The sequence below is a fragment of the Numenius arquata genome, chromosome 27 (genome assembly GCF_964106895.1).
Source record: "Numenius arquata chromosome 27, bNumArq3.hap1.1, whole genome shotgun sequence".
NCBI classification, from domain to species: domain Eukaryota; kingdom Metazoa; phylum Chordata; class Aves; order Charadriiformes; family Scolopacidae; genus Numenius; species Numenius arquata.
The window spans coordinates 2,289,092-2,416,088 of record NC_133602.1 but is presented as its reverse complement, the minus strand read 5'-3'; the positions used below and the strand labels follow the sequence as shown (position 1 = coordinate 2,416,088).

Here is a 126,997-nt window from a genome sequence, read left to right as displayed (position 1 = left end):
TGCCAGGCTGCGGTGGAGTCTGGGGGGAGCTCTCTGCCTCGGGGTCCTGCTATCACAGGGGTCACGGTGCCACGGGGGTCCTGGTGCCATGGGGCTGCAGCAGGTGATGGGGAGGAGGTGCAGGGGGTCGAGCTCTGTCCCCAGCTGCTGCCCAGCAGCGGTGCTGGCGCAGCCAAGGGCCCTCGGGCACGTCCGTGCTCCCCCTGCACCAGGCAGGGGGGGATCCCCCAGCCCCCGGGGCTGCCCCAAGGGGGGATGGCGGTGGCCGTGGGAAGGGACCGGCCCCGTCAGCCGTGGGAGGGCAGGCCAGGTCTGCTCCCACGCCGCCCCCCTCCCCTCGCCCTGCGCCGCCGGACGCGGAGGAAACCAGATGCATCCGCCGACCGAGCCCGGCGCTTCCCGAGCACCGGGGGGCGGGGGGGGCCGCCCCGCCGGCAGAGGGCGCTCCGCCGCCTCCCGCCGTGCATGCGCTCTGCGGCGCGGTCTCGCACTACAGCTCCCAGCGGCCCCCGCGCTGCGACGCGCTGGCGTGACGTCATTGGCGACGGAGGGAGCGCGGGCGCTGGGCCCGGGACGGATCCAGGTGGGGGCGGGAGCCGGGGGCCGGTGCCCGCTTGGCGAAGGCCCGGAGGGGTTCGGGGCCGGGACCTGCCCGGGAGGCCGCGGGGCGAGGGGGGGAGGGGGGGGGCGGGGAGCGCGGTCCGGTCCGGCTCTGACGGCTCCTCTCCCCGCAGGCCGCCATGACCAAGCTGGGGCAGTGGCTGTGCGGGCTCGCCCTGCTGGGCTCGGCTTGGGCCACGCTGGCGCTGGCGCCGCCGGGGCTGCGGCTGCCCGCCCCGTACCGGCAGGCCCTGCTGCCCCTGCCCGTCTACCTGCTGGTGGCCTTCGGCTGCTACTCCCTGGCCACCGTGGGCTACCGCCTGGCCACCTTCAACGACTGCGAGGAGGCGGCTGCCGAGCTGCAGGAGCACATCAGCGCAGCGCGGGAGGACCTGCGCCGACGGGGGCTGCGCTTCTGACCCCAATAAATTCCAGGGACGGTGGCTGCCTGTGGTGTACGGGGCTGCCAGGGGCAGGGTGGGCAAAGAGACTGGCCTGCTGGGGCTCCCCTGGGCTTTCCTGCCCTGGTTGGGGGCCAAAGGCAGCTGAGGACACTGGGATGCTGCTGGAAGCCATGCTGGTGGGTGTTTGAGGAAGCCACAATTTATTATTTAGACAATTACTCTGTCACCTGATGAGCCCTCCACACCTGGGAAGGGAAAAAACAAGGAAATCTGAGGGTTCAAATATAAACAGATTTCCTAGAATAAGACAAAATAATTATCATTAATAACACTAAAGAACCAGTATTGATCCCGATACCAATATAAAATACACCAGGACTGTCCCCAGCCCATTCCCCCGGCAGAAGCCGTGCACTCCCCCCAGGGACAGCCGATGTGGGACCCTGCAAGCGCTGCGGCTTCGGGAGGGAGGGAAGGGCTCAGGGCTCCAGCACCGGGGCAAGGAGTTCTCAGAGAGAGAGCGCTCCTCAGCAAACTTTCTAATTTCTATTGATTGTGCCATTCATGATATGAAATAACCCCCTTGGCAGCTTGGGTCAAGTGCCTGGGTCTCGCTCCTCCTCATCCCCACACCTGGGGAGCTCAAAAATACAGAGCCCTTGAAACCCACACCCCAGAGCTGGCTGTAAAGTAAATATTTTCACAAATTCAGACACTAGAGCCTTATAAAAGTGCAGTTTTCCCAAGTGTTAGAAGAGACCTTACTAAAAAGTAAAATGAAAGAGGAATGAATCCTGTGTCACTCAAACCAGGACAGTGGGAAATGGCTCATCTCTCCCTGGGGTGCGGGCCGTGCCTGGGGGGCTCTGTGCAGAACAGGGGTCTCCACGCAGCCCCAGGAGGCTGCAAGGAGCCCGCCCTGTCCCAGCCTGGCCTCTCCCTCTCCCAGCAGCTCAGAGCTGGGCTGGGGAGAGGCAGGGATTGCAGCGTGGCGAGGGCAGGATGGGGCCTGGCCCCGCAGCCCCGCGGCGCTGGGGAGCACGGCGAGCAGGGCGCCTTCCCGGCTGCCCTTCAGATGTGGTTCTCACCCTCGGGTGGGAGAGCCAGAACCCATCCCGGCCCACTGGCTGGGTTCCCGGGGATGGAGGAGAGCGGCTGCCTGGGTGGAGCAGGTGGCGCAGCCTTTAAAATGCAGAAAGCCCAAAGCCTGTGGTCTCCCCTGGGCTGCTGGGGCGGCTCGGCCCACGCCAGGGGCCTGCTCCCCGCTCCTCTGCCCCCCAACTCTGTGGGCAGCGGCAGGGAGACGCAGCGGAGCACCACACCGGTCTCCTCCAGGAAGGGCGATGGGTGCTCTGCGGCTGAGGCATCCCTGCTGCGGGCTGGGAGGGGGGTCTGGCCGGGCTCTGTCCTGCGGTTCCTCCTCCGTCCAGGGGTGCCCCCCTATCCGGGGGTGCCCCTCCGTCCCAGTGGGGCCTGAGAGCCGGCACTGCCGGCCTGGCTGGAAGAGCTGTGCGGCTGGTGGTGACGCATGCCGGGACCTGCCTTCCTGGCAGCCTCCCCGGCTTCTTCGCATACCAGCCAAAGGACTTTCTTGTTTTTAATTATCAGCTGTGCATCCTTCTGCAAAAAAAAGGAGCAGTTGGTATCATGAGGGAGGACTCGGGCTAATTAGCAGGAGCGACTAATTAGCTGTTTCCTGAGCAACAATGGCAGCTCCGAGCAGGGTGCGCAGCTCCCGCGGTGTCGGCTGTGCGCGGCTGGTTGAGGGGTGGCACCATCCCAGATTGGGTGAAACAGCACCTTTCTGGGGCCCAGACTGCAGCTTTGGTGCAGGGCAGGGACAGCAGTCCTCCATGGGCTACTCAACGGCCCTCTGTGGGCTACTCATGGCCTTCTGTGAGCTGCTTATGGCCATCCAGGGGCTATTCATGGCCCTCTGTGGGCTATTCATGATCAATCAGAGGCTACTCACAGCCTTCTGCAGGCTACTCACAGCCATCCAGGGGCTACTCATAGCCCTCCGTAGGCTACTCATGGCCATCCAGGGGCTACTCACAGTGTTCCAGCAGCTGGGCAGGCAGCAGACGGCAGCAGCGTCTCCCTGCAGGGACACGTGCCCGCTGCGGGCGCTTGCGTCCCTGGGAGCCGCCGCGCTTGCCTCTGGCCTCGCGCATGGGGCTGCGTCGTGGCCACTCCCGCCAGCCGCTGGTGGCACATGCCAGCTGGGGCGACCAGTTGGTAGCCCAGTTTCTGCCTAGTGCGTCAGCGGGGAAAGCTGCCCTTTCCCAAGTCCTGGGCCCAGGCTGGGAGCTGCACCCGGCGCTGGGGGGGGGGGGGAGAACGGTGGGCTCCTCCCTGCTGCGGGACTGAGTGTGGCCCCGGGGCCAGCCCCTGCGGCACAGACACCTGCAAGCGCGGCTGGTGCTGGCGCGGGGAGCCCCGGCTCGGTGGCAGCAAGACGGAGCATGCCGGGCAAGCCCAGCAGCCGCAGCTCGTCTTCCCCCGCAGCCACCGCCAGCGTCTCGGCCCCGTCCCTGCTCTTGCCTCCCCAGGGATTTATTTTTTTTTTCCCAGGCCACGTCGCAAGGTGTAAACGAGCGTCTGAGCTGTAGCACAGGGCTCTGCCAAAGCCCTCGTCACCGCTTCCTTAATCCGGCCTGCGTCATCCGGGATGGAGAACGCGCCCGCACTGGCAGAGCTGCGGGGACGGGGCTCCTCACCCCGGGAGAGGGTTGAAGTGTGTGGGGGGGTGTCTCCTTTCACAAGATTCCTGGCGGCTGCTGTGTAATTTGGTCACCCAAACACACGCCTGTCCCTCTGGATGCGCTTGCCCGATAGCTTCATTCCGGATCATTGTTAATTTGTTAATCGAGTTTGGGTCGATGCCAATGGCCGCCTGATTTGTGTGCACTCAATCGGTGTGGTTTAAGCGAGGATTTTAATTGATTATAAGTTTGCCGATGTCACGGCCATAGTGAGCCCTATGTCAAAGCTGCAGAACAGACTTCTCTTTCCCCATCACGACCGGTGTCCCTGTGCTTCTGCTCAGGGGGTCAGAGCAGTGTCCCCTGGCAGTGCTGCCATCCTGGGTGTCCCCTCCTGTCCCCAACCCAGCCCCATGCCTGCTCCCTTCCTGAGGCCAAGGCTGATCCCCGCTGCTGGAAGGTGGGTGCTACTGGAGGAGGGTTTGCCGGAGCCCAGGGGGTGCCAGGCTGAGCCCCCACCATCCTGAGGACAAAGCGCCTGTGGGGACAAAAGCCATCCTGGCCTCTGCACCAGGAGGGAGGGGACAACAACCAGACACTGGGAAGAGTCTCTGATTTATTAAAAGGCACTTAAATTTGTACAAAAGAGACGCAGGGCTGCCTGGCAGCCCCAGCCCAGCACTGGGGCAGAACCGTGGGCATGGAAGACCATCCAGGAGTCCCCGGGGACAGGCGGGGTCCCCAGGGACTGGGGTGGGGGGCTCCCACCACTCCAAGGCATCACCGAGACCAACCCAACCACCACCAAAGGACCGAGGGCTGGAGGGACCTGGCCCTAGTGAACCACAGTGGCAGAGGCAGGAGGTGCCCTCCTGTGGCCCTGGTCCTGCCGGGAGCTGGTGGCCATAGGCCAAGGGGGACCAAGGAGGGAGTTGGGGGGGGGGAATCCTTCATTGATCCACGAGCGCGTGGGCTTCTTCCTCGGGGGGCGGCGGGACCCCCCTCAGGTGTGCAGGGGTCTGTAGGGCTTGTCCTGGCCCGGCGGGTACCGCCAGAAGAGCCAGAACCGCACGACGCTGGTGACAATCCCCGGCACGTTTGGGACCTGTGGGAGGACATGGCAGGGGGGAGGGAGCAGATTTACCCGGCTCATGGCACTGCTGCACTCCCCCACCGCCGCTCCACCAGCACGGCGTTGCTGGGGGAGATTTATTGGCCTTATACCATCTAATTAATTAAAATCAATACTCATCTCGCCGAGCCTAGTCACGGGCTCTGCTGTGTGACACAGACGATGCCGGACAGGGGCGGGCCCCATGCCAACCACTCAGCTGAACACCACGGGGGGGGACGGGATGGGATGGGTGGGGATTGGGACGGGATAGGATGGGATAGAACGGGATGGGAATTGGGATGGGGATTGGGATGGGATGGGGATGGGACGGTACAGGAGGAGACAGGGTGGAATGGGATGAGATGGCATGGGACGGGATGGGGATGGGATGGGGATTGGGATGGGACGGGATGGGATGGGATGCGATAGAACAGGATGGGGATTGGGATGGGGTGGGATGGGATGGGGATGGGATGGGGATTGGGATAGGATGGGATGGGGATTGGGATAGGATGGGATGGGATTGGATGGTACAGGATGAGATAGGGTGGGTTGGGGTGGAACGGGATGAGATGGCATGGGACGGGATGGGGATTGGGATGGGATAGGGATTGGGATGGGATGGGATAGAACGGGATGTGGATTGGGATGGGATGGGATGGGGATGGGGATTGGGATGGGATGGGGAGGGGATTGGGATGGGGATGGGATGGGATGCAATGGGATGGGATGGTACAGGAGGACATAGGGTGGGTTGGGATGGAACAGGATGAGATGGCATGGGACGGGATGGGGATTGGGATGGGACGGGATGGGATAGAACGGGATGTGGATTGGGATGGGATTGGGATTGGAACTGGGATGGGATGGGTTGGGATGGAACGGGATGAGATGCCATGAGACGGGATGGGGATTGGGACGGGACGGGATGGGATGGGATAGGATGGGATGAGATGGGACGGTACAGGATGAGATAGGGTGGGTTGGGATGGAACGGGATGAGATGGCATGGAACGGGATGGGGATTGGGATGGGATGGGATCGGACAGGATGGGTTGGGGATGGGAGAGCATCCCTTGGTGCCCACTGCCCCAGCTCACCATGATGTAGGGGTCGTGGAGCTGCAGGCCGTAAAGTGTCCAGCTGGTGGAGGCCAGAAAGGTGGTGACAGTCAGGGGGAAGGACAGGCAGCGCGTTGACTTGCTCCGGACAATCTTGGCCTGTAGAAGTAAATGTCAGGCTGGTCCCAGGCTGGGCAGCCCCAGTGCCACCACAGTTCCCCCCAGCCCCACGCACCAGGTCAGCCAGCGGCGAGAGGTACATGCTGATGGTGAAGACGCTGCAGAAGAGCCCCAGGTGCGCCAGGCGCGTCTGCCCATCCGCAATTAGGAGGGTGAAGTAGCCGTAGCCGGTGGCCAGCACAGCCAGGAGCAGCAAGCTTCGCAGCAGCATGGGGCGCTGGATCGGAGAGGAGGGGACAGTCAAGGCGAGCATCCCCCCTGAGCCCCCCCCTTGACACAGCCAGGCCGCCCTCCCACCTTCGTGGGGCTGTAGTAGAGATACGTCAGGATGTAGAGGGTCTGCAGGGCCGCCCCGATGGCGTTGACGGCGATCAGCGTCCAGTCCTGCTTCAGGCAGCCGTAGCCCAGCCAGCTAAGGTTGCTGCAGGGCAAAGGGCTCTAGCTGCCATGGCCTGGGGGCTTCTGCCCGCCCCCAGCACCATGTAACCCCCCCAGTGCATGGGACCCCTCCTCCCCTCCCCAGTACTTGACGTTGGTGGTGAGGAAGGGCAGGAACTGGATGTTCTCCACACTCTTGGTTGCCATCATCTGGCGCAGGTCAGACCTAGGGAGAGTGGGGGGGGAGCAGCCTCCTGGGTGCCCAGCACCACTTGGGGGGGGGGGGGGCGTGCTATGCTGGGGTGGGTACAATCTTTGCAGCCAGCAGGCACCACCCCCCCACAAACGTGCACCCTGAAATACTCCCAGTCCCCCACTACTGCCTCTCACCTTCAGTGCCCTCCCACCCCCAGACCCCCCCCATTCCCTGGCATCCTTTGTCTTGTCACCTCCCCAATGCCAGCCCCACGCTGCACCCCTCAATTCCTCTCCCAGTGTACCCCCTGAACCAGACCCAGTGTGCTCCCCATTGGACCCTCAACACCCCCCCCTTTGCCCCCAATAGACCCCATTGCACCCCCAACTGCTCCTGTGCCCTCCCCATTGCAGCCCCAGACTCCCCCCCCCCCCGGACCTCATTGTACCCTCAGACCCCCTCCCGATTGCACCCCCTGAGCTGCTCCTATGCTCTCCCCATTGCAGCCCCAGACCCCCGCAAACCCCCTTGCTCCCCCAAACCCCTCCACGGACCCCATTGCATGCCCTGATCCTCCCCATTGCACCCCCAGACTCTCCCCATTTCACCCCCTGAACCGCTCCTGTGCTCTCCCCAATGCAGCCCCAGACCCCCCCCCATGGCCCCTATTGCACCCCCCCGAACTCCTCTGGTGCCCTCCCCATTGCACCCCCAGATCCCCCATAAGCCCCCACGGCTCCCGTTGCACCCCCCCGACGAAGTGCTCTGGCGCCCTCCCCGTTGCACCCCCAATTCCGCCCCCCCCCCCCGGCCCCACTGCGGCCCGGGCCCGGCCCCGCCGCCCCCCCGGCCCCGCGCCCCCGCCGCCTCCCGGCGCTCACAGGCCGGTCCCGAACATGGCGAGGGTGCAGGCCAGGCAGGCGGCGGGCAGCAGCGGCGGCGGGGCCATGCCGGGCCGCGGCACCGGGCACCGGCGGGGAGCGGGGGCGGCGCTGCCCGCGGCGGGGCGGGGCGGGACGCACTACCGGGGAGGGACCGGCCGCCACACCGGGCGGGGGAAGGCCGGGCACCGGGCGGGCAGCCCGCGGGGCGCCGAGCAGCCCCGATACCGCGGCGATGGGCAGGGGCCGCCCCCATGGGGCAGCACGCCACGGCGGGGTGGACACCCCACGGGGCCCCCGGTGCAGAGAGCCCACCCCCCTGGGACGCGGCCTCCGCATGGGTCCCCTGCCCCCTAGATCCTACCTCCCTGGGGTCCCACATCCCTGTGACCCACCTCCCCCGGGACCCCACATCCCCGCATTCCTCCGCCCCCCAGATCCCACATGCCTGGGGTCCCACATCCCTGTGACCCCGGTCTCTGCATCCCCAGGACCTCACACCCCGGGGGGGGGGGGGGGGAGGGCAGGGGGGAGATCCCGCATTCCTATGCCCCCAAAGGCCCACGATCCCACTTTCCTTAGCCTCCCCCATTCCCAGGGCCACAACTCCCCAGGGTCCCCACGGGGGTCCTGGGCTCCAGCCAGGCTGGCTCCCCTGCCTAGCCTGGGGGCTCAGTGTCCCACCCCCCCCACACCCTCCAAGCCCCGGGGTCTGGAAGCTCATCCCGGTGCAGGGGGGAGGGGGGAATCCGCCCCCCCCCCCCCCCGGGCCCTGGGAGGGCTTTGTGTCACCAGATAAAAACAACTGATAGCGCCAGCCCCGCTGTGGCACTTTTCCACTTCAAAGCCCTGTGCAAACACTGGCCAATTAATTAATTAACCAGCATAAATGCCCCACATGGGCCATTCCTGCAGATCCCTCCAAGGCCAGGAGAGCCCAGCCCCACGATTGGGGGTGTGCGCGTGTGTGTGACAGGCCCCCCCCTTGTCATCCCCTCCAGCCCCAGGTGCTCAGTTTGGTCTTGGTTATTTATTCAAGACAATTGTATAAAAACTCCCGTGGTAGAAAGCTGTACAAATGGGGGGGGGGGGGAAGGGAGGCGCAAAGTGCCCCACACAGGGGGGGTGACCCTCTGGCACCCCAGAGGGAATGAGGGGGGTCCATCTCTCTCTGTCCCCCTGTGCAGTGGGATGAGGGATGGGGAAGGTCGGGGGGGGTTCCATGGCCCCGCTCCATAGCTGCCAGGCAAAATCGAGCACATCCAGATTCCCAGAACCGGTGAGGGACAACAGCCCCAGGGCACTTGGTGGCACCTGGCTGGCCACAGGGCCAGCACCGCGTCCCCGCCTGCGGGACACATCACAGTCTGAGCCCACAGCAGAGAGTGACACCCAAGGGCCCTCCATGGGCTCAGCTCCTGGGGCAGGGGTGCCAGCCCCCCACACCCCTCCAGTCCGGGCACGCAGCCCCTTGGTGGCACTCAGTCTCCGGCAAGGGCCGGGGGAGCCAGGGTGGCCCCAGGGCTTGGGCTACTCAGCTCAGCTTTGGGCCCTCCGGCCCCGTAATACTGACAAATCCTTTCCTCTGGCCACCCCATGGTATGCCCGAGGACATGGGGGTCCCCAGCACCCCGGCTCCGTCCCCAGTGGCCGCAGCCTTGGTCCGTCCGGGCCCCGGGGGGCTCGGCTCACAGCCCCTGCGGCACCAGGAGGGGCAGGAGGAGGCTGATGAAGGTGAAGGGGCTGCTGCCCCGCATCGCCGAGTTTTGCCCCACGCTCCTCAGCACGTGAGCGGCCGCATCATCTGTGGGGAGAGAAGGAGCTGTCAGTGTCCCCGTGCCCCACGCCAGCACAGCCTCAGCCCATGAGAGGGCTGCCACCCAGTTCTCCCCCCACCAGGAGGGTGGCTGGCCTCAGCCCCACCGCAGCCCCCAACCTACCTGCCTGGATCCTCCCCCTCGGGGTAGCGACTGGGGCAGGCGGTGCCTGAGCTGCAAAGCAAACATGGGGGTCAGGCCAATGAAGGGCAGCCCCCTGATCCCCCCGCAGCCAGGTTTCCCCAGGACTGTCCCTCCCCCCCGCCCCCCGCAGCCACTGGCACCTCTGTGGCCAAGCTGGAGGCACCCACACCCCGGGGGCTGGCAGGGGGCCACGGGCCGGTCGTGACTCAGCTCCGGAAAGGCCAAGTTGGGCACCGATGCCGTGAGCGGGAAATGGGGGTGGGAGGAAGGGGGGGGAGGGCACAGGTGCCATGGGGGGGGACACTGGGCAATACTCACTGCCTTTGCCTGCCACTATCACCTTCAGCCTCAGACACGCTTCGCCATGGTGGTGAATGGGCTTGGCTGCGAGAGAAGATGGAGGTTAGGAGTTGGGGGGGGAGCCCGGTGGGGATCCCAGCCCCATGGCAGGACCTCCAACCCTACGGCAGGACCCCTGCCCCATGGCAGGACCCCCAGGTACTCACAGATGTAGTAGTAGCTGTGCCCCTCCTTGAACTCCTTGCCCAGCGTGAAGGGGGTGAAGCGCTGGAACTTCTCCGAGAACTTCTCGGGGCCGTGCAGGGCACTGGGTTTGTTGCATTCCCAGCGGATCTGCTCCTTGGAACGGGGCTTGCAGGCCCCGAACTCCTCAGGCTCCACCAGGTAGAGCGTGTAGCGCTCCATGGTGCTGGGGTCCACGCTCCCCTCCTCGTAGTGGGGGCAGATAATATCCAGGTAATCATTGAGATGCACTGTCACGGTGTAGTCGCTCCCCAGGAACCTGTGGTGGGAGGGTGGCCGGGGTCAGCTCCAGTGGGGAGAGGCCTGGGGGATGCTCCCCCTGCACCCCCAAATCCCTCCCACATTGTCAAGGCCAAGGGAGAGCAGCCCCCTGCCCCCAGCAGCTCCTCGGAGTCTGAGAGGGGCAAGCTTTGGTCCGCCCGGCAGTGCCCAGGATGGCTTTGAGAGGAAAGGCCCCCCCCACAGCGAGTGCACCCCCTTTCCCAGTGCCCCCCGTGGCCCCAGCAGCCGGGGAGCAGGGAGAGGACCCGCCAGGACGCATGCCCTACCCGTCCCAATGTTGCCGGTGCCAGGCAGCGTCGCAGCTCTCGCCCGTGGGGCAGCCAGCCTGGCTCCAGCGCCTGCTGCTCCCCACACCTCAACCGTGGGGGGGACAACACAGACCGGCAGCCAGCTGGGGGCCTCCTCGAGGTCCCCTCACTTCCCCCCATGGGTGCCTGCCCTGGTTCTCAAACTCCACAGGACCCGTCCCTCCTGGGGGGAACTCTCTCCTACAGCCTGGTGGGGGCTGGTGTCTAGTGGGGGGGCATCGCTACAACCAGTGGAAGCATCAGCTGGGGTATGGGGCACCCCTACAAGCCTAGTGAGAAGGGTGCCTGGGGGGCACCCCTAAAACCTAGAGAACTGGTGCCTGTGTGGGGACACGCACCCTTACAGCCTGGGGGTCACGGCCCAGGGCAGAGGGGTACCCCTACAGCCTGGGGGGGGCTGGTACCTAGTGGGGAGGCACCCCTACAACTTGGGGGGGCATCACCTGGGGCACAATGCACCCCTACAGCCTGAGGGGGCAGTAACCCTAAAACCTAGGGAGCTGGTGCCAAGGTCGGGGGGGCACCCTTACAACCTAAAGGTCATGGCCCTGAGCAGGGACCACCCCTACAGTCTGGGGGGGGGGCTGGTACCTGGCACAGGGGGCACCCTGGGTGCTCCTACAGTCTAGTGGGCCTGGTGCCCGAGGGGCACCCCTACAACCAGGGGGGGTCACGGCCCTGTAGCCTCGAGGGGGACTGATATCTGGGATGGGGTCACCCCACAGAGCCGGCCTGTCCCGAGGGCCAGTGCCTGGGCATGAGGTGGTGGGGGAGGGGGCTGGGGGGACGGTCCAGGTCAGCCCCCCCCGCACATCCTGCCCGGGCGGCGGGAGCCGTGGCCAGCCCCGTGTTTGTCAACACGATTCCCTGTGCCCCGGCGCCGGGGCTGGCGCCGCGCCACCCCCGCGGGGAAGGAAGAGGCCCCGCTCCCGCTCGGCCCTGGGAACGGAAAGGCCCCCCCGGTGCCACCCCCGGCCCGCACCTGGACCGGCCGCACTGCTCTCCCGGCTGCGCCCCGGGACCGCCCCGCCGGGACTCAACACCGGCCCCGTCGCCCCCCCCCATTACCGGCCCCACCGCGGTTACATGCACCGGGCTCGACCCCCCGCCCCCCCGACACACACGGCCAGCCCCACGGCGACTCCATCCCCGCCGCCCGCCCCGGACAAAGGCCGCCGAGGAGCGCCCAGCCCCGGCGGGGAGCGGCGCCGTCCGCGCCCTCGGGGCCGCCAGCTCCCGGTACCGGGGCGGGGGGGGGAATTCCGGGGGGGGGAGGGGGCGGCACTCACTTAGGGTTTGAGCTGTTCCAGAAGACGGTGTGCCGGTCGGGGGGGGGCGGCGCCGCCCAGCACAGCCCCAGCCCCAGCAGGGCCAGGGGCACCCACCGCCGCCGCTCCATGCGCTCCGCGGCCGCGCTCCGCCGGGCGGGCACCGCGCCCGGCCCCCGCCTTAAGTACGGCCCCGCCACCGCCCGCCCCCCCGCCCCGCCCCGCGCACCGGGGCCGAGACACAACAACAACACCGGCAGCGCGGGGGGGCGGCCCCACGGACGGTCAGCACCGGGCAGGGACCCACACGCACCGGCGGGGGTGCGGGGAGGAGGGGAGGGGAGGGGAGGGGGGGTCGCCCCGGCTGAGGTACCGGGGTGATGGGCGACGATGGGGTGAGGCCCGGGTTGTTACCCCCACGAAGGCCGTGTGAACCCCCCGGTACTCGGGGTAAAGGGTCCCAGCCATGACCACCCCCTCCTCGGTGGGGGGGTACGGTGGGGTCCTGCTGAGCGGGGGGACCCTGCAGGCCTGTCCCCCTCCCAGCCATTGCCATGGGAACCCCCTTACCTGAGGTGCTGGGGTTCACCAGGAGCCCCGGGGCTAGCGGGAGCTACAGAGGCTGCCGAGAAGGTGCTGGGGTCCGGGAGGGGCTGGGGGTGGCGGGACCAGCCCCACCTTCCATCCTCCTCCTCCTTTCCCCCCTGCTCTTATCAGCTGCCTCTGCTCTCCCAGGGCTTTGCTCCAGCACCGGCCGACCCCTGAAAGCATCCCTTACCCCGCTCTCCCCAGTCAATATTGTGAAATTCCCCCCCCCCGTGACCCCGGCGTGTTGCCTGCTGCCTGGCGGGGAGCGCGGCGGGCTCACTATCTGCTCCCATCTGCCCCCAACACCGATCCATCCTTGTTAAGCTCTGGCGGAGAGATGCTTCGCCGCCCGTGTTGTGAAGTGATAACTCAGCCGCATTTGCAAAACAACTTTCCTCTTGTTTATTGCATAATGATCCATTGATTGTGGGTAATGTTGCATGCCCGCCGCTGCAGCCATGCGAGGAGCGCTCCCCTGGCACACTGGAGGGGCTCGGGCAGGCGCCGGCACCGCGGCTGTAACCGGAGAGCGGCTGTTGGCTCTGGCAGCCGAGGGCTCCCACGGGGCTGAAGCTGTGGGGCTGGTTGCCCCACGTTCCCACTCGTGTCCCACATGTCCTCCCCCCATCCTGGCCTCTTTCCTGAAACAGAAGGGGGACCTGCTTCTTCCCTTTCATCCTCCCTTGTTGCGGCCAGGCCTGACATCATCCCCTGCACCGTGATGACTCTGCGAGGCCTCCTGCTCCCAGGTAGCCGGCATTGCCATGGCTTGTACCGGGCAGCACCTCCCAGGAATGCCCCCTGGGGCCACAGCCCTCCAGGATCAGAGAGCCGGCGTGTGGCACGTGAGAGCCATGGGGATGGCTGGTGAGAGCCGTTCAGCACTGCAGCTGCTGCCCTCCCCAGGGTCCTGGCATTGCCCCGGCACTGCCCCGTGGCAGAGACAGGCCATGGTAGGGGCAGTGCCTCTGCCAGGTTCCTAGGGAAACTGAGGCAGGGAGCAGCAATGGGGGGGCCATGCAGCCCCTGGCAAAGCCCGGCGCCCGAGGCCGCCCCCCCCCCCAGCAAGGCTAGTGCAAGCTCTGGTGGTCTATGAGCCTCCTGGAGCACCATGCTGGATCCATCCCGTGGGACTGGGATGTGGTACCCAGCACCACTAGATGAGGGGCTCCCGCATCCCCTTCGCTGTGGTCCCCTGCCCTGGGCAGGGCCACCAGGGACACGGCAAGGTCACAGGGTCCTGTCTGGGTCCCAGTGTCACTGTCCTGCCTGGCCTGTGGCAAAAGGGCAGTGCCGCCATCGTTGGCTGGACCAGGGGAGGAAGGACAAGGACGTGTCCCCTTGCTGGGGATAGCCTGAGGGACAAGCCGGGGCTGGAGGGTGCCCTGTTACCTCCCTTTGCTGGATCACCTGGGGCTCGACCTTGGGGGACAAACCGCAGGAGGGACTGGGTGACCATCAGGGTGGGCAGTGCTAGCGGTGCCAGCGGCGGTGTGCACGTGTGTGTGGTCACGGCCACGCCGCCTGGTGCGTGCCGTGCTGGGGGCCGTCTCCAGGTCACTGTGGGACGGGGTCGGTGCCCGCGCAGGCTGCAGTTTGCGGGACAAAGGTGAAGCCGTTTCACGCCGTAAACACCAGCGGCAGAGTGGCACGGGGCAGGTGGGGCCGGCCAGAGGCCACCGAGCTTGTGACAAACTATTTATGGTTTCACGGCTCGGGACACCCAGGTGCGCCCTGGCCCTTGCCCCAGCTGACGTCACCGGCCATGAGGCTGGGGGAGGAAGAGGAGCCGTCCAGTCGGTGGCTGGGAGCAAAGGCCAAGGTGACGTGCGGTGCTGGCTGCGTGCAGCCCGGCAGGTAGGCACGGCCCGACGCCAGGCTGCGCGTGGCAGGGGCAGAGCCACGTCCCCGAGGCTGGCCAGCCACGCCAGGCCCTTACACGTTTGGCCGGAGAGCGGGATGCACCCAGCCCTGCCTGGGGAGGACGGATGCTGCCACGGGGTGATGCAAAGCCTCGTGCCACATGGCCGGTCCAGGAGCACACCCCTGGCCCAGAGCCGGACCTGCTGCTGGGACTGTGGAAGCTCCTCCAGCACCCGGGGGGGCACCCAAGCCCCAGCACTGGGGTCCCATCAATGGCTCCCCCTTGCCTTGGGGCAGCAGGGCTTGGGGATCCCCAGTACCAGCACCCCAGGAGTCTCCTGGCTGGTCCAGGCTGCCCCCAGCAAGCCACGCTGGGCCCTGCCAGAGGGCTCAGAGTGGAGCAGGGCTGGTGGCCGGTCCCCACTGGTGCCACACACACCGGGGAGCAGTGCCAAGGTGGAGGCAAGCAGCAGGAGGGATTTTTCAAGCGTAGCTCGCCATGCTGTGCCATGCCGTGCCGTGCCAGGGTGGCTGACTCAGTCCCCTGTTACCTCCCCCAAGATGCACAGGGCTGCACCATCCCACCCTGCCACGTGCCACCAGCACAGCCACGCTGTGCTGGACCAGACTATGGCCAGTCCCTGTCAGCCAGTGTCCATGGGGGGACACAGCCCCTGGCAGCGCTGGGTGGCACTGCCCCGGCCGGACCTTGGCCACCCCACGCAGCTCCAGCCCGGGGCCGGGAGCCAGGTGGCACCCCGAGTTGGGGGTTCCAGGGCAGAGGCCCCAACCCCACAATGGGAGCACAGGGGGGACGCAGGGAGCCTGGTGCCTGCCGGGAGCGCTCGGCAGACCTGTCTGACGGGTTCGTCAGCTCTTCCCCCACCCGGACAAGCCCAGGCCCGCGGGACGCCGAGCCACCGCCCAGCAGCGCCTGCCAGGGTGGGGGAGAGCGGCTGCCCCACCACCACGGCTGTGGGGACCCCCTGACCGAGGCCGCATCTGCAACACATCTGTCCCCACTGGGAGAGGGGCCACAGCCCCCCTGGCCCCACACTGCCCCGTGGGCAAAGTGGATGCCCCCCTCCTGGAGGCACTGGCCCCCCAGCCCAGTGGGGTGCAGGGTCAGGACCCACACAGCTGCTCCCCTGCACCCTCCAGGGCTATGGGGTGCCAGCCATAGGGCTGGGTGCACCCCCTCCTCCATAGCCCCAGCAACACCCCCCAACTGTGACCCCAGTGTGTCTCTGGGCATAACCCCCTCCCCACACATCCCCTTGCCTTGCTGGAGGCAGTGGGGGGGAGCCGAAGACGTCCCCCTCATCCCGCGGGAGCTGCTGCACAGACAGGCATGCGCCAGATCCCCCCGACGCCGGCAGGAGCTGACATGCCCGGCAGAGCCAGACGAGCCAGTGAGAGCGACACGGGGATTCCCACGGGGCCCCCGGGCACATTGGGGTGCCTGCCTGTGGCTGCTTCCCCCCCTGCAGCCGGTAAGGATGGCAAGGAGGGCTCTCCCGCACCCGCTCCTCCCAGCCACAGCACCCCCAGGGACCCCGGGGACGCGTGCCGTGCCGTGCCATGCCAAGGGCACTGCCCACTGCCCTTACCTGGGGGTGCTGCTGCGGGCAGCACCGGGGGTTCCCGCCAGATGCTCCATGACGGTGCCTGGGGGGGGGGCTCAATGGGGAGCAGGATGGTGGGGAATGCCTGGCATCACCCTGGGGTGCCCTCGCTGTCAGCAGCACCGAGCCTGTGACCGGGGCCGTTGTGTCTGGGGCTGGTGGGGTGGGTGGCACGGTGAAGGTTGGCACCCAGTGCTTGCTGCCCTCGCCTGCTCCCATGGCTGACCAGGAGCGCTGCACGCCGCCGTGACAGGGGTCGGGTTTTTTTATCCTTTTATTTATTTTTTTTTTTTTAATAGACTAAGAGCAGAATATGAAAATCACCAGCCAAAGCACTTGAAAAAAAGGTTGAGTTTGTTTTTTGTTCTGTTTTGTTTTTCCCCAAAAAGTGTCTGTGCGTTTGCATAGGTCGGGTCTTCACGGAAGACGAGGAAAATCCAACACCTTCGACTATGTACAAGCCAGCCCGGGGCCAGCGTCGCTGCCTATGGTACAGTATAGATATATCTGTATAGTCGCTCTCTGTACAGTATGTATAGATCTCTATATAGGTATGTACAGCCTGCCCGACCCTGGGCGTCCCTGCCCTCACCAGGCTCCCCCGGCTGGTTCTGCCCCCCCAGCCACAGGGCACAGGGTGGGCTGCAGGCAGGGGTCCGTGCCGTGGGACAGTGTCGGCAGAAGGTGCGGTGCACGCGGCAGCACCGAGCCGCATCCTCGCAGACGTGGCCGCAGCCATGGGCGTGGTGGCAGGTGGACGAGTCCCAGCCGGGCTCGGTGCGTGCCGTGGACCCCTGCCCCATGGGGCGGCTCTCCGGGCAGGGAGGGGGTGGTCCCGCAGTGGTTCCCCGGTGGCTCTCATGAGGGGCAGCAGGTCGGGGGTCCCACTTGGCGGAGCCGCGCTGGCCAGGCCCCCGCTGGCACCGGGAGCTAGGAGGCCAGCAGCGTCATGAGGAAGAGCGCGGCGGCCACGGCCAGGGGCAAGTGTTCCCGCTTGGGGCTGGTGCCGCTGATGCTCTTCTCCAGCTTGGGCATCTCTGGGTTGAAGTTGTCTGTGGGCGAGAAGCAGAGGGTGAGGGTGGCACCAGGGGTGGCCCCAAACCCCCACTCCGCGGCTGGGGCTGCCCCGGGGGCGGCGGCAATGCGGGGGCGAGGGGACGGGACGTGGGGCTGTGGGGCAGGGGGCTCTGCCCGACTCACCCAGGTCCTCGATCTTCACCTCGGGCCGCAGGGTGAACTGCGGCAGGGTGGGCACCAGCTTCTCCCCGGAGTGCGACGCTGCAAGAGGGAGAGAGGGGACGGGGGGGTGTCACACTCCCTGGCCACCTTGTGCCGCAGCTCCTTCCCCCCCTCCCTTACCCCCAGGAGGGATGGGGGACCCCATGCCGCCCCCCGCAGCCCCTGGGGCGGGCACAGGAGTACTTACTGGAGGCGCAGCAGACGAACACCTTCATCTTCAGGCAGGCCCGGTGGTGGTTGTGCGTTGGCGTGGCTGCAAGGCAAGAGCAGGTCGGGGTGACCCCAGCCCCGGGCACCCGCAGGCTCCGTAGGCCTGGGCATGGGGGAGTCTGGCCCTGCCTGGGGGTGCACTTTGGGCTGGGGGGATGCAGCAGCAGCCCTGTCCTGCACCCTGAGGCTGCACCTGCATCAGCACCCCTCAGCACCCCAATCCTGCATCAGCAGCCCCTGCATCCCTGTTCTGCATCAGCACCCCCCCAGCACCCCAATCCTGCATCAGTACCCCCCCAGCACCCCAGTCCTACATCGGCACCTCCACCCACTTCCCCATCCTGCTCCCCTGCACCTCCATCTTTCCCCACACCCCCATCTCACTCCTGCATCACCTCCCCCCCCCCACCCCGAACCCTCCCCACACCCCCATTCCACCCCACATCCCCATCCCTGAGCTCAGGGTGCCCGCTCCTGGGGTGGGGGCTGCAGCAAGGGGACCAGCTGGGGGGTTGGGCGGGGAGTGGTCCTGGCCAGGGTGAGGGTGCAGAGGGGCCCGACCAGGTGGTGCAGCGTGGGGGGACCAGCTGGGGTGGGATGCGGGGGATCCCGTTGGGGATGGGGGGGCTGGAGATGGGGAGGGGTCCTGCCTGGTGCCCTACGTACAGATGTAGTAGTACTCCTGCCCTGCACGGAACTCGTAGCCCAGTGAGAAGGCGCTGTAGCGCTGGAACTTCTCCGAGAACTTGATGGGGCTGTGGGGCGCGTGGGGCCGGTTGCACTCCCAGCGCTTGAAGCCCTGGCTGGTGTTGCAGGTGCGGTAGCCCTCCGCGTTCACCATGTAGAGCACATACTGCTCCAGCCGGTGCTCGGGCACCGAGGCGTTGTAGTGCGGGCAGTAGATGTCCAGGTAGTCGTTGACGTTCACCTGCACCGTGTAGCCCTCCCGCCGCAGGCTGCAAGGGAAGGGGGGGATGGGGGGCATCAGGGACACCCTTTCCAAACGCGGACCCCTCCTCAAAAGGGATCCGGAGGCTGGAGAACAAGCAAGTCCCAGAGCACAGATCACGGGGGGCAGAGGTGTCCCCCTGCTCAACCTCTACCTGGAGCCCCCCAACACACTGGGACCCTGGCACAACCTCAGCCCCACGGACCCGCAGGGCAACAGCATCACCTCATGGGGTGCAGGCTTGCCTGGCACGGGAGGGACGCTGCTGGGGACGGATGCCAGGGTGCCAAGCCACACACACGGGTGGGATGCCAGTGAGGGCACGGGCGCATGAGACGGCGCTGCTGGGTCTTGCCGAGAACACGCTGGTGGCCTCAAGGAGGGGACAGACACAGCAGGACAAACAGACCGACCTGGCCACAGGGCTGATGGGCACCAGGGACCCTGCGGGACGCAGCTCCTGGTCCTCACCACGCTGCCCTGGGTGCGGTGGGGGGGGGGGGACCCCGGCAACCAACCCACCGCACTGCCCACCACGGCTCCAGCCCCGCCACGCGCTGCAGCTCACAGAGAGGATTTCTCACCCTGCTCTGCCTAATCCCGTTAGTTCGTTAATGCCGTAAAGGGTGGCCCTGGGGGAGCCTCATTTACATTGATTAGGAGCGGCAATCCCCTCAGATCCACTCAGGAGAGGCTCCGCTGGCTCCTAATCCGCGCCCGATGGAAATCCCGGCCGCAGTAATCCTCACCGCCGCGCTGACCCACTGCTCCTGCCAATTAATTACGAGCCGGCACTGCGAGACGCTGGCTCTGCACCGAGATGCCGTGGCAGCGCCAGACCCCGACTGGACCTGGCTCCTACACTCGGCTCAGCAGCCGTAGTGCCCCCCTGCACCGCATCGGTGTGCCCCCCGCCCCCCAGCTTTGCAGTGCTGGGGGTCCCTCACCCGCCTCCCCCAGGACGTGGACCACCCTGGCATGCGTGACCGGGCTCCACCACGGGGAACCGCTCCGGCTCAGGGTCCCCTTCAGGGCAAACCGGGTTCATGAGTCCCTGACACTGCACTCGGGGTCCCCTTGCCCCACAGGGGGGGTCCTGCCACCCCCCCCCCCCGAGTGCTGCCGGCAGTGGAGCCGGTTCCCTGGGTCTCGCCGGCAGGGCCGGGCAGGCAGCGGGCAGGGCCGCGCGTGCAGACGCCCCACCCTGCCTCATCGCCCCCGGCCACGTTTGGGGAGCCCCAGCACCCAGCCAGCGCCCGCGGCACCCCGGCACGCAGCGCCTGGAACCGGTGCCGGAGAGAACGACCAACGGGGGGGACCTGGCATCCGCCAGCAAAGAGGGGCCCAGGCAGCCATGCCACCCCACTCGGGGCTGCCACCAGCGGCGGGGGACGTGGGGGGCCGACAGCAGGCCTCGTCACCCGTGGGGCAGGGAGCGCAGACCCACGCGGCACCTCCCTCGCCGCGCAGCCGCTATTCGCCAGCCCAGCCCGGCATTCGCCGGCCGCCGGGCAACTCCTCCGCCAGCAAGGTGCTGAGGCAGCCACCCTTGCTCTGCAGGGCGCCGGGACCTTTCATCTTCTCCCTTTGATGTGGTGGGAAGGGCGGGGGGGGGGGCGGGGGGAGAGAAAAAGTCTTGTTATTAAAGAAATGGCCCCAAGGAGAAAATTGCAATTAACTCCGTGCAGGACGCGAGGCTGGGACGCTACCGTGCCCCGAGCTGGCTGCCCCACACCGGGGCAGGCACCGGCAGCCGGTGCTCCCCGTGGCTGGGTTCTGGCTGTGCCAGGGGAGCGAGGGACCGAAGGAAACACCTTCCTCGGGATTGGCCCCGGTCTCTGTGGGAATGACACCAGGCTCCATCTCCTGCTGCACCAGGGGAAACCCTGCCGTGGGGTGCTGGGGAGCTGTAACCCCCCCCTTCCCCTGCGGCACCCAGTGCTGAGGCACACACACACCCTGGGACCCCACGCTGGGGCTCATTAAGAAGCACGGCTCCTGGTAAACAGCCTCGCTAACGAGTGCTGCCCCATGAGGCACCGAGGTCTCCCCTGGACCGGGGCACATCAGCACCACAATGAGGGGGTACAGGGGACCCCAGATGGTGTGGGCCCTGCTCCCCATGGTGGTGAGCCCCACAGACATCGCTGGCCATCATGTGCTGGGAGCTTGGGGGCATCAGAGCATCATCACAAGCTGGGAGGGGTTGGGGCACAGCCCCAAACGGTGGCCCCGTGGCTCTGCCCATGGCCCAGAGCACGTCCAGGGGACTCCGGCAGCAGCCTAGGCCACAATGCTGTGTCCCCACCGCGCTCGGCTCCCGTGCTGTGACCGCAGAGCAACACCCCAAATGGATACTCCCAAATCCCGACAGCCCCAATGCCATCGCCGGAGCATCCCAAGCTCTGCCTGTGGCACCATCCGGCAGCACAGGGTGGGCAGGGCCACATGCCCAGCCCCAGGCCAGCAGCAGGCAGGGAGCCCATGGGCCCTGATTTCGGGCAGGAGGATGGGAACAGACACTCAGAGTGTGAATGAAAAAATGAAGCTTTGAGCTTCATTTCTCTCCACCCCTCACCCCAGAGCAGGCACGGGCTGCCCAGTCCCTGCCAGCCCCCGTGGCTGTCGGGAAGCCGCAGCGACAGGTGACCTGGGTCGGGACGGACCCCCTCGGGCTGTGGCGGCCGCGGTGCAGCCGACGGGGTGTGATGGGCTCCAGCAGTGCCCGAAGGGTTAAGCACAGGAGCAGAACAGGCAGCATCTCTTCTGCACGACTGCATTTTTAGAGCAGGGCTTTGCAAGGCAGTGGTACCTTCCAGCAGCCTGTCGGCGCTGGGCAGATGGATGTCCCCTGGCAGAACTGTCCCGAGCACGGGCTGGGCTCGCCGCCCACCAGCCCCACACCGGCGGGACCCCGGCTACCTGGCAAACCGCAGCCACTGGTGAGCTGGGCGGCCGCTTCGCTCCCATCTGCTGTGATAAATCTAGGCTGAGCGCTGCACGCTCGCTCATGCACTGCTAGGGAGCGCCTGGTGCACTGCAGCACGCCCCGGCCCCAGCAGCAGCGGCTCCAGGGGGGACCAGACCCCCAGCTGGACTCCTGTGCTGTGGAGGCTTGTCCCCAAGGTGTGGGAAAGGCCTGGAGGGTGGTGGGGCCAGAGCTGGGCTCAGCATCCCATGTTGGTGGTGACAGCGGTGAGGACTGGGGTGACATAGGGCATGCCCTGATGCGGGTGACAGCGTGGTGGCCCCAGCACTGGGGGCCAGGGCAGATGTCCCCCCAGCCCAGCTGGGCTCTTTGTTTGGCTCCGGCAGCTTCACCCTTTTGGCACATCCAGGGCCCATTGATCAGCCAAGGAACAAAAAAAGTGCCATTGATTTATGTGGTCCCCTTTCTGTCTTCCCAAGAGACGAAGGCACATCGATTGCCGCGGCCAGTTTGCCCCGATGGACAGAGGGGACGGAGGGACAGACCCACCGCCCGCACCCCACCGTGCCAGCCCTCCCCACGCAGCCAGCACTGCGCAGTCACGGCGCCCAGACGGCCGCGCGCGGGCTCAGCAGACAGCGCCTGCGACACAGCCCACGCGCACGGGTGGCACGGTGCCACAGCATGGTCCCGTCCCCCCCCCCCCCAGCCTCCCCCCAACATGCCTGGCGCAGCCACAAGCTGCGGGCGCAAAAGGCATCACCGGCACATGGCGTCCCTGGGGCCACCTCCCCGCCATGGGGAATCGGGGCTCCTGGGGAGATGGGGGCTGTTCCCCAGGGATGTGGCGGCAGGCAAAGGGACCACAATGCCACGGGGCAGTGCCCACCCCAGGGTGACAGTCACAGCCCTCCCCGAGTACCCCGGGACCCCCCGCCCTGCCCTACAGGTGCCCCCACGCCCCCCGTCCCTATCGACAGCCATGCAATCCCTTTAATCCCCGCTAAAGCCTGTACCTTCCCGCTTTGCTAACAAGATCAATGAGGTTTCTAATTGGGTTTTAATTAAACCATCAATCTGCAACCAGTGACTCAATTACCAGCCTGGGCAGGAGTGGGTGGCCCCGGCCCTGTTGCACCCCGGGACAGCCCCCGCACCCTGAGGCTGTGGCCCCTTCTCCCACGGGAACCCCGTGGGCCCTGGCCGCGCTGCTGGGGCTTGGTGCCGCCCGCTGTGGTGACTCACGGGGCACAGCACCCTCTGCCTACGGGCAGCACCTCCCACCAGCGCCACAGCCAGCACCCACGGGTGGCCGGGGGCTCTGTGACAGGGACCAGCCTGGGGGGCACAGCTGTGGGGCAGCAGAGCCCCCCAATGCACCTGGGGACCCCGCAGCCAGTTGGTAATTAGCCACCGAGAGGTTTAATCACCACCTTCCCCACCTCCAGCCCTGTGGTGGGGTGGTAACTGCCCCATGCCCCACGGTGCCTCCTGCTGGATGCCCCTGGAGCCCACCGGGGTCCCTCCTGCTGCAGGTGACACTGTCCCCAGCCCCGCCGGATGCAATGGAGGGATCAGGCCGGGCACAGCAGCTGCAGAAGACCCAGGAGTCTGGGCCCCCCCAGCCCCCACAGTGGGCGCAGAGTGGGGACATGGCTCCTCTCCCACACGAGATGCTCCCCCGGGAGAGGCTGCTCTGCGCAAGGGCTCTCGAGAGCCCGCTCCAGCTCTCGCCGCCTGCAACACAAAGTCAGCCAGATAAAAGCCGCCGTGAAGAGGAGAGCGTGGCGGCAGCGCCAGCGGTGGGGGGGGGGGGGGGGGGGCCGCACGCGATGCTCCCCGCACGCAGGTGGGCTCCAACCCACCTGCCTCAGCTGGGCACCAGCACCCCGTGTACCTCCACCTCACAGCCACCCTGCTCTGGCCCCTCCACAGCACCAGAGGCCTCGGGGACCAGCATCCTCGGTCCCCGCAGTGGAGCCAGGGATGCAGTGTGGCTCACCCCAACCCGCTCTGGGGGGGTCCTGGGGGCTGCAGCCACATCAGGCCATGCCTGTGCCCAGACATGGGGACAAAAAGCTGTCCCCACCTCAGCATCCGGGACACCCAGCAGGGAGGTGGCACCCCATGCGCACTGGCACAGCAGGGCCTGGCTCAGTTGGGGACACCCCTAGGAGCCCCCGGCCCCACACCACAGGGCACCCCAGGGACACAGCCCCCCCGAATGCCAGTGCTGGGTGGGACATGGCTGCTCCGCACCTCTGCCTGGTGCCACCATGCCTGTTCCCAGCAGGACTTGGGAGCCGAGGGCAGGGACCAGACAAGGATCGTCCTGTGCCCCCGGGGCTCATCGGCTGCCACCAGTGGAGGGGCAGACAGACAGCAATGGGACAGACGGACAGCGTAGGGGGACCAACAGTCTGGCCCAGCCAGAGCAGGCACCTGTGCCGCTCCGAGCCTCACATCCCACCTTCATGCCTCCCCCAGGCTTTGCCATTAGCACCCCAAAGCCACTGCAGGAGGGGTGCCTTGCCCACCCATGGCCATTCCAGGCCCCCGGCACCACCAGCCATGCTGGCCAGGGGACCAGAGAAGCCTGGCCATATGCCCAAGGGGGACAAGCCGCTGCCGGCCCCTGTCTCCCCAAGGCAACCCGGGACCGCGGGTGGGCTCTGTGGGGCAGCCCCTTGCCCCATCCTCCTGCCAAAGGGAGCCGCAGGGGTGCCCAGGGAGGTGCAGCAGGAGATGCAATAAATTCCTGGGGTGCCTGGCGCAGCCCCCGAGGAGCAGCCCACAGCCGACGTGCCCCCCCTCCCCGGAGAGCCCCGCGGGGCCGCGCAGGGCTTGTTTATTGCTCTGATTGCAGCGGGGTTGCTGGGATTTGCAGGCTGCGGCCCAGGGAGCCTAATTCCCCCCATAATTTATCTAATCCAGACACTTTGCCGCGCGGCTATAATTGCGGCCGAGCTGCCGCACTGCCTAACAATAAATATCAGCGCTCCGGAGTCCCTGGGACATGTCTCTGCCGCAGCCGCCCCCACCGCACCGCCCGTGCCCTGAGCCGGACACTCGCAGCCGTGCCAGAGACGCGTGCACAGCGGGTGCAGGCATCTGGCTGTGACACCCCCAGCTCGGCATGGCGAGGGCACCGCTGGCACCCCCTCTGCCCCGTCCCTTGGGAGGCATCGGGGCAGTGCCGGGTCACGGCACACGGCTGCAGGCGATGGGGCGGGGAGACATAGCCCCTTGGTCATGGCGGGGCGAGGGTGGGAGTGCAGGCGTCGCCCACCCACTGAGGTCCTGGCAATGTCACGGCATGGGGTCGAGGTCTGCAGGTGAGCGGGGTCCAGTCAGAGGAGCGGGCACAGGGGGGGATGCCCGAGCACGGTGGGGCAAGCCGAGCGCTTCGCCATTGTGCTGCGCCTCGGCACGTCGCACACATGCACAATTTATGGGGCCCGGGCTTCCGCCTGGCGACACAATCTCAATGGGAGGGGAAGGAGCTGCCGGGGGGGACGCTCCCTCCCCGGACAAAGGGGCGCAGGGCGGAGGGAGTCCAGGGGACTCCCCGACACCAGCGGGGACCAAAGGATGCTCTGGCTGGGCGCACGTCCCCGCCACACCCCTGCGCGCTCACACTGGCGAGGGAAGATGGGCGATGGCAGTGGGCTGAGCTACACGATCCCCGTGGGGGGGTCCACGGACCCACCACCGACTCCTAGCCCCCCGGCCCTGGGTGGGGGACGACCCCAGCCCAGCCGTGCCCATCACCGCCCCAAAGCCTGCGGTGCCCGCGCCCCTCTGTGCCAGCCCCAGGTGTAGGGGCCACACACCCCCCAGCCTCCCAGGTGGCTGAGGTGAGGGCGTGAGGGCGCAGCCCCCCCCCCACAGGGCGTGAAGGAGGTGCCGCGGATCCGTAGCCACCGACCGCCCGGGCTCCCGGCGGTTCCGCTACCGGCGACCGTGGGCGCGACGGCAATTTCCACACCTCGCCCCCGCACACCCCCGCGGGAGCCCCTGGCCCCGCCGCCCTCGGCTGCTGCCCCAGGGATGGCACCGCCGCCCGCCCAATGGCGGGGGAGGGGGGGTGGTGGGCACCCGGCGGGCCCCCCCCTCCGCCGCGCCGCCGGTGCCGCTCCCGCACCCAGACAGGCGGGGGGCGCGTCTGGCGGCGGGGGCGGTGCAATGGGACCCCCTGCCCGGCGCACCGTGGTGGTGGGGGGAGGCCGTCCGTACCCTCCCCGCGGCACCTCGGTGCCCGCTGCGGGGCGGGTCAGCGCCGTCGGGGAAGGGAGGGGGGCTCAGCCCCCCGGTGCCACCGACCCACCCGCTCCCGCACCGAGCCCCGCTCCAGCGCCGAGCTCGACCCCGCCGGTGCCCCGCCCGGCAGCGCAGCCCCGGGGCACCGAGCCGCCGCCGCCGGTCGGGTCGGGCCGGCCGGGTGGCTGCCCCCCCCGTCCCCGCCTCCGCGGGCAGGGCGAGGTGCGCGGGGCCGGGAGGGGCAGCGCACCGGCACCGGGGGGGTCCCGCAGCTCCGCCCGCACAGGGGCGTCGCGCGGACACCGGCACCGGGGGGGTCCCGCAGCCCCGGCGCGCGCGCCCCCAGCCTGGTGTCGCCCCCCCTCATTCTCCCCCCCCCCCCCCCCCCCCCCCCGCCTTCCGCCGCCGCGTCGCGCATCCTTCATCGCTATCCCCGCCGCGCCCCCGCCGCGTCCTTCCCGCCGGCGCCCCCCGCCCCGCCCGGCCCCGAGGACACCCCCGCCGCCTCCCGGTGCCGGTACCGGCGGCCTCCCCCGCGCGGCCCGCCGCCCGCCCCGCACTCACTGCAGGTTGGAGCTGTTCCAGTGCACGGCGTGCCGGTTGCTCACGGTCCCCGGTGTCCCCCGGCCCGGCAGCAGCAGCAGCAGCGGGAGCAGGGGCAGGAGCGCGGGCAGCCGAGCAGCCATCCTGCCGCCGCCGCGGAGCCCGCCGCGATCCCGATGAATGGAGGAGAACCGAGCCGGAGCCGCCAGCGCCCCGCGCCCCCGGCACCCAGCTCCGCCCCGCGCGCGCCCGCCGCCGCCGCCGCCGCGCCCCCGCGCGCGTGCCCGCCGCCGCCCCGGGCCCGCCTGCACCGGCATCGGCACCGGCACCGGGCGGTGGAGACCGCGGCCGCGCCTGGGCACCGGGGCCAGGTCCCACCGGGATCAGGTGCCAGCGGGGTCTCACCCTGCCCGCCGCGGGTGGGGGCACCGGGGACAAGTCCCACTGACATTGGGGTCTCACTGGGCCCCCTGTGGGTGGGGGGACCAAGGCCGGGTTCCACCGGGATCAGGTGCCACCAGGGTCTCACCCTGCCTGCTGCGGGTGAGGGTACCGGGGCCAGGTCCCAGTGACACCGGGGTCTCACTGGGACCCCCGTGGGTCAGGGCACCAGGGCTGGGTCCCACTGGGATCAGGTGCCACCGGGGTCTCACCGGGCCTCCCACAGGTGGGGGCACCGGGGCCGGGTCCCACTGACATCAGGGTCTCCTGGGTGGCAGTGCCCGGGACACCAGGCCCCCTGTGGGTCCATGCAGCCAGCACAGCCATGGGTGGGGGCTGATGGCCCTAGAAGGTCCTTGCGGTGATGCTGCCAGCGCCCAGGGGTCACAGGTGTTGACGGAGGGGTTTGGCCACCCCGGGAACACGGCAGCAGGTGGGTGGGCGGGCACCCAGCCACTTGCCACCAGCACGGGCAGAGGGGGCCAGTGTGCCAGGGCAGCCCGGGTGCCAGGGGAGCACAGCCACAGTGCCAGGCTTTCCTGCCTGCCCTGTCCTGCCCCAGGAGGTGGCATGTGGCTGAACACCCACCCGCAAGGCTGGACCCCTTGCTTTTCCCACACCCCCGGCCTCGTTTGCCCCTGAGGGTCTGTGGGGCAGAGGTACCCAGGGGCTGGTGGGTGCTCGCCGGGTGCCAGTCCTTGCCAGCCATGCGGGAAGGGAGTGAGCTGGGTGCCGGCTCCGTCCTCAGCAAGATCCCTTAGCAACTGCCATGCGGCACCGCCCAGCGGCCCCGTGTGCCAGGTGATCCACGCCCCAGCACACATGTGCACACACGAGCACGCTTGCACCAGCACAGGCACACGCACCTCAGCGCCAGCTCCCACGTGGGAGCGCGCCCGCACCGCCGGCACCCACCCGACAGCCCCTGCTCCGGCAACGCTGGCTTCACACATGACCCGGAGGTTTGGCAGCCCAAGGAGCTTGCAAACGAAACCGGGTGGCTATCGAAACCGCAGCTGGGCTTGCTGAGCCGGCCCTGGCTGCTCCCGCCAGGAGCCGTCTCGCTGGAGCGGCGAGCGTGGCTGGGGTGCTATGAAGCTGAATGCTGCATCCGTGCACCCCCGTGTCCCCATCGCCCGGGCTCGGTGGCTCGCAGGCCCGGGCAGGTGACACAGGGTAGCCTGGAGATTGGGGCTGCCCAGTGCCAAGGTTAAGGGGGTTTCCCAGCTCCAGAAAGCTTCTGGGGGAGCTCAGGGTGGGAGTGGGGCCTCTCCCCCCTCGGGGCCCCTTTTTGGGCTCCCCGACACCTCTTTGTACATGTGGGTGCTGCCCCAGGCCATGGAGGGGACAAGGACAGTGGTGGCCAGGGTCTTGATGGGGGGGGGGGACACGGACGGACAGTGCCAGCAGTGCTTGCGGCAGGGCTGTGCTGAACCCCCCAGATCCCATCCATGCCAGCAGCACTCGGGGGCTGAGCCCCTGCCGGAGACCTGCCGGGAAGGGGGAAGGGGCCAGCGGAAGGGCCCAGAGGACCAAAAAAGCCTCTATTAATTATTCATCCGGAGAAGTGAAGTGAAGAAAACACAACACGTGGAAAAGGGCTCTGGCTGGCTGCGGGGGGGGATGGCAGAAGCAGGGGGTCGCTGGGGGGCAGGAGGGGCTGCAGGGCCCGGGGCACCCATGTGCCGGGGTGCAGTGGTGATGGCGGCGGCGGCAGCGGCGGCTCCCTCCCGGTGCACCCTGCGGCTGGGGCATCCCGGGGGGCTGCGCACCTCTGGAAGGGCCCCGGCAGCGCCGCGCTGGCACCATGGAAACGCCTTGGCTCGGCAAACCCATGGCAACACACACCTCCACATGGAAACCCCCCCGCTCATGGCAACGCGCACGCCGCTGCCACCAGCACCCACACACCGCCATGCTCGTGGGGGGGATCCCCGTGTCCGGGCACCCCGATGTGCGGGGCTGTGGCAGGATGCCCTGAGTGGTGCTGTGGGGATGGAGGGACCTGGGTGGCCAAAAGCATCACGGTGTGCACCCGTGTGCGGGTGCCAGCACCCAGCAGGCACCACCCCCAGGGCTTGGGGAGAGCCCGGCTGCAGCAGCCGGCACACAGCGGGGGCTTGGCTGGCTTTTGCTGACCACAGCAGGAGATGGCGTCTGCGGTGGGGACGCCTGGGGGACACTGCCAGCCGGGTGGCTTCGCTCTCAGGAGGACAGGAGAGGCCTTGAGCTCTCCAGAAGAGCTTGGCCACAAAGCAGCCCCGGTTCCCCCCCATTTCAGTGCCCCCACGTCTCCTCACCCCTATGCCCGTCACGCTGATGACCAGCAGGTTTCTGCTTCAAAACAGGGGGGACCAGAGCACAGCCCCCCACCTGCTGCCTGGAGTGGGCAACCTCAGGCACTGGCCACAGTGGCCACCGTGCCCGGAGGGGGGTGGGCCCGGGGGTCCCGCCGGCTGTGTGTGCCCAGGAGGGCAGGGGACCGCTTCACCCACCCTGGTTAATATTTAACCACGGCTTCCTGTGACAGCATGTCGCAACCGCAGAGCAGAGCCGGCATTCAATAAATCATCGTGCCGGGCTGGGAGCTGGGGAGGGGTGCGGGGGGGCAGCGGCGGAGCAGCGCCCAGCCGAGCGAGAGGGGGAGCCGATAAATAATTCATTAAATAAATAAACATGGCGAGAGAGCGGGGAGGAGGCAGGAGTGTAACCAAGAAAGGGCTCGGTGAACGTGGGCATGAAATATTCACCAGCCACACCTACACGGCCCCAAACACGCTGAGCTCAGGGCTCCCGACCCGCCGGGAGCAGCCAGGTGCCGGCACGTGTCCAGCTGGACACAGCAAGAACACGCTAATGGCACGCAGAGCGGGTGGCCAAGGCCACAGGGACACAGCACCCGGGTTGGGGAGCAGGTAGCCAGTAGTGCTGGTGTGGCTGAGTGGCCTCCAGCTCCTGCCAGCTCCTCCTGGCAGCGCTCAGCCACACAAACGGGGCAGCCCCACGCAGCACTGTGCCGGTGCTCAGGCGTGTGGTCCTGCCGGGGACCTGGCCCGGCCAGCGCCTGGGGCATGCTCGCTGCCCCCCGCACACCCCCGGGGTCCCGGCTGCCCCGCACCTCGCTGCCCCTTCCCTTCTTTCTTATCCTCGTGTCAGTCTTTAAATTTGAATGAAGGCCTCACGGATGGTCACGCCGCATCAGCGTCTTGGCAAGTGCCAGGCAAGCGCCACCCCGGCGAGGGCTTGGGGTGCTGACACCCCCACACACCTGGAGAGGGGTAACCCCTGGCCCTGGGAGTGTCCCGTCAGACCTCCCGGGGGTCCTTTGGTGCTGGGCTCAGAGCGACAGCAGCATGATCCAGGGCGAAGAGGTGGCACAAGGGAGGTGAAGATGGGTGGCAGTGCCACAGGCCACCGGACCACCTCACTGGTGAGCCATGGGATGGGACGGAGCGGCCTCATGCTACCGGGTGGGCTGGAGGTGAGCCCCGCCATGCAGATGGACATGGGGCTGATTCGCTAATTAGCACCTCAGCGGCTTGAGTTAATTGACACAGAGCTTAATGGCGCAGGATCGCAGAAGAGGGTTAATTGCCGAGGCAGAGCCGGCCGCCAGCAGCCCGGCCACGGCCACGAGCAGGCGGCTGTGCTGGGTGGCGGCGGCGGCGGCGCAGAGCCGAGCTGTCAGAGGAAATCAGCTTCCTCGCTGAGCCACCGGATGAAGCCATGCATGACTCCCGGCTCCGCCGCCTGCCTGCCCCAGGCTCGCTCGTGGCACTGGGGCTGCTCCCGCTGCCCGGCGGGCAGGAAGCCACAGGGTCCCTGCCCTGGGCACCAGGCGCCTGTTTGCCGGAAGCCTGGCTCCAGCGGGCTCTGCTGTGCCAAATCCCTCTGGCCCTGGGCACGCGGGCACCCAGAGGTGCTGGGTGGGGGGTGCAGGTAGCCACTTCCTCATGGTTCCCATGGCCTGGCAGCCACAGTCATCCCCCCCGTGCCACCCTGGCACACGGCTGTGCCACTGGCAGGTGATGCCAGGTAGAAACAGGTCACCATGCTGCGAGGCACCAGCCAGCACCCACCACACGCCACTCTCACCTCGGACCATCCGGCGGCACCACAGGTGCCAGACAGGGGTGCCAGGGTCCCGGCTGCCCTCTCTGCCACATCCCATGGCCCACTGCCAGCGGAGGGGGCTACCTGGCAGGAAGCGCCTGAGTCAGCAGCCGGCACTGGGTGACTCAGCCGGCTCCTCTCTCCTCTCCTCTCCTCTCCTCTCCTCTCCTCTCCTCTCCTCTCCTCTCCTCTCCTCTCCTCTCCTCTCCTCTCCTCTCCTCTCCTCTCCTCTCCTCTCCTCTCCTCTCCTCTCCTCTCCTCTCCTCTCCTCTCCTCTCCTCTCTCCTCTCCCATGGCAAACCTCCCTCCCAGCCTCAAGATCACTCCAATATCATCCGCCAGCAGCAGCCCCAGCCCCGCTGGCCCCAACCCAGCCCCTCCTGCTCTGGCATGGCCATGGCAAGGATGCGCCGGTGGCATGATGACCATGCCAGGAGGGAGCCGTCCGGCAATGGCAGGGCTGGCACCCGGCCCCACTGCAGCGTGGCAGACGTGGCTCCCCGGGGAAGGGACAAGGACATGGAGCTGCAGCCACCAGTCCTGGCGCTCAGCTCCCTGCTGGCATCATCCCTGCCCACACTGGAGCCCAACATGCCTCTTGCCCTGGCCGTGCCACCCTGGTGTCCCCTGCACAGTGGCTGTGGGGGCTGCAGCAGGCACAGTCTGGGGTGGGGGTACAGCCCTCTTCCCCCCACCCCCAGCACCCGTTGTACCCAGGCAGGCAGCGGTGGGCAGAGCGGCGATGGCGAGCTGAGCGTGGGGTTGATGGCACGTGCGGCTGGGCCATGAGGAGCTGTGAACACCCTGTGCTGAGCCTCGGTGTTCCGGCAGGCAGCCACAGGAGCACCTGGCAGGCACGGGACCACCACACACCCCCCAAGGGACCTGCATCCCCACACCCTGGCAGGGCCTCGCAGCATCCCCGGGGCTCAGCCCCATCACCCCCCCTGTGGCATCTCGCCCTCCCCAAGTGCTGCTAGAGCCAGGGCTGCGCTGGCTCTGCCATTGGTGCTCGTGCCCGGGGTACCACGGGCGACCCGATGGTGAGTGTCTGGGGGGGTGCGCAGAAGCGCGCATGCCGGGGCTGGTGGTGCCTGCAGAGGCTCCTCGGTGCATCACTGTACCAGCAGCTCTATGCATGGAGCCGTGGCCACAGGGGAATTTGGGCACGGCTCCTCAGGGGTGCCAGGGCAATGGAGCACCCATGGGACTGGGCGGGGACCTGGCCCGCTGTGGCAGGTTGGACCCAGTGCCTGTGATGGTGCCAGAGCCCCCGCCAGCCCCGGTGGCAGATCTCTGAGCCACCCGTTACTGGTGCCTAAATGACATTAATCCAATCGAGGGGTGACAGGCAGCATCAATATCCCGCTCCCACCATACATAGATCACGCCGCAATTAGCATCTGCAGCCGCTGGGACAGGGAGTGCTGGCAGAGGCTGGGGGTGACAGGGACAGGTCCACGCTGTGACCTGCCCAGAGCTATCCCCATGCGCCGGCCCTGACCCCACAGGTGACAGCACAAGGGGAACTGCAGCCCCTTGGTGCCAAACAAGGGATGGGGATGGGCACAGGGGTTCTGGGTGACATGGGAGCCATCCTGGGGACCCCCAGCCGGCACCAAGTTCAGCAGCACAGGGCTGCTCCGGCTCTGCCGTGGGGATGTGCCACCGGCTCCAACATTGCCACCTTCCCCCCCAGGGACAGCCCGTCCCTGTCCCTTCTTGGGCTGGGGCCTTGGCAGTGTGTGACTCCCCCAGCCTGGGCTTGGGGACAGGGGCCGGCCACAAGTGGTGACCCTGGTGTCAGGCAGAAGCGCAGGGAAGTGAATGAGCTAATAAATTGGGGGGGTGAGTCAGGATAAAGCACACGGGCGCGGGAGATTTTAGGGCCTGAAATATTCATCAGGTTTGATGCGGCGCTCGCCGTCACGCTGGCTGTGAGCGATGGCGCGGGGTCGGTTTAATAATGCATCGCTGGTAAAAAGGCTCGCGAGAGGGGCCGGGGGTGCGGGGGGCCATGGCTCAGCACTCAGAGCAGGCGGTGACGGTGGCACCACTTGGGGACAGCCTGGTGCAGCCAGTGGGGCATGGAGAGGTGATGTGGGGAGTGGGGTACCACGTGGCACAGGCACCCTCCACCCGAGGGGGTGGCAGAGGACCCAAGGTGGGTGCACCCAACCTGCAGCCTGGCAGCAGGTGCCCGGTGGCCCCGTCTGGGCCACGTAGGGGCATCCCATGCCCAGGTGTGAATGTGGCCCCATGCCCTGACGCAGGGTGTTGCCGTCGCAGCCGCCTCATGCTCCCTCGTTAAATAATTCAGCGCATCGATCCGCCTGCTGCTGTGCCGGCTTCTGGCCATGGACCGGACACGCCATGCTCCTGCCAGCCACCGGCACTTCCCTGTCCCTGTCCCTGTCCCCGGGCTGGGACCCGCAGGGACCCCAGGAGGTTGCCCACAGTGGAGCCAGGCACACCATCCTCATGCCCAGTGAGCCAGATGCTGGCCAGGCACTGGCGTTGGCTAACAAGGTCTTTGCCAGGGAAGCTCGTTAGCAGCCTGACGATCAAAGGAGCACAGGACGGATCAATAGACGTGTGGAGCAGGTACAGAGCCATCACAGGGCTCCTGCGCCAGGACCCCTGGCATGAGGAGGGACCCCTGGGAATCCACCTGCCAGCTCCCCCTGCCCTGCAGCCCCCTGGGGACTCACCTCCATCCCGTGCCCGGGCATTGCACCTCAGTGCTGGGGTCCCTCCGTCCCCCCCAGCATCCTCCCAGCTGGACACGAGCCTGGAGGGGATGGATGGGAAGCAAGGGCTGTGTGCCCGCAGTGCTTCTGTGGTGAACCCCAGCGTCCAGCCGGCCCCGCTGCTGACCCCCACAGCACCCGCTCTGGGCACCCTTGGGAGATGCTGCCCTGGCCCTCAGCCTCACCGTCTGGCTGTTCCAGGGACACAGCATTATGGGGGTGACACTGCATCGTTGGCACCAATCCATCCCTCTCCCAGTCCTCCTCCTTATGGATGTGATCGCAACGCCCCGCTCTCCTCCTGCCAGTCCCACCGGTGCCAGTCCCAGTGTCCTGGGATGGACCCAGCCCCATTTAAAAACAATGAGGGGTGAGAGGACGGGAGGGGTAAAACCCAGGTGGGAGCCCTGCCCGCACCCTGCCCGCACCCTGCCCACATGCCCTGGGGTTGAACCCACAGGCTGGGGCTCCCCATAGGCCACCATCCCCATCCCCAGGGATCCACACACCGGGTGCCCTCAGTGTGCAGTGGGTGCAGGCAGCACCGACAGCCAGCAGCTGAATCCTGCTGCAAGGGCAGCTCCTGCCCATCCCGGCTCCGGCACAGCAGGATTATTGTCCATCAGGATTACAGCAGGCTGGGGGGGGGGACAGCCTTGCCAAGCTGCTGCCAGCACCCCGGCACGCACAAGGGCACGGGCAGACAGACACAAGCAGGGATGGACAGACACCCCGGCGCAGAGCAGGGATGTGTGTAGGTAGATTCTGCCTGCGCCCAGAGCCCCCGGGTGTGCAAACCCACCATGCCCAGGCTGCCACATGTCCCCCCCACTGCACCGGCTGCCGCGCTGGCCCTGGGCCAACGGTATTAGTGGCTGTGCCCTCTGCTCCCAGCCAGCAGCGGGACTCGGGCAGCGGAGACACAGCCGCCCCCCAGCACGCAGTGGGTGGGATACGATGGCCCCCGCACGTGTGTGCCGCGCCGGTGCGAGCCCGCACACCCGGTGCACATGCCCTCATTGCTATGGCTGGCATGGTCTAGGAGCGTGCGGCTCTGGCTAATTAGCTGGCGCGGGCCGGCTCCCTCCAAAGCCCCTGCTGAGTGTTTTGCTAAATTATAACCTTGACGATGCACATCATCAGGCGGCTGCTCGGGGAACAGCCAGCTCCGGCCCCGCACGCCCGGCACTGAGCACCGGTGCAGAGCTGCCCGGTTTGGGGGGGCATTGCACTGGGGTGGCATCGCACCAGGGTGGCATCCTGCCACATGCCCGCGACTGCCGGGTGATGTGGGAGCAGGACCGAGGCAGGCGATGGGCTCTGTGGCGTGGCCGCAGGGTACCGGGGAGCCTGCAGTCAGTGCCTGGTGTTCGGAGCATCGTGCCCAGTGCCCAGCTCACCCAGTACTCCTCGGGGCTCAGCACACATGTCCCCTCGGTATGGCAAGCTGGTGGCCCCGTTTCCATGGTGACACGGAGCCATTTCCCATCTCCAGGATGCTCTCAGCAGCTCCTGAGTCGGGGTTGCAGCCGCTGCCCTGCGCCCATGGGACGTGGGTAGGGATGGGTCCCACTGCCCCGGGGGGAGCCACGCTCCTCCCTTCCAGCCCTCTGGGTGGGGTCAACAGGGCCTGTGTCCCACCCTGTGCGTCCAGGGGCTGCCTCCAGGATGGCCACAGTGCCTGACCTCATCCTCCCCCCAGGGCGGTGAGGAGTGTCAGGGTGTGCTGGGTCCCCTGTCCTGGTATGGCTGGTTGGGGGCGCCCCGGCAGCACGGCTGGTGGGGAGACCTAGTGCCAGGAGCTTCCTCGCATGCTGCCAGGAGCACCATGGTGCCAGGGGCCTGTGCCCAGGCTCATCCCAGTGCCACGGCGTGTCCCAGTGAGCCAGGGCACAGGGCTGGCCATGGCCACACGGTGCCACCACCTCACTTCCTGCCACTACGACTCCCAGGCTGTTGGCCCAGCCTGATGCCTCTTCATCCCCTCTTCATCTCAGGGCTGCCTATTACCGTTTCGCATCATTTTCTGTTCCCGGCAATAAAATTTTCTTCCCAATTTCTGAAGGTTTAACTCCCACCCGCCCACAGCGCCCGGAGCTGCCCCATGGGGCACCAGGGCATCCCCACACCCTTCCCCAGTTGGACCCAGGTGTCCGGGCACCTGAGCATCGTGGCTGGTGTGGGTGGCAGTGGGGACCTGGGCGGAGGGGGTGTGGGGGGGTGGGCTGGCATCGGGGGGAGCCCCGAGGCAGGGAGATTGTGAGACAGAAGGGACAGGCTAATGGAGCCTATTCCTTTAATAGATTCAATTTCTGCCGCGGCTGGCTGCGGGGCGCGGAGCCATCAATTCGATTCAGGGGACGGGGAATCTGATTTGGAGCGGCCGTGCCATCAATTAGCTTTTATTGATGGCATTGCTCATTGGAAGTCGATGGGATTTGAAGCCGGCAGCAGCTCCCGCATACCAAGCATCCCCCGCTCAAGGACAGGGCCCCGCTGGCTCCAGGACCTGGCACCCACCCTTGGGGCTTTGCAGGGTCCCCTCGGTCTCACCTGGGAGAGCCCCAGGGCCTGGGCGGGGGGACAGGACTGGAGAGGTGAGACGGGCACCCCCCCAGAATCCCTGCATGAGGGTCCCATGGGTCACTGTCACCCCAACACCCCAGCACAGGGCTCCCACAGGGCACAGCCTGCCTGCATCCATCTTTATGGGGGTCTGGCAGGGCACATTGCCCCCCCCCAGCACACCTGCATGAGGGTCCCATGGGTCACCATTAGCCCTGACATCCCTGCATGGGGGTCTTCTGGGGGATGCCCCAGCCAGGATCCCCCCCATGGGGGTCCCTCTGGACACGGTCGCTCCCAGCATCTCCACATGGAGGGGTCCCATAGTACGCAGACACACACCCCCCCCCCGCACCAGGCAGATTCTGGGCACCATTGTGGGCCCTGTGGTGGGGCCAGGCCCCGCAGCCCCCCATGGGGATGGGGTGCTCCTGCCCAGGCAAGGATGGGGTGCGGTGGGGGAAGGGCAGGCAGCGGCGCAGGGGGGGAGGGGCACGGCACGGTCGATGCTTTCGCTCAGCCTCTTGCCGAGCAGTTTCTCAGGAGAAGCCATAAAACCTGTCTGACGTGCCCAGCACCACTGCGGCGGGGGCTGGCAATGCCTGCGCAGGGAGGGGGCTGCGGGGGCCCGGCTGCTGGCAGCCCCACAGGGAGCTCGGCTCCAGCTGGGCCGCCCGAGGAGGGCAGCAGGGGGCTGTACCGGGGGGGCAGGGGGGTACAGGGTCCACCGGCCGCTGCGGGAGCCTCCAGCCTTGCTCCCGGGGCACAGCCCCTGCCAGCTCCATCCCGCGGCTGCACCGGAGCCGTGACCCTGGGAGGGATCCAACTGTGCCATGAAATCAGGCCCCGCAGCCACTTGGGTGCCCCGCTGGTAAAAGGTGACACTGTCACCCCTGGTGAAGGGGGAACTGTGTCCCCCCCAACAGACACCCCACAGCCCCCCCTCTTCACTGTGCATCCTAATGAGGGGACAGACAGATGGACGGAGGACCGCCAGCCCGCTGGCAGCCCAAGCCCGGCCAAGGGCAGCAAGGGGGACCAGCGCACCCAGCTGGGGGCTCTGTGTGAGTGACCTCCCCCCACATCCCCACCACCCCTCATTCCTGTCCCTTCCCAGGCGCCTGCGGCCGGCTCCAGGTCCCACTGCCAGGCGCTAATTGCAGGCAGCTCATCTGTAATTAAAGCTCTCCCTGTGACATGAGCTGACGTCTCAATATCAAATCGCTGCAATTAAACCCCCGGCCAGAAAGGTCATGGCCAAAGGTGTGGGCACCCCCAGGGAGCAGCCACCCCGACACCCCCATGGGGATGGGGACTGCGGGCAGGTGGGCAGGGGCAGGAGGGGATGGCGGGCAGCGAGAGGCCAGGGGTGGGGGCTGCAGAGCCCAAGGGTGATCTTGCAAACACTGTATTGCTCGGCTCAGTCACTACCAGGGGTTAAAACCAAACCGTAGGGGCTGGTCAGGCAGGAGGAGGAGGAGGAGGGCGTCTTCCCAGAAGACAGATCGGTGTGTCCTCGAAGGAGGACAAGGCAGCAGAGGGGCCTCCATCCGGCACCCGCTCCAGGGCCTGGGGGTCCCCGGCCTCCCCCAGGACAGGGGGAGTCCATGGGGGAAGGCACGAGATGAGGCGACGTCCCTGGGGCAGAGCAGGGGTTGGGTGAGATGTGGGGAGCCCAGCGCCGGGACAGAGTGGCCAGCAGGGCCAGTGTACGGCGGGGCCGGTGTTCGGGAATGCCGGTGGGAATCCAGGTCCCTGGGAGGGAGAGAGAGAGCATAGTCAGGGGATGCTGCAGCATGGCGAGGGGTTCAGCCCCTGGGGGCACCCCCCACCCATCAGCCCCCCGCCCCCTCCTCACCTTCCAGCCTGGAGCTCCTGGCCCTGGCTCGGCTCGGTGGGGGTCCAGCAGGTGAGTCGTGGCCCAGGGCTGCCCCATGGGCTCGGTGGGGTGGGGACGGCAGCAGAGGAGGAGTCTGGAAGGGGGCAGTGGGGCAGAGGAGCCCGTCTCCCCACCACGGGCAGCACCAGGGGTCAGATACGGAGCAGGGCGAGGAATGCAAGCGCCAGGCACGGGGTGTGGGGCTGCAGCGGGGCCGCGACACCCTGGGCGGGCACCGCGTCTGCCAGGGCAGGAGCAGAGGTGAGGGCGAGCCCACCCTCGACCCCCCGCTACCTCCCTGCCCACCCCATACTCACCCTCCGGCCCCCCGCGCCCACGGGGCTGCGAATTGGGAACCTCCGTCACTGGCTCCGGTGCTGAAACAAACCCCGATAGTATCAGTGACCGGCTCCCCTGGGACACACGGTGTCGCCCCCCGAGGCCTCAGCACCCCCAGTGGGGACTGGGCTGTTCCAGGGACAAGGGATGGGGAGCCCCAGACTTTTGGGGTGCAGCCACCCCCCCGGCCGGACTCACTGGTGTCTCTGCAGCAGACGTAGACCCGCAGCTTCAGGCAGCGCCCGGGGCTCTCGGGGCTGGGGATGGCTGGGCAGACGGGACACATCAGCGGGTCCCCCCCGGCACGGGCCCCCCAGCCCGGGAGGGGACCCCCCGAGGGCCGGGCCAGGCCAGAGCCGGGCTTGGGGCGCCCCCTCCCGGCGGGCGGCGGGGCCGGCACCCCCCCCCAGGCCCTCGCCCCGGGGCATCCAGACCTCCCGGGCACCCCGATCCTTCCCCGTGTACCCCAAACCCTGCTGCATCCATATCCCTGGGTGCGTCTGTATTCCCCCCCGTGTACCCCAAGCCCAGTTGCATCCCGACTCCCCCAGGGCATCCCGACCCCCCTGTTCACCCCAACCTCGGCTGCATCCAGAGCCCCAGTGCAGCCAGACCCTCCCTTACACCCTCTCCCCTCCCCAGTTGCATCCAGATCCTCGGTGCACCCCGACCACCTCGTGCACACCAATCCTCCCCCCCGTGTACCCCAATCCCTGTTGCATCCAGATGCCTGGGTGCAGCTGGACCCCCCACACCCGTGAACCCCAACCCCAGTTTCATCCACATCCCCCTGTTCACCCCAACCTCAGCTGCATCCAGAGCCCTGGTGCAGCTGGACCCTCCCCAACACCTCCCCTCCCCCAGGTTGCATCCAGATCCTTGCTGCACCCCAACCACCTCATGCACCCCAATCCCTGTGGCATCCAGACCCAGATCCCTGGGTGCAGCCAGATCCCCCCCCATGAACCCCAACCCCAGTTTCATCCAGACCCCTCTGTTCACCCCAGCCTCAGCTGCATCCAGAGCCCCGGTGCAGCCAGACCCGCCCTGACACCCCCACCAAATTGCCTCCAGATCCTTGGCGCACCCCAACCCACTCACATGCCCCCAAACCTGGTTCCACCCGGACCCCTGGGTGCAGCTGGACCCCGGTGGAACCCCACCCCGGCTGCGCCCACCCCCATGTGACTCACAGATGTAGTAGTAGGTCTCCCCCGGCTGGAACTCGAAGCCAAGCGAGAAGGGGGTGAAGCGTTGGATCTTCTCGGAGAAGCGGACAGGGCCGAAGGGCGACTGGGGCCGGTTGCACTCCCAGCGCTTGATGGCGCCGGGGGTCTCGTAGCAGCCGCGGTAGCCCTCCCAGTCCACTATGAAGAGCGCGAAGGTCTCTGCCCGGCTGGCGGGCACGGCCCCCTCGTAGTGCGGGCAGTAGATGTCCAGGTAGTCATCGATGGCCACCTGGATGGTGTAGTCGTCCCGCAGGAACCTGCCGGGCAGGGCGAGCCGGGGAGCGGGCGCTGGGGGAGTCATGCTGTCCCCAGGAGGGACGTCCTGCTGCCCCCCGCCCCAGCGGAGCGGGTGGCCAGGCTTTTTCTTAAACATGTCCTGGGCATCCGGTCACTCCACACAACCAGGCATCAGCTCGGATTAGCCACAGGCCACTGGAGCTGAATGGGCTCGGCCGCCGCGGCCGGGAGGAGCCCAGCCAGGCCGGCTGGGGCACAAAGCCCTCCACCCCAGGCACCCGCCTCAGCGCCCCGGGCACTGATCAGTGCCGACACCTTGGCTGCCCCACGTGATGCCTCCTGTGCCGGGACGGTGCTCGCAGGGGGTCGGTGGCCGGGGGCCACGGGAGGGAGTGCCCAGCCCAGGCAGGCCAGCACCAGCACGGCTGCTAGGATGGCGTGAGCTCACGCCTGTGCAAACACCAGGCCAGGGTGGAACAGACACACGTGCACACGCATGTGCGTGCGCACACACACGTGTATGCACACGCTCGGTCCTGCCCGCCCGGGACAGGTGATGGCGCAGGAGCCCCCCTCCCCGTTCCCAGCCCCACCAGGGCGGCACCCTCTGCCCCGCGCCCGCGTCTCCCAACCGGCCAGATCCTGCCGTGGCCCGGGCACGCACCAGCGCGGCAGGGCCCTGGCTTTGCTGGCAGTGCCGAGGCAGGGATGGGGCTGCTACGTTGCCGGCGGGTTGGCAGGGTCACCCGATCGTGCGTGGGCACAGCCGGGGTTTACACCCGGCACAGGTTCCTGGCAGCTGTGGCAGAGGCCGGTGCATTAATCACTGGGCCGGCAGCGCTGTGGTGCCGGAGAGGCTCGGGCCCCAGCGGCCGCCCCCCAGGCCAGGGGTTCTTGGAGGCCAGGAATGGGTGCGGGCTCCCCACTGACTCAGAGCACCCGCTGGGCAACGCTGGCCAGGACTAGCCCGGGCACAGTCGAGGGCTGCCGGGGACCAGGGCCCTGCCCTGACCCTGTGGAGGGGCACAGCCCACCCCCTTCCTGGGGCAACCATGGGTGGTGGGTTCCCACGTCTCCCACCTGCAGGTACCCGCTCCCGGGGTAGCAAGGCAGCATTGTGCCCCCAGCCCTCTCCAGCATATGCCCACGGGCCCCAGCCCAGCTGAGTGGGCCAAGGGCATGAGATTCCCATGGGGAAGGCAGCCCCCAGGCCTGGCACAACACCCCGACTCTGCCCCCCTGCTCCCTCAGCTGGGAAATGCCTAAAATGGAGGAGACGGGGAGGAGGGATGGGGCTGGCCCCGGCCCGCTGATAATGGCAAAGCCTGCAGGGAGCCCCCATGGCTGTGCCGGGAGACATCTGCCACGGGGACCTGCAGCCCTAGCAGTGCCACCCGGCTTGATGCCACCCAGGGTGACCCCAGGTTTGGTGCCCACTGGCCACCAGTGCCCCAGGGCTGTCCAGCAGCCCTGTGCCTGGGCTCGGTGCCACCTAAGGATGCCCAAAGCTCCCGGTACCCCCAGGGGTACCTGGGCTCGGTGCAGGCTGGTGCCACCGGGGCTGCCCACCAGCCTGGTACCACCCAAGGCTCAGTGTCCCGTAGGGACACTCACCGGCTCAGTACCGCCTGGGGCTTGGTGCCACTGGGGATTCCTGGTGGCTCAACACTGTCCAGTGGCTCGGTACTGCCCGGGGGTCAGCACCACCGGGGGTCCTCACTGACTCACTAACACCCAGGACTCGGTACCACCTGGAATTTCTCACCGGCTCGGTACCACCTGGGGGTGTCCAGTGGCTTGGCAACACTCGGTAGCTCGGTACTGCCCCGGGGTCAGCACCACCAGGGGTACTCACTGGCTTGGTAACGGCCGGGGATGCCTGGTGGCTCAGTAATGCCCAGGGCTCTGTAACACCGGGAGATCCTCACCAGGTCGGTGCCATCAGGTGCCCGGTACCACCGGGAGGTACTCACTGGCTTGGTACCACCCGTAGCTCAGCCCGACTAGAGTTCCTCCCCGGCTCGGTACCACCTTGGGATGCCCGGTGCCTCGGTACCACCCGGAGTTTCTCACAGCTCGGTACCACGGGGGAGTGCCCAGTAGCTCGGTACCACCCTGGGCTCGGTACCACCAGGGCTACTCACCGCCTCGGTAGCACCGGGGCTGCCCGGCAGCTCGGCGTCCACCCGCCCCACCCCTCCCGGGACCCACCGCCCGCCGTCCCGACCCTCCCGGCGGCGCGGGCGCGGGGCTCGGCGGGGCCCGGGGCGCACAAAGGCGGCGGGGGGAGCGGCGGGGGGCGGCGGCGCTACCTGGGGTTGCTGCCGTTCCAGTGGACGTCGTGGCGGTCGCTGCGGCGGAGGCCGCGCACCGGCAGCGGCAGCGCCCAGAGCAGGAGCCCGAGCAGCGGCGCGGGGCGCATGGCTCCGCCGGCGGCGGCGGCGGCGGCGGGGCCGGGCCGGGGCGGGGGCCGGCGGCGGCGGCGGGGGCGGCCCGGCACGGCACGGCGGGGCTCGGCACGGCCCGGCCCCCGCCCCGCCAACTTCGGGCCAATCCGCGCCGCGCCGCCGCCCGGCAACTTCCCCGAGTGCCATTAACCCTTGGGGGGCGGCACCGGCACCGGTAACCAGCACCCACCAGCACCGAGACCGATCCCTTCGACACCGGTCGGCACCGGGACCGGCACCTACCCGCCCCCCTCGCACCAGGACCAGCACCGTCCTGGTCCCTCGGGCATCGACTGTGACGAGCGCGGTACCCACCGGCACCGGGACCGGCACCTCCGGCATCCGTCGGCACCGGGACAGGGACCCACCTGCCCCCTCTCGCACCGGTACTGGCGCCATCCCAGTCCTTTGGGCATCGACCGGGACCGGCACAGCACCCATCAGCACCGAGACCGGCCCGGCACCCACCAGCACGGGGACCGGCTCCGGGACCGGCACTCCCGCACCGATTCGGCACCTCCAACATCGGTCGGCACCGGCCCCCACTCGCCCCTCCTCACACCGGGACCGGCGTCGCCCCAGTACATCGGGCATCGGGACCGGCGCTGCCTGGACACCCGGGACCGGCAGCACCGGCTTCTCCCCGCGCCCACCTCCCCCGCCCCCGGCCGGGTACCGGCACCCACCGGATGCCGGTACCGGCCCCCCGGGACGGGACACGGGGAGTGAGGGGTAACGGGGGGGGGGGGGGGGGGGGGGGGGGGGCACACACACGTGCCCGCGCACACGGGCGGCCCCTGCACGCGCCCACGTGGCTCCGAGGGAGACCCCCGCCCCCCTCCCCGGGAGGCTGCGCGCACACTCCCCGCAGGAGGGCGCTGTCGGCTGGAAGCAACTTCCTGCGCGGGGGGCGGAGCTTCCGGCGGGCGCCGCGCGGGCTGCCGGGAGTTGTAGTTCTGCCGTGCGGCCGGAGCCCGTCCCCCCCCCAGCGCCTCCCACCCGGTCCCCGGTCGGGCGGAGGCAGCGCGGAGACAGCTCACAGCCCCTTTATTGGCGTCGGCGGGGGCACAGGTGGGCGGCGGGGCCCCGGGGCCAGGCCTTCCCCCCGGCTCCAGCGCTGCAGTGGTCCCGGCCCGGGGCTCAGGCCTCCCGCTGGGCACCGGCGGGCGGCGGCAGGGGGGCCGGCCTGGGGGGAAAGAGGCGGGCGGTGACGGGGGCACAGCGGGGGGCCCCCCTGCTCCGGGTCCCCACAGCCCCTAGCCCTCCCTATCCCCCTCCTCTGACCCCCCTCCCTCCCCCAGCACTGTGCAGCCCCTCCCATTCTGCACCCCAACTCAGCCCCCCCCAACCCAGCACCCCCCATGCTGGCCCTTTGCACCCCATTTCTCCCCCCCCACCTCACCTGGAGGGAATCACCGTGACGTAGGGGGTCTCGCTGTGGGGGAGCGAAGGCCCCGGGGGGTCCAAGGGCAGTGGCCGCTGTGGCGGGGGGGGCTTGGCCGGAGCTGGGGGCTGCAGGGGAACAGGGGTGTCAATGGGCCAACCTCGCCCTGATGGGCTCGGGGGGGGGTGTTTCCCAAACCACCGCCCCTGCCCCAGGGGGGGCCCGGGGGGACGCTCGGCCCAGGCACACGCCGTCCTGCCCCACACGCCGGTGCTGCCGCCGTTACCTGCGTGCCGGGCGCCACGGGGTCCGCAGGCAGTGGGCGTGTGGGGGGGGGCGGCCTGTCCGAGGGGGGGGCCTGGGCAGAGAGAGCAGGAGGCTGTTTTCAGCGGGGGCAGAGCTCTCCCGTGGTGGGGTGCCAGCTCTTCGGGGCGGTGGGCACTGGGAGCCGTGCCACAGAGAGGCCACAGGTCATGGAGAGCTGGTGCGCAGCCAGGCATGCAGTGGTGGCCGGCGGCCAGGGGGGTGCTGCCTGGGCCCCCCACCCCGGCCCGGTTACCTTGGGCAGAGGGTCCGGCGGGAGAGGCCGGGAGGGTGGATCGGGCCGGGCCGAGCCGAGGGCAGCCGGCTGCGGAGAGAGGGAAAGGGGGCAGGCGCGCCATGCAGCCCCGCAGCCGGGCAAGCCGTGCAGCATGCGGAGACCCCCCTCCCGCCGCCAAGCTGAGACCCCCCCCACAGTGGGCAGCTCCAGGGCTCAGCCCCAGCTTGGATGGCCAGTGCGGCCCCCGGATGGGCACCGATCCCAGAGAAGCGTGGCCAGTGCTGAGGGTGGCACAGGCCCCCCAGAGAAGTGTGGTCCAAGGCCATGCCAGGCTGCTCCTGTCCCAGGTGCCACAATGAGGCATGCAGCCCTGGCATGGAGGGATGCTTGGATGCCTCCTCGGCAACAACCAGCCCGAACCCTGGTACCCACGGCAACCACAGCCTGTTACCACGGTGACAGCATCCCCCTCACCAGCATCCCTCTCCATCCCCATCTTTCCCCACCCCAGGATCTCACCTTGCTGCTGTGCATGACTTGCAGCTCCGTGGCCTGACGCCACTGTGGGGGCCGGGGGCGCTCAGGGGGGGCCTGGCTGCCCAACCGGGGCTCTGGCTGCGAGATCCTGCAGGGGAGAGGCAGGATCAGGCCCCGCTCATCTGGGCGGCTGGGGGGGGACCCTGCATGACGACCGAGCAACACCGACACCAGCAGAAGCCCAAGAGAAACGAACCCCTTGGCACCGGAAGATGCGACACCCTGCACCCCGGGGCTGCCCCACACCCCCCGGGCACTGCCAGGGGAAGATGGCAGCACCGGAGGCCTTGCGAAGCAGGATGGCTCAGGGACAGCCCCACGCCCAGGCGCCGGCAGTGACGTTACCCGCTCCAGCCGTCTGGGGCTTCTGGACCCAGGAATCGGACCCGGGTCTCAGCGCTGTGGGGAGAAGAGTGGGGGGGCTCAGCCCTGGGCTGGGGAGGGCGTGGGGGGAGGAACCGCGGTGACACGGGGTGACGATGCGTGACAGGGTCTGCTACCTGCGCGGGGGGGGATACAGACAGGCGCGCGCACACACACACGCACGGACTGTCACTTGCCTGGGGACACACGCATGCACACCGCTGGCTCAGCCACCATGGGACACACGTGTGCATGCAAACGCACATGCCCGTGCCCCGCATACCCACCGCACACATGTGCGTGCCCCCATGCAGGCAGGCAGTGCTGGTGCCTGCTGCAGCACACGCATGCACACCCAGAGGCAGCGCGTGCCACCCGTCCCCACTGTCCCCGTTACCTGTACTGGCAGGAGGTCCCTTTGCCGAGCTGGCAGAGGCGCTTGTGTAGTCCAGTGCGGCGGGCACAGCAGAGCCCCAGCGCCAGGGCCAGCCCCAGCAGCGCGCTCAGCAGCAGGGCAGTGGGCAGGGCGTTCCCCCCTGTGGAGAGCGGCACGTCAGCCCCCGTGGCACCCCACGCCAGCTCTGGCCACACAAAGCCCCATTCTCCATGCCCGCAGCAGTGGTGGCCGCCTGCCTCTGCCCTCACCTCGCTCCAGGCTGGCAGGGCCGCTGTCCTGGCTGCCCCCCTGCCCGGGGGTCTCGCACGTCGGGGGGGCCCAGCCCCGCTCGCAGTGGCAGTGCCCGTGGTTGTTGCACACCTGGGGTGGGTGACAGCGAGCCTCAGCCCCACTGGCAGGTCCCCACGTCCATCACCCGCCTCCTGGCCCCACACTCACCCCGTGCCCATGGCACTTGCTCTGGCACTGCTGGTCACCCAGCGCTGAGACGTCCTGGCACCGGTGCTGGAGGCAAACCTGCAAAGGGACGTGGTGTCAGCACCTGGTGAGCCCCCTCAGCTCCTTTCCCACCCACCTGGTGCTCACCTTTCCAGGGCCGCAGGCGGTGCCGGGCAGCACCATGGCCGCATTGCTCACGTCCTCGTCCCCAGGCAGGAGGGTCCCCTGACAGGACCCTTCTGGTGTGTCCCCTCGGGTGCTGCCGTGCTGGCACTGCAGCATTCCGCAGCTGGCGTCCCTGTGGAGACAGAGGGGTCAGGGGCCAGGAGGGGGCAGCGAGAGGATGGTGATGGGGGGTGGCACTCACCCCTGGGCACAAGCGATGTAGGAGCCGTTGGGGAGCTGCCCGCAGTGCCCGCGTTCATCCCCTTTTGCGTTCAGGGAGGCCATGCAGGAGCTGGAGATGGGGCCGGCGCCTGCAGCGGGGAGGAAATGAGCCTCAGCACCCTGCACCCAGCCCCCAGCCCCCGCCCTGGCCCCGCCGTACCCGTCCCCAGCAGCTGCTGGCACTGTCCCTCGTAGGTGGCACAGGCGCCACCGAAGCAGACGGCGTGTCCACCAGCACAGGGCTGCCCGTCCTGCAGGAAGGCGTCAGGTGGGCAGTGCGGTGAGACCCCATCGCAGAACTCGGGCAGGTCGCACTCGCCCAGTGGCTCCCGGCATAGGTATCCGGCGCGGCGCAGCTGCGGGGTGGCACAGTCAGATGAGTGGGCACCCCCAGGAAACCCACCCTGGGGGGCGGCTGCAGTGCTATCGCTGCCGGCTGCCCGTCCCCACGCACCTGGCAGTCCTGGCAGCAGGTGTCCCCTGAGGCACACTCAGCCCCTGGCATCAGCTGGCAGCTGCTGCTGTTGCAGCAGGGATCGGTGCACTCCTGCCAGCAGAGGGGCTGCAGTGAGCGGGTGGCACCGGCACCCCCCCGCCAGCCCCACGGCAGGGCCAGGACACGGCGCCCCTGGGCAGAGCCACGGCATGGGCCGCCCCAGGCTCAGGAGAAGGGAATGACAGCAGCGGGGACCCCAGCCCACCCGGAGCCCCCTGTACCACGCTGAGGCCGCAGTCACAGCCCTCGTCTGCCTCCACAAAGCCGTTGCCACAGCGGGGGCTGCCAGCCAGGCGCCGGGGCTCGGGGACGTTGGAGAGGCACCAGCCCTGGCCCTGCCGCAGGCTGCGCTCCAGGTCCTGCCGGCTGCAGTTACTGAAGCTCAAGCCTGGCGTCAGCCTGCGGAGCCAGAGAGGGGCCGGTGAGGTGGGGAGGGGGCTCAGTCCTGGCGCCCCTCGGCCCTGCCTGCTGCCCTCACCCTGTGGGCGATGCCATGATGCAGCCACGGTCCTGCCGGAGGTCGCTGCAGTCGCAGAAGCGGCCGGCACTGTCATGGCGCATGCCCAGGTTGTGCCCCAGCTGATGGGCCACCGTGGAGGCGACAACAAGGACGCTGATGGAGTGGTCCTGCAGGAGAGGGGGGGTCAGGGCAGGCAGGGGGCAGCAGGACGGGGCGGGACAGGTGGTACTGACCATGCTGACCCCCCCAGAGCGCACGGGGGAACACATGGAGGCTTGAGCCGACATCCCCACTGAGACGTCGTCAAAACGGGCACCCCTAGGGAGAGAGAGCAGGGGTCAGGGAGGGCTGACCACGTGCCCTGTCCCCCATCCCCGTCCCCCAACTCACGTGAGGAGCTGAGCGTTGTCGTGGGGCAGCCGTGGCAGCAGCTCCTCCCGGCGCCAGCGCAGAAACCGCTCCAGCGCAGCCCGGGCGCTGCCACCCACTGTAAACCTGTCGCCCTCGCTCCAGACCTCCACTGCCAGCAAGGCCACCCGCAATCCCAGCGGCTGGAAAAACTTGGGGGGGGGAGGGGGATGGGACAGGGGGGGTCAGAGACCCCCGGCCCCACAGTGGCGAGGGCACAGCCGAGCCGAGCATCGGACGGCATCCAGCAGGTCGCAGCATCAACTCACCGCATCCACCTGGTTGGCGATTTCCAGGGTCCGGGTGCGGACGCGTTGCAGGTTGCGGTAATTCTGGAACTGGGGGCACACAGAGGGCTCTCAGGGTGGGTGGCAGGGGAGCAGGGCAGCCCCTGCGCTGGGGATGTCTGCCCAGCACTCACCGCAGCGTGGTCCACCACCATCACCAGCTCCACGAACCGCTGCTGCTCCACCACTGCCCGCTTGCCCTGGGGAGCAGAGGGGGTCAGGGGAAAGGTGAGGGGACCCCCTCCGGTGGGGCAGAACTCACGGGGGACTTACCCTCTGTGGCCAGGGGGGCTCCGTCTCCTCCATCTCCTCCCAGGGGGGGTCTGGGAGGCCCTGTCCGCAGGCCCGCGGTGCCAGCCGGACCTCCCGTGACTGGTAAGCGATGTGCTGCCCCGGGGGGCCACCAGCGTCTGGCTCCAGCCCATAGCTCCTGTTCTCCGACAGCCGGAGGTGGCCGCTGGGGACAGGGAGAGGAGGCGTCAGCAGCACAGAGGGAGCTGGGCTCAAGGACCACTGGGGCTGGGGGGGCTCACCTGAGTCCAGCACAGGCACAGAGGCTGGCCCGGGAACCAGGGAAGCCCTGCACCGTCCCCCGGTAGCAGCAGTGCTCCTGCAACAGAGAGGGGGATTCAGGAGCTACCCCATAACTGGGGTCTCCCTGGGGCATGCGGACAGCTCGGCGACAGCGCTGGGGACACAGTGTGCCTGGGCCCTACCTGCTCGCTGGCCTCCTGCGTCACCCGCGTGCCATTCGGCAGGTAGTAGAGCAGCGCCCCGGCGCCCAGCACCAGCTCCCTGCCAGAGACACACGTCACCCGCACTGCTGGGACCCCCCGGCTCACCCCACTCTGATGAAAACGGGGACCCTGATACCTCCCACCCTGCTGCAGGTCCACCCTAGATGGAGACAGGTTCCCCCGGGACCCCCACGACATGTGTACCACAGATGGAGAGAGGCTCCCCCTGACCCCCACGCCTTGTGCACCATGGATGGAGACGGAGCCCATGGAATCCCCACCCTGCATGCACCGTTTGTGGATACAGGACCCCCAGGACCCTCATCCCACTCCCACCCCTCTGCCCCAGTCAGTCGCCGACTCACCAGTTTTGCTCCAGCTCCAGCACCAGTCGCGTCCCCTCCAGCTCCAGCAGGACCCGCAGCCGGGCAGGGAACCCCTCCTGCCACAGGCAGCGGTCAGAGGAGGGACCCTCTGCCCCAGGGGACCCGACCTTGCGCCTGGCAAGGGTCCCTTCCCATCCCCACTGCCCTCCGAACCGCCGTGACCCGCCTGGTCCCGGCGCGTGCCCGGAGGGAGGGGGCGGAAGGGATCCCCTGCCCGTCCTGGCCCCCACCCTCACACCCTGCAGGAAGCGTCCCTCCCTCCCAGGCTCATTGTGCTGGGACTGGCGGGGGTCGGACGGGGCTGGCCCCCCACCCCCACCACCCCCCGTGCTTCCTGCCCGGTGCAGCGCGGCGGAAACGCTGGAGAGACTCCCAACGGCCGCGGGGCGGGCTGGGCCCTTCCGCCCCGGCCGGGAGGGGTGCCAGGCGCAGGGTGGGTGCCCTAACACAGCAAGGTCCCTCCCAGCATCAGGAGAGCAGGGGAAGGGGGATTTGCTGGGGGACCCCTCCCCACTGCCCCTGGGACACCCAGGGTGTTCAGACCCCCAGGGACTTGGGGCAGGGGACCTGGATGCTGGGTTTCCCGCACCGAGAAGGGGACAGGAGGAGGTAGCAGGGTACAAGCAGCCCCCACCCCAGCATCACAAGCCCCTATGTGGCGTGGGCAATCCAGGGATGCAGGTGGGGGTTCACCTGGGTCGCCTCCACCAGGCTGAGCATCCGGTGGTCCCTCAGGACCCGTGGGGTCACGTGCCAGAAGTGTCCCAATTCCGCATGGCGCTGCTGCGAGCTGTCACCTGCATGGGGCCCAGAGCCGCTCCGTCACAGCTTCATCACCCATCATAGCCCGGTCCCCACAGTCCCCCGTCACAGCCCGGTTCCCCATCACAGTGTGGCTCCCCAGGGCCAGGGCAGGGGTTCAGGTTGGGGATCAGGAATGGGGACTCCCACACTCACCCCCGCAGCTCCCGGGGTGCCCCCCCGGGCAAAGCCGGGAGCATCGTCTGCCCGCACCGCCAGGGCACCGGCTGTCAGCAGAGCCCGGGGGACACTTGGAGGTGACCCCGCGGCGGGCGGTGGCGGGGGGAGCGGGAGCGCACGCCCCCGCCTCGGGATGGGCTTCCCGGGGTCCCCTGCCAGGCCTTGCGTCAGCCCCAGCCCAGCCGCCCAGTACAACCAGCTCGGGGACCGCGGCAGGGCTGGGAGGCCCGGCCCGGCTGAGTCAGTGTCCCTCACCCCCCGCAGCCCCCCCCTTCGTCCCGGCTCTCCAGGGGACCCCCGCCCTCCGGGGGCCTGGAGGATGCTGGAGCGGGGGGGGGGGGGATCCCCGCAGTCCCGGCTCCCCACGGCCCCACCACAGACCTGGGGAGCACCGAGCATCCCGCGGGGCTGCGACCCCCGGTCCCGTCCCGGTCCTGACGCCCCGCACAACCCCCCTCGCTGATCCCCGAGGGTCCCCCCACGATGTCCCGGAGGACGATATCCCGGAGGGGGCAAGGAGCGGAACCCCCGCGGGCTGCGTGCCACGGACCGACGACCCCTTCCCCACCCCGTCCCCGCTCACCTGCGCCGCTCCCGTTGGCCCCGGTGGCGAGAAGCGGCCCCGCAGCGAGGAGGAGGAGGAGGAGGAGCAGCCCCATCGCCCTCCCGCAGCCCGAGCGGGTCGCGGCGGCCCCGGGCCGGTGGCTCCCGAGCTGACCCGCCGCGGCCACCCCCGCCGCGCATGGCACCGCCGCCGCCACCGGGACCGGCCCGGCCGGGGAGGAGGAACTTCCTCTGCCCGCCCCCCCCCCCCCCGGCCCCGCCCGCCGCTCCGCCGGCGACGCCCATCCCGGCCGGCGCGGGGGGGGGGACACGGGCGGCCGCGCCGTGGAGACGGCTCCGGGGCTCCGCGCAGCGGCGGCTCCGTGTGCGCCGGGAGGCGGTGACACCGCCCGGTGTGCTGCGACGGGGGCTCCTGTCACTGCTGCTGCGGAGCAGGACCCCCGCCTTCACCATCCCGTGCTCCGGAGACTCCCGCCTTCATCGCCCCATACACTGGGGACCCTCGGTTTCATTGCCCCATACACTGGGGACCCTCGGTTTCATCGCCCCATACACTGGGGATCTCCTCCTTCTCCATCCTCTGCTCCAGGGACCTCCACCTTCATCACCCTCTACACCAGAGACTCCCGCCTTCACCATCTTCTCATGCACTGGAGACCCCCATCGTCACCGTCCAGTGCTTCGGAGGCCCCTGCCTTCATTATCTTATACAGTGGAGACCCCCACCCTCATTACCCCATGCTCTGGAGACCCCCACCTCTACCACCCCTTACAATAGAAACCCCCTGCCTTCATCCCCCCATACAGTGGAGACCTCCTCCTTTTCCATCCTGTGCTCCAGAGACCCCCGTCTTCATCACCCTCTACACCAGAGACCCCCGCCTTCATCACTCCATACACTCCACCCCCTGCCTTCATCACCCCATATTCTGGAGACCCCCACCTTCCCCCACCCGTACATCAGAGACCACCGCGTTCCCCATCCCACACGCAGAAGACCCCCCCCACCTCCATCACCCCCACACCCCCTTTCCCCGCTCTGTACACCAGAACCCCGCTGCGGATGTACCCCACAGACCCCACTTCACACCACACGGGGGGGTCACAGCCTGTATTGCTGGGCGCCCTCAGGCCGCGTACCCGGTGTCCTCGTCACTGCTCTCCTCGGAGAGGCCGAGGTCTCCGGGGGTGCAGACGAGGCACACTCTGCCTGCCTCCCTCCAGCAGGGCCGGCAGTACGGGGCGCTGCAGGTGGGTGTGGGGCAGACCCAGTCCTGGGGGGTCCTGGGGGTCCCGCACACCGTGCAGCTCCGGCGCAACCAGCGGCACAGTCGCGGCCAGCGCCGGCAGCACCACTCCAGCAGTGACGGACCCTGCAGTGGCAATGGGGACATGTGGGGCTGAGTGGGCGCCCCACGAGGGGACAGACCTGGGACGGGGGGACAGTGAAACCCCCCCCTGCCCCAGCAGCCCCACGTCCCCCTCCCCGCTCACCAGTCCCGGGTGCTGCCGTGCCCGCTGGGCGATGAGCTTCCGCTGCCGCTGGACGAAGCTCTGCCGCTGCCGCAGCAGCTTGTTGTAGAAGTAGAGAACGCGTCTCTTCTCTCGCTGCACCAGCAAACACCGTGAGGGGTGGCCAGGGGCCACCACCCCACCCCCAAAAAATGTGCCTGGGCTGTGCTGGGCCCTCGGCCGGTGCCAGGGCTGCCGCTCACCTTAGGGAAGTAGAAGGCGGCGATGGCACGGCGCAGGCGGTAGGCGTAGGCCTGGGTCAGGCAGAGCAGCACCAGCACAACCAGGGGCAGGCAGCTGTCCGTGTACTCCTGCCACTGCATGCTGCGGGGCTGCGGCAGGCAGGCTGGGGACAAAGTGGCAGCGCTGAGTCCCCTTGGACAGGCAGGGAGGGGTGGCCGGGCCATGGAGCTTGGGGGGGAGGGTCTCGTGCCCTGAGGAGGCTCACCGACGTTGGACGTGTCCAGCTCGATGCGGGAAGAGGTGTTGAGGGCCCCGACGGAGCTGCGCAGGAGCCGAGCCATCAGGGACCTGCCCATCACGTGCACGGATAAGTGGTGGCTGCCTGCGGGAGGGGAGAACGTGGGGGGGGCTGTGGGGCTGGGGACATGGGTGGAGGTGGGGGGGACGACCCTCGCCATGGGGCTGGGGGCTGCCCCCTGGTGCCATAGGGCTGGGGGCTCACTGTGGAAGGAGTACTGCACGAAGGAGTGCTCCTGGATGACGCTGAGCATGGTGACGAGCACACGGTCCAGGCCGCAGGCGAGGAGGAGGAGGAGCAGGGGCGCGATGCACTCCAGCAGCTCCAGCACCTGTGGGGAGCGGGGTCTGCCACAGCCTGTCCCCCCCCACCATCCCCAGCCCCCCCTGGCCCCCTCCAGCCCCCTCACCATGTTCTTCATCTCGGACGGCTGCACGGCCATGCGGCATGGGAAGATGACGGTTGAGACCTCTGCCTGGCGCAGGGGCAGCAGCGTCCGCTTGTGCTGGGGGAGGGGGAACGGGGTGGCTCAGCGCAGCCCCCCCAGGACTCCTTGCTGGGGATGGGGGGGCCCCTCACTACCCCTTCTCCCCCTCTCACCTGCTTTCTGCGTCGGGCATCGATTTGGCGGAAGTAGGTGGTGATGTAGAGGTTGTCGAAGGAGATGTCCTGGCAGTACTTCTTGGTGTAGGAGAAAGCCCTGGCAAAAAGGAGGGGGTCCGGGGGGTGCGAGGGACCGGCTACAGCTCTCCAGGATCCCCCCCTTGTCTTCATGCCCTCCCCGACCTGCTGCCAAAGGAGGGCTCTACCTCTACCAGCCCTGCAGCTGGTACCCCCCCACCCCCCCCGTCCTGGGGCTCACGAGATGAAGACGAGGATGAAGGTGAAGGAGAGCACCAGGCGGAAGAAGGAGACGGCCCAGCCCAGGCGGCTGCTGTGCTCCTGCAGGTGCGAGTTCACGTCCTCCATCAGCTGCTTCGCTGACATGTTGGTCTTCATCAGCATCTCACGATGGTACTCCTGTGGCAGAGGGGCCGTGGGGCCAGGCAGGATCTGGCCCCCACCCTGGCTCTGGGCAGAGGGGAGAGGCCCCCACCTGGTAGACGACACTGGCCGTGAATTCCTGGCTGAAGTTGCCAACGGAGGTGTTCACCTGGTCGTACATCTGCCCAAAGTTGCCATCCACGGGGATCCTGTTCTGGCACCATTTGTCCACGACTGCAGGGATAGAGGGGGGATGGAGCAGGGATGGAGCGGGGATGGAGCAGGGATGGAACAGGGATGGAGTGGGGATGGAGGGGGGATGGAGTGGGGTTGGAATGGGGATGGAGTGGGGATGGTGCTGGCAGAGCCAGGACCCCAGGTATCGCCTTGGCACTGGCCGCGGCTGCCATCCCGGGGGCTGCAGGGGGGGCAGAACTGGAGCTGCTCCACCGAGGGAGGACAGGGTGGGGGTCCCACACATCACCCACCTGTGACAATCTTGCAGATGATCTTGAGCTTCATGGGCAGGCAGACGAGGTGGCTGATGATGGGCACAAACACTTTCTCCATGCACTTGTCGTGCATGGAGTCAAACCAGTCCCGGCACTTCTGCATGCCCTGCTCGATCACATCTGGGGGGGCAGGAACACTCAGCCCCCTGGGAACCATCTGGGGTGCCCTGCAACATGGGGGGCTGACACAGCTGACTCCCCTAACCGGCAGCTGCCTGCACCATGTGCTGCCAGCCTCCTGCCCCCACCCCCCCCCGCTCACAGGCACAGCGCAGTTTGGTCTTCTTCTCGAAGAGCTCCTGGGTCTTTCGGCCGGGCCGGGGGTCCGGGTGCCGGCGCTGCCGCAGGTCGTAGCCCTCCTCACTGGCCACCTCCTCATTGAGCTTCACAAAGGCATGCGACAAGTTCTGCATCTCGTCGTTCAGCGTCCCTCCGCTGTGCTGCCGGGGGGAACACACACAGACACACACAGGCTTTGCCCACCTCCACCCGACCCCCTGCCGCCCCCTCGGCCCCCCCGCCTCACCGCCATGTCATCCATCAGGCTCTGCAGGGGGACCATGGACAACTGCCACAGCTGGCGGCTGTGGTTGATCTGCAGCTCGGCCACGCAGCCCAGCGAGCGCGTCACCTCCTCCAGGTTGTGCCAGATGTTGGCCACCGGCCCTGCCACCGGCAAGGGTGGCTCAGACCACGCCAGCTCTCAGGACCCCGCTGGGGGGCAGGGGAGAGGGACATGGGGGGACCCTACCATTGTAGATGGCGGTGAGGACGAAGGAGAGGACATAGACCCGACCTTCCTTGCCCAGGAATTTGGGGCCCACGAGCAGGGTGGCGCAGCGAAAATGGGGGGATGTGGCCCAGCCCAAGGCAGTCACCCCTGTGGAGAGCGGAGAGGTGTCCCCACAGTCCTGCAGAGAACCCCCCAGGGCTCCCAATGGTCCCCATCACCCCAGTCCCAGCCCCATCCTCACCTGCCAGCCCGTAGCAGAGCTGCACCTTGCGCATCTCCATGAAGTTCATGGGGACGATGAGGAGGTGGCAGAGCCCTGAAACAACACGCGAATGTGACCTGAGCCCCCGGTGCCACTGGCCTGACACCGTGCCTGGCACCAGGGCACACTCACCAAGGGCGAAGAGGGTCCCTATGCCGGCTCCCAGGAAGAACTTGCTGCCGTGGTACTGGTCCGGCTGGCTCCAGAGGAACCGGCTGCACGGGGCGGGCAGCAGTGAGACCACCAGCAGCTTCAGGGCTGGGTGGGGAGGGAGGCGTCAGCCCTGCCCTCTCCCTCTGCCCCGGGCAGCCCCAGCCAGGAGCAGGCTGGGAAGGAATCTCACTTGTGTTGGGTGGTTTCTGCCTCCTGTGTGCCTCTGTCCCAGCCGAGTGCACTCGCCCAGGGGCTGCCATCGGCTCCATGGCTCTGTGCCTCGCCGCGGTGACCGCGTGATGCTCCCTGGGAAACCGGCAACGGTGGAATGTTCCCCTGGAACCGACACACCGCGAGGCGCCCGTTCCCCCTGCCATATTCCTGCACCCGGAGAGAGCATCAGGAGAAACCAGCATGATGCTGGGCAGAGTCCTGAGGGGCCGGGGGGAGAGCCCGGCACCGCTGTCTGGGGGCAAGCAGCCCCAGAAAAAGCAGCAGCCAGGGGAGGCGAGTGAGGCACGGGAATTGGCCCGCAGCGCTGCCGGCTTTGTGCTGGGCTTGGTGCTGGCCAGCCTGTACGGGGCTGTGGTTCTGCTGGCCCAGGGTCACAATGTCTGGTACTGCCTGCTCACCACCAGCAGCCTGGGCACCGCGCTGGGGCTGGGCATGGCCTTCTCCACCAAGCTGCAGGTCACCGTGCTGCTCTCGCTGCCCCACATCTTCACCAGTAAGTAGCCATCGGTCCCAGCACCAGGAACTGCACAGGGTGCTGGGTCCCAGCTGAGCCCCAGGACCCCCTTGTCCCCGCAGGGGAGGGGAAGATGCTGATGCTGATGCTGGCGCTGGGCATGGCTGTGCAGGGCCCCTGCTCCAACATCGTGCAGAACTTCTCCCGCGCCGCTGAGTCGCTGTCGTGCGGGGCCGAGCTCACCCTCAACCAGACGGCCGAGAGGCTGCAGCGTGCCCAGGAACCACTGCTGAGTGAGACCAGGGACCTTGGGGATGTGGTGGGAGGGGAGGGTCCCTTCCCAGGGGACCCTCAGCAGCGCTGGCCCAGCCCCAGGCTGCCCTCGCCCCTTGCAGTATGGTCAGCGGTCCCCCCTCTCCACAGAAATGCTGGCCAAAATCAAGGACATCTCCCAAAAAGCCAAGGTGGTGGGTGACCATGCCCGCAGGGTCTTCCGCTCCCTCATAGACTGCATCAGCTACGTCGGTGAGCTTGCATCCCCGAGGGTCTCCCTGCCTCCAGCACCCCCTTCTCCTGCTGTGGCTCTGTCCCTGTCCCCACCACCGCTGCCTGTCCCTGACGCCTGCTCCCTGCCTGCAGCCCGAGCCCTGCGCAACGTCTGGCGGTGGCTGGCGAGCATGAGCAAGGTCTGCAACAAGGAGCTGGGCTCGCCGTACAACAACTGCATACGCCTCTTCAACGAGGCCAAGGACAAGTGTGATCGCACCATCCCCTTCCTCTCCTTCCTCTGCTACATCATCGTTGCCTTCAGGCCCCTCTGCAATTTGGCCAAGAGTGCGTGCGTGTGGGTCCCTGCCCCTCTGCAGTGGGGTGGGGGGGTGGCAAGGTGGACCCCTGCCCACCGGGGGGTGTCCACCCTGCCAGAGATTCCCTCTCTCCACAGTTATCCTCTTATTCTGCGTCATCCCCGGCTACATCCAGTCCTTCCTCAAGAGGAAAGTTTCAGAACGTGAGCATCTTGGTGCTGCGGGGGGGGGGGGGGGGGGGCGCGTCGGGGCTCCCTCTCTGCCCCCCTCCCAGCTCTTACCCTGACCCCCAGCACCGTGTGGCCCCTTGTCGCTGCCGCAGCCATCAAGGACACTCTGGACCGTGTCCGCCAGGAGTTTGAGTTCAACATCTCAGCAGTGCACCACTTCAACATCAGCCTCAGCGCCAGCAAGAGCCTGGGGCAGGTGGCCTCGGACATCATGCAGGCTGTGCGCCTGCGCCTGGAGCCCACCCGCCAGCTCCTGGGGCTCTTCCTGCACTTCTCCTTCTGCGCCATCCTCTACCTTTACCTCCAGTGAGTAGGCTGGGGTCCCGCTCGGGCCCCCGCCATGGGGACAGTGACCCAGCGCACCAGTGTCCCCAGCATCCCCCCTGTGTCCCCAGGGCGGTGCGGTACCGTTACCGGTACCTGCGGGATGACACCTTTGACAATGTGTACATCACCCGGCGCTTCGTGGAGCTGGACCTGCGGTGCGCGGAGGAGGGCAGAGCCACCGTCCTGCCCCTGACGGACAGGGAGTGCCGCCGCTACATCTCTCCAGGTCAGCCCCGTGCTGGGGGTCACCCCCCAGGGCCAGCCCCATGGCGGGGTCCCGGCACGGCACGGCCTGACAGTGCTCCTGTGCCCATCCAGTCGGGATCTGGCTGTCGAAACAGGAGTGGCAGCGGTACGGGCTGCAGCTGGTGGCCATCCTGCGCCACGTGCTGCTGGGGGTCAGCGTCATCCTGGCCGACTACAGCCTCTTCTGGCTACTTGACCTGATCCGGCACCTGATGCAGGGGGAGGTCGTCGCCAGGGGTGAGCAGCACCCACTACCCCGGAGCAGCACCCACCACCCTGGAGCAGCACCTTTGGGTGCTCTGCTGGCTGGAGGTGGGGGTTTTGGGACAGGGGGTGCCTCATCCCCCAGTCTGAGCCGCTCGCCCTGCAGCACCGGTGGTGCTGGGCATCAGCGTCAACGGGTCGGGCTACACCAGCAAGATCTTCAAGGATGTGGTATCTGCCTTCGACGTGCTGCAGCAGGGCAACATCACCGTGCTCTCGGAGCGCTGCCTCGTCCACCCCGTGGAGCCCGACTACGGCACCTACATCAACATGGGTGACTGGGGGTGCTGCACCTTCAGCGTGTGACCTGGGGGGGTGGGTTGCAAGGCGGCGGTGGTGGGGTGACCCCCGTGTGACTCATTCGCTTCCCACCAGGACTCCTTTACGGCGTTTGCCTCTTCACTGCCATCTTTGGCAGCTACGTGGCTCGCCTGCGCCGGGTGGTGTGTGCCATCTACTACCCGTCCCGCGAGCAGGTAGAAGCCCCCACCACCACCACCTCCCCACACTCCCTCGGCAGCCACCTGTCCTCACGCCTGTCCCTGGCCATGCCAGGAGCGCACAACCTTCCTCCACAGCACCATCCTGGCACGACGGGCAGGCCTGGCACGTGCCCTATACCAGGCTACCAAGCGACAAGCGGCCGATGCCAGGCAAGGCGACCTGCTCCTCTACCTCAGCGACAGGTAAGGAGGATGCATCCATGGGGCTGGAGCCATCATGACACCCATAAACGCCTTGCTGGGCATTGCATATGGGCAATGCTATCCCTGGGGGTGGCATTGCCCCATGGAACACTTGCTCACAGGGTGCCCGGCTTTGCCAAGGTGGCTCGGCTCCTGGGCATCCAGCAGAAACGCTGCCTGGCCTGCAAGATGGCACAGCAGCCGGACTTTATCAAGTGTGTAACACCCAGCTGCAAAGGTAGGACCACCCCCCTCTCCCCCCCTAGACTGGGAACATTCCCCCCCCCCCCCCCCCCAAAAAAAAAATATCTCCCACCCCCTCTCACAGCCCCATTTTCCCCCAGGGCTGTATTGCAGCAAGTGCTACAAAACCCTGAACAAGATCTGCTCCATCTGCATGAGTCCCCTGAGCTGCTGGGACGCTGGGGACGAGGAGATGTGAGCTGGGGGGGGGTGGCAGGGAGCCCACCGGACCCCAGGGCGGGGGGCTGGAACCCACCCTCCTGCCCTGTCCCCACAGAGACTCCAGTGATGAAGAGACGGTGGGGCTGTGGGTTGGTGCCGTGCGGGCCCTGCGGGGACAGGAGCGAGGGCAGCTGTTGTGGCATCGTGTCCGGGAGCTGGCAATGGGCCGGGGGGGTGGCCGGCGGCTGCCCCCCGAGTTGGCAGCCCAGCTGCGTGCCCAGCTGAAGGAGGAGGCCAGCGGGGAGAGCGACGGGGCCAGCAGCGAGGTGGACAGCGAGGACAGCTCGCTCTCCAGGTGAGGGCTGGCGATGTCCCCGGCACACCCTGGCACTGGGAGTACCGGTCCCTAACACTGCTGTGTGTCCCCCCCCCGCCAAGCCTGGACTTCGGCTACCAGGAGAAGCCTGAGAGCAGCGGGAGCGAGCTGGAGGAGGTGGTGGCCCTGCGGCTGCCCAGCAGCAAGGGCAGGGCCCGGTGACGGTGGCGGCAGGACGGTGCCACGCGGCGGCGAGGACACGGAGCCAGGCTCGGAGGACGTGGCTGGAGCCCGAGCCGCGCGGTGGAGGCCGGGAGCTGCCGGGGAGGGTGGGGAGGAGCCGCTCAATAAAGCACCCAGTCCCTGAGGCGCCAGCGTCCTGGTATCCTCAGCTGGGGACCGGCACCCCATGGTGGTCCCAAACTCGTGGTGGCCCCAGCCCTGCCGTGCCCCCAGTCCCACGGTGGCCCCATCTCCGAACCCACACTGCCTTGATGTCCCTGTCCCCGTTCCTGTGGTGCCCCCCCAGCCCTGTCCCCATGGTGCCCTCATGTCCATGGTGCCCCCAGCCCCACAGTGCTCCCAACCCCATGCTGCCCCCATCTCCAGCCCCATGGCACCCCCAGCCCCACAATGTCCCCATCCCCACACTGCATCCAGTTATGTCCCTATCCCCATGGTGCCCCCAGCCCTTCAATGTCCCTGTTCCTATCCCCACAGTGCCCCCAGCCCTGTCCCTGTCCCTGAAGTGCCCCCAACTCCATGGTGGCCCCATCTCCAGCCCTGTGGTCTCCCTGTCCCTATTCCCATGGTGCTCCCAGCTCCACTGTGCCCCAGACTCAGTGCCGCCGGCCCCAGCCCCTCACTGTTCCCATCTCCATGGTGCCCCCAGCCCCTCAGCACCCCTGTCCCCAGCCCCACAGTGCCCCTGCCCTGTCCTTGTCCCCGCAGTGCTCCCAACCCCTCGATCGCCTTGTCCCCAAGGTGGTGCCCTCAGCCCTGTCCCTGTCTCCATGGTGCCCCCAGCCCCACAGTGCCTCCAGCCTTGTCCCTGTCCCCATGGTGCCCCCAGCCCCACAGTGCCCCCAGCCCTGTCCCTGTCCCCATGGTGCCCCCAGCCCCACAGTGCCCCCAACCCCTTGATGTCCCCATCCCCATCTCCACAGTGGCCCCAGCCCTGTTCCCATCTTCTCAGTGCCCCCAACCCCATGCTGACCCCATCTCCAGCCCCATGGTTCACCCAGCCCCTCAGTGTTCCCGTCCCCATCCCCACAGTGCTCCCAGCTCTGTCCCTGTCCCCATGTTGCCCCCAGCCCCTCGATGTCCCCATCCTCACCCCCATGGTGCCTCCAGCCCTGCCCTGCTCCCTCCGGAGCTGCTGTGGGAGGGGGTGCGGGGCAGACAGATGGCCGAGCACGGGGGGGGTCCCTGCTTCTCCGTTTATTACCAAGCAGCCTTCGTTTAAAAAAACAAACACAAACAGACAGACAGACAGACAGAGGCGACCTGGCGGGCGCGGGGCAGGGGGGAGTGCCGCCCGCCGATTATTCGTTTGGTTCCTGACACCAGAGAGGTTCAAGTAGCCGAAAATTTCAAGTTCACCATAAGGCACTTTAAAGCCACGACGGGAGCTGAGCCCCTCGTCCCCATCACCCCTCCCGGCACCCCATGGCAAGGGACAGACGCGCGGGGGCCGGGCAGCGCTGGCGGGCAGCAGTGGAGGGGCCGGGGGGGGGGGAATATATTACATCATCTTTTTAAATATAGATAAACTCTTATTTTTAGGCAAATAGTGCCAGTCCCCTGCTCCCCCGGGGGGAGGGGGGGCTGCCCCCTAGGGGAGGGGGCATGTGCAAAGGGCAGAGGGGTGACCGCTGGGGCCCAGCCACCCCGGGGAGGGGGGTCCCACAGGGCCTAGGGGGGGCGGATTGGGGGGGGGGGAGTCGGGTGGGGGCCGGGGCTGCCCCACACCCGGGTGGGCTCACCCGAATAGTGCAACCAAGAGAAAGCAGCCGGGAGTGCAGGGGCGAGGGGGGCTCGCCGGGGAGGGGCTGCTCAGGGCGGGGGCGGCGGGGGGGGGGGACACAAGCTATTTACAGCGCGGGACGGCGGCCCCCCCCCCCCCCGCCAACCGGGGGGAGCGCAGGGCGGGGCCGCCAGGGGGCGCCCTGGCGGCCCCGCCCCGCGCTCCCCGCGGTTGGCGGGGGGGGGGGGTGTGTGTGTGTCCGGTCCCTGCCCCGCTGTTGGGGGCATCCACGAGGGGGTTTTGGGGAGGGACCCCCCGGTCTCGCTTCCCCCTCCCTCCCCATCCTCGCCGGGGCTCCGCCGCCCGGGTACGGCGGGCAGGGGGGGGACGACCCAGACACGGTGAGGGGTGAGGGGGATACCCGGGCACGGCGGGGGGGCAGTGGGGACCCCCCCACCCCATTGTGCAAATCGGCCAGGGGGGAGTTTCCCCCTTTGCATAACTGGGAACGAACCGTGACGGGAAAAACGGGAACAGAAACCCCGGCGGGCACGGCTCAGCACGGCACCCGCCATGGCGGCGGCTCTACGCCGTCTCTACCGGCACGGCGCCGTCCGGCTGCGGCCCTTCCTCGCCCTCTGCCTCCTCTTCCTCCTCCTTGGGCTGTACGGGACCCCAATAACGGGCGATGGAGAGGCGTAGCCCCTCCAAGCGCCCATTGGAGAGGTCGAGGCCGGGGGGTCCGGCGGGCGGCGGGGGCGGCTCGTCGCGGCGGCGGCGGCGGGTCCGCACCTCCAGGCAGTTCTGGCCCTTGAGGTGCCGCTGGAGGTGGTCGTCCTTGGCGAAGGCCTTGTGGCAGCGGTAGCACTCGTAGGGCCGGGCGCCCGTGTGCAGGTGCATGTGGTTCTTCAGGTCGTAGCTGTGCAGGAAGCGGGCGCTGCAGTGCTGGCAGGAGTAGGGCCGCTCGCCCGTGTGCTTGCGCATGTGGATCTTCAGCTTGTCGTTCCTGGGCGGGGGGGACATGGACAAGGCAAGACGTTGGTACGGGTCAGCCAGCATCCCCGGGGATGCGACTCTCTGGCCGCGGTGGGCAGAGGGATGGTGCAGGGATGAGCCGCAGGGCATGGGGGATGTGGCAGGGCAGGGGACTACGTCCCAGCAGGGGTGCACGGGGACCGCTGCGGCACCGGTGTGAAATGCATCCCCGTGTTGCACCGCAGCAGGGATGCAGGCAGGCACCAGTGTGGCGGGGGATGCTGCCGGGGTGGCAGGCAGGGAGGGTTGCTCCAGCAGCGCTCATGGTGCACAAAGAGCCCACAGACCGGGACTGCACCACGGCGGGGATGCGGCCAGGCGCCGGCAGGGCTGGTGGGGGATGCGGTGCCGCGGATGTGGTGCAGGGGATGCGGTGGCAAGAGATGCTGCCGGGTACCCAGCAGACACAGAGGGTCACCCCAGCAGCACTCATGGTGTGAAGCCGAACCCACCAACCTGCACCGCGCCATGCCGCAGGCGCAGCCAGGCTCCGGCAGGGGAGGTGCCATGGGGGATGCCGTTGCGTGCCCATCCGGCAGCACTCACCGTGTGAAGCGGACCCCGCAGACCTGGCAGGCGAAGGGCTTCTCGCCCGTGTGCGTGCGCATATGGCGGGGCAGCTTGCCGGCGCCGTGGATGACTTTGTGGCAGACTGGGCATTCCTGGGGCATCTGTGAGCGGCGCTTGCGTACCAGCTTGTCGGGCGTATCCAGCCCAGGCGCCAGCGACTCGTGGTGCAGCGAGCTCAGGTACGCCATCAGGTCGGGGTCGATGGCGTCCTCATCAGAGCCGGCCTCCTCAGGGGACAGGGAGGGCTGGTAGGGGAAGGGGAAGGGGTGCGGGGGCAGCTCCTCCTCCTCGGGCAGCTCGAAGCTGTCGTAGGGCAGGGGCAGCCCCTCGGGTAAGGGGGGTGAGGGCGGCCCAGGGGGCAGCGGGGGGCTGCCGCAGCCCTCGGCCTCGGCGGGCGGCTCCTCAGTGTGGTTGTTGAGCCGGGAGCCGCGGGCTTGCAGGAACTTGCGGGTCTTCTTGCTGCGGCGGGCGGCGGGGCGGGGGGGCGGCGGGGCGGGCGCCTCACCCTCCGGGAGGGCGGCGAAAGCCTCCAGGTAGCGGCGGGCGCGTTCGCAGTCGCCATCATCGGGGCCGGGCGCCTCCATCCCGCTGCCCTGCAGGATCTCCACACAGGCGGCAATCACGCAGGGGATCTCCAGCAGCCGGGCAGCCCGCAGCACCTCGCCCATGTTGGCGCTGCTGATGGTGAGCGTGGCCGTGTAGGCGAACTCCAGCAACGCGCCCAATGCCTCCGGCCCCACAAAGTCCAGCTCGCAGACCTCCTGCCCCGGCCCCGGCCCCGCAAAGAGCTTCTTGAAGTAGCGGCTGGAGGCGGCCAGGACGGCGCGGTGGGTGCGGTATTCCAGCCCCTGCGTCTTGATGGTGACATCGCAGAGGAGCCCGAGCTGCCGCTGCTCATTCAAGCAGCTCAGCAGCTCGCTGCTGTGCTCGGGGAAGGGGATGCCGATGAGGTCGTCCTCCGGGCTGGCCATTGTCCTCACCTGCGGGAAAGAGGGGATGCTCGCCCACCAGCCTGGGAACCAGCCGAAAGACGGCGCAGGGAGGAAACGCCGCGGCTGAAGCACCAGCTCTGCCACAAAGCAGGGGCGCGAGGAAACCTCCATTGCACAGGGCTCGGTGGCAGCGGCGGCACCAGGGTTTTGGTGGGACACCAAACCGGGGAAGGCTGGGGGCTGCCCTCACCCCCACCCAGCCCGTGACAGGGCTGGCGGGCAGCAGGGCCCCCCGCCGCAGCCCCCCACGCTTCCTCTGCCGCCAGCACCCGGCCGCCCGCGCCGCCCCCCGCGCCACCACAGCAAAGGGGGAAATCTCAGCACGGTGCCTTTGAACGGCGTCGAGGCGCGGCGTTTCCTGCCCCAGCCCACCCACCCCCCCCCCGGCCCCCCTGCATGGCCGGGTGCTGCCACTGGCTCCTGGCACCCTCGTCCTGGGAACGCGGGCCTCACCGGCGGCGGCAGGCGCGGGTGGGCAGGCGAGTGCTGGGAAGAGGGCCCCGAGGGCCGGGGGCCGCCCCACAGAGCCCAGCAGGGGCTGGGAACGGGGGCCACGCTTCCTGCCACCGCAGATTAGGATCTGCACCCGCGCCGCCGGTTCCTGCCCCCGCTCCCAGTGGGGGCCCGGCCCCCTCCCTCCCTCTTTGCCCCAGCCTGGGGCTGCTCCTCGCCCAGCCAAGCCCTGCCTGCGTGAGCCGGGCCTTTCCCACGCTGCGGCTGGCAGGGCTTTGCCTCAGCCATAAACCTGGCACTGGCACCGGGGTCCTCGTGGTGCTGCGCTGGCGACCCATGCATCCCCACTGAGCTGGCGCAGGCGGACGATGGAGGCTGTGGGAAGGGGGCACCCATTGCCCTTCTGACCCACAGGGAAGGTGCAGGCAGCAGCGGCAGCTCCGGCGCTACACCCTGGCCTGTGACCCTCTGCCCAGCCATGGGCGATGCCCTCCTGGGTGTCGGTGATGCCGGGTGACACCAGGGCAGCACGTCCGTCCGGCAGCTGCAGCCCCGCTGGCACCCTGGGGAAGGCAGAGGTGGGCACACGGCACCGCCATGTCCAGGCTCTCGGTGCTGCCAGAGCTGTGCCATGCCACGCTGAGCCGAGCGAAACCACGGCGGACGGTGGCATGTGGCACTGGACATCCCCGAGCGACACCAGCCCACGCTGAGCCGCGCCAGGCCCATCCAACCCGAACCCCACCGCGCCGTGCCAAGCCGCGCTGTGCCGTCGGCGGGCGCAGGGGACGTGCCCCCTCTTGCCCGTGGAGGGGCGGCGCGGCCGGCGGCCCCCGGCGCAGGGGCCCATCCCCGCGCCGGCCGCTCCCTGCGCTTGGGCGGCCGCCAGCTGGGGCTGCCTCGGCAGGCGGCTGGGAACGGCCCCGGAGCAACCGGCTGCGGAGCCGCCCCAGCCGCTGCCGAGCAGGCCCGACCGGCATGGCAGGCGGCAGCCGCCCCTGAAACTGGGAGCCGGGCAGTGCCGACCGCCCGGGATGCTGGCGCCAAGCGCCCATGGCCGCCCGCCCCCCCTTTCCCTTGCCAGGAGCCCGTTCCGCCGCCGGCCGGGGTCCCCGCTGCCCGCCGGGGCGGGGGCGAACGGATTAGGGGCGATTAAGCCATCAGGGCCCCGGGAGCCAACAGGCAGCGACAGCCCCCGGTGGGATTAGGCTGGATTAGCAGCGGAGGCAGGATTAGGGGAGGCGAGTGCCCCACACTGCAGCTCAGGCGGGCAGGGGGGGATGATGGGGACACGCTGCCTGCTGAGGGACCCCCAGGGCTGTGGCAGGGGGTGGTCCCAGGATGGGGTGGCACCTGGATCCTCCATCACTGCCTATCCTGGCCAAACCCCAATGGCAGCAGGATGGACCCCTCTGTCCCCTGGTCCCTGCAGCACCCTGGCCCCATGGGACACCCCGGCACGGGGCACTGGCAGGAATGGGGCCAGCACACGCCCACGTGGGGGCTCCTGCGCCAGGGGGTGCTGTGGCCTGGTGCAGCAGCTGAGGCCCCAGCAGGTGATGGGGTGCTCCGAGGAACAGGCATGGCCACCAGCATCGCCACCGGCCTTGCCATGTCACCTGCAGGCAGGAGCAGCCCTGGTGCTGCCGGTGCCACGGTGCTCCCTGGCAGAGGCCCAGCTCAGGCGGCCGAGGGAGCCTGGGACCCCCATGAGCGGCCATGGGGCCGGATGCCTGCGGACGAGGGCGCGGGGCTGGGGCAGGGCGGGGGCGAGGTGGCGGCAGGAGGGGGATTTTCCATCCACCAAACCGCCTGTTACGGCTTCTTCCCCGACACCCCCCGCCCCCCCGCGCATCCTCCCCGCTGGAGCGAAGTCACATGCTGAGCGGGTGCTGCCATCGAGGAGATCGCAGCGGCGATAAGGAAATGGGGGGGGACATGAGGTGTGAGGGTGTCGGAGCCACCCCCGGCCCCCCAGCATTCCCTGGCCGGCGCTGGGGACGATGACATGGGGGGCATGGGCCAGGGAGGGGGCTGGCAATGATGCCCGCACCCCCACCGCGCCAGGGCTTTCTCGGTTACGTCAATGCCTGTGGCCGGGCCCGTTTCGGCTGCGGCAGCCGCACGGGGCCGGGGAAAGGGGGGGTCGCTCCCCACATTGAGCCAGCTCCCATGGTGGGGCGGGTGGCAGCAGGAACAATGCCTGCCCGGGTCACCCTGACATCCTGCCACCGGCCCGCACCGCCTGGCGCAATTGCCGCCAGCCCCCATTATGTGCCAGCCCCCATTACCTGCCAGCCTCCCCCAACCACCCTGGGGGTCCGCCTCCCCGGCACAGCCGCACGCAGCGGGGTGGGGGTCCAGCCCTGCCAGCACCCACCCTGCTTGGGGACTGGCTGTGTTCCCATGCCGCCGAGCCGGGATGGCACCCAGCACACGGGCACGATGCCAGCCTGTGCCAGGCACCAGCCCCAGCTCAGGGATGGTGGGAGATGTGGGTTAGGATGGGGTGCCTGGGGGGGTCCCCCCGACCTGGTCCCCCATGGGAAGGGGAGGCAGGGGTCCTTAGGGAGCGTGACCCCTGCCCCGGGCTGCTGCCAGGTGCCGCTGCTTTCAGTCACAAGAGTTGCAAACGCTGTCGAGGGACTTCACAGCCGCACTGGGGAGAATGAGTCACCCAGGAAGGGGAGCGTGGCGCCAGCCACCAACATGGCCCCCAGCCCCTCGCCCCACAGGGGCCCCTCGCCCTTTGGGAGCTGGGAAGGGGACCCAGGTGTCGGAGCTGTGCATCCCCCCCCCCCCATCACCCTGCCCGAAGCTGTTGGGGAGCAGCAGCGGCCCTGGTGCCAGCCGCCACAGTGCAGGGGGGTGGCATGGCTGTGGCGCAGGGGGCTGCACGGCCCCTCTGCCCACCCGGTGGGGAAGGCGGTGGGCCAGGGTTTGGCCAGGCTGGTGGACCTGAAGTGGGCACATGCCGGAGGTGTGCCGGGGGTCCCAGTGCTGGAGGGGAGGTGGCCGGGGGGAAGCGGTCCCGCTCTTTGAAAGAAGAAGAAAACAGCGAGCGGAGCCGAAAGGAAATGGTTTGAAGAGAGAAGAGGATAAACAGACCCCCCACCCCACCGCGCCAGGGAGCGAGCCCCACGGCACCACCCCAGCCCCCCGCTGCCATCCGACTCCTCGCACCCGCGGTGCCAGCCAGAGCGCTCCCGGGCACCAGGCTCCTCCGGCGGCATGGCAGCCATCAGCACCGGGGAAGGGGCTCCGAGTGCCACAGCCCAGGTCTGCCTCCGCACCCAGCCGGCGCTGCCCAGCGCAGTCCCGGGGCCCCGTGCCAGGCCGGCACGGTAGCTGGGCTGGAGGCTGGGCACGGACAGCCCTGCTGTGATGGAGCCGTGGTGGCAGGACCAGCAGCGTCACCAGCGCCAACCCCGGCACCTGCAGTGTGGACAAGCAGCCACCGGCCCAGCTGAGTCCCTGTGCCAGCCCCCTGCCCACCGGCCCCACGCTGGCATCCTGGCACCCTCCCGCTGCCAAAACCTTCCCCACCGCCCGGGCCAGGCAGAGGCACGTCCGGCTGCCTGGCATCGACGCCGCAAGGTGCGGGCCCCGCTCTGCCAGGCCACGGTGACTTCGCCACCCGTCCCTTCCCTGCCCGTCCCGTCCCGTCCCACCGGCAGCGAGGGCGGTGCAGGGCTCGGCCGACGCCAGCATCCCGGCAGCCTCCCCAGCCGGTGCCACAGCAGCCATGCCCGGCCCTCCCAGTACCACGCCAGGTCCCCACCGCCCCGGCACCTTCTCGGCCAGGCCGGTGGCCGGCGGCAGGGTGGGCGTGCGGCTCACCTGGCGCGTGTCCCGGCGTGGCTCGGTGCTGCGCCGCGGCCGGGTCGGCGGCCCACGAGCGGCAGGGAGGGGAAGGCAGGGTGCTGTGTGAACTTGGCCCCGCTCCCCGCTGCACTTGAGCGCAGGATCCCACCTCAAAAGGAGTCGACGCCCACACCCCGGGTCACGCACCTCCCAGCCCCGCTTCCCAGAACACACACGGCATTAACCCTTCGCGGCCGGCGCTGTGCCGCGGGGCGCCAACCCGGAACGGGGCAGGGGGCATCCCCTAGTCCCCTCCCGCGGGAGGAAATTCCCAGCACCGGCAGGACGGCCGCCCCGTGCCGCGGGCATCCCCTCCCCGTCACCGGCATCGCCTCCCCACCGCCTGCTCCGGCCCCCCGCGCCGAGGTGTCGGACAGGCCCTCGCCCTCCCGCCGCCCCGGGGCAGGGCGATGGGTGCTGGGTGCTCGCCGCTGGCCGCGGCCGGCCCCGACCGAGCCGGGAGGGCGCCTGCGCTCGGCGGGAGCGGGGCTACCACCGCAGGGCTGGGCTCGGTGCGGCGTGCTGTGGCCTGCCTGGCCAGCCCCGGAGCCGCCCCCCAACCCTGCAAATGCACGTCCCGCTCTGCCCCCAAAGCGGGTCCCCGAAGTCCCACGGGGGATGTGGGATGTGGTGACCCGAGGACGGCACCGATGTTACCTGCTCCCCTTGGGCAGGGGCACCAGGGGCACCAGTGGGGCACAGCCCCCTCCCCTTCCCCCCCGCAGCCCCCCCTGGGGCTGGCTGCAGGTTCACGCAATCCCCCCCACCCCCCCCATAATTACACCCTCTGCGTCCCCAGCTAAACAGCAATTAGCAGCCAGGAGAGCGCTCCCCACACCCCACCGCCGGCACCCAGCACCCGCCCCAGCCGCCCACATCAGCCTGGACGGGGCCGTGCCAGGGCGCTACGGTGGGGCTGCCCCCCGAATGGAACCCCCCCATTTGGGGGGCAGCCCCACCCTAGCGCCCTGGCACGGTCCCATCTGGGCTCTGGGCAACCATGCCAGTGCTGCTGGCAACATGAGGCCGGGCAGAAAGGGGAAGAGCCCTGTGCCAGCGCGGCCACGCAGCCAGGCAGGGAGGGGGCCTCTGGCCCCAGCAACGTTGGCGGAAAGAGCCGGGTTGTGCAAGAGCCCGACCACACCGGCGGGCAACGGGGGACGGGGAAGAGGGGCAGTGGCCACCTCGCCAAGTCGCCCTTGTGGGCTAGCGTGCCCTGGCATGGCATCCCACCTCTTCCATCAGCGGGGACTGCGTGCCAGGCTGTGCCACCATGGGTCAGCGCGATGGCCAGGAGGCAACAGCAGTGCAGGCAACCTTGGCCACCACGATGCGCCAGGCTGGCCGGCCACCCTGGCGGGGGGCATGTCCCCAGGCCAGTGCCCCCGGGGGGGAGGGAGGGACACAGCACCTGCCTGCCAACCCTCTGCCTGCCCTTTGCTCCCCATAAAGGAGGGGAATGGCGCCAGCCCCCCCTGGCCCAGGTGTGCCAGGTGCTAAGGGCGGGAGATAAGGTGGGCGAGGCGGGCAGGGAGGGGCATGGCATGGGCACGCAGCCCTGACTCAGGGTTCCCGCTGGTGGCCAGGCCCCGCTGGGCTGAGTCACCACGTCCCCCCCACCCTGGGGGGGGTGTTGCAACCACCCACGCGCTGGCCACAAACTGCTGCTCGCCCCGGCTGGGGGGCACCAATGGTGCCCACCTCAGGGGGGACCAGGCTGTGGAGGTGCTGGCCTTTGGGGAGGATGGACTGACCTTCATCCACCATCCTCCTCCACGCTCCGCCCTTGCCTTGGCCAGTGGCACCCTGACCAGCGTCACCGGTGATGGGACACAGTCCCATCCCACACGCAGCCAGTGATGGGCTCTGGCAGCATCCAGGCTCCCATGTGGCACCAGCCCCTCTCCGGATGGCACCCCGGCCATGGACATCCCCATCTCCCACACCACGGGGGACCCCAACTTGCCAGGACAGGGGGTCCCACAGCCACCTGCTCACCCATGGGTGGCCAGTACAGATGGGTCCAAGGGTGTGTGGCCTCTGTCGGTCACCTCCGGGCTCTCCGCTGCAACCATCGCCATCCCCAGCTCTGGGGAGAGGCTGCGTGAGGCCGGACAGGGGCTGTCCCCGGGTGCTCCTTGCCAGGGCGGCCCAGGGAGCAGGCAGAGGGTAGGAAGGAAAGGAAGGAAAGGAAGGAGGGAAGGAGGGAAGGAAGGAGGGAGGGAAGGAGGGAAGGAGGGAGGGAAGGAGGGAAGGAGGGAGGGAGGGAGGGAAGGAAGGAAGGAAGGAAGGAAGGAAGGAAGGAAGGAAGGAAGGAGGGAAGGAGGGAAGGAGGGAAGGAGGGAAGGAGGGAAGGAGGGAAGGAGGGAAGGAGGGATGGAGGGAGGAAGGAAGGAGGGACGGAGGGAGGAAGGAAGGAAGGAAGGAAGGAAGGAAGGAAGGAAGGAAGGAAGGAAGGAAGGAAGGAAGGAAGGAAGGAAGGAAGGGGGTTGCTGAAATGGAGCTTGGCAGGGCTGGGGGGAAACAAGAAGGAAATGGTCAACAGCAAACCCCATGTTTGATCACCCTGGAACAGGGTGAAACCCACCCAAGGGTCCCCTGTCGGCTGGGGAGACAGGGCTATGGCTGAGGTAAGTGGCACTTGGAGGGGCTCCAAGCCCAGCTGGTGCCCGGGACACCCCTGCCAGTGCCGAGAGGGGCACAGCAGAGCCGGGCATCCTGGTTGCATGGCCCAGCCTGGCCAGGACCCCACTGGGATGGAACAAGACTCCGTTGCCTGTGGGCACCCCGACAGCCTGGTCCTGGGCACAGGGGTGCTGGTGGCAGCAGGAGGAGGCTCTGCAGCCTGGGCCAGGCAGGTTGCCTGTGGCTGGTCCCGCTCGCCAGCCCCAAGGGTGAGCCGGCTCCGGTGCTGCTTGCCCTGCAGCCCACAGTCACGGGAGCCCCTTGGAGGGCAGCCAGACCCCCAGGTCCTGCCATGCCACACGGCCCCGGGCGCTCCCCAGGCTGGTGGCATCTCCTCCCTGCCGTGGGGGTCCCTGTCCTCACTGCACCCCGGGCCAGACTGAGCACCACCATCCGGAGCTGGCACAGGACAGGCCCCAACGCTCCATCCCAACATCGGGGCGGTGCTGGTCCCGGTGCGGTCACCCGGCAAGGACAGTGCCAGCCCACGGCCCCCCCTCCACACCCCCCGAAATAGCCCGGCTTCCGCCCCCACGGCAGCTGCCTGCTGCCAGCTCCCCGCTGCCCACGGCTGATCCCGGGGGAGGGAAGGAGGGGGCAGGCGGCTCTAATCCCCCCCGAGCCCACGTAGTGCTGCCAGCGGGGCCATGCCCACCGCGGCCTCCCAGACCCACACAGAGCCGTGAGCAACACCCCGGCCAGCCCTGCGCCATGGGGAGGGCGACGGTCCCGGCCCCACAGCGGAGTGGAGCCAGAGGGCAGTTGGCCGTGGAGCCCCTCTGTGACACGTGGGGCCATCCCCGAGCCGTCCCCAGCCCCACCGGGATGTCCCCTCCCTGCCAGCTCCTCGGCACAGCCCCAGCGGGATGGGAATCCCCTCGCCCTCCCTTCCTCAGCCCCACAGTGGGCTAGAAGTGGAACATCCTCCTGCCATCCTTCCTGCAGTCCCCAGGGACCCCCATGTCCCCAGGGACACCCGCGGGAGGGGGACTGAAGCAAAATTGCCAGGACGCTGCTGCGCCCACTGTGTGCCAGCCAGCCCGGCTGCGCTCGCCAGCCTGCCGGCACCCAGGGCAAGCAGCGTCTGGCACCCACCCTGCCCAGGACCCAGCGCCCGGGGGCAGGACCCTGTACTCACCGCCCCCTCCAGCCGCTGCCCATGGGGCCCGGGGACACGGCGGGGACAGCCGGGCAGAGCGGAGCACGCAGCGCAGCCGAGGCTGCCGGGAGAGGCCAGCGCTTGCCTGACCTACTTCTCCTTCCGCATCACCTGCTTTCATTTTCCCTCGCCACGGCTCGGTCCCCCCGCCCGCCCACGGCCCCGCCAAGTCACGCCACCGGCTCCGCAGGCACGGGACACCGGGGCCCTGCCGCTCCTGCCACACCAGCGTGCACGCCAACCAGCCACCCATCCCCGGACACAGAGCGCGGCCAGGCACCGGGCGCACTGAAGGTCACCAGCCATGGCACCAGCATCGGACACGGCCGCCTCCCCCGCTGCCTGCGCGGCCACCCAAGCGTCACCTCCCTGGCATGAAGCGAGTTTGACGGGTCTCAGCCCAGCCCCTCGCCAGGTCCTCCGGCCGCCCCGGGGCTCGCTGGGGTGTGGACACACAGCTCCCGGGGCATGTCGGGGACACCATCTCTGCCGTGGGGAGCCGGGCGGGCGCCAACCCTCCAGACGGGGCGGCCTCCCCCGCCGGCACCCTGCCGGCTCCCGCGGTGGGGTTACCATGGAAAGGCGGCGGTGGCGGCGCAGGGGGAGCGCGGGCTCCCGGGGGCTCCCGCCAGCAGCCCGCGCGCTGCCAGGAGAGATTTCTCTGTGGTTTCATCATCCGCCACCCGCCCCAAAGGAGAAGTTCCTGCTCTGCGTGCGGGGCAGCAGCCACCCCTCAAGGGCCAGGGTCTGGGGGCCACGCTGGTCTTGCACCCCCACTGCGCCCACTGCCCGCCCCCGTCGTGCTCGGGCCCGTCGCGCTCGTGCCACGTGTGCACCGAGGGTGCACGGCACCAGCTGGCAGAGTCACGCTGCCACGGCCTCGGGCCCAGCACCCAGCGAGGGGGGGGCCGGCCAGCCTGTGCCCAGGCGGGTGGTCTCAGAGTGTCCCCAGGACCCAACAGTGACATCCCCCCCACCCGCCTGTCACCTCCCCATGCCCAGGGCCTTCACCGGCTCTACACGCTTGTTCCCAGTGAGGGCACCCCCAGCTCCAGCCAGCCCCCCGCCCGGCCCCACTGCCCTACGCCCTCCCCTGCCCCACAGCTTCCCCTTCTCCATGCACCCACTTCAAGTTCCTGAGCCCAGCCCCTCCCTCGGCACCCGGCACCGGCATCACCGCCGTGGCCTCGAGTCACCCGCAGCGGCCATGTGCCTCTGCCAGTGACGGGGGGACCCCAGCCCGCTCCCCCCGAGCCCCCAGCCCAGCCAGCCTGGCCGCGGCGGGGGAAACCGAGGCACGCCAAAAAACTCACCCCACGCCGAACCCGGCACCGTGTCCCCTCGCCCAGCGAAAGCAGCCCCAGGTCAAGTGCAGCCGCGGCCCAAGACAGCAGCTCTCCCCCGGCGCGGGCCGCGGCGGGAGGGTAAATACCGCACCCCGCCCCGGGCAAACAGCCGGCTGGGGGCAGCCAGCCAGGGTGGGGGGACAGGTACGGCAGGGCTGGGTGCGCGCGGGGCAGAGTCCACCTCAGCGGGTGCTACCGAGCCACTGGGCCCAGTGGGCAACCCCCGTGTGGACCCTTGCCAGCCACCTGCCGCCACTGCCAGCGTGCCAGGACTCGGGGACACCCACCTGCCTCTATGGGCACCTCCGCGACGGCACAACCGGGGACGCGGCCGAGCTTCCCAAGGGTGGGATGGCGGCAGCACCTCGTCACCCACGGGGTGACCCCAGGGGGAGGGGGGCAGCACTACAACCGAACCCCGAGCTTGGCAGCCACCTCGGGAAGCGGTGGGGACCTGCCGGTGGCACCGGTTTCCCGCAACTCCCATGCGTGGAGGGGATCGGGAACAAGCCACGGGTGATCGCCCCCCACCCCACGGGCGACGTGTCCACCGGCTCCGGGGCGAAGTGGCGGCGGGCGGGCACGGTCGGGGCACGGAGCACCGCCCGCTCCCGGCGCACGGGAACCGTGCGCCGGGAGCGGGCGGTGCTCCGTGCCCCGACCGTGCCCGCCGGTAGCATCCCGAATCCCCGCGACTCACCGCAACCGGGCTGTGAAAGACTCCGCCGTACCGGTATCGCTCCCGGTCGGTCCCTCCCCGTCGGTGGGGTCCGTCCGTTCCCACCCGCCGCCGCTCACCTGCGCGCCCCGCCCGAGCTACGGGGCCGGTCCCGGGACCGCGGCCCCGCCTCCGCCTTCACCTGCCGCCCCCCCCCCGCCCCATCCATCCACCGACACCCACCCCCCCCCCCCCCCGCCGCCACCGGGGCTCCAGGAAGCGCCCGCCCCCGCCCCGCTCATTGGGCAGCGAGCCGGCGGTCCGGCCTCCGATTGGGAGGGGGGCCGCCCATCAACCCCGCCACACCCCCCCAAGGGAGGGCGGGGGCCATGCGGGGCCCCCCCCGGGACCGGGGGGGTGCGGTGGGAGGAGGGAGGGAGGGGGGGGGGGGTGTAAAGAGCTGAGTCAGAGGCGCGGGACGGCGGAGGTTAACGGGGCCGCGATGGGGTAGCCCGGGGGTAGCGGGAGGGGGACGGGGGGGGGGGGGAGCCCGGTACGGCCCCGCCGGCGCCTCGCCCGGTGCCAGGCGCCGAGCGCGCCCCGCCCGCTGCGGCCGCCGAGCCCCGAGGCCGGCCCGCCCCGCTCCGCTCCGCCCCGCGGGCACGGGGGGGGGGGACCGGGCACGGGAGAGCCGGGTATGGGGGGGGGATGAAAAACCGGGTACCGGGGGGGTTGGGGGATGGAGTACCGGGTACGGAGAGCCGGACACCGGGAGAAGATGAAGTACCGGGCACCGCGACCCGGGCACCGAGGAGGATGGAGAACCGGGCAGGGAGAGCCGGGCACCGGGAAGAGGGATGGAGTATCAAGCACCGAGAACCGGGCACCGGGGGGGGGGGGCGGGAAATGAAGTACCAGGCACGAGGGGTACGGAAAGTCGGGTACCGGGGGCTGTGAATGCAGAACCGGGCACCGAGGGGGGATGGAGAACCGGGCACGGGGACCCGGACCCGGGGGCGGACGGAGAACTGGCCGCCGGGGTTTAAGTAGAACCGGGCACGGGGAACCGGCTACGGGGAGGATGGAGAACCGGGCACGGAGAACCGGGCGGGGGGGGGGGGGGGGGGGGGGGCGGAGACCTTGGGGGCGCGGCGGGGCAGCCCCCCCTCTCCCGTTCCTGGCGGCGCTGGGGCAGGGCGCGGCGGCCCCCCCGGGAGCGGCCCCCCCGCAGGTGGCGGGGCGGGGACCCCGCGCAACCTGTTTGGCCGCCGCCGGCCCCCGGGAGGCAGCGGCGGCGGCGGCGGGGCCCGGCCCGGCCCCGGGCTCACCTCGCCTCACCCCGGCCCCCCTCCCCACCCCCCCGGCTCCTGACTCAGAGCCCGGCCGCTGCCCGGCGCTGGCGGAAAGTGTGAGGAGCCGCCGCCGCCGCCGCCGCTGCCGCCGGTGGCTGCCAAGGCAAACACAGCCCCGCGCAGACGTTATGTCAGCCGGGGGGCACCGCTCCAGCGCCGGGGCCCCCCCCCCCCACCCTCGCCCGCCGGGTCCCGGTACCGGGCACCTGCCGCCGCGCCGGGCCTCGGACTCCGCTTCCCTCCCTCCCTCCGTCCTTCCCTCCGTCCACCTGCCCCGCCGCCCCCCGGCCGCGCCTCCCTCACCCACCCCCCCCCCCCCCCCGCCGCGCACCGGCCGGCCGGTCACCTGCACACCCTCCCCCCGGGCCGGCCGCCCCCCCGCCCAGCCCCGGCACCGACCCACGGGGCTCGGGGCTCCCGCGGGGGCGGCGGTGGGGGGGGAAAACCCGCAGAAAATCCCCTCCGCGCCGCTGACACCCGCTCCCGGCCCCGCCGCCCACCGGCCCGAAACCGGCTCCCACGGCCCCGCCGAGCCCGAGCCCCCGCCCGCCGCTATCCGTAGCCGCTGCGCTTTATCGGTGCCGGAGCCCCCGGTGCCCGCGGCGGCGCTCCCGGTGCCGCCCGTTCCCCCCGGGGGCGGCCCCGACGGCGCGGCCCCCACTCACCTCCTGCCCGCGGGGACGCGGCGGGACCGGGGCCGGGACCGGGCGGGGCGGGCGGGGGCCGCGGAGCCCAGGCCCGTCTCAGCCGGGCCGGCGGCGTGGCAGGAAGGACCGGGCGGTCATCGCGGCCCGGCGGCGGCCGCCTGCAGAGGGCACTGCCGGTCCCCGGAGCCGAGCCCCGCGGGCCACGAGACACCCCCCCACCCCCCCCCCCCCCCGCGGGCCCGGTATCGACACGCGTGGGGAGACGGAGGGGGAAGTTGGTGCCGGCGGCACCGTTTATTTGGGTTACAAATACCACAGCGGGCACCCCGGGACACCCAAGGCTGCGCTCGCCTTGGCGGGGGGAGAGGGCGGTGCTGCCCCAGTGGCTGGAGGGGCCCGGGGGTCCCCCGGCGCGGGGACCCACCGCGGGACACCCTGCACCGGCCCCGGCCTCAGCTCCCGTGGGGCACCTCTGTCCCAGCTGTGCCAGCCCGGGCCAGCGCCCGCCGGGGGGGCTCACCTGCCCCACACCCATCCAGCTGTACTCACCTGCCCCACAACCTGCCCCACACTTGTCCAGCTCTGCTCACCTGCCCCACACCCATCCAGCTGTACTCACCTGCCCCACAACCTGCCCCACACTTGTCCAGCTCTGCTCACCTGCCCCACAACCTGCCCCACACTTGTCCAGCTCTGCTCACCTGCCCCACAACCTGCCCCACACCCGTCCAGCTGTACTCACCTGCCCCACAACCTGCCCCACACTTGTCCAGCTGTGCTCACCCGCTCCAGAACCTGCCCCACACTTGTCCAGCTCTGCTCACCTGCCCCACAACCTGCCCCACACCCGTCCAGCTGTACTCACCTGCCCCACAACCTGCCCCACACCCATCCAGCTGTACTCACCTGCTCCAGAACCTGCCCCACACTTGTCCAGCTCTGCTCACCTGCCCCACAACCTGCCGCACACTTATCCAGCTGTGCTCACCTGCCCCACAGCCTGCTCCACACTTGTCCAGCTGTACTCACCTGCCCCACAACCTGCCCCAGACCCATCCAGCTGTACTCACCTGCCCCACAACCTGCCCCACACTTGTCCAGCTCTGCTCACCTGCCCCACACCCATCCAGCTGTGCCCACCTGCCCCATACCTCCCACTGTGCTGGCTCATTCCAGTTCCCCCCATGCCTGCCGCGACCCCCAGCCTCCCTCTGCCGTGCTGGGGAACTGCTCCACCTCCCCGGGGCTACCCTGTGGCCCCCAGCCGCCCCTGGACCTGCCCGGCTCTTGCGCCCCCCTCCCTGGGCCTGGCCCCGGCCACTTACGGTGCAGGGAGGGGCTCCTGCATTGTGCTTTTCTTTTTTTTAGAAAAATAAGATAAATTAAAATAAATTTAAACAATAAAATATTAAAAAAAAAAAAAGAGAGAGAAAGAGATTAAATAGTGCCCTGTGTTAGTGAGAGCCCTGCGGCTGGGGGGGGGCGGGTGCTGGCAGGGTGGTGAGCCAGGCATGGGGGGCACTGGGCCCTCACGGGGCTTGGGCAGAGGGTCCCAGTGCAGGTCCCCTGGGCCAGGATGGCCCCGCTGGAAGGCTGACGGGCAGCAGAAAGGCCCTCCAGCTTGTGTCCCCTTTGCACCTGCCTCGAGGGGCTCCCTGGCACCACCCCCACCCCCCCCCACCCCCCCCCGTCAGCCTCGGTCCCTCAGCGTGGCCGGTTCAGCAGGACCTCCAGCCAGCACGGGCAGGAGGTGATGAACTGCCGGGAGTAGCAGGGCCCCCAGCCCTTGGCAAAGCTGATGCGGACACTATGGGGGTCGCAGGGGCCCTCCCCGGGGAGCCGCCAGCCCCCCTTGCCCCCCACCCGCTCGTAGTCGAACACCTTTGCTGAGTAGCCCGGCAGCACCTTGAGGACAGTGAGCCCGCGGGCAGCGGGGGGGCCCAGGGTGGGCGAGCTGACGAAGATGGGGTGCTCGCTGCGGTTGTACGCCCACACGCCCCCTGGCTCCCGGCTCAGCACCAGCCCCCGGCCGATCTTGCCCCGTGCCCGCCGGACAGCACGGCTACGGTGGGCAGCCGGCAACTGGCCCAGGCAGAACCCGCTGCCCCGCGGCAGCTCGCCGAAAACGTTCACCGAGGCCTCGTGCACAGCGTAGAGGCGGCCCACACGTGTCCGGTGCTCCCAGTAAGCCAGTTTGCACCAGCAGCCATCCTTAATGGTGCTCCACGAGATGCTGGTGTCTGGTGGGGGAGAGCAGAGCCGTCACTGCGGGGCAGAGCCACCCACAGAGGGGACAAGGGGAGAGGTGATGGGGAGGGGGTGGGCACAGGGGGGTCCGTGACCCCCTGATTCATGCAGAGGGTGGCAGAGCCGACAGAGGGATGCACGCGGCACCCGTGGATGTCCCAGCACAGGCTCTGGCACGGGGCATGAGTCACTGGAGCGGCTGCGTGCCGGCACGTAGGGCTGGCCCGTCCCCGTCCCCCATCCCTGGGGACTGCGGCAAGGGGGGGTCCCCGGGCGAGGGGAAGGTGGAGCCCAGGCGGGCAGTGGCCTGGTGGCCAGCAGCCAGGCTGGAGCCGCCGCTGTGTGCGTCAAGGCACATTGTGTGTGTCCCCGTGGGCAGCGCTTCCTCCGGCGGGGAGCCCGGCGCCGCCAAAAATAACAGGAGCCACAGTGGGGGGGGCCAGGCCCTGGGCTGGGCCCCCGGCAAGAACCCCTCGCCAGAGCCTTTCCTCCTGCTGGGAGGGGGCTGCCAGCTCCGTTCCCCGATTTTTGGGGGGATTGCACCACTGCACCCCGAGCAGCAGCGGGGTGGGGGACAGAGCTGCCCGGGGGCGTGGGACCAGGGGGGCCAGCCCTGCCTGACACCCCCCTGCCTGTCGGACCCTCTTACCGCGCCAGTCCCTGCCGTTGTAGCCGAACTCCAGGAGCTGGGTGCCGGGGTGCTGGAGCTCATCCGGCCAGGAGGGACCGCAGGACGCCTTCGAATAGGGGGGCGGTGGGGTCTCTGGGGGGGACGGAAGGGAGTGAGGCTGGGATGTGCGTCCTGCCCCCCAGAGCCCCCCAGAGCCCTGAGCTGGCCCCAGTGACCAGAGATGGGGGGGGGGAAGCAAGGGGGGCTCCAGCGGAGCCAGCAGCACTCACCGGGCGCAGCCAGGCGGCTGAAGTGGTGGGGGTTGCAGCAGAGCATGGCAGCGTCCCCGCAGCCCCCCCGGCCCCCCGCGCAGCAGCAGAGATGCTTGAGCTCATGGGGCTGGCGCAGGTCGGGCCAGCGGTAGAGGCGGCAGAGCAGGACCTGGGGGGGCAGTGCCTGCTTGGCCCCCCGCGGTGCCCAGACGCAGCTGGAGTCCCAGGCTCCCCGGCTCTCCACTGCCTGCACCAGCAGCTCCAGTTCCTCGTCCTTCAGCTTCTTGAAGAGGGCGTGCGCCGCCGGTTTGAGGGCGCCGGGGCCGTCCTCAGGGCCAGCCGCCCCGCAGCGCTGCCGCCACAGCCGCCTCACCAGCCCGGCGCGGCGGGAGCGGAACATGGGGGGGCGGAGGGGGACAGCCTGTGGGATGGGGACAATGTCACCCCCCGGTCGCAGGGGACCCCACTGGTGCATCTGCTGGCCCCTTCCCCACCAGGGACCTGGCAAGGCCACCCTGCCCAAGTTTGCTGCTGCCCGTGGCCACCAGTCCCCCACGCCGCTGCCTGTCCCGGCAGACGTGTGAGGACACGGCGGGGACACCCAGGGGGACGGGTGTCCCCAAGGTCACCCGCAGATGTGACCTCTAAACCAACCCCCCTTACAGGGGACACTGCCTGTGCCGAGACGGCGAGGGCAGGGGGCTGCACATCCCCCGCCCGCAGCACCCACCCCACCCCTGTCACCCCCCGGTGTGGGGCTGGGTGAGGGGTCCCCGGGGAAGGGGGAGGTTCTCACTCACGGCGGGCGGCGGAGCTGGGTGCGAGGAGCCGGGGCTGCGCTCTGGGGGCGGCCGGCACCGCTCTGCCCGTCGCGCCGCCGCCGCCAGGACTTTTTCCTGTGCCGGGACAGACTCTCCCCTCCCCCGGACCTCCCCGTTTGGGGAATTCATTGATTCGCCCCGTCCTGGCCAGCCCCGGCGCCGAGCGGCTGCGGGGCCAGGACACGGCAGCAGCGGGGCAGGGACCAGACACGTGGGCTCCGGTGGGCAGTGACGCCCAGTGCCACGCTCCCGATGCCCAGTGCCACGCTCTCAGCGAAGCCGGACCCAGTCCAGCTCCGTGGGCAGCCGGGCACAGCCAGGTGCCCGTTTAGCACCGCAGACGGTACAGGTGTGTGGCCACAGGGCAGGGTCCGGCTGCAGGAGCCAACCTGGGTGAGGGGGAGCCGTGGGGTGCAGTCTCTGGGCAGCCCCCATCCCTGCCTGCGACCAAGCAGCGGGGTGCAAGGATCACCCAAGCCCCTCTTGGCACCCCGGGCAGGGGTCCCTGCCGCCCCCCAGCCCTCCCTGCAGCCAGGGCCCCCCCGCAGGCTCTGGGCGAGGGTGGGAGCGGGCTCCACAACAAAGCAGCTAATGTAAACGGGACCCTTATCCCGCGCCGGGCCGCGCTTCCTGCTCCCGACTTCCCGCCGAGATAAGGGAGGCCGCGCTGGCGCCAGGCGCTGCCACCATGGCCGAGACACGCGGAGCTTCCCCTGCGCCGGGACCGGGGCTGCAGGCACCCCCCGCTCCGGGGCCAGGCACCGGGGCACAGCTGGCTCAACCCGCTGGTGGACCCACAGCCGTCCCCACGGCAGGGCCCCGGTGCCCGGCACGTCCCACCGGCCGTGACCTTTGCCGCAGCTCCAGCCAGGCTGGGCCCTTTGGGGACATTTTGCTCCGGCCGCTTCCCGCCGGCTCTTGGCAGCACCGGTGCCGGGCAGGCGCGTGGGGCCGGGGCAGGAAACGGCCTGGAGCGGGGACAAGCGGAGACTCTTTTTAAACAAGGGGCTGAGTCACGGGCAGGGATAAACCCAGTGGAGGGGCAGGCAGAGCCATGGCCCCCCTGGTCCCAAGGGGCCTAGGGACCCTTGGCCTCAGGCAGAGGCGACGTGCGGGTGCCCAGGTCCTACCCAGGGTGAGGGTTGGATGTTTTGGGCAAGGGAGGGGGGGGATGACACTCCCAGAGCCCTCCCCAAACACACCCAGCCGGTCAGTCGCTGCACAGGTTTATTGGGGTCTGTGATCGGGGGGAGCGCAGGCTGGAGTGGGGTCCCAGCGCTGGGGGTCCGTCAGCTCCCTCGGCACGGGGCAACAAGCAATCCTGGGTGGGGAGAGAGGCACAGAGAATGAGGACCCCTCACCAGCCCCATAGCTGCACCCCCGTCACCTCCCAAGAGCACCATGGCCAGGACCCTATCACCCCACAAGAGCATTACAGTTGGGCCCCCATCACCACCCAAGCACCACAACAGGGCCCCCATCACCCTGTCACCCCCCAGTCACCACAGCCAGATCCTTATCACCCCCAGGAGCAACGTGGCCAGGCCCCATCACCCCCCAAGAGCACCACGGTGTGGCCCCCATCACCCCCCGAGCACCGTGCTGAGCAGGCAGCCAAGGGCAGGGCACTCACCCACGGCACAGGGGCAGGCAGGGGGTGCTGGGGGTCCTGCGGCGTAGCGGGGGGGGCTGTTCTCTAGTCCAGCAACTCCCGGATGCACCAGCTGCAGAGCAGGAGGTAGACGCAGTCCCGCAGGCGCTGCAGCAGCCAGGAGCCCAGGCGCAGCCCCAGGGAGGCCTCGGTGGGTGCCGGCGGTGCCGCCGGCCTCCGAGCACCCAGCGGATGGGACACCGCGGTCCGGTGGAGACGCATGGCCAACGAGGGATCAGCAGGGTCTGACACCAGGAGGCAGCCCCAGCAACACACAGGTCCCCGGCAAACGCTGGAACCTGCTCCATTCTCTGCGCTTCAAAGGCTTCCACAATAGCGGGTGCAGGGAGGGGACACTGCCCGGGGGACACTTTTGTTCGGGCAGAGCTGGCCTCACCCCCCGTCGTGCCCCTGCCAGAGCCCTGCAGGGCCCAAAGGGACCGGCATGGCCAAGCGCGAGCACGATGCGGACCGCAGGCTGAGCACAGCAGATTTATTCAGTGCTGGCAGGCAGCACATTTATTCAGTGTCACCCCCAGCAGTGCCAGGGACGTCCGTGGGGGAGCAGCGTCCCAGCAGAGCCTCCCCAAGTGCACCCCGTGGGCCTTCACTGGCGGGAGGTGCGCTCGTCTTCCTCGTTTTCCAGCTCGTAGGCGGGCCGGTAGCTCTCCCGGCCCCGGGCATCGGTGTAGCGCAGCGCCGGGTTCTTCTGTGTGTTGGCCATGCTCCCCAGGGAGGTGTAGCTGCGGAGGGAGAAGTCGGCTGCAAGGCTGCACCCAGGGCATCAACCGCGCCGAGCAGGGAGAGCAGCACCGAACACTCACCCCTTGTCATAGAGGACGCAGTAGGGGACATAGAGCTTGCGCAGAAACTCCCAGATGTCCCGGTAGGTCCAGTCCTGCAGGTGGAATTGGGCAGGGGTTGCCATGGAGGCAGGCGGGCTGTCCCCTCACCCCCAGGGAAGCCAGCCACCCCCCCCCTCAAGAGCACACGGGAGAGCCAGCGGGTCCCCAGGGACCCCAAGCACCCTGTCCCCCCCCAAACCCAGGAAAAGCCCCCAGGGGGGGCAGGAACAAGCTCTGCCTGACAGCACCAGGCAGCCTGGCTGCAGCGAGGGGCACCCACGGCCCATGCAACAGGGCTGGAGATGCTCTGGGGAGAGGGAAAATTAGAGGGGCAAGCCCTCTGGGGTGGCAATGGATTAGTGCTGGCTTCCAGCCCCGTCGCTTTAACCTGCCAGGTTTGCCCCCCCCCCGCCAGGATGAGCCTCATCCCCAGAGCAGGCGGAGGCCACGTACCAGCAAGGGGTTCACCCGCATGTATGGGGGCCAGTCAGGGTCCGTCATGCACATGGGGGTCAGGGTGCGGGAGTAGGGGTCCGTTCGCCGCGTCCCCATCAGGACAGCCTCCAGCTGCGGCTGTTGCTCCTTCAGGTAGGCCAGGGCCTCCCGGATAGAGCCCTCCACCGTGCAGAGCTGGATCTTGTACCTGTGCAGGCAGGACGAGCAGCTGCCTGCCGGGCTGCGGGAGACACTGCTCACTCCCCTGCCCAGCAGCCCACCCCTCTCTCCCCCATACCTCTGAACAGTTGCCTGGATAAACCGCTCCATTTCGGGGAAGGGGGACACGATGCGGATGTAGAGGACCTGCAGCTTCTCCTGCCTCGCCGGGTACCGCCTGGAGAGAGACCCGGCGCAGCTGGGCTCCAGCAGACAGTGACTGGAGGCAGAGCAGCCCCCCACTCCCCATGACCTGGGGCCCAGGAATCTGCTCCTTCCCCCTGAGCGGGGCAAGGGAGAGCCCCGGAGCCCCAACCAGGGCCTGCAGGACCCCTCACCCCTGCCCCGGGCTGGGCTGGTGGAGCCCCGTGTCCAGGTACCTCTCCACGGCGGCGTGGACGAGGTGCAGAAGGGCCGTGCAGTCCTTGCCCCCGTTGAAGCCCACACAGAGCTGGGCCAAGCTGTACCGGTCCAAAGCCTCCTCGATGGTCCGCAGTGCTGCTGCCACCTTCTGCCCCAGGGCTGAGCCTGCCGGGAGGGGATGGTCGGTGCCCGCCTGGGGCCATGCTGCCTCAGTGCTGCCCCAGGGCCTGCGGCACCTTGCCTTCCAGGCACGACTTGTCTCCAGACGCACCGCGGAGCCACTACTGGCATCACAGCCTGGAGCCAAGAGCTTGCACAACCCGGTTGTGCCAGGCACAATCCTGTGCCATGGATGAGACAGGGATCCTGCCTTCACAGGGGAACCGCAGCACCGCTCCCCCTAAAGCGTGCTGCACTCTCTAGGACTGGCACCGGCCAGCCCCAACTGGGGTTATGGGTCCCGCTCCCACCTGTGTTGGATGAAGCCCACTGCAGCTGCAGCACCAGCGAAGCCTCAGCACCCCTCAAGCCCCCCAGCACACAGAACAGGCAAGCTCTGCTCCCAGGCTGGTCTTCCCACTGCCCCAGCCCTGCTGGGCTGCAGGGTCTGCGCAGGAGCAGCGTGGAGACACCAAGCTGTGCCACAGCAGCGCTTCCCTGTACCTGACTCAGCCAGGCCATAAACCTCCGTGGCCGCTGGTGAGATGCAGTCTGTCACCAAAGGCACGACAACGCCCGGCGGCAGCTTCTCCGTCAAGAAGCGATACGCTTCCTCCAGGTCCTGCTCTGACTCCGAGTCCAGCGTCAGCTTCACACGGTAGTAGTTGCTGGCCCAGTCTGGGTAGGAACCCAAACTGACGCAGCCCTGGAAGGTGGCATTGGCCTGGTTGAGCACAGGCGCGATGAGGATTTCGTCAGCCGCCACATAGATGGTGCGGGAGTGGAAGCAGGTCTGCTCGCTGCGGAAGAGGTGGGCAAGGCCGTCCAGGGCACGCTCCATCAACGCCGGGATGCCGGGGAAGATGTAGACGTTGCGCACGCTGACCAGCGGGTACTTGAAGGCGCCACCCGTGCGCCCGTCGGTGCCATAGTTAAGGCAGGAGGACTCGGGGACCTGAGCCAGCTTCATCTCGGGGCACTGCACCTCCGTCTTGCCGAAGAACTTGTGCACCAGGGCCACCAGCTCGGGGTGGGGGGCCACCTTCTCCCCGAAGGCCCTGGCCACTGCCTCGAAGGTGACATCGTCGTGTGTGGGGCCGATGCCCCCCGAGGTCAGCACGTAGGTGAAGCGGGCGGCGAAGGCGGCCACCTCGCTGGCGATGGCCTCCACCTCGTCAGGCACCACCGAGATCCGAGCCACCCTCACGCCCAGGGCCCGCAGCCGCCGGCACATGAAGAAGGAGTTTGTGTCCTGCGTGTGGCCCTGGGGACACGGAGACACCCGTGAGGGCGGGGGGCCACAAGCCCGCCAGGCCCCGGCCCCCGCAGCAGGCCCCGGCCCGCCCGCCCCGCGCAGGCCCGGCTCGTCCCCGGCCGCACCTTGAGGATCTCGTCGCCGATGACGATGATACCAGCGGTGGCAGGGGAGCCCCGGGCCGCCGCGGGCCCGGAGGCCGCCATGGGGCGGGAGGCGGCGGCGCGCAGGGCCCGGCCCGCCCTCAGCGCCCCCCACATCGGCCCGGCCGCCGCGACGGGCTGCGGCACCGCCCCGCGCTCTCATTGGCCGGGCAGCGTGCCCGTCCCGAGGCGCTGCCGGCGCGGATTGGCTGGGAGGCGGGACCTGTGGGGACGGGACCATCGCGGCTACGGGGGAGGCGCCCGTTTCCCCTTCGGTGACCGTGAGTCCGCCCGGCCGTGGGCGGGGCCACGTGCACCTACGGGGGAGCCGCGCCCCCCCCCCCCCCCCCCCCCCCGGTACCGGGAGCCCTCCCGCATCTTTTCTCACCCCCACCCACAAGATGCTCTGGGGCACGGGGAGCCCTCCCCCCCCCCACCCCCAAGCACCAGAAGCCTCCCCGAGCCCCGTGGAAGCCCCCCCCCCCCCCCGTACCCCCGGAGAGCACCCACACCACCCGGGCAGGATGCTGGCAGGCACCGGGAGCCCCCCCCGGGTCCCCCCTCCCCTGCACGGCAGACAGCAGCTCCTGAACATCCGTTTATTGAAGCTGGAGGTGGGAAGGGCCCCCCGGTTCCGGGGCCGAGCAGCACGGGGTGAAAGCCCCCCCTCTCCCCCCCGGGAACGGCAAGGCGGCGGCAGCAACGGGTTCTGTCCCGGTGGGGCAGGGCTGGTCACGTCACTTCTCCGGTTTCTTGGGCCGCGGGCGGCGGAAGAGCAGGATGTGGGGCTCTGGTGGGGGGACAGGGGATGGGACATGGGGCTCTGGGGCAGGGGGGGGTGCAGGGGCAAGAGGGTATGTGGGGCTCGGGGGGGGGGGCGGAAATGTGAGGCTCAGAGGGATAAGGGGACAGAGGGTGGGTGACGTGGTGATGGGGGGGTTATGTGGGGGGCTCTGGTAGGGGAGAGGTGGGATATGGGGCTCGGGGAGGGGGGTACAGGGCTCTGTGGGGTGGGGGTACAGGGGAAATGCAGGGCTTGGAGGGGGACACGGGGAGGGGGGGGATGCTCAGTAGGATGTGGGGCTCAGGGGGGACATGGGGCATGTGGGGCTCAGGGCTCGGGGGAATGCGGGGTGGCCACATAGGGGAAGGGTGGGATGTGGGGCTTGGGGGGGGGGGGGGGGGGGAGACAGACATGGAGCATTTGGGGCTTGGGGGCGGTGGGGGGGGATGCGGGTCAGCCATGGGGAATGTGGGGCTCTGGGCAGGACGCAGGGGGATGTAGGGCTGTGGGTGGCTGCGGGGGTCCCGCGGAGGCAGGGGGGGACGTGGGGTGGCTGTGGGGGGTCCCGGGGGTCCCGCCCCCCTCACCTGGTTCGTGCACCATGTAGTGCACCCAGCCCTGGCTCTGCTGCACCCCCAGGTTCCGCCACTCGGTCTCGGAGAGGAGGTGGGTGCGGGGCACCAGCCGGGCCAGGTCCTTGGGCAGCACCACGTGCCTGCGGCCCCAACTCAGCCGGGACCGGCACCGGGACCGGCACCCCCGGCACCCCCCCGGCTGGAGACACCCCCCCCCCCCACCCCGCCCCCGCGGAGCTGTTAACGGGACCTGCCCCCTGCCCCGGTACCGAGACACCCACCCCACCAGCCACCAGGGAACCATTAACGGGAACACCCCCCCCCCCCCCCCCCCCAGCGAATCGTTAACGGCCCCCACACCCCGCCCCCAGGAACCCGTTACCGGGACAACCCCCTTCCCGCCCCACGGGGAACCGCTACGGGGACACCACACTTTCCGAGGGATCCGTTACCGGGACACCCGCCCCCCACCCGGAATCTGTTACCGGGACACCCCACCCCCTCCCGCCCCCCGGGGATCCGTTACCGGGACGCCCTATCCCCATGGGGATCGTTACCGGGACAACCCGCCCCACCCGGGATCCGTTACCGGGACAACCACCCCCTCTGCCCGGTAACCGTTACTGGAACCCCTTCCCCCGCCTCACCGGTACTCGAACTCCTCGTCGTCGTACTTGTCCGAGTAGTAGATCTGCTTGTGCGCCATTGCCGCCGGTCCGCCCCCTTCCCGGCAGCCCCCGCGCGCCCCTCGCCTCAGCGGGGCCGTTGACACCCCCACCCCTCACGGCGCTTTCAAACGCCGCCGCCCCACGCGCCCATTGGTCGGCACCGCCCGGCGGGCCGCGCGTCACGGGGCGGGGCGGGAGCCTATTGGTCGGCGCTGGCGGGGCGGGGCGGTGCGGTGGCGCCGCTGCCCGCGGGTCGGGAGCGACTCGCTATTGGCCCGCGCCTCACGTGACGGGGGCGCGGTGAGGCCGCGCTGGAGGGCGTGGGCCGGAAGTGAGTGGCGGCGCGGCGGGGGGAGGGCGGGCGGTGCGGCCGCCGGGACCGGAGGACGAGCGGCGCGAGACCCATGGTGCCCCGGTGAGCGCGCGGGCCGGCCCGGGGCGGGGGGGCCGCGCCCGGGGGCCGCGGCGGGGTCGTGCAGCGGCCTGCGCAGCCCCGCTGGAGCGGCCGGGGCCCTGCGGGGTCCCGGGCTGCCGGGCCGGGCCAGGCCAGGCCCCGCGGTGCCTGTGCCGAGTCTTCTCTGCCCGCCGTCGCTACCTTCTGTTGAGGCGAGTGGGGGTCCTGCCATAGCCGCTCCCGGGACCCGGCACTCTCTCCTCCAGTGCTGCCGGGCCCAGCTGCCTTTCCCTGCTGCCCTGCGTGGGGCTATGGGCCCGGCCCCCTTCCCGGGGCGTCCCGGCCAGGGCCAAGCTGTGCCTGCCCCTCGGTTGCCTCCAGATCTCGGGGTGATGCCGGTGCCTTGGTTCCCCCCGCGCTGTGTGTGCCCGGGTCCGCTCGCTGGGCTCTGGTTTGCGCTGTCCCCTCCCGGTGCTCAGGGCCACGGAGGTGAGACTGCCTCGAGGAACGCTGTCAAGCCTGGGGAAATCCCTGCACTGCCTCACCCCCAGTGGGGATGGGGCCACGGCTGGGTTTGGAGGGGTTCTCGGCCTCTGCGGTGCCTGGGTGCACCCTCCTGCCCTCTGGCATCCAGCCCTGCCTGCGCTTCCAAGCTCCTGAGGGAGGCAGGGGGTGAGTGGCCAGAGCAGACCTGGCTGTTGTGCCCAGATATTGCCCCTCGCTAGCCTTCGCCTTGTCCCCCTGGCAGTGTGTTGTGTCCCTCTGTTGCGGGCTGTTCCTGCCTCTCTGCTTGAATCTCTCCAATGGGGTCAACCCCCTCACTTTGCTGGCCTGGGGGGACCCCAGACACGAGGCCTGAGGAACTGTGACCTGGACCCTACCCTCTGGGCTGGTGCTGTGGAGTTCTGAGAGCAAAGGGCAGCTCTCGCGGCGCTCCTTGGCCTGTTCCAGAGAGGTGAAGATGCCATCTCTCCCAAGCGGGGCCTGAGGATCCACCCTGCAGCCCTTTGGTGGGGGAGCACCATGGCCTGTGCCCCCGGGAGCTGCGTGGGGCAGCATCTCCTCCTCGGGAGGGACACAACAGGGCCCTGAGGAGGCTTTGGCGCGGCTGAGCACCCTGGGTGGGGGTCCCGATCCTCCTTCCCTGCTGCCAACCTTGGCCCCTGGCGTCCAAAGCGCCTCGTCGCCGCCTTTGCTTGGCAGCGAGTGACCTGGTGCGGTGCTGCCGGGCGCTGCCCGGGGCCAGTCTGCGCCACTGCGCTTGCCAAGACGGGGCCTTCTTATCTTGCTGCCTCCTGAACTAATTGTGTTAGTGCCCGCCTGGGCTCCGGCACTGCCTTTGCAGGCCCCAGATAAGGGCACGATTGCTGCGAGGAAGTAAATCATGTTTGCTGCTCGCCCGGCCTGGCCTTGACCGCATTGGCGTGGGAGTGGGAAGGGCAGTGGCTCCAGAGCTGCTCCTGCTTCGCTTGCCTTTTTTTCCCCTCGCAGAGCTTCCTGCCCCTCCTGGCTCCCCTCTCGTAGCCTCTTGCCACAACTCCCATCTTCACCGCTCTCCTAGGGAGGAGAGGGCCATATCCCTGGGGACTCTGCAAGTTCTTCTGTGGCAGGGTGGCAGGAGGGGGCAGCTCTGCCCCCCTGAGCTGCGTCTGCTCTTTACCCCTTGTGTGTGGCCTCTGGGCGCTGGTTCTGGAGCTGGTCAGGGATCGACTCCGACACTTGTCTCAGGTCATGGAGTGACTCTCGGCCCCCGACACCGTTCGCTGGTGAGGCCCGAGCAGAGCCAGGCTCAGCCTCACGCTCCTGCCCTGACACATCCCAGCTCTGTCTTCTCTCAGATGAGAAGCAGGAGGCTCCCCTGGTTCTCATGCCTCATGCGTTGGCAGCACGTTGTGCTGCTGCTACAGCCCCGTCCACCTATAGTCAGCGAAGAGGAGCAGGGTCTGCCTCTTGATGCCAGGGCCACCGCCTCGGCGGGCCGGGGCAGGGCTGGCTAACTCCCTGTTTGTCCCCGAACCGCAGGTCGGAGTGCCAGACGAGAGGGGCTGTGCGTTTCTGTTCCCTGCCCAGGGCCTGCCCTGCCCTCCGCCGGCGATGGAGTATGTGGTAAGGTTTCGGTGGAGGGCTAGGTGGCTTTGGTGGTGGATCCTGCCTCCCCTCTCTCCCCGCTGGCAGGGCCCCAGCCTCCTCCCCAGGTCTCCACTGGCATCTCCCGGCCCCTCTTCTGAGCGGCAGAGAGGTTGTGTGCAGGAACTGTGTGATGCCGTCGTGATGTCTGGGGGGGGGAAAACAGCTGTTGGCTAGATTTGAGTGTTTTTCTTTTCTTCTCCCCTGCCCTGGAGGCTTGGGGATGGCTTCGCTGCGGCCGCTGTGGGACCGAGGGGGTCTCCTGCCCCGGGCGAGGCGTGTACGTGCAGCAGCGGCCGGCTGCCTGCTCGATTTCTTGCCAAACCACTGGCATGTTCCAGGTCTGTGACTCAGCTCCCAGTTTGTGTTTCCTGGGAGGATGTATGGCCTGGTAGCAGGGCCCCGAGCATCCCCTCTCCGCTCCTCTTCCTCGCCCCAGGCTGTGCATGAAGTCCCAGCCCCAGGCACCCAAAAGGAGCCCGCGTCCCTCTGCCTCTCCCGCACCCAGGGGGGGATCTGGCCCATCCGGCACCTCTCCTTGCTGCCGGGGCATGGGAAGCGGCTGGGCCGGGATGAACTCCTCGGGGGCGGTTGTTCTGGCTGCTCCACTCATCCTCCGCTGCCGGGGCAGGAGCTCGCTGCCTGCCTGCTGGGTCGGACTCAAGGGCTGCCTGTTCAGGCAGGGCTGTTCTGCAGCTCTGTGTCTCGGTTTGCCTTCTGTGCTCTGAGTCCACTGGGAAGGGGTCTCTGATGCCCTGGGGGGGCCACGGTGGTGGCACCTCTGGTCTCTGGGAACTGGGAGTGGCGATAAGGCTTGTCCCCAGCTGGTGCAGGCTGGTGAGGTGATGTGGGCCGGCTGGCCTCAGAAGATTCTGATAAAATCAGAAATTACTCCATCTTCTAAAAGCAGAGGTCTGTCTGAGCAGGGCACTGCAGCTCCTGGGGCGTGCCAGCCTCTCGGTCCGTGTTGGGGATGGCTGCTCCAAGCCCTGTCTCCTGTTTGGGTAACAGCTGGGGCCTGGGGTGGTGTGAAGGGACCAAGGAGACCCCCCTGCCCAATTCCCTCCTGCTTTTATCTCGGCAGTGCTTTGGGGAAGCGTTGAGGCTCAAGGAGCCCATGCTTCCATGCCAGGGCACCCCAGCCCCATGTCCGCTGGCCGGCCAGGCCCTCGTGGGCAAACCCCACTGCCCCGCACCCCTTTGCTGCCGCCCAGCCGGGCTCCCCCCGGCAGCTGGGGGCCGTGGCTGGCCCCTCGCCGGGCTGGCGGCTTCCTGGCTCCCTGGACCCAGGCTTCCTGCTTTTCTTTAGAGCAGCAGCTCTGCCGGCCACGGGAAGGTCACAGCGCTGAGCGGCTGGGGGCCCCCGGCGGGGACGAGAGCTTCACGGGACGGCTGGCACGGGCTCTCTGCGCCCGTGGGACCACCGCCACCGGCTGAGGTGGGGGGCTGGCGCTCGCGGAGGTGGTGTGTGCAGCCGAGGCAATGCTCCAGCACCGGGAGGAGGCGGGTGACGGACCCGCCGTTGTGAGCCACAGCCCCTTGTGCTGTGCAGGAGGCTATTTCCAGCTCCGTCCTGGCTTCCATTTCCCCGACCCCGTGGCACCGTGCCAGCGGTTGGGAAGCGGGGCAGGCAGCCGCCCGCGCTGAGCAGTGCCCTGCGGCGGGTCCAAGCAGGGAGAGCCCTTCCTTGGCCGGTATTGCAGAGTGCCCGGTGCCAGGGAAGGCTCTGGCCTGTGATGGGTCGGGAGGGTTGGGCGCCATGGGGCTGCCTGAAATCCCTGCTTCATCCCATGGGAGGTAGAAGTGGGGAGAGAGCTTTTGCTCCCCATGGAGGCCAGTGCGGATGAGGCCGTGGAGAGGGGTGTAGGCGGTGCAGTGGGTCTGGCCCGTGTTGCCGGTGATGTGCCAGTGTGTTGAGGACAGGGGAGACTTGTCCCTGAGACCCCTGACCCGCAGGTGGGGGCTCTGCCCGGCTTCCCGCACTAGAAGGGGCCGAGGTTTGCCCCCCGGCGTGCTCTCGCCACCCGCTCCCATTAGCTCCGCCTGTGACCTTGATTTTTCTGCTCCAGATACGCTCTGGGTCCCCACCCCTCGCCAGGAGCCCCTCCTGCGCTGCGCCCCAGCCCGCACACAGCCCCCGCTGCGGGCAGAGCCTGCCCCGCCGCCCGTGAGTCAGCACGGCCCTTCCCGGTAGCGGCAGCCCCTTCTGCTCCTTCTCCCGAGAGGAGCCGCCGCTCAGCGCCAGCTGGGATGCAGGAAGCAGCAATTAGCGGCAGCCGCTTCTCCTGCTGGCTCCTCGCTGCAGCCGGGAGCCCACGCTGAGCCCTGCCTCGCCCCGCGGACAGCCCACCTGTATCCCGCTCCCGGGCATCCTCCTCTTCCTCCGGGCGAGATCGCCAGCCGGAGCCGCTCTCTCAAAGGACTGGATGTCCCTGCATCCCAGGCAGCTGCGAGCACCGGCGGCATCTCAGCATCGGCGGCATCTCAGCATCGCGGCCCCCCCGGCTTCGGGCACTGCTCCCCCCGGCAGAGCCCGGGGAGCCAACAGGGGCTGCCCACTGCTGGCACGTGGGCTGCGTGGCGCTGGCGGCCACAGAAGGACCTTGTTCACTCCTGGACGGTGCTGGGAGCGGGGCTGGGCTGGGCTTGGATGCGCTCTGTGGCTGCCTTGTCTCCGGGCTTTAAATATTCATGCTTTTGATTTCCTCTTAGCGGCAGAGCAGGGGCTGGAGCGAAGGGCAGCCTTGCTGGACCCAGCCGTGGGGCTTGAGGACCTCCAAGCTGGGGGTCGAGCGTGCTGAGCCCCCCTCCCTGCACCGGCAGCTCCCTGGGGCGTAGCCGCGGCCCCGTTTCTTCCCTGCCGCGGCGGTAGTGGGGGGTTGCTCTCTGTCTGGCCGGATCCGCACATCCTCACTGACGCGGATTTGGATCGATCGGCTGCGACGGCACGGAGCCGGGCAGCCCCCGGAGCTGCTGCCTGGTGTCCCGGGGCCGGCTCTCCCCACCAGCCATGCCGGGCTGGCACAGGCCTGGCACGGAGCTCGGCCAAGGCTTGTGCTTGGGGGGTGCTTCCCAGCGGCTGCAGGCACTCGGACTCTCCATGGGGCCCCCGTGAGACCCAGCCGGTTGCCTCCACCGCGGAGCCACGCGGGACGGGCCGGCTCTGGCCCTTCTCGCCTCTCTCCGGCATGGATCTCCTGCAGAAGAGCAAATACAGCCACCTGCGGAACGAGTCTGTCTCCTCCCTAGAGGAGGTGGTGGGGGACCTGGGCGTCCCAGCTTCCCCAGTGGAGTCCCTGGCAGGCACCCCGTCTCTGCCTGGCTCCCTCTCCTCCTCCTCCCTCGGCCCCGCGGTGTCTGTCGGGGAGCTCTCCCCTGAGTCGGAGGACAGTCCCACCACCCTCTGCTCCTTCTTCCCCAAAATGGCCAACCTGAAGCTCTCGAACCCCGCCAACCTGCTCAGCCTGCGGGGCTCCTCGGCTGGCGGCAGCCTGGGGGACCCCGCTCCTGCTGGGACGGTGACACCGGCGCCGGGGGGAGCTGCCAGCTGCGACTCAGCGGGACCTGTCACTGTCTGTTCCCAGGATATGAACAAGGGAGGAAAGAAGACGCGGGTGGAAGGCGGCCAGCTGGGGGGTGACGAATGGACCCGCCACGGCAGCTTCGTCAATAAGCCCACCCGTGGCTGGCTGCACCCCGATGACAAGGTCATGGGCCCCGGGGTCTCCTACCATGTCCGGGTGAGTGCTGGGGATTTGGCGGGGGGGGGCATGGGCGGGGTCATGGTGGAGATTTGGGGACCTGCTTGCATGGGGACCTCCACCCCTGGGGTGGCAAGTGGGCAGTGGGATTCCCAGGGAGGTCACTGCTGCAGAGCTGGGGGGCTCAGGGCCCCGGCCCCCTCCCCAGCTGCATGGGGAGCCCACCCAGGGGCCAGCCGGGCTGACCCTGCTCTCTCCCCCAGTACATGGGCTGCGTGGAGGTCCTCCAGTCCATGAGGGCTTTGGATTTCAACACCAGGACGCAGGTCACCAGGTGAGCTCTGCCTCCCCCCAGGGGCTGCTGCATTTTTGGGGGGGTTCCAAGTCCCACACAAACCCCTGGTGGTGCGTGGGGCTTTCGGGGGCTCAGGCTGCCTGCAGCCCCTTCAGACATTAATGCCAGCACGCTTGCCCTGCTTGACGATCCTCCAGCTGGCACTGCCAGAGGGTTTCCCGGTTGTCACCCTGTCCCTTCTGTGCTGGTCCCCATGTCCTTGGTCCCATGGTGTGGGGGTGATGGGGGAATGGGGAAGGCAGGTGCTGGAGGACACTGACATCGTGCTGTGCTCCCCGCAGGGAGGCCATTGGGCTGGTGTGTGAGGCTGTGCCTGGTGCCAAGGGAGCTGTGCGGAGGAGGAAGGTGAGGCTGGGCTGGGGAGCTGCCGGGGGGCCATCTGGGCATAGGGCCGAGGGCAGGACCCCAGCCCGGGCTGGGCATCCTGGGGCGCTGATGTCCCAGCGGAGCTCGGCGGGAGCGGTGGGGAGGATGAGGTGCCTGTCTCTGCTGTGGAGGGCAGCAGGACGTGCCCCATTTGCCCCACGGCCGGGCTGTGTCTTGCCTGGGGACCACCTTCCCCATGCTGCTGTTTGCCCATAGCCCTGTGGCCGCTCCCTAAACTCCATCCTGGGCAAGAGCAACCTGAAGTTCGCCGGCATGCCCATCACCCTCACCATCTCCACCAGCAGCCTCAACCTCATGGCTTCTGATTGCAAGCAGGTGAGAGCAGGGAGTGGGGCGGGGGGGACTGGCTTTAGATGAGCAGGAGTGCACCTGTCCCCCCACCCCGGGCCCTGCTGGGGCAGGGGATGTCCCCAGCCTCCCTAAGGGATGTCCGGGTGGGCTGTGTGACCTGCTGGGTGCCCATCTCCCCCAGTCCCCGGGGGTGAAGGGGTCGGATTGATAACCCGCGTGCTTTGCAGGATCTGTCCTGGGGACTGTGAGACCCAGGTCTCCTGGTTTTGACCCCATCCTCAGTGGCCCTGTTGGTGTCCCAGCCCTTTTCCTGGTGGCCTGTGGCTCATAACCAGGGCTCCAGAGTCTTGTAAGCCCCCATACTGGCCCAGCCCCGGGAGGATTGTGGCAAGCAGGAGGTGCCGCCTCCGGCTGGGTGCCGATGAGCTCCTGGCTGCATCCAACAAACTCTCTGCCTTGCAGATCATCGCCAACCACCACATGCAGTCCATCTCCTTTGCTTCCGGAGGAGACCCGGTGAGTACACAGTGTCCCCGTCACGTGTGCCCTGCCCCGTGCTTGGGATCGGTGCCTCTCCGTGACGTCTCGGGCACCGCGCTCTCCGGCAGCCCTGTCTCACCACCGGTGTCTTGCCCCCAGGACACGGCTGAGTACGTCGCTTACGTTGCCAAAGACCCCGTCAATCAGAGAGGTGAGGCCACCCCCAGGGGGTCCTCAATGCCAGAGCCCCGTTCCGTTTAGGGGTCAGCTCAGTGTGGTGGGGAGGGATGGGGACCCCCAAAAGGGAAGCTCTGGGGTACACAGGGCAGGCTGGAGGGTTGGGGATCTTAATGTTGGGGGTTCTCTGTTCCCTCCCCAGCCTGCCACATCCTGGAGTGCCCCGAGGGCTTGGCGCAGGATGTGATCAGCACCATCGGGCAGGCCTTTGAGCTGCGGTTCAAGCAGTACCTGAAGAACCCCCCCAAGCTGGTGACACCCCACGACAGGTAAGGGAAGGAGGAAGGTGGGAGGGTGTCCCAGATTGTTTGGTTCTGGAGTGGGGATGCTGCCCTGGCTGCTGCTCATCTGTGCCCTGTGTCTCCCCCCCCCCTCAGGATGGCAGGGTTTGATGGCTCTGCCTGGGATGAAGAAGAGGAGGAACCAGCCCCAGATCACCAGTACTACAACGACTTCCCCGGCAAGGAGCCTCCCATCGGGGGGGTCGTGGACATGCGGCTGCGGGACGGGGCTGCTCAGACCCCAAATCACTTGGGGGCCACACTGGTAAGGCTCTGGGCACGTCCTCATGGGGAGGCTCCACATGACAAGGGGGGTGCAGGGACCCTGACCAGGCCCTGGGCTCTTTGCTCAGGGTTTTTCCACCATGAGAGCGGTGGCACGTGTCTCCCTGGCACCTCCAGCAGCCCGGGGTGTGGGGAGTGGGAAAGGACGGGGAGCACAGGGGGGACTCACCACCCGCCTCTCCCCGCAGCCTGTTGGACAGATGTCTGGAGGGGACTACGACCCTCGGAAGCAGCACGTTCCTGCCCAAGGTAAGGTGATGGACGTGGCCAGTCCCCGTCTGCTTTCCTGGCCCCCACGTGCTCAGGTGGCCGGTGCTGGTGTTGGGGCCGAGGCAGGCTGGAGCCCTGCTGACCACGGTGCTCTTGGCAGCAGGGAGAGAGAAATACCCGGTTCCGGCCAGCGCCTCCGGCCGCACGGACCTGTTCGATGACCCGTCTTATGTCAACGTGCAGAACGTGGACAAGACACGCCAAGCCTCGGCCGCTGGCACCCCTGCGACAGCCAACGGCAGCACCCAGAGAGACCTCTTCGACATGAGTGAGTGGGACGGCGGCCGTGGCTGCACTTGGGGGGGGTGTGTGCTGGGCTGGGGGGGTGGCTGTGAGATCGGTTGTGGACCCCCCTGCTCCTCTCTCCCTGCAGAACCCTTTGAAGATGCGCTGCGTGTCCCCCCGTCCGTGCCTGTGGGGCTGCCCCCCGCCCAGGTGGTGGCCTCCATGGAGGAGCAGCTGCGCCGGGAGCCCTGGTACCACGGGAAGATGAACCGCAAGGAGGCTGAGAAGCTGCTGAAGGTGAACGGAGACTTCTTGGTGCGGGAGAGCACCACCACCCCGGGCCAGTACGTGCTGACGGGCTTGCAGGGCGGGCAGCCCAAGCATCTGCTGCTCGTCGATCCCGAGGGAGTGGTGAGTCCGGGTAGCGCCCCGGGGATGGGGGTTTGGGGGTGTCACAAGAGCCACCAGGGCATGGGGCTCCCCTGCTGCTCCTCTGGGCTGGCTCGGGGGCCGGAGAGGGCCTGGGGGAGTAGAGGGAGCTCCCCCCAGGTCGTTGCCCAGCCTGTGGAGGCTGGTGGCATCAGCAGCCCTCCTGATTGTCCCTTTCGTGCCCCCCCCCCCCCCCCCCAGGTGCGGACAAAAGATCACCGCTTCGAGAGCGTGAGCCACCTCATCAGCTACCACATGGACAATCACCTGCCCATCATCTCGGCCGGCAGTGAGATGTGCCTGCAGCAGCCGGTGGAGAGGAGACTGTGAGCGCCCCGGGGGCCCCCCCGGCCCCCCCCCGGGCCCCGCTCCCTGCCCCAGGGAGCCCTCGGACTCTCAGCCGTGCGCTGTGCCTGGGACTGAGTGTGGACTTGGCCGGGGCCTATTCCCCTCTGCCCCGAGGAGCTGGTGGCAGCAGCAGGGGGGGGCTGCCTGCGGGGCCGGGGGGGGGGGGGGGGGGGCCCTGTTCTTGCCAAAGCTCCCCCCCGCCACCCTCCCCAGCTCCGGCCTTTGCACAGCAGCTCTGCTCTACCAAAGCTTAGCGTGGACAGGGGCTGCCGGAGCTGACCCCCCCCCAGCCCCGAGCCTGGGGGCGGGGGGGGGGAGGGTGGACAGATGGACACCCCAGCCTCGTCCCCTGCCTGCTGATCCCCCCCCCCCCCCCCCCCGGGGGGCTACAGGGGGCTGCGCTCCCCCGAGCGCCCGCTGTTACCGATCACTTGACGTGTTACTCTGTGCCTTACCCCGCGGGTCCCGCGCTCCTATGCAATGCCCGGGGGGGCTGGGGCAGACACCCCCCCCCCTCCATACCTCCCCGTGCCCCCCACCCCTGCCGTGCCCCCTCCCGGGACGTGCTGCTCCTCCGCACCCCCTCCCTACCCCCCAGCCGGGGCCCGGGGGAGCCCGGCCGGCTCCGGTAGCCCTGGGGGGGAGGCGGCGGGAGGGTTCCCCCCCGCATGCACGGTGGTTCCCCCCCCCCCCCCCCCCAATGCCAAAGCGCAGCCCCGCCCCCTCCCCCCGGGGCCCTGCGATACCAAAGGAACCGGCGGTTGGTATTAAAGTTGGTATTTCTCTATTTTCTCTCTTATCACACCGGCTGGTGTGATGGGGGGGTGGGACAGTACGGAGAAGGGGAGGGGGGAGAGGGGAGACGAGCACCGGGAACGGCCCCTCCCGCCCTGGGGCGGTGGCGGCGCCCCCTCCATCGGCACATGGTTCCTTCCACACCCCCCTCCCCCGCGCCTCGCAAATGGTCCGTCCCGCTCCACCTTCCCCCGGCCGCTGCAAATGGTCCGTCCCGCTCCGCCCCCGTTCTCCCCCCGCCAGGAAGTTGCACATAGTTCGTTCCGTTCCCTGACGCCCCGCCCCGCGCTCGGTGATTGGCCCCGCCCTGGCGCTACTTCCGGTTCCGGTCGGCGGCGCGGCGGAGGGGGCTATGGCGGCGGGCCGGCTCTGAGGCCATGGCTGCCCCACACGCGGAGAAGCTGGAGGGAGGAGGCGGAGGAGGTGGAGGAGGAGGCGTCCCGGCCCCGCCGCCCCCTCCTGGACCCCCGCACCCCGCGGGCAGCGCCGCCGCCGGCGGGCCTGGCCGGAAGCAGGGGAAAGCAGGTGAGTGATGGTGGGCCGGGCGGTGTGTGGGGGGGTACACGGGGCTAGACCCCGGTTGACGCGGTCCCGGTTGTCCCTGCAGGGCTGCAGATGAAGAGCCCCGAGAAGAAGCGTCGTAAATCTAACACGCAGGTAGGACCGGGGGCTGCGGGGGGGCCGGGGCCGGACCGGGGCCTCCGCCCCGGTCTCGGCGCCACCTACAGCCCTGATCGCTGTTTTTCCTCCCTTACCTCGCAGGGCCCGGCCTACTCGCACCTCTCGGAATTCGCCCCACCGCCCACCCCTATGGTGGACCACCTGGTGGCTTCCAACCCCTTCGAGGATGATTTCGGAGCCCCCAAAGCCGGGGCGGCTCCCGCTGCCTTCCTGGGCAGCCCCGTCCCATTCGGCGGCTTCCGCGTCCAAGGGGGGATGTCGCCGCAGGTCCCTCCCGGCTACGGCGGGGGTCCCCAGCCCCTGCGGAGGCAGCCACCTCCTCCTTTCGCCCCCGGGCAGATGGGTCCGGCATTTGGTATGCCCCCCCAGAACCCTGGGTACGTCCAGCCCGGGGGCATGAGCTTCCCCGGGCAGCCCTTCGGGCAGCCCCTTGGACAGAACTTCAGCCCCCCCGCTGGGCAGCTCATGCAGGGGCCCGTGGGGGGCTTCGGGCCCATGATCTCCCCCACCATGGGACAGCCCCCCCGGGGGGGTGACATGGGCCCCGGGCCTGCTCTCAACCCCCCTGGGGGGCCGGCGGTGGCTCAGCGTTTCGGTCAACCTGGCAACCTCTTTGGACAGTCGCCCCTGCAGCGCCCCGGGCAGAATGTACCCCCCCTGCCCCCCACCGCCAGCCCCTTCCCTGGGGGTGATCCCGGCTTCCCCACCGGCGGTGAGGAGGGGGGCAAGCCTCTCAACCCTCCCCCCAGCACCTTTGCCCCAGAGCCACATTCGGGCTCCCCCGCTGCTGCTGTCAACGGGGCGCAGCCCCCCTTTGCCCCCGGCAGCGCCGGCCGTGCCGCTGGCACCCCCGAAACCAACAACCTCCCGCCGCCTCCTCCTGGCAAGGCAGCTGGCGGATCGGGCCACCAGCCACCCCCGGGGCTGGTGTACCCCTGTGGAGCTTGCCGCAACGAGGTGAACGACGACCAGGACGCCATCCTGTGTGAGGCCTCCTGCCAGAAGTGGTTCCACCGGGAATGCACCGGGATGACGGAGAACGCCTACGGGCTGCTCACCACCGAGGCCTCCGCCGTCTGGGCCTGCGACTTCTGCCTCAAGACCAAGGAGATCCAGTCGGTTTATGTCCGGGAGGGCATGGGACAGCTGGTGGCCGCCAACGATGGCTGAGCCGCCCTCCCGCTGCTGCCAGCACCTTTCCTCCACCCCGGTTTAGGACCAAACCCCCGTTTTTTGTAGCCGTTAACCCCCCCCCCCCCACCAGCCAGAGAGATGGCACCGGCTCCTCACCCGGCACTGGCTGTGGCCGGGCTCTGGGCCGGTGGTGGCCACACCGTCACCATCCCTTTTGCTGCGGGAAAGGCTGCGGCCCCGGTGCACCGGTACCGGGGGGCTGAGCCTCCCCGGTGCCCCCCCCCATTCTGCCCGGTGGGGGCGGTGTCCTTGCAAGGGAGGGGGGTAGTCCAGTCCCCGCCACTATCCGTGACTCCCCCCCACCCCGGGGCTGCGTAGCCATCCCAGTGCCCCCCCCTCCCCCCCCCCCCCCCCGTGTGCTCGGGACAGTCCCGGTGCCCCCCGCCGCCCCCGTTTTAGCCGATCGTTAATGGAAACTTTTTGTATCGTCGCTATAAAGCTCTGGAACCCGCCTGACCGTGTCTCGCTCCGCTCCCGCCGGGGAGGGGGGGGGTCCGTTACCGGCGGGGCTCCCCGTCCCGTCCCCTTCCCCCCCCCCCCCGCCCTTCCCGCCCCGCGCAGCCCCATTGGTCCGTGGCGGCCGCCGCGCGCCCCCATTGGCTGCCGGTGTCACGTGCACGCCCCTTCCCGAGGGCGGCGACCGGCACCGGCGGAAAGTTATCGGGAGGGACCGAAGTTACCGGGAGGGACCGCGGAAGCGGCAACAGGTACCGCCCGGTACCGTCTGGTTCCCCCTCGCCCTCCCCCGCAACGGACCCCGCTGCCCCGGCGGGGCCGGGAACGGGAGCGGGGCCGTGCGGGGCCCCGGGCCGGCGTTGCGCAGCGGGGCCCCGGGCAGGGCCCGGTGCGCAGGGACGGGGGGTGTCACCGGCGGGGCCAGCGACGGGCCCGAGTCCTTGGGGGGGGGGGATGGTGGCGGGGGCTGCCGGAGGGTCCCCTCCCGGTACGGTCCCGGTGCCCCCGCGCCGGGCCCCGCAGCTCCATCCACCTGCCGGGCGGCATCACCGGCTAAAAATACCCGCGGCGGCAGCTGGTGTCGTGGCGGGGGGAGCACGGGGGGGAGGGACCCGGGGGGGACCGGGGCCTTGGGCAGGGCAGGGGCTGGGGACCGGCCGTCGCGGGGACCGGGGCTCTCCCAGTCAAACGCCGACGGTGCCGGGGGCCCGGCATGTCCCCCTGTCCGGCTGTCTGTCCCTCCGTCCCCCCGTCCCTCCGTCCCCCTGTCCCTTCATCCATCCCGTCTATCCCTCCGTCCCCCCGTCTGTCTGTCTGCCTGTCCTTCTCCTTGCAGGTGGCTCCGGGCTGTCCCCATGGCGGAGGACTCCGGCTCCCGGGACTCGGACGGCAGCTGGGTGCTGGCGGGGGGCGAGGTGAGGGACCCCCGGAGCTGGGGGGCAGCAGGCGGCGCCAGGGACAAAGGTGCCACCCGTCCCCCCCCCTCCCAGGGCCTGCCCATCGACACGGTGGGTCCGGAGCAGGATCCGGCCTCCCGTGGGGCCGAGGATGAGGAGCCAGAGGAGGAGGAGGAGGAGGAGGAGGAGGAGGAGAAAGGCAATCAGGACACCGTCCCAGGCAGGTGGCCACTGCAGGGATGGGACAGGCCCGGTGTCCCCCTGTGCCACCGGCTCACCGCTGCTCTCTGCCCCCCCGCAGCCACTGTCACCAGCCAGACCCCCTGCCCTGAGGGCACTGGGCTGGGGGTGAGCCGGGGGACCAGAGGGGCTGGGGACCTGCCCTCCCCAGGGGGACACCCGAGCCCCCAGCGCCCGTGTCTGCAGGACCTGGAGGAGTGTGGGGACATGGGGACAGTATCCACCCCGGACGGCTCGGCGGAGCACGGCACACCAGATAGCAGGGAGCCGGAGGAGCCCGACGCCAAGGCTGAGCCGGGACCCTGCCCTGACACCCCCAAAGCAGGTCAGGCCCTGGCAGGGCCCGGGGGGGGCAGCGCTGGCAGTGCTGGGGTGCGTCTCCTCCCTTCAGGTCCCCCCGTCCCTCCCTAGGGCCACCAACGGAGGAGGGGAGCTGCAGCAGCAGCGACGATGACACGGAGGGGCTGCGGCGACGGCAGGGCCACGAGCCCCGTCCCATCCCCCCCACTCCCGCGCCTGCCCTGCACCGGGGGACACCGGACACTGGTGACGAGGACGGGCTCAGCATGAGCAAGTACCTGCTGGGCGCCCTGGCGCTGGTGGCCGTGGGGCTACTGGTCATCTCCAGTGAGTGGGGGGTCCCAGGCACAGGCTGTGGGTCCCAGGGGCAGGGTAGGGGTCCAAGGGGCAGGGAGAAGGTCCTGGCGTCCCCCTCATTGTCCCTTCCTCTCCCCAGGTGGCATCTACGACCCAGCCGATGGTGAGTATCGGGGACTGTCCTGCCCAGGCAGGGTGTCACCCCGTGGCAGCTCGGCCGTTCGGCCACGGTTCAATGTCCCCGTGGTGACATCGGGGTCCCTTGTCCGTCCGGTCCCTCCCCAGGCCCCCTGGAGAGCGTGGTGACCCGGGACGTGGCCGACGGGGAACAGGAGTCGCCGCTGCCTGCCGACGGCAATGTAAGGAGCGGGGTGCACAGTGGGGCTCAGCCCCCAGAGCTGGCAGCATCCCAGCATCCCCAGCACCCCCGTGACCCCCATCCTGCCCCTCCCCAGGACTCGCAGCAGAAGCCTCCCCCATTGGACACCGGGGACCCCCAGAGCGTGCAGTCGGTCACCCTCCTCCTGGACAAGCTGGCCAAGGAGAACCAGGAGATCCGGCTCATGCAGGCGGAGCTGCAGGTGGGCGAGCGCGGCTGTGCCCGCGGAAGCCGGTTGAGGGTCCCGGTGCCACCCTCCCACCCGGCTCACAGCCCCCCCCCGCTGCCTCCCCAGGCCCACAAGGACGAGCTGCGTTCCCTGCTGCAGAAGAGCGAGGGGGAGGTGGCGGCGGCCGGGGCGCAGCAGCAGAGCCTGGCAGCGGAGAACGCCCGGCTGCGCGCGGCGCTGGAGCGAGAGGCCGCCGCGCTGCACGACGCCCGGGCCGAGCTGCAGCGTATGCAGGCGGCGGGGACACCGGGCGGCCACGGGGCCGGGGCACCGGCGGCAGAGCAGCCCCCAGCTACCGGCACCGCAGCCCGCGGTGAGGACGCGGCGCGGCGGGAGGGTGCCCGCTTGGCATCGGTGCGGCGGGAGCTGGTGGGTGCCCTGGAGCGGGCACGGGGTCCTGGGGGGCTGGCGGGGCTGGCGGAGGAGCTGAGCGCCCTGGAGCAGCGCCTGGGCCGGGAGCTGGGTGTGACGGGGGCCGAGCCCTTCCCCGGGCCGTGGAAGAAGCCGTTCAATGCGCAGAAGAAGGAGCAGAAGCGGCACAAGCGGCACGGCCCTGGGGGGGACCCCCACGAGCGGGAGAAGAGGGAACATGGCAAACACCACGGGCACAGGAAGGACCCCCACCCTCCCCGGGAGCACAAACCGGGCAAAACCTGGAGGAAATCACCTCACGGTCCCCCCCAGCATGGTCCCCGCCAGCTGCCCCCACTCAGCCGGTACCGGGCACCCCAAGGCTGCTCAGGGGTGGCCGACTGCGCCCGCAAGGAGGGCCGGGAGGTGCTGGGGGCCGCGCTGGAGCCGGTGCAGAAGGCGCAGTTCCTGCGGCTGCTGGAGGGTTTCATGGGGCGGCTGGGCTGGGGGGGGCGTTTCGGGGGGCTGGCGGCACAGCTGGATGGGGTTTTTGGGGCCGACGGCACCTTCGCCCACGATCGCCTGCGCTTCGTCGACTTCGTGGACGACGTGGAGGAGCTGCTGGAGGAGGTGGCGCGGCAGGAGCGGGGCGACGAGGAGGCAGCCGATGGCTTCGAGGAATACGTGCTGCAGCACTTCGGCGGGGACGGGGGGTGAGACGGGGCACCCGGGGCCGGGGGGGGGGCCCAGGGGACCCACCCCCGTCCTCCCCTCCCCATCACAGCCCCCCATCTCTTGCAGTGGCGCTGGGAAGGAGCGGGGCCGGAGAGCCGTGGGGGGGTAGAGACCCCAGCACAAGTGTTGGTCCAGCACCCCCAGGCAGCAGGGTCCCCCCATGAGCTCTTTTTGGGGGGGCCAGGGGCTGCCGCCGTGCCCCCCAGGTCTGGGTCACCAATCAGATGCACTGTGTGATGCTGCACTGCCACCCACAATAAAGTCACTGCTGGGCAGAGTGTGACAGTGTGGGGAAAAGGGGGTGCTGGGGGGGTGAGGGGGTGCTGGAGGAAAGGGGGCTTCAGGAAGGGGGGCTGGAGGGAAGAGGGGTTGCTGGGCGGGGGAAGAAGGGGTGCTGGTGGGAAAGGGGTTCAGAGGAGGAAAGGGGGTGCGGGGAATGAATGCGGTGCTGGGGGAAGGAGGGGTGCAGGCAGAAAGGGGGTGCTGGGGGGATGAGGGTGCTGGGAGAAAGGGGGTGCTGAGGGAGAAGAGGGGAGGGGGATGGAGAGGCAGTGCTGGGCGTAAAAGGATGCTGGGGGAAGGGGGGAGTGCTGGGAGAGAAGACGGGGTTCGGGGGGGGACAGGAGGTGCTGGGAGGGAAGAGGGGGTGCTGGGGGGAAGTGCTGGGGAAAAGGGGTGCAGGTGGAAAGGGGGTGTGCTGGGGGAAAAGGTGCATGTGGAAATGGGGTGCTGGGGAGGAAGAAGGGGTGCTGGGAGAAAGGGGGGTTCAGAGGAGAAAGGGGGGTGCTGGGGGAGGAGAGGGGGTGCAGGCAGAAAGGGGGTGCTGAGGAGGGACGGGGGGTTCAGAGGAGGTGGGAGGAAAGGGGTGTGCTCAGGGGGGTCCTCAAAGCAGGACGGGGGGGAAGAGGGGCAATGGGGTGCCGGGGGGGGTGCCAGTCCTCGCCGTGTCCTGGCGCGGTTTGGGGGTGCCCCCTCCGCCCCGCGGCGCTGTGCCGCCCCCGCCCTGCAGGGGGCGCTGTCAGGAGGGCACCCCCTCGGAGGGGCGGAGTCAGCGGCGCTTCGCCCCGCCCCCTCTCCGGGCCGTACCACCCGGCTCCCCGCGGAGGGGGGAGAGAGAGGAGGGCGGGGCCGTTTCCCCCCCCACCCCCGCGCGGGGGGCGTGGCCGGGGGCGGGGCCGGCGGCGGATGGCGGCGCCGCGCGCGGTGGTGCTGCTGAGCGGGAAGAGGAAGTCGGGGAAGGACTTCGTGGCCGAGGAGCTCCGGAGCCGGTACCGGGGGGGCGGAGTCGGTACCGGGGGGCGTGGCTGTCACCGGGAGGGGCGGGGCCGGTTCCGGGTGGGGCGGCGCCGGGACCGGGACCGGCACCGCGGGGATGGAGCCGGTACCGGCGCCGGTACTGGGGGGCGGAGCCAGTACTGGGGGGTGTGGCCTGCCCCCGGGGGGCGTGGCCGGCGCTGGGCGGGGAGGAGCCGGTACCGGGCGGTGGGGGGTGACCGGGACCTGGCTTGGTGGAGCCGGTACCGGTGCCGGTGCTGCTGACCCCTCTCCCGCAGGCTGGGCCCCGATGTCTGCACCGTCCTGCGCCTCTCCGGGCCCCTCAAGGAGCAGTACGCCAAGGTACCCCTGGCTGTGCCACACCCTGCCACACCCTGCCACGCCCTGCCACGCCCTGCCATGCCGTGCCACACCGTGCTGAGCCGTGCCAGGACGTGTCGTGCCATCCCGTGCCGTGCTGTGCCATACTGTACCATGTCGTGATGTGCTGTACCGTCCATGCCACACCACGCCATGCCCTGCCCTGCCACGCCACACCACGCTACGCCACACTGCGCCATGCCGTGCCACGCCACACCATGCAGTCCCATGCCATGCCGTGCTGTGCCACGCTATGCCACACCGCACCGTGCCGTGCCATGCTGTGCCGCACCACGGTGCTGTGCTGAGCCATGGCGTGCCGAGCCAAGCCTTGCCGTGCCATGCTGTGCCGTGCCATGCCACACCACGCCATGCCGCACCGTGCCATACTGTACCATGCCGTGCCACGCTTTACCATCCATGCCAAACCACGCGGTGCCATGACACACCATGCCATGCCCTGCCATGATATGCCCTGCCATGCCACGCCACGCCACATCGTGCCATGCCGTGCCGTGCCACGCCACACCACACTGTGCCACACTGCGCTGTGCCGTGCCCTGCCTTGCCATGCCGCGCTCTGCCACACCATGGCGCTGTGCTGAGCCATGCTGTGCCGTGCCATGCTGTGCCGTGCCATGCCACACCACACCATGCCGCAACGTGCCATACTGTACCATGCTGTGCCACGCTGTAGCATCCATGCCAAACCACGCAGTGCCACACCGCACCATGCCATGCTGTGCCATGATATGCCACACCACACTATGCCACACCGCACCGTGCCATGCCATGCCACACCATGTAGTCCCACGCCATGCCGTGCCATGCTATGCCACACCGCACCGTGCCATGCCATGCTGCACTGTGCTGAACTCTGCCGTGCCGCACCACGGTGCTGTGCTGAGCCATGGCGTGCCGTGCCATGCTGTGCCGCGCCATGGCGCAGGCCATGCCCGCTGACCCCCTCTCCCCGCAGGAGCACGGCCTGGACTTCCAGCGGCTCCTGGACGCCAGCGCCTACAAGGAGAGGTACCGGCAGGACATGATCCGCTGGGGCGAGGAGAAGCGCTGCGCCGACCCCGGCTTCTTCTGCAGGACGGCAGTGGAGGGGGCAGCGCAGCCGGTGTGGGTGAGTGGCGGGGGGTGTTTGGGGGCATTCAGGGGGTGTTAGGGGAGTGTGGGGCGTGAGGAGCACATGGGGCAGGGCTGACGGAGCCCCTGCACAGGTGGTGAGTGACACACGTCGCCTCTCGGATGTGGAATGGTTCCGGGACGTCTATGGGGACACGGTGCAGACCGTGCGGGTGGTGGCCACTGAGGAGACGAGGAAGAGGAGGAACTGGGTCTTCGTCACTGGTGAGCAAGGGAGCACCTCTTCTTGGAGCACAGTGCCAAAGCTGGGGCTGCGCTGGCACTGTGGTGGCCCCACGGGCACGACTCCGCTGTGCTGCCACCCTCCCCTGGCTGGAGGTCTTTGCTAAAGCCTCCCCAGCTCCGGGGGGGTGAGGCTGCGGTGGGGGGTGCGGACAGATGGAAGGATGTGGGGGGGCCTCACCCGGGCTCTGCTCTTCCCCAGGGGTGGACGACGCTGAGTCTGAGTGTGGCCTGGACCAGGGAGTGGCCTTCGACTGGGTGATCACCAATGACGGGGACGAGCGGTCCCTGGACGAGCAGCTGGAGCCGCTGCTGCAGTCGCTCCGTGGCCGGCTATAGCTCGGTGACACTGTCAGGGCACAGGGACTGCGGTCCCCCCCCAGCCCCGCGGCGTCCCTGGTTCTGCCTCACGCTGGCCCTCCCCACCCTGCAAATAAAGCCCCGACACGGGGAACCACTGCCACCCCCGGTCCCTGTCTCATTTCCCTGGGAGAGGGGACCTTCACATGGGGCCGGGGGATGTGGGGACAGGAGACATGGGGTTGTGGAACATGGTCTGTGTCCCTGCCCCCTGCGTGGGCTCCCCAGCTTTGGGGGGGGGGGAGGGGTCAGAGGTGCAGTTTAATTCCCGCTGCAAGGGCGGGGGGTCGCCAGCTGGGTGCTTCGTGGTGTATTTTAATAGGCTTCCAGCGGCCAATTCCCCATGGATTATCCGCTTCCCGAGCAGACGGCTCCTGCCCTAATACCCGCTCCTCTCCCGCAGCAGCTGGGCACAGCCGGGGGGGCCAGGGGGGCTGCAAGGGGCAGGGGGGAAGCGGGGTTGGGGAGGGGGGATTAGGGTCCTATCCCCCACACCCCATCGCTGTGGCAGCAAGCCCCGTGTTCAGCATCACCCTGATCTCCCTTGGGAACATTTTGGGGACGGGATGGACCACCCAATGTGGGAATGGCCACTCCAGCTGCCGCTGGGGACAGCCAGGGAGGTGCTGGGGGGGCTGCGAGGGAGGGGATGCAGGTTGCCCATCACTGTGACAGCGAACCCATGTCAAGCATCACTATAATCCCCCTTGGGGACATCTCTGGGGGAGGTGGGGACAGACACGGGGTGACCCAGCACGGGAGCGCCTGCTCCAGCTGCAGCCGGGAGGGTCCTGGGGGGGCTGCGACGCAGGGTTGGGGAGGGGGATTAGGGCCCTATCCCCCACACCCCATCCCTGTGGCAGTGAACCCATGTCTATCATCACCATACTTCCCCTTGGGGACATCTCCAGGGGAAGGTGGAGACGCAGACACGGTGTGACACAGTGTGGGAACACCCGCTCCATCTGGGTATGGCCAGGGGGGGTCGTGGGGGGCTGCAATGCAGGATTGGGGAGGGGGATTAGGGTCGTGTCCCCTGCACCCTATCACTGTGGCAGTGAAGCCGTGTCCAGCATCACCCTGATCCCTTTTGGGGACATCTCCAGGGGTGGGGGCAGACATGGGGTGACCCAGCGTGACCCGCTCCAGCTGGGTTCGGCCAGGGGGATCCTGGGGGGGCTGTAGGGTAGGGACAGGGGATTAGGGTCCTGTCCCCCACACCCCATCCCTGTGGCAGCGAGCCCCGTGTCTGGCATCGCCCTGATCCCCCTCGGGGACATCTCCGGGGGTGGGGGACACACAGACATGGGGTGACCCAGCGTGGGAGCGCCCGCTCCAGCTGCTGCCCGTAATCTCCAGCCTCCATAAGGGGATTAGGGGGGGGTTATAGAAGGGGAGGGGGGGGCTTCTGGGGCTACAGGGGCTGCATCCTGTGCCGTCGAGGGGAGAGGCCGGTGGGCGTGGGGGGGTCCCCGGAGGAGGGAGGATGGGTGGAACCGGTGCGGGGTCGTTCGGGACTTGTAGTCCGCCGGGGTGCACCGGCGCCGGTACCGGCGCCGGTGCACCCCGGCGGACTACAAGTCCCGAACGACCCCGCATAGAGGCAGGAACCGGGGGCGCGGGGAGGGACCGGGGAGGGGGGGATACGAAGCGGGGAGCGGGCGGGGATGATGTCAGCCTGCGGGGAGCCCCGGCGCGGCCAATGGCGCGGCGGGGCCGGGCCAGCGGCGGCGGCGGCGGGGGCGGCGGCGGCGGCGGCGGCGGCGGCGGGGAGCGCTCGGCGCCCATTCATGATCGAGGGGCCCGGGAAAGCGGAGCCGGTGCCCGGGCAAACGGCGCCGGTGCCGCCGTTATGGAGACGTCGGGGCATCTCCACGATTCGGGCGTGGGGGACCTGGAGGAGGACGGTCGGTGTCCCTGCCCCTTGGCGGGGGATGAACGGGCACCGGTGCCGCCGCCGCCGCCGCCTCCCGCCGCGCTGCCGCCGCTCCAGCACAGCCTGTTGCACTCCTCGCCCGGGTCGTTACGGGCCCCTCCTCCTCCTCCCGCCGCCCCCGCCGCCCTCCACCCTTCCTCCCGCCACGGCAGCCAGCTCAACCTCGGCGACCACCCGGCGGGCTCCGGGGCGGGGAGCGGCAAACACCGGCAGCCCAGCCCCTTGGTTCACCGGCGGGACAGCAACCCCTTCACCGAGATCGCCATGAGCTCCTGCAAGTACAGCGGGGGGGTGATGAAGCCCCTCAGCCGGCTCAGCGCATCCCGCCGGAACCTCATCGAGGCCGAACCGGAGGCTCAACCCTTACAGCTTTTTGGGGCCGGCGGACCCCCCGAGATCGTCGTCTCGCGCGAGGACAACCATGCGCCTGCCACCCGCCGCCCCGACCGACCCCCCGCCCGGCCAGCCCCCGCCGCCTTCGCCAAGGGGCCCAAGCGCAAGGCGCAGAACATCGGCTACCGGCTGGGGCACCGCCGGGCGCTCTTCGAGAAGAGGAAGCGCCTCAGCGACTACGCGCTCATCTTCGGCATGTTCGGCATCGTCGTCATGGTCATCGAGACCGAGCTCTCCTGGGGGCTCTACTCCAAGGTACCGGCGGGGGCAGGGGGGTGGGCACAGGGCCGTCGGTGTTGGACGGTGCCCGGTGGGGTGAGCATGGAGTGGTTTACCCCACGTGGTGTCCCATGGGATAAATATGGAGCCAGTTGCCCCATCTGGGGTTGGACGGGGCCGAACGGGGTGGCTGGGGACCCCCAGGGCAGCCCAGGGGCCTTACGGGGACGCTGTGGGCGCAGGTGTCGGTGAGGGTGAGAGTGGGGCTGGGGGCTGCCGGGGCTGCGTGCCGGCCGTCGTGTGCCGGGACGGGTGCTGCGACAGGTCCTGTGCCGGGGACTGACCCACCGGGGTCTGCGGTGCCCGTCACTGGCCCGGCCGAGCGCTCCTCGAGGCACCGTGCCCTCAGTGGTGCGACGCAGCCCCCCCTCCCTCCTCCTCCTCCTCCTCCTCCACACCCCTTTTTTCCATTTTTTTTTCTTTTTTTTTTTTTTTTTTTTGCAGGACGGTGTCTTTTATTTATAATTCTCCCCCCCACGCCCCTTCCAGCTCCTGCTCCCGGGCTGCGCTGGTTGGCAGCGATATGAATAACTCTTTGTATAGACATCTGTCATGTTATTTATACCTATCCAGAGAGGGGAAGGCATCGGCACCCGCGCCGGCAGGGTGTGCGTGGCACCCATGGGCGTCAGCGGGACGGCGCTGCCGAGGGGGCTGGGGGGCGGCCGGTGGGGGTCCCCATGCCGCGGTGCCACCAGCGGAGGGGAAGGAGCCGGGGGGTGGTGGGAAGGGGCTGCTCACCGCTTCCTGCCATGATCCGGCGCGGGCGGTGGGGAGGGCGGTGCGGGCGGGAAGAGGCGATGGAGCTGGAGCAGGTGGAGGGAGGGAAGGAGGGAGGGATGCGGTTGGGGGTCCTGTGGGCGCAGGGGGCCCCGCTGCCTCCCCACAGCTGGTGGCGGGGGGCTCCCGAGTCCCGGCTGCCCACAGCCGCCGGCGTCGGTGGGAGCGTGGGGGCTGCCGGGAGCGGTTCCCTCTGCTCCGGCCAAGCCCGCATCCCCGGCTTCTCCGCCGAGGGAGGAGGATGCTTCGCTTGGCTTCACTGCGGAGCCTCTTCCCCAGCGGTTCCCGCTCCCCTTCGGCAGAACTGGGGCCGAACCATTGTCCCTCACCCATGTCCGCTACCTGTTGAGCCACAGCCGCCCTCACCGGGCTCCCTGGGCCCGTGCCTGGCGCCGGGGGGGACCGGCCGCCCTCGCCGTGCTGCCAGCAGCGCCGCTGCCACGCTCGCCGGCCCCGGCACGCCGAGCTGCTGTGTCAGCCGGGGAAGACCCCGTGAGTCAGCGCTGTCACCGTGCAGCCACCCGCGGCCCCAACCCCTGCCCTGGCACCTGCTGCTCGCCACCATGCTTGTGCCGACAACCGCAGGGTGCAGGAGGGGGGGTCCCTGGGTCCCCACCACCCCAGGCCCTCGGCCGGAGATGTGGCAGCGGGCGACCATCTATAAATCCGCCCCCCCCCCCCCCCCACTCCGCGGGAAGGCCCTGGGTGGGAAACCGGAGCTCCCTGGCCGTGACCGAAGGAGCACCCATGGCCGGGGCCGGCAGCTGTCGTGCGGACGGGGATGTCGGTGCTGCCGGCGCTGGCTGGGTTCCAGCTCTGCCCCGTGGCCCGGCAGCCGCGCCACCGCCTGCTCCTCAGGCCCGGAGGGTGCCGGGGTTCAGCCGGGAAACTGGGATGCGGTGGCTGGGTTTTGGCTGTCCCTGGAGTGTGGGGCAGGATGGGGGCTCCTCCTGCCTCCGCCACGGTACCGCTGCTTCCCAGGGCCACCGGCACCGCCGATAAAGCTCACTGGGAGGGCCGGTGGGTCCCCGGGTGGCGCAGCCGCCGCGGTCGCGGCGGCTGCACCACCCGGGGACCCACCAGCCCCCTGGGGGACCATTTGGGCCAGTGCCCTCAGGGAGGGTCCGGCCGGAGCAGCCTTGGCACGAGCCCTGCCCTGGAGTTTGCCTATTAATAGCCGTTGTTTGGTCCCCGGCACTTCTCTCAGCACCAGCCATTATATCCACACAATTGCCTGGCCCCGGAGCCAAGTCGTTAACAATGCGCCACCGCCTCCACCGGCAAATAGTCCCCTTCGCCCGCCTTTAAAATACCCCGGTGGGGCTGGGGAGAGGGAGAGGAGCAAGGCTGAAGGCCGCCTGGGGGGGCTGGGGGCAAAGGATGGGGCGGGGCATGTCATGAGCGTGCTGGGTCTCGGCGTGCCGGTTCTCAGCACGTTATGAGCATGCCGGGTCTCAGCATATCGCGAGCGTTGCCGGCATCTCCTGTGTGTCACGAGCGTGCCAGGTGTCAGCACGCCGTGAGCGTGCTGGGTCTCGGTGTTTCATGAGTGTGCCAGCATCACAAGCGTGCCACGAGTGTGCCAGGTCTCAGCACGCTGGGGATGGGGTGGAGGTGTGGCACGGGTGGCAGAGCAGGTTGGTTTGGAGGTAACACCTTGGCGAGGGGCTGCTGGTTCTCAGTGGGTGCTACCTCTGCTTCCTTCTCGTGCCTCTCGGTACAGCACCCATGGGGCCCACAGCACCCACAGGGCACCCATGGGACCCACAGGGCATCCATAGCACCCATGGGACCCACAGCACCCATAGGGTATCCATAGCACCCATGGGGGACCCATGGGAGCAACAGAGCACCCACAGGGCATCCATAGCACCCATGGGACCCACAGGGCACCCACAGGGCATGGCTTGCTGGTGACTGAAATGGGGTCCGGAGGGGAGCCCGTGGGAGGAGGTGGTGAATCCTGCTCCTCCCGGCAGGGTCCCAAGGAGCAGCCGCTTTGGTCGCCAGTCAATCAGGAGCTGGTTTAATTTACATAGAGCTAATTAGCAGGAGGATCTAATTAGACCATCCAGTAGGGTGCCATAATATTGGGCTCAGGCTGGATGCGGTCGGGGCGCTGGCGACACGCGTCCCAGCGCGGGGAGGCTGGTAATTACACACTTGGTGGAATTGGATTAAGAAAACGTTTTGGAGAAAGGGCGGCTCTTGCCCACGGTGCCGGCGGTGCCAGCGGTGCCCTGCCTGCTCGGGTGGCAGCTGGGGTGGCCAAAGTGCCAGGGAAGGGGGGGCAGGTGTTGCAGCATCTCCTTGGGGGTGCGGAGCTCGGTGCCGTGGCTGGCACCAACAGGGTCCCGTGGCCACATCCCCCCTAACGCCCGCCCTGCTCTCGCCTTGCAGGACTCCATGTTCTCCCTGGCCCTGAAATGCCTTATCAGCCTCTCCACCGTCATCCTGCTGGGCCTCATCATCGCCTACCACACGCGGGAGGTGCAGGTAGGTCCCGGCATCGCCGGTGCTGGGTGAGGGGCTGCCGGGGCGGGTGGCCCAGGGGGCTGTGGGGTTTGCCGGCCACTCCGGTGGGATGCAACGCCCAAGCTCACAGCCTGCGTGGAGCCTCCTCCCTCCTTGCTGGGGTCTCGGGGGGCAGCGAGGGGGCTTGGGGGGGTGGTGAGGCCGGGCACCGAGGGGTTTGCTGGTGGTGGCTGGGGGAGGCTGCAGCCAGGAAGGGCTCGGACCGGCCGAGGTGCCAAGGAAAGCTGTGAAATCCTTTCCTAATCAGGGCTGCCCACTCTCTTCCTCCCTGCCCGCCCTTGGCTTTGCTGGGAAATTAAAGGGCTCCCAGTTTGCTCCAGGAAGGCTGCGCTTCCCCGCAGGATCTGGCGTCAGCTCGATGCTGGCAAGTTTTGGGGGTGGCAGGAACCACCAGGCAGGCAAAGGAGCATCCCGGGAAGGGATGCCTGGTGTTTTGGTGCACCAAAGATCCCACCTCATCCTGCTCTGGGCTGGGGGGGCCGGGGCAGCCCCCTGCCTGCCCCCTGCCTGCAAGGGACCTTCCCGGGAGCCACCCCTCCGGCTCAGCCTGCCGGTGCGGGGACCAGGCCCGGTGGTGGCTTGTTCAAAACAAATATTTGAGCGTTCTGTTTTTTTGCTAGAATAATATTTACCCCGGGGTGGCGGCGGTTGGGGTCAGCCGGGAGGGCCGTGCCCCGGCGCTCGCCGGCTTCCTCCCCTTGTTGTTCTTGGGAGCGGGTTGGGCAAACACAGCGTCCACCCCAGCGGCGTGCAGGGCTCCGCGCCTCTCCCCGCTCCGTCGAAATCCCTGCTGCCATCCCTCCGCGGGGTCCCGGTCCCCGAGCGAGCGCAGGGTCCCGGTGCGGAACCTCGCCACGGTCCGGCCGTGTGGCCCCAGTTTAACCGCTGGGCTGGTTATGCTGGTAGTGAAGGGAATGAGATCGGTTTGACTTGATTTCCTCCAGCCAAAGCCGTGCTGGCTGCTGATCGCCCTATTATCTCTTAGGTGCTTATAAAGGGATTGCTGGTAATCCGGCCAGGGATGGAAGCAGGGCTGGCAGAGCTGTAAATCCTCAGCTTCTCATCCCTGTTGCCCAAGGGGGGGCTGCGCTCGCCCTGGGGGGCGCTGCCAGACCTCCCCGGACTCTGGGAAGGGCTTGATGTCAGCTTCAGCCTCTTCCCTCAGCATTAATTGTGTTAATTGCCAAGTCCTTCAGGACATTTGCAGCTCTCCCTGTGCCTCGGTTTCTCCAGGACTGGGGCATTGCTGTGCCCTGGGTCCTGGGTCAGCTCCTGGGGTCGTGCCTGTTCCCTGCCTATGGTGACACTGATGGCCTGGGATGGTGATGGGTCCCTGGGGTGTCCCTGAGCCCATCACCCTCCAGCCAGGGCTGCAGGTGAGCAAGATCCTCCCATCCCTCCTGCCTCCCAGCTCTGCCTGGTGCCGCAGGGCCACAAGCTGCTGCTAATTGCGTGTGTCACTCGCTCTTCGTTAGGCTGAGCGTCTGCGGGGAGCTGCCAACAACGCCGCCGGTCCTCACCCTCCCTGTGCCTGAGGGCAGAGTCTGACCCGCTCCCGGTGGCACTGGGGGCTCAGTCCCCAGGGATGGCTCCGGGCTGCACCCTGGGCAGGGTCTGTCACCGCCACGGTGCCCCGGGGTGGTGCGGAGTGTGGTGTCCCCAGCCAGTGCCACGTTTATCGCTGCGGTTCGTGATGGAGCGCGGTGCTGGTGAAGCTGCCGGCTCCAGCTGGGAGGTTTCGGGGGGGCACAGCCCCCCTCAGCCCTGCCCTTGGGCGCCCAGGGCTTTTTGTGCATTTGGTTTGGTGAAGGTCCTTCCCCTGCGTGGCTTCTTGGTGGCTTCCTTGCGCTTTGTTTGTCCGGAGCCACAGTGGCCAAGGTGCGTGCTCCTTCCCCAGCCGGAGCCGGTGCTGGGGATGCTGGGGATGCCCCGACGGGTACCGCTGGACCGTGCAGGGGTTTCCATGGAAACCCGCAGCAATGCGCCGCAGGTGCAGGGCTGAGAGGGGCTGGTGCAGGGGGAACCTGCCCGAATCCCCCCTTGCTCCTTCCCTTCCCAACCTGGCCTGTTGCAAACCCCCCCACACGCAGTCAAAAGGCTCCCTGCCTCTTTCCTCTTGCTAATTTGTTTATTTTTAACACCCTTTTCCAGGAAGGAATGGGCTGTCAGCTTGTTAAATGCCTGAGGATCTCCCTTGACAGCTTGGAGCATTTTTATAAACAATTTCTCAAACAAAGCAGCTAAAAGGAGCGGAGCTTTCCAAACAGAAAGGGAGGTGGCCGGGGACGGCCGCTCCGTGAGTCAGTCCTGGCGGCTTTTGCCGTCCCGAGGGAGAGCCCTGTGTGCCGTGCTGTGCCGGTGAGGCGGCTGGCGCAGGTGCACCGGGGCTCCAGCGCGGCGGAAGGGTTGTTCCCGGGCTTGGTGCCAGCCGGGGCCGTGCTCCCACCCACCACCCGAGCGGGAGCGGCTGCAGGAGCTCCCGGACCCCCGACCGAGCCGGGGTTGCCCTGCGCTTTGCAGGGTCGAGGACACGCCGGTGACAGTGGTGACGGCTGCCACATCCCCCTTGGAGCCCTTCCAGCGGCATCTTTGCCAAGTGCTGTTTGCGGAGAGGCCCTGAGTGTGTCCCCGCTGTAGGTGACACCAGTGTCCCCATCGCACCAGGGACAAACTGATGTCCTGCCAGGGCAGGTGACCCCAGGGGTCTGGCTGCATCCCAGAGGGGCCAGCCTGAGCTGCCACCCCCCCAGCTTCCACGCAGACCCTGACTGTGTCACCGGCAGCGGTAGAGGAGCTGGTACCCAGGATGAACCGGCGGTTGCTATGACAACCGGATCCCATCGCTGCCAGTGGCCGGGTGCTCTGCCAGTGGTGTTCCCTCCCCAAAAGTTGCCCTGGCACTCGGGGTGTGGTGGCTGTTGGTGACACCGGCGCGGTGCTGGCAGGAGCCAAGGGGCTGGGGTGGCTGGTGCCCATGCTCTGCGGCACCACGGCTTGCCTGGCTGTGCCCAGGGCAAGGAGGCTGTGCTGGAAGGGGGGCTCCTGCCAGCCGGTGTGCAGGTCACACCTAGCTGTCCCTATGCTGTACCTGGGCATGTGCTCAAGGCCAGGCACCCTAGAGCTTTCTTGGATGTCCCTAGTGCTGTAACCGTCCCCTGAACACACAGACAGTGCCATGGAGGGGATGGCGAAGGCTCGTTCACACCTTTTCCTTCCCCATCCATCCCCAGCCCTCCTGGCCAAAGCTGTCCCCAGCTCCGCAGGGCTCTGGTGTCAGTGCCCCCCCGCTGCCCACGGTGGGACACTGGGGGGGCAGGGTTGGTGGGGGCCACCGGTAACTGTGTGGTTTTGCATCCCGGTAGCTCTTTGTGATCGACAATGGAGCCGACGACTGGCGGATAGCGATGACGTACGAGCGCATCCTCTACATTGGCCTGGAGATGCTGGTTTGTGCCATACACCCCATTCCCGGGGAGTACAAATTTTTCTGGACAGCTCGCCTGGCTTTCTCCTACACGCCTTCTCGGGCAGAGGCGGACGTGGACATCATCCTGTCCATCCCCATGTTCCTGCGCCTCTACCTGATCGCTCGGGTGATGCTGCTGCACAGCAAACTCTTCACCGACGCCTCCTCGCGCAGCATCGGAGCGCTCAACAAGATCAACTTCAACACCCGCTTCGTCATGAAGACTCTCATGACCATCTGCCCCGGGACGGTGCTGCTGGTCTTCAGCATTTCCCTCTGGATCATCGCTGCCTGGACGGTGCGGGTGTGCGAGAGGTGAGAGGGGCTGGGGCTGCGGGGGGGTGTGTGTGTGTTTGGGATGCTGATCATTTCGGGATGCGCAGTGGTTCAGGATGTCTGCTCTGCCCTGTCTCTGCCCTGGTGAGGCCACATCTGGAGCATTGGGTCCAGTTCTGGGCTTCCCAGTTCAAAAAAAGACTAGGAACTACTGAAGAGAGTCCAGCGGAGGCTGCGAGGATGATGAGGGACTGGAGCATCTCTGTGCTGAGGAAAGGCTGAGGGACCTGGGGCCGTTCAGCTGGAGAAGAGCAGACTGAGAGGGGATCCCATCGATGCTGAGCAAGAGCTAAAGGGTCAGGGGGCAAGAGGATGGGACCAGGCTCTTCTCAGTGGTGCCCGGGGACAGGACAAGGGACAACGGGCACAAACTGGAATGTTTCATCTGAAAATGACAAAAAAATTCTTTATTCTGAGGGTGGCAGAGCCCTGGAACAGGCTGCCCGGAGAGGGCGTGGAGTCTCTTTGCCTGGAGAAATTCCAAACCTGCCTGGATGCGTGTCCTGTCCCACCTGCTCTGGGTGACCCTGCTTGGGCAGGGGGTGGGACTGGGTGATCTCCAGAGGCCCCTCCCAGCCCTGGCCACTCTGGGATGCAAGGCGGTTTGAGATGCTCAGTGGTTCGGGATGTGCAGTGGTTTGGGATGCTCAGCAGTTCGGGATGCTCGGCAGATGAGAGGGATGCAGGGATCCGGGGGCTCGGCAGCTGCGGGTTCCCACCAACAAGCCCCTGTCCTGGGCAGGAGGCAGAGGCAGGGACAGCCCTGTCCTCTCAGCGCGGTGCCTGGGGCAGGGTCCCCCTGCGGGGGGACAGTGTGGTACCAGCCAGCACGGGAGCCCCAGGAGGGCAGGTGGGGGATGTGGGGAGCAGCGGGAGCTGGGGGGTCCATGCACGGGGAGAGGCCGGAGGTGCCGCGAGGCTGGCGAGCAGCAGCGCCTGGCTCGGGCTCTGGCACCGCTGCGAGCGACTCCATGACAACACCGCGGTGACAAACCCACTGCCGGATGGCATCACGCCGGCATCGTCGTGCTCGGCGCGGGGGTTGCTGTGGCGACCAGCTCTGGTGGGTACCACTGAGCCTCCATCTCCCGGGGACACGCTGGCACCCCTTTGTCCCCTGAGGGGATCTGGGGGGGCTGTGGCCACCCCCAGCCCGCCCCAGCGCTGTGGGGGTTTCTCCTGGCTGGGGTGTGAGGTGCTGGTGGCACATGTCCATCCTGGGGCGGGGAGGGCAGGTCCCCTGCAGGGTGTCCTGTGTCCTGTCCCCACGCGGGGCCGTCTCTGTCCCCAGGAGGCTGAGCTCGACGCCATACTGCCATCGAAGCAGCCGGGGCTGCAGGAAAGTGCCCAAGACACCGCGCGTGTTGTGATTCGGTAGCCGTGGATCAGTTGAATCCCATGAAATCCCCTCAAGTTGTTGCAGTGGCTTCGCGCCGTCCTTGGAACCGAGGTGTGAGGGATCGCACCCTGGGGTCCCCTGGGCCACCCAGCTTGCTTCTGGGCCCTTGCAAGGCGAGAGGAAGGCCACCCCTCTTCTTCTCCAGGGTGGGACTCCTCGTGCTGGTCATCCCGTGAGGGGCATTCGGGCAGCTTTAAGTTCTGTGGCAGCAGAGCAGAGTGGCGTGCTGAGATTTTACGAGCTTTTACAGGCTGTGTTTGCCTTCCTGTCTGCCTTAATGATGCTCTCAGGATGTGCTGGATGGTTTTGCGCTGCTTAATTGTGTTTGGGAGATTTTTATTTGTGCCTCCTAAACGGGGAGTGGGCAGACAGGCTCCCAGTGGACATGCAGGGGGTTGATTCTGTACCTGGGGGGCTTAGGCTGGAAAAAACGATGTAAATAAAGAACCATTAGGGACAAAAAAAAAAATAGAAATGACGCAGACGAGGCGCTGCAGATCACCGCCACCGCAGCTGCCGCCACCTCCCTCTGTCTACAGAGCGGCAGATGTGAACCCGGGCGGGCTGGGGATGCTCCACCTGGGGAGATGCAGGACCTCTGGGACACGCTTCGTCCCCGAGGGATGCACCGTCCCTGGGCCATGCACTGGCCCTGGGTGCCGCACAGTTCCTGTAAGGGCCATCCTGGACACGTCCCCATGTCCCCACTGATGGCAGGTTGCTGCACTGGTGCTGCAAACCAGTCTGCTGTGGCTTGCGGGGCCATCCCCAACCAGCATCCACTTGGGCTGGGAAGCTCGGAGATGGCCGTGCCGCTCCGAGACATGGTTCCCCAGGCTGTGGCACGTCCCCTCAGCACCGTGGGCTGCTCCAGCGCCTGCAGGCGCAGCATGGCTGCCGGGCATCCTCCCGTGCGTGCCGGGGGGCCGCAGCTCTCGGCAAGGCAGCGAGTCGCTTAGCAACCTCGCCCGCTCGCCCGGCCGCCACGCAGAGCTGCCTGCCGTGCCGGTGCCGGCGGTGCTGCCGGGGCTACCCGCCGACGGCGCGCACGTGTGCCTGCACGTGCAGCTGGCCCCGGCTCCCCAGCGGGGCTGCCCAAACCGATGGGCTCAGTCCGGCTAAGCTGGTGCTGCCGCAGCATCCTGGCCTGGCGATGCTTGGCTTGGCAGTGGCGTGGCACGAGACCGGGGCGATGCTCGGGGCATTGGCTGTGCCCTTGGTGGGGACAGGCAGACAAGGGGACAATGGAAAGCGACCCGGCGTCTGACCGATCACGGCAGCCCCTCTTCCTGCCCGTACCAGCCGCAGCACGTGCCGCCCCTGCCCTGTTTATCAGCTCCTTCTGCTCTTCCTTTCTCGGAAGAGAAAGCGTCTGTCTGTCCGTCTGTGCCGTAACCCCCTTCACCAGCATGATGCTCCCGGGGTCATCCCCACGGCTCGAGAGCTCACATCCTGCGGGATGGGCTCAGCCTTTCCCAGGGGAATGTGCTGGCTGGGATGGGGGGGTGCATGCCGCTGCTGGCACCGAGATATTGGGGAGCCCTGGCCAGCCCTGCCCGGAGCGCAGCAGCGGCTCTCACCATTGCTGAGGGCACTTTCTCATGCACCAGGGTCTCATTTGAGTCTCCGATTGCTTGGGGGGAAAAACATTTCGGAAGAGGAGAAAACCCAACTGCTCCAGGAGGTGGGATGAACCGGGGGGGATTGCCAAAAGCTCCATCTGGTTTCCCTCTAACAATTCCGTGAGGAGGCTGGGAGAAGGCTGCCGGGGAGCGGGATGCGTGCAGGCAGGAGGGTGACTGTCCCGCCGTGGCGGGGCGAAGGTGCTGCCTGTCCCTGCCCACTCCGGGGCTTGGGGCTGCGTCCTGCTGTGAGCTGGGACAGCACCTGCTCTGCTGCCGGCGGCGAGCGCTGCATCCCCAGGGAATATCCCCACGAGGCTTGTCAGGGCTCACACCGGCCCCGGGGACCCGATTGCGTGTTTGCCGGAAGAGCCGCAGCCGGATGCCGGGCCGGCCAGGGCGGTCGCTGACCTCGCAGCTCGGCAGGGACACGGCCATGGAAAGTTTGAAGCAACCCCGAAGCGGCGGCTGCTCCACGTGTGCTTCATCTCGAGCGTGTGAGCCGTTCCCCCACGCTATCCGAGAGCCAAGTGCGTGCCGGAGGCTCGGCTGGATACGTCGCCGGCGGTTCTGCTGGGGCTGCTGACGGCACTGTCCCCCCGGTGGCGCAGGGGGAGCAGGCTCAGCCTGAGCTGGGGGGACGGGGAGGAGGATGCCGGGGGCGAGCTGGCGCGGCCGGGGGGCTCTGCGAAGCTGCAGCTGTTTCTCCCATCAGCCGGCTCTCGCCGCCACGCCACGTGACACCGGGGACGCAGGCGGCGGGACTGGGATGTGGTGGCAGGTCTGACCGAAAGCAGAAGCACTTTCCGTTGAGTTTTCGCTCTGATTTTTGTTGATGTGGGTTTTCCTGCACCAGAAGTTGTGTAACCGCTGTCGCTATGGGGCATCCTGCCGTGTTATTAAACCCTATTCCCTGGGGCACAGCACAGCCTCGTGCCAGAGAAGCCGCTGTGCCCAGGTGCCCCCGTTGCTCCCCGCAGCCGTCCCCGTCCCCCTGCGGTGACACTGATGCCCGCGTCTCTTTGGCAGGTACCACGATCAGCAGGACGTAACCAGCAACTTCCTGGGGGCCATGTGGCTCATCTCCATCACCTTCCTCTCCATCGGCTACGGCGACATGGTGCCACACACCTACTGCGGGAAGGGTGTCTGCCTGCTCACCGGCATCATGGTAAGGGCCCTGCTGAGCCAGTTGCCCGGCCCACGGGCTCTGCCCGTCCCCGCCGTGGCCACCGGATTTTACGGGAACCCACTTCCCGGGTGGTGGGTCCATGCACGAGGCGTAATGGCTTTGGCTCTGGGGTGTTGCAGCCTGGAAGCTGATAGAGCTGTAATTGCCATTACTGTAAGCGCAGTAATTAGCAGGACGTGGCGGTTTGGTGAAGGAGGTGGTGGTGCAGGCTGGGTGCTGCAGTCCCACAGGGCTCAGCGTGAGACACCCGCCAGTCCATTGCCCCGCGGTGCCCACTGGTGAATTTGGGGTGCATTTCAGCAAGAGTGGGGGGATGCTGGACCACAGCGGGGTCAGGGATGTCCCCAGGGAGCAGAGGGGCCCCCGAGCATCCTTTGGCCATCCCTGCTCACACCACCTGGCTTCCATCGCCAGGAGCGATCCCAAATGCTGCTGGCTCCTGCCAAGAGCTGGGACCAGCTGGGAGCCCTCTACCCCCCCACGCTCTCCTGGTGTCACTGCTTCACCGTGGCTTCGTTTCCTCATGGCCAGAAGGTCACCATCCTCCAGGGCCTCCAGCGTACCTTCTCCCAGGTGCCTGTGAGATGCCCTGGCTTGTGGGGCTTTCACCGAAGGAGCAGCCAGGGTCTGTGTGGTCACAGCCTAGCCCCAGCCCCTCGGCTCTGCCCCCCTCGGCTGCCAGGCCCTGGGGACAGAGCTGTCCCCGTCCCCCCGTTCCCAGCCAGGACAGCCCGAGCTGGCACCCGGCACCGACCGGGCTCAGCTCTGTGCCCCTCAAGAGCTCTCGGCTGAGGCGGCTCCGCCGGCGGGTATTAATTTTATATTATCTTCATGTCTTTGATCTGCCCCGCATGAGGTCGGGCACCAGTGAGGCTGATGCTGGTGACAGGAGCCAAGTGAGGGAGAAGATCGCTCCTGGGAGGGGGGGACACAGCGTTTCCCAGTGCAGGGGAGCAGCCGCCGGCTCAGCTGAGGGGGTCCTGGTGCTGGGGGCTCCTGGAGCTCCCCCCCAGGGAACCAAGGCACCATCTGGCCAAGTGTCCCCCCTTCCCAGTGTCCATCTGGCACAGGGGTGGGGACGCCCCTGCGACTGCCAGGGCCGGGGGAACCCCTGGGGTCCCCAAACAGCAGCACCGGGGGCAGCCACCCCCCCGGGAAGAGAGAATTGGTGGGAGCTGAGAGAGAGCACACAGCGGGGACCTTCGGGGATGCTAAAGGATTCAGCTCAGAGCATGATGTTAATTAATGACTCTTTAATAAATTAAGGAGCACTTGCCAGGATCGTGGGCCTCTGCCAGAGTGCCGGGAGGGGGGAGCGGCTCATCTGGTGTGGGCAGCAGCAGGCAGAGCGCAGGAGCTCCGTGGGGAGCTGGGGCTTGGCACCTTTGCTTTCTAAAGGCAAATACATGCCGGAGATGACGGCTACCGGCGGATCTGGCCCTAATCGCCGGGATAAGCGAGCTCCCAGCTGTTGCTGCTGGGAGACGTGGCGATCTGGGGGGTCTTGAGTTGGGCCTCCCCTTCCCTGAGCTTCCTGTGCTTCCCCACCGCTCTCCTCCCTGGACCCCTCTCGGGAGCGGGGTCTCACCGTCCTGCAGGGCACCGGCGTGGGGCAGGTCCCCGCTCTGTGGTGGCACCGGTAAGCGGGGCTTAGCCTGGCCGTTTCTAACGGGCACCAGGGATGCGAGGGCTGATCATCGCTGACCTCGTAAATCAGCCCCGGTTTCTACTGTTAATTACCCAGCACATCGTCATCTGCTCAAGGACACCCAGGCCCTGTGATATCTCCTCTCTGGGATGATGTGGGTGGGGCACCATGGAGCTTTAGTTAATTAGGGGGTTGTGATGGGGAGAGCGGGAGCACTGCTGTTGCACGAGGTTGCTGGAGGGTGACAAACCATGCGATGTCCCTGCACAGGGTGCTGGCTGCACAGCACTGGTGGTGGCCGTGGTGGCCAGGAAGCTGGAGCTCACCAAAGCCGAGAAGCACGTCCACAACTTCATGATGGACACGCAGCTGACGAAGCGGGTAAGGCCCTGGTGGGGGAGGAGGGGGGGGCTGTACCGCGTGATGGGGATGCCGGGAACCGTGGCGGGAGGAAGGTGTTGGCACCCCTGGGTGTGGGTCCTGCAGGTCCCACGGGGAAAACAAGGTGTTGGCACCCCTGGGTGCAGGTCCCACAGTGGGAAGAAGGTGTCCGAGTGCCTTGAATGCAGCACAGGCACAAGCTTTATGGTGAAAGCAAACAGCTCCAGCTCTGTGCCAGGGATTTGGGTGATGCAGGATGCTCGGCCGCACCCTCGAGAGCAAAAGGCCCATTTTTATTTCCCCCTGGGAGGATATGGGCTCCCTTCTCTTACAGAGAATGATCTCACTTAGCTCCATGTCAGGAAGACAACCAGATGAGAGCCATGCTGTGACGCTCCTGCGGTTTCCATCCCGAGGAGGGACCCAGAGGCTGCGGTGGGGAGGTCCACGGGGTGGGGGATCATGCCGGGGTCCGGTGTTACCTCTCTGGCAGCTTGTGGGGGCTGCAGGAGGTCTCTGGTCTCAGCAGCCTCATCACAGCAAAGCGTCAGCAACCCGACAGCGCCGTGTGATGTGATGGGCTCCGCACACCGGTGGCAGGAGGGATATTTTATATCGGGAATGGTGGCAAAGCGAGCATCGGTGCAGCCCTTGGAAGGGCTTGGGACAGTGCTGGGATGTGGCCAGGGCACCCTGTGTCACTCCGGAGAGCAGGGCCATGTGCCGGCCGGAGCCAGGATAGTCGGGGGCTTCTGCGTGGCCAGGCTGGGAAAGCAAACAGCCGTTTGGCCCCGCTCCTCCAGCCGTGGATATGGATCTGCGGGCCCCGTGCCAGGCAGACGGCGGCCAATTCATCTTGGAGTGAGCAGCAGAGCTGAGGAGCCTGCGGAAGCCATGTCCTCGTGCCGGCAGCCCAGCCGGGACCTGCCAAGAGTGCCAGATGGATGCAGGAATTGAGAAAAACTTTGGGTTTTTTTTTTGTTTTGTTTTGTTTTTTCTTTTTCTCAAGGCTTAGGGTACAGCTTCGGGTGGGGGTGAGGAGCCCGGTGGCAGAGCATCGGTGCAGGGTAGGGTGGGGAGCACCGGGGGCCGAGACCTGCTGCTCGGTGTGGGCAGCTCTTGCTCCTGTTCGAGCCGCCCTTGATCCCTTGCAAAGACCCAGGAGACCATGCGGGAGCGGATCTGAGCACCTCGCTCCAGCTGGGGCGAGTGAAGGGCTCTTGCAGCACCAGCTCCCGAACCAGTGGCTCCCGTCAGAGCCAGCCCGGCGTCTCCGTGAAATCCCACGTTGCGGGGCCAGTGACCCACGGCCGACTCTCCTCTTGTAGATCAAGAACGCTGCAGCCAATGTCCTGCGGGAAACGTGGCTCATCTATAAGCACACCAAGCTGCTGAAGAAGATTGACCACGCCAAAGTCAGGAAGCATCAGAGGAAGTTCCTCCAAGCCATTCACCAGTAAGGGGCTGGGCAGGGGGACGGGGATGGATGGAGGATAGGATGAGGGGGAAGGGTTTTAAGCTGAAAGAGGGGAGATTGAGCTGAGATGTGGGGAAGTTCTTTGCTGTGAGGGTGGTGAGAGCCTGGCCCAGGTTGCCCAGAGAAGCTGTGGCTGCCCCATCCCTGGAGGGGTTCAAGGCCAGGTTGGAGGGGGCTTGGAGGAGCCTGGTCTGGTGGGAGGTGTCCCTGCCCAGGGCAGGGGGTGGGACTGGATAGGCTCCAAGATCCCTTCCACCGTTCTATGGTTCTATGATTCTATTCTATGATACCGAGCCCCAGCATCGGGGGAATTGTGGTCCAGTCCCTGGCCAGGGCATGGGGACCATTTCCCGATGCCCAGGATGCAGGCAGGTCTCCAGCTGCGGTCTGCAGTTGGGGAGGGGATGCAGCTGCCTTGCTCTTTCCTTCTCCCCAGGTTGCGGAGCGTGAAGATGGAGCAGAGGAAGCTGAGTGACCAAGCCAACACCCTCGTCGACCTCTCGAAGGCAAGTCCCCACTGTGACCTCGTGGCTCAGCCGGGCTGCCCAAGTGTTTCTCTTCAGCTGGGAAAACTGAAGCAGACCTGGCTGACCACGATGTTCTCTGTGCGGTGGATGTCAGCCGGGAATAGCTGCCGTGGGATGGCTGCCCTTGCGAGTCAGGAGAAGAAACACAGACACAAACCAGGGGCTGGTGGGGCTGCACCCTGCTTCCAGGAAAGGTCTTTGTCCCCACACCCCCTTATGCAGCCCCAGCCGGGGGTACCATTGCTTGGCAGCACAGGGCTGGATGCCCCTTGCCCCTCTGCCTGCACGGAGACAGCGTTTCCTCATTTTAATGTCCCTGGGGTGAGCCAAGCTGGGTCACGGTGCCCTGTGAGCCCCTGGAACGGGCTCACCCTGGGCAGAGAATGGCTGGAGAGCAGCCCTGAGGAGAAGGACACTGGGGTGTTGGGGGGTGAGAAGCTCAAGACTCCCCAGCAACATGGGCTGGCAGCCCAGCAAGCCCCCCATCCCCTGGGCTGCATCCCCCCCATCCCCTGGGCTGCATCCCCATCAGCGTGGCCAGCAGGGCGAGGGGGGGGATTCTGCCCCTCTGCTCCGCTCTGGGGAGACACCCCCCAGTGCTGCCTCCAGCTCTGGGGCCTCAGCACAGGAGAGACATGGAGCTGTTGGAGCGAGGCCGGAGGAGGCCGTGGAGATGCTGGGAGGGCTGGAGCCCCTCTGCTGGGAGGGGGGGCTGAGAGAGTTGGGGGGGTTCAGCCTGGAGAAGAGAAGGCTCCGGGGAGACCTTGGAGCCCCTTCCAGTCCCTAAAGGGGCTCCAGGAAAGCTGGGGGGGGACTCTGGATCAGGGAGGGGAGCAATGGGACGAGGGGGAAGGGTTTTAACCTGAAAAAGGGGAGATTGAGCTGAGCTGTGGGGCAGAAGTTCTTTGCTGTGAGGGTGGTGAGAGCCTGGCCCAGGTTGCCCAGAGAAGCTGTGGCTGCCCCATCCCTGGAGGGGTTGAAGGCCAGGTTGGAGGGGGCTTGGAGCAACCTGGGCTGGTGGGAGGTGTCCCTGCCCAGGGCAGAGGGTGGGACTGGATGGTCTTTAAGATCCCTTCCACCCCAAACCATTCCATCATTCCATGATTCTGTGATTCAGGTGGCTCTCGGGGCTTTGCTTGCAGGAAGGGGTTGGAGGGCTCAGTGCTGGCGGTGGCACTAATCCAGCCATGGCACTAACCCCTCCACTGTCCCCTCTGTCCCTCTCCATAGATGCAGAATGTGATGTACGACCTCATCACTGAGCTCAACGACCGCAGTGAGGACCTGGAGAAGCAGATCGGCAGCCTGGAGTCCAAGCTGGAGCAGCTCAGTGCCAGCTTCAACTCCCTGCCCCTGCTGATGGCCGACATGCTGCGCCAGCAGCAGCAGCGCCTACTTGCCGCCGTCCTGGAGGCGCGGGGGGTCGGCGTGCCTGTGGGCACCCCCCAAACACCCCTCTCCGAGAGCCCTATCGGGGTCAGCTCCACCTCCTTCCCCACCCCTTACACGAGTTCAAGCAGCTGCTAAAACGCAGCTCCCCCCCATCCTCCACGGACAGGGGAAGCGTTTCCACGCAGGTCCCGAGGTCTCCATGGACTTTCTTCTGGTCCTCAAACCGCCACAGGACCCTTCGGCCGAAGCCGGTGGGACCAACCGTGCCGAGCGACGCTCGGAGCTTTGCCAACGCCTTGGTCTCGGGAATCGCATCCCTGTTCAGGTGCCTCTACACGTGGTGAAGGAAGGGGACGGGAGGTGACGCCTCGGGTGAGCCCGCGCCGCGGCGTCCGGTGGCGGACGGAGAAACCCACGCTCAATCTCAGGTCTTCACATTTGAAAACAAAACAAAACAACAAGTCAGAAGCACTGAAGCAACGGAGACACCAGAGGGAGAAGTTCTCCTCCCCTGCGTGGACCCCGCCGGGGGCCGGGGCGCTCCCCTCGCCCCCCGCCCCTCCCACCATCACAAAGCACCGCCGGGCAGATGCCAACGTGGTGGTTTCTTGCACAGGCTCTGACCTACGCTGCCCACGCTCCATCCTATCTCCTTACCGGGACCCACGTGAACCCCCCCGTACGTTGCCGGGCGGGTGACAGTGTCTGGCCGTAACCTGCCTGGGGGGGGTTCTCTGGAGCTGTGGGTGTTTTCTGCCCGGGCAGAACAAGGGACGCTTCTTCTTTCTGGTCCTCGGTGTCACATTCTGCCTGGAGACACATGCCGGAGCCAGGAAAGCAGTGCCTAAAGCATGTGGGGATGTGGGGCCGGGCGGCCCCCGGCCGATGCGGCGATGGCCGATGACGGGGCTGGCAGGCCAGCCCGGGCGCCGGGGGGGGTCTCCAGGTGCTCACATCGCTGCCCGCCCAGGAGCTCCCCCCTCCCCACAAGCATTTTGGGAAGCCAAGGGGCTCTTTGCGGCAGCCTCAGAACTGCTGGATGAGAAACCCCATCAGCGATAACCACC

The 126,997-nt window shown here is 68.3% G+C and overlaps 17 protein-coding genes across 23 annotated transcripts; 7 read left to right on the top strand and 10 right to left on the bottom strand.

Annotated features, from left to right (window-relative positions):
* The first annotated feature begins 524 nt into the window (after positions 1 to 524).
* Positions 525 to 1,770, top strand: DPM3 (dolichyl-phosphate mannosyltransferase subunit 3, regulatory). The gene is made up of 2 exons (XM_074164592.1): positions 525 to 583; positions 735 to 1,770. The coding sequence occupies exon 2, from the start codon at positions 741 to 743 to the stop codon at positions 1,017 to 1,019; it is 279 nt and encodes a 92-aa protein (XP_074020693.1). The 5' UTR covers positions 525 to 583; positions 735 to 740; the 3' UTR covers positions 1,020 to 1,770.
* A 2,942-nt stretch (positions 1,771 to 4,712) lies between these two features.
* On the bottom strand, positions 4,713 to 7,587 carry SLC50A1 (solute carrier family 50 member 1). The gene is made up of 6 exons (XM_074164558.1): positions 7,520 to 7,587; positions 6,591 to 6,668; positions 6,362 to 6,485; positions 6,120 to 6,281; positions 5,924 to 6,043; positions 4,713 to 4,814 (listed from the first exon to the last, which is right to left on the bottom strand). The coding sequence occupies exons 1-6, from the start codon at positions 7,585 to 7,587 to the stop codon at positions 4,713 to 4,715; spliced, it is 654 nt and encodes a 217-aa protein (XP_074020659.1).
* Positions 7,588 to 9,207: 1,620 nt separating this feature from the next.
* EFNA1 (ephrin A1) lies at positions 9,208 to 12,012 on the bottom strand. Its single transcript, XM_074164554.1, has 5 exons — positions 11,903 to 12,012; positions 9,987 to 10,282; positions 9,799 to 9,864; positions 9,460 to 9,510; positions 9,208 to 9,323 (listed from the first exon to the last, which is right to left on the bottom strand). The coding sequence occupies exons 1-5, from the start codon at positions 12,010 to 12,012 to the stop codon at positions 9,208 to 9,210; spliced, it is 639 nt and encodes a 212-aa protein (XP_074020655.1).
* Positions 12,013 to 16,887: 4,875 nt separating this feature from the next.
* On the bottom strand, positions 16,888 to 26,230 carry EFNA3 (ephrin A3). Its single transcript, XM_074164533.1, has 5 exons — positions 26,109 to 26,230; positions 18,073 to 18,362; positions 17,384 to 17,449; positions 17,158 to 17,235; positions 16,888 to 17,009 (listed from the first exon to the last, which is right to left on the bottom strand). The coding sequence occupies exons 1-5, from the start codon at positions 26,228 to 26,230 to the stop codon at positions 16,888 to 16,890; spliced, it is 678 nt and encodes a 225-aa protein (XP_074020634.1).
* Positions 26,231 to 37,987: 11,757 nt separating this feature from the next.
* Positions 37,988 to 42,062, bottom strand: EFNA4 (ephrin A4). The gene is made up of 5 exons (XM_074164525.1): positions 41,953 to 42,062; positions 39,368 to 39,660; positions 38,373 to 38,441; positions 38,153 to 38,212; positions 37,988 to 38,076 (listed from the first exon to the last, which is right to left on the bottom strand). Exons 1-5 carry the CDS (start codon positions 42,060 to 42,062, stop codon positions 37,988 to 37,990), a joined length of 621 nt encoding a protein of 206 aa, XP_074020626.1.
* Positions 42,063 to 43,227: 1,165 nt separating this feature from the next.
* Positions 43,228 to 50,548, bottom strand: ADAM15 (ADAM metallopeptidase domain 15). The gene is made up of 25 exons (XM_074164515.1): positions 50,473 to 50,548; positions 49,602 to 49,705; positions 48,888 to 48,964; positions 48,502 to 48,580; positions 48,319 to 48,395; positions 48,059 to 48,242; positions 47,920 to 47,985; positions 47,768 to 47,836; positions 47,481 to 47,650; positions 47,324 to 47,408; positions 47,109 to 47,257; positions 46,852 to 47,029; positions 46,589 to 46,681; positions 46,295 to 46,490; positions 46,115 to 46,223; positions 45,895 to 46,045; positions 45,748 to 45,825; positions 45,558 to 45,669; positions 45,310 to 45,448; positions 44,895 to 44,948; positions 44,532 to 44,637; positions 44,031 to 44,099; positions 43,758 to 43,829; positions 43,490 to 43,599; positions 43,228 to 43,273 (listed from the first exon to the last, which is right to left on the bottom strand). The coding sequence occupies exons 1-25, from the start codon at positions 50,546 to 50,548 to the stop codon at positions 43,228 to 43,230; spliced, it is 2,649 nt and encodes an 882-aa protein (XP_074020616.1).
* A 1,032-nt stretch (positions 50,549 to 51,580) lies between these two features.
* Positions 51,581 to 55,359, bottom strand: DCST1 (DC-STAMP domain containing 1). Its single transcript, XM_074164411.1, has 16 exons — positions 55,281 to 55,359; positions 55,070 to 55,195; positions 54,917 to 54,991; positions 54,694 to 54,822; positions 54,469 to 54,608; positions 54,205 to 54,382; positions 53,919 to 54,062; positions 53,543 to 53,664; positions 53,309 to 53,466; positions 53,047 to 53,146; positions 52,856 to 52,951; positions 52,651 to 52,777; positions 52,414 to 52,530; positions 52,169 to 52,311; positions 51,948 to 52,061; positions 51,581 to 51,826 (listed from the first exon to the last, which is right to left on the bottom strand). The coding sequence occupies exons 1-16, from the start codon at positions 55,357 to 55,359 to the stop codon at positions 51,581 to 51,583; spliced, it is 2,094 nt and encodes a 697-aa protein (XP_074020512.1).
* Positions 55,360 to 55,504: 145 nt separating this feature from the next.
* On the top strand, positions 55,505 to 59,427 carry DCST2 (DC-STAMP domain containing 2). Its single transcript, XM_074164410.1, has 15 exons — positions 55,505 to 55,817; positions 55,901 to 56,071; positions 56,202 to 56,303; positions 56,418 to 56,612; positions 56,722 to 56,787; positions 56,907 to 57,120; positions 57,210 to 57,367; positions 57,460 to 57,624; positions 57,758 to 57,925; positions 58,027 to 58,127; positions 58,207 to 58,337; positions 58,460 to 58,575; positions 58,682 to 58,775; positions 58,858 to 59,097; positions 59,181 to 59,427. The coding sequence occupies exons 1-15, from the start codon at positions 55,505 to 55,507 to the stop codon at positions 59,278 to 59,280; spliced, it is 2,334 nt and encodes a 777-aa protein (XP_074020511.1). The 3' UTR covers positions 59,281 to 59,427.
* Positions 59,428 to 61,609: 2,182 nt separating this feature from the next.
* ZBTB7B (zinc finger and BTB domain containing 7B) lies at positions 61,610 to 63,732 on the bottom strand. Its single transcript, XM_074164594.1, has 2 exons — positions 62,606 to 63,732; positions 61,610 to 62,030 (listed from the first exon to the last, which is right to left on the bottom strand). The coding sequence occupies exons 1-2, from the start codon at positions 63,730 to 63,732 to the stop codon at positions 61,610 to 61,612; spliced, it is 1,548 nt and encodes a 515-aa protein (XP_074020695.1).
* Positions 63,733 to 77,489: 13,757 nt separating this feature from the next.
* Positions 77,490 to 79,314, bottom strand: LOC141475969 (mothers against decapentaplegic homolog 6-like). The gene is made up of 3 exons (XM_074164555.1): positions 78,933 to 79,314; positions 78,682 to 78,795; positions 77,490 to 78,025 (listed from the first exon to the last, which is right to left on the bottom strand). The coding sequence occupies exons 1-3, from the start codon at positions 79,312 to 79,314 to the stop codon at positions 77,490 to 77,492; spliced, it is 1,032 nt and encodes a 343-aa protein (XP_074020656.1).
* A 1,632-nt stretch (positions 79,315 to 80,946) lies between these two features.
* On the bottom strand, positions 80,947 to 84,922 carry FLAD1 (flavin adenine dinucleotide synthetase 1). Its single transcript, XM_074164551.1, has 8 exons — positions 84,788 to 84,922; positions 83,912 to 84,671; positions 83,266 to 83,413; positions 82,965 to 83,063; positions 82,685 to 82,874; positions 82,211 to 82,284; positions 81,369 to 82,129; positions 80,947 to 81,056 (listed from the first exon to the last, which is right to left on the bottom strand). Exons 1-7 carry the CDS (start codon positions 84,920 to 84,922, stop codon positions 81,994 to 81,996), a joined length of 1,542 nt encoding a protein of 513 aa, XP_074020652.1. The 3' UTR covers positions 80,947 to 81,056; positions 81,369 to 81,993.
* Positions 84,923 to 85,391: 469 nt separating this feature from the next.
* CKS1B (CDC28 protein kinase regulatory subunit 1B) lies at positions 85,392 to 86,890 on the bottom strand. The gene is made up of 3 exons (XM_074164565.1): positions 86,812 to 86,890; positions 86,177 to 86,304; positions 85,392 to 85,595 (listed from the first exon to the last, which is right to left on the bottom strand). Exons 1-3 carry the CDS (start codon positions 86,868 to 86,870, stop codon positions 85,543 to 85,545), a joined length of 240 nt encoding a protein of 79 aa, XP_074020666.1. The 5' UTR covers positions 86,871 to 86,890; the 3' UTR covers positions 85,392 to 85,542.
* A 2,415-nt stretch (positions 86,891 to 89,305) lies between these two features.
* Positions 89,306 to 96,624, top strand: SHC1 (SHC adaptor protein 1). Of its 6 annotated transcripts, none has more exons than XM_074164350.1 (13): positions 89,306 to 89,332; positions 92,938 to 93,093; positions 93,318 to 93,388; positions 93,691 to 93,754; positions 93,992 to 94,111; positions 94,550 to 94,603; positions 94,727 to 94,778; positions 94,947 to 95,073; positions 95,182 to 95,350; positions 95,559 to 95,619; positions 95,741 to 95,908; positions 96,014 to 96,276; positions 96,496 to 96,624. In XM_074164350.1, the coding sequence occupies exons 1-13, from the start codon at positions 89,321 to 89,323 to the stop codon at positions 96,622 to 96,624; spliced, it is 1,446 nt and encodes a 481-aa protein (XP_074020451.1). In that variant the 5' UTR covers positions 89,306 to 89,320. The 6 variants fall into 6 exon arrangements, with proteins under 6 accessions (XP_074020451.1, XP_074020448.1, XP_074020450.1 ...); XM_074164347.1 differs by having other exon boundaries at positions 89,321 to 89,332; positions 95,744 to 95,908; XM_074164349.1 differs by lacking the exon at positions 89,306 to 89,332 and having other exon boundaries at positions 92,527 to 93,093; positions 95,744 to 95,908.
* Positions 96,625 to 97,696: 1,072 nt separating this feature from the next.
* PYGO2 (pygopus family PHD finger 2) lies at positions 97,697 to 99,288 on the top strand. The gene is made up of 3 exons (XM_074164608.1): positions 97,697 to 97,962; positions 98,045 to 98,094; positions 98,200 to 99,288. Exons 1-3 carry the CDS (start codon positions 97,815 to 97,817, stop codon positions 99,286 to 99,288), a joined length of 1,287 nt encoding a protein of 428 aa, XP_074020709.1. The 5' UTR covers positions 97,697 to 97,814.
* A 1,334-nt stretch (positions 99,289 to 100,622) lies between these two features.
* PBXIP1 (PBX homeobox interacting protein 1) lies at positions 100,623 to 103,469 on the top strand. Its single transcript, XM_074164596.1, has 8 exons — positions 100,623 to 100,884; positions 100,966 to 101,229; positions 101,316 to 101,531; positions 101,641 to 101,664; positions 101,787 to 101,860; positions 101,957 to 102,082; positions 102,176 to 103,173; positions 103,262 to 103,469. The coding sequence occupies exons 1-8, from the start codon at positions 100,623 to 100,625 to the stop codon at positions 103,302 to 103,304; spliced, it is 2,007 nt and encodes a 668-aa protein (XP_074020697.1). The 3' UTR covers positions 103,305 to 103,469.
* An 886-nt stretch (positions 103,470 to 104,355) lies between these two features.
* On the top strand, positions 104,356 to 106,669 carry PMVK (phosphomevalonate kinase). The gene is made up of 5 exons (XM_074164576.1): positions 104,356 to 104,463; positions 104,749 to 104,812; positions 105,810 to 105,962; positions 106,060 to 106,189; positions 106,410 to 106,669. Exons 1-5 carry the CDS (start codon positions 104,381 to 104,383, stop codon positions 106,544 to 106,546), a joined length of 567 nt encoding a protein of 188 aa, XP_074020677.1. The 5' UTR covers positions 104,356 to 104,380; the 3' UTR covers positions 106,547 to 106,669.
* Positions 106,670 to 108,419: 1,750 nt separating this feature from the next.
* Positions 108,420 to 126,065, top strand: KCNN3 (potassium calcium-activated channel subfamily N member 3). 2 transcript variants are annotated; one of them, XM_074164471.1, is made up of 9 exons: positions 112,362 to 112,451; positions 115,853 to 116,271; positions 117,671 to 117,672; positions 118,651 to 118,699; positions 120,343 to 120,484; positions 122,424 to 122,534; positions 123,863 to 123,990; positions 124,448 to 124,517; positions 125,769 to 126,065. In XM_074164471.1, exons 1-9 carry the CDS (start codon positions 112,362 to 112,364, stop codon positions 126,063 to 126,065), a joined length of 1,308 nt encoding a protein of 435 aa, XP_074020572.1. The 2 variants fall into 2 exon arrangements, with proteins under 2 accessions (XP_074020571.1, XP_074020572.1); XM_074164470.1 differs by lacking the exons at positions 117,671 to 117,672; positions 118,651 to 118,699 and adding an exon at positions 108,420 to 109,151 and having other exon boundaries at positions 112,356 to 112,451.
* The last annotated feature ends 932 nt before the right edge of the window (positions 126,066 to 126,997 follow it).

Coding starts and splice junctions, on each gene's coding strand:
- DPM3 (XM_074164592.1), top strand. CDS start 741: ATGACCAAGCTGGGGCAGTGGCTGTGCGGGCTCGCCCTGCTGGGCTCG.
- SLC50A1 (XM_074164558.1), bottom strand. CDS start 7,587: ATGGCCCCGCCGCCGCTGCTGCCCGCCGCCTGCCTGGCCTGCACCCTC. Junction 6,669..7,519: donor GCCATGTTCGGGACCGGCCT/GTGAGCGCCGGG, acceptor CACTCTCCCTAG/GTCTGACCTGCGCCAGATGA. Junction 6,486..6,590: donor TTCCTCACCACCAACGTCAA/GTACTGGGGAGG, acceptor TTTGCCCTGCAG/CAACCTTAGCTGGCTGGGCT.
- EFNA1 (XM_074164554.1), bottom strand. CDS start 12,012: ATGGAGCGGCGGCGGTGGGTGCCCCTGGCCCTGCTGGGGCTGGGGCTG. Junction 10,283..11,902: donor TGGAACAGCTCAAACCCTAA/GTGAGTGCCGCC, acceptor CTCCCACCACAG/GTTCCTGGGGAGCGACTACA. Junction 9,511..9,798: donor GATAGTGGCAGGCAAAGGCA/GTGAGTATTGCC, acceptor TTTGCTTTGCAG/CTCAGGCACCGCCTGCCCCA.
- EFNA3 (XM_074164533.1), bottom strand. CDS start 26,230: ATGGCTGCTCGGCTGCCCGCGCTCCTGCCCCTGCTCCCGCTGCTGCTG. Junction 17,450..18,072: donor GCAGGAGTACTACTACATCT/GTACGTAGGGCA, acceptor CTTGCCTTGCAG/CCACGCCAACGCACAACCAC. Junction 17,010..17,157: donor GGTGAAGATCGAGGACCTGG/GTGAGTCGGGCA, acceptor TCTCGCCCACAG/ACAACTTCAACCCAGAGATG.
- EFNA4 (XM_074164525.1), bottom strand. CDS start 42,062: ATGCGCCCCGCGCCGCTGCTCGGGCTCCTGCTCTGGGCGCTGCCGCTG. Junction 39,661..41,952: donor TGGAACGGCAGCAACCCCAG/GTAGCGCCGCCG, acceptor CCTGCCCGGCAG/GTTCCTGCGGGACGACTACA. Junction 38,213..38,372: donor CGTCTGCTGCAGAGACACCA/GTGAGTCCGGCC, acceptor GGTTTGTTTCAG/CACCGGAGCCAGTGACGGAG.
- ADAM15 (XM_074164515.1), bottom strand. CDS start 50,548: ATGGGGCTGCTCCTCCTCCTCCTCCTCCTCGCTGCGGGGCCGCTTCTC. Junction 46,682..46,851: donor GTGACTGCGGCCTCAGCGTG/GTACAGGGGGCT, acceptor CTCTGCTGGCAG/GAGTGCACCGATCCCTGCTG. Junction 43,830..44,030: donor CGCCGGACCCTCTGCCCAAG/GTAACCGGGCCG, acceptor CTCTCTGCCCAG/GCCCCCCCCTCGGACAGGCC.
- DCST1 (XM_074164411.1), bottom strand. CDS start 55,359: ATGGAGCCGATGGCAGCCCCTGGGCGAGTGCACTCGGCTGGGACAGAG. Junction 54,383..54,468: donor GCCTGATGGATGACATGGCG/GTGAGGCGGGGG, acceptor TCCCCCCGGCAG/CACAGCGGAGGGACGCTGAA. Junction 52,312..52,413: donor GCTGGACACGTCCAACGTCG/GTGAGCCTCCTC, acceptor CTTTGTCCCCAG/CCTGCCTGCCGCAGCCCCGC.
- DCST2 (XM_074164410.1), top strand. CDS start 55,505: ATGATGCTGGGCAGAGTCCTGAGGGGCCGGGGGGAGAGCCCGGCACCG. Junction 55,818..55,900: donor GCTGCCCCACATCTTCACCA/GTAAGTAGCCAT, acceptor TTGTCCCCGCAG/GGGAGGGGAAGATGCTGATG. Junction 56,613..56,721: donor CCTCTGCAATTTGGCCAAGA/GTGCGTGCGTGT, acceptor CTCTCTCCACAG/TTATCCTCTTATTCTGCGTC.
- ZBTB7B (XM_074164594.1), bottom strand. CDS start 63,732: ATGGAGGTTTCCTCGCGCCCCTGCTTTGTGGCAGAGCTGGTGCTTCAG. Junction 62,031..62,605: donor TGCGGGGTCCGCTTCACACG/GTGAGTGCTGCC, acceptor CCCCCCGCCCAG/GAACGACAAGCTGAAGATCC.
- LOC141475969 (XM_074164555.1), bottom strand. CDS start 79,314: ATGTTCCGCTCCCGCCGCGCCGGGCTGGTGAGGCGGCTGTGGCGGCAG. Junction 78,796..78,932: donor CAGCCGCCTGGCTGCGCCCG/GTGAGTGCTGCT, acceptor CGTCCCCCCCAG/AGACCCCACCGCCCCCCTAT. Junction 78,026..78,681: donor CAACGGCAGGGACTGGCGCG/GTAAGAGGGTCC, acceptor CTCCCCCACCAG/ACACCAGCATCTCGTGGAGC.
- FLAD1 (XM_074164551.1), bottom strand. CDS start 84,922: ATGTGGGGGGCGCTGAGGGCGGGCCGGGCCCTGCGCGCCGCCGCCTCC. Junction 84,672..84,787: donor TCGGCGACGAGATCCTCAAG/GTGCGGCCGGGG, acceptor CCGTGTCCCCAG/GGCCACACGCAGGACACAAA. Junction 82,285..82,684: donor TGCGGGTGAACCCCTTGCTG/GTACGTGGCCTC, acceptor TTCCACCTGCAG/GACTGGACCTACCGGGACAT.
- CKS1B (XM_074164565.1), bottom strand. CDS start 86,870: ATGGCGCACAAGCAGATCTACTACTCGGACAAGTACGACGACGAGGAG. Junction 86,305..86,811: donor GACGAGGAGTTCGAGTACCG/GTGAGGCGGGGG, acceptor TTGGGGCCGCAG/GCACGTGGTGCTGCCCAAGG. Junction 85,596..86,176: donor CTACATGGTGCACGAACCAG/GTGAGGGGGGCG, acceptor TCCCCCCACCAG/AGCCCCACATCCTGCTCTTC.
- SHC1 (XM_074164348.1), top strand. CDS start 92,542: ATGGATCTCCTGCAGAAGAGCAAATACAGCCACCTGCGGAACGAGTCT. Junction 93,755..93,991: donor GAGCTGTGCGGAGGAGGAAG/GTGAGGCTGGGC, acceptor GTTTGCCCATAG/CCCTGTGGCCGCTCCCTAAA. Junction 95,909..96,013: donor GAGAGACCTCTTCGACATGA/GTGAGTGGGACG, acceptor CTCTCCCTGCAG/AACCCTTTGAAGATGCGCTG.
- PYGO2 (XM_074164608.1), top strand. CDS start 97,815: ATGGCTGCCCCACACGCGGAGAAGCTGGAGGGAGGAGGCGGAGGAGGT. Junction 97,963..98,044: donor CCGGAAGCAGGGGAAAGCAG/GTGAGTGATGGT, acceptor TTGTCCCTGCAG/GGCTGCAGATGAAGAGCCCC. Junction 98,095..98,199: donor GTCGTAAATCTAACACGCAG/GTAGGACCGGGG, acceptor CTTACCTCGCAG/GGCCCGGCCTACTCGCACCT.
- PBXIP1 (XM_074164596.1), top strand. CDS start 100,623: ATGGCGGAGGACTCCGGCTCCCGGGACTCGGACGGCAGCTGGGTGCTG. Junction 100,885..100,965: donor CAATCAGGACACCGTCCCAG/GCAGGTGGCCAC, acceptor GCCCCCCCGCAG/CCACTGTCACCAGCCAGACC. Junction 101,532..101,640: donor GGGGCTACTGGTCATCTCCA/GTGAGTGGGGGG, acceptor TCCTCTCCCCAG/GTGGCATCTACGACCCAGCC.
- PMVK (XM_074164576.1), top strand. CDS start 104,381: ATGGCGGCGCCGCGCGCGGTGGTGCTGCTGAGCGGGAAGAGGAAGTCG. Junction 104,464..104,748: donor GCCGAGGAGCTCCGGAGCCG/GTACCGGGGGGG, acceptor CCTCTCCCGCAG/GCTGGGCCCCGATGTCTGCA. Junction 106,190..106,409: donor GAACTGGGTCTTCGTCACTG/GTGAGCAAGGGA, acceptor GCTCTTCCCCAG/GGGTGGACGACGCTGAGTCT.
- KCNN3 (XM_074164470.1), top strand. CDS start 108,420: ATGGAGACGTCGGGGCATCTCCACGATTCGGGCGTGGGGGACCTGGAG. Junction 120,485..122,423: donor GCCTGCTCACCGGCATCATG/GTAAGGGCCCTG, acceptor GTCCCTGCACAG/GGTGCTGGCTGCACAGCACT. Junction 124,518..125,768: donor CCCTCGTCGACCTCTCGAAG/GCAAGTCCCCAC, acceptor CCCTCTCCATAG/ATGCAGAATGTGATGTACGA.